Here is a 144,179-nt window from a genome sequence, read left to right as displayed (position 1 = left end):
ATCAAGGGATTTTTATGATAGAATAGATACAGAGATAAATGGACTTGATATATGTAATCATAAGAGATAGGATTTCAATATGCAAAACATTCTTTGACTTCTTCAGTTCAGACTTATCAACAGTGTATTAATTATTTACAAGGTTGATAAACATGTTTCAATATCTGTCTTTACACTTCTAAACTAGAAATGTATACAACTTTGTGACAACAATGGTTGCTCACACTGATGGTCTCTTTCTTCTGCCAGAAAAGCCAGGAGGAATGGAGGAATGTCTTCTACATCTGCGGGGGACTGTGTCTGTTGGGGACCCTGGTCTTTGGCGCTTTCGCAGTGGGGGAGGAGGAGGAGTGGGCCAAGCTGGCACCAGACACAGTCGTGGAGGTTCCTGGGCCTGATAAGTTGGCCAGGTCAGACAAACAGGCCAGTCTCAGCTCAGACAAACAGGCAAGTGATGGGGAAAATGGAGGAGTGACAAATTCTGTGAAGTATTCAAGTGTGAAGGACGGCCATGAGGATTAATCTCACTACACTGCTGGATCTCAGCTTATGTACATATGGTGCTTCTGTCATGCTGTATGCTGTAGACATACATATCGTATACCATGCTGTATGCTATAGACATACATTTTGTATGTCATGCTGCATGCCAAAAACATACCTTGTTATGCTCTATGATATAAGCACACTGACATTCCAACATGTATTACGTTGTTGAATATGTCAAGAATGAAAAGAAACTGTATATTACATGTACATGTGTTTAATCATTAAAATTAATATTTTTAAACCCATGCTCATGTAGGTGAATGAAATGCAGGGGAAGGGGGGGGGGTGACACTTAACAAAATGCTAAAATGTTGGAGGGTGGTGGTGGGGTGATACCACACCAGATGGTGACACCCTCAGTTACCACACCAGATGGTGACACCCTCAGTTACCACACCAGATGGTGACATCCTCAGTTACCACACCAGATGGTGACACCCTCAGTTACCACACCAGATGGTGACACCCTCAGTTACCACAACCAATGGTGACACCCTCAGTTACCACACCAGATGGTGACACCCTCAGTTACCACAACCAATGGTGGCACCCTCAGTTACCACACCAGATGGTGGCACCCTCAGTTACCACACCAGATGGTGACACCCTCAGTTACCACACCAGATGGTGACACCCTCAGTTACCACACCAGATGGTGACACCCTCAGTTACCACAACCAATGGTGACACCCTCAGTTACCACACCAGATGGTGACACCCTCAATAACCATACCAGATGGTGACACCCTCAATAACCATACCAGATGGTGACACCCTCAGTTACCACACCAGATGGTGACACCCTCAGTTACCATAACCAATGGTGACACCCTCAGTTACCACACCAGATGGTGACACCCTCAGTTACCACACCAGATGGTGACACCCTCAGTTACCACACCAGATGGTGACATCCTCAGTTACCACACCAGATGGTGACACCCTCAGTTACCACACCAGATGGTGACACCCTCAGTTACCACAACCAATGGTGACACCCTCAGTTACCACACCAGATGGTGACACCCTCAGTTACCACAACCAATGGTGGCACCCTCAGTTACCACACCAGATGGTGGCACCCTCAGTTACCACACCAGATGGTGACACCCTCAGTTACCACAACAGATGGTGACACCCTCAGTTACCACACCAGATGGTGACACCCTCAGTTACCACAACCAATGGTGACACCCTCAGTTACCACACCAGATGGTGACACCCTCAATAACCATACCAGATGGTGACACCCTCAGTTACCACACCAGATGGTGACGCCCTCAGTTACCATAACCAATGGTGACGCCCTCAGTTACCACACCAGATGGTGACACCCTCAGTTACCACACCAGATGGTGACACCCTCAGTTACCACACCAGATGGTGACACCCTCAGTTACCACACCAGATGGTGACACCCTCAGTTACCATAACCAATGGTGACAACCTCAGTTACCACACCAGATGGTGACACCCTTAGTTACCACACCAGATGGTGACACCCTCAGTTACCACACCGGGTGACACCTGCAGTTACCACACCAGATGATAACACCCTCAGTTACCACACCAGATGGTGACACCCTCAGTTACCACATCAGATGGTGACACCCTCAGTTACCACATCAGATGGTGACACCCTCAGTTACCACATCAGATGGTGACACCTGCAGTTACCACATGAGGTGACACCTGCAGTTACCACACTGGATGGTGACACCCTTAGTTACGACAACAGATGGTGACACCCTCAGTTACCACACCAGGTGGTGACACCCTCAGTTACCACACCGGGTGGTGACACCCTCAGTTACCACACCGGGTGACACTAGACCTAGTGACGCCACTGAGTGGTATAAGTGGGTTAAACTTTGTTAAAACAACTAATGAGTTGAAACAAAAAAAAATAAGATAAACACAAAGAATATAAAAATATAAGATCAATTTTACTTTAACGAATATATAAATACATATCACAATATCAACCCCTACGACTTGTAAGGTCACCAGAGGTTAAAGGGCAAAGGTTGTTTCCCACTGATAAAGAGAGATCACTATGACAGCTCTCTGGAATATTTAATGCTAGACTTACAAGACATCATGTCGGCACCACTCTACCATTGTAGTATTGACTCTTAAAGAATGTAAAAGGAATTACACAGGCCTAAAGATCAATTATTTAGTTGTAATGTTATGTGTGGCCTGAAGGCCAATGTTTCTCTCAGATTACATCTTGGTGCTACATATGTGGGGGATTATGTCCTACTTGAGCTGGTATAAAGGGGATTATGTCCTACTTGAGCTGGTATAAAGGGGATTATGTCCTACTTGAGCTGGTATAAAGGGGATTATGTCCTACTTGAGCTGGTATAAAGGGGATTATGTCCTACTTGAGCTGGTATAAAGGGGATTATGTCCTACTTGAGCTGGTATAAAGGGGATTATGTCCTACTTGAGCTGGTATAAAGGCTTGGAGCTATAGATGTGGGGGGTTATGTCCTACTTGAGCTGGTATAAAGGCTTCCTGTGTCTGACCTTGTACGTGTACAGTCCAGGTGCTATGATACTGAGGGCCTGGTGTACGATGACCGCGGTCAGGCCCCAGATGCGATGTGTAGCCCCAGTGTAGACTGGCAGCGTGTAGCCAGAACCCTCGCGGAAAAATGTCTGACCTATGTGTTGGTGGTCACACAGGTGGCGGATGGACACACAGAATGCTTCCTCCACCTCGTCGTGGTTGATGGGCATTTGACTGGGGTCAACTTCACCCGTACAGGCTAGGATGGGGTACACGACCTTGTTGCCTCCCTGGGGGGGGAGAGATGTTTGTAGGGTTACAGTGGGAGTAGAGAGAAGGGAGAAGTAAGAGAAGGGAGAAGTGTGTCAGTAAGAGAAGGGAGAAGTAAGAGAAGGGAGAAGTGTGTCAGTAAGAGAAGGGAGAAGTAAGAGAAGGGAGAAGTGTGTCAGTAAGAGAAGGGAGAAGTAAGAGAAGGGAGAAGTGTGTCAGTAAGAGAAGGGAGAAGTAAGAGAAGGGAGAAGTGTGTCAGTAAGAGAAGGGAGAAGTAAGAGAAGGGAGAAGTGTGTCAGTAAGAGAAGGGAGAAGTAAGAGAAGGGAGAAGTGTGTCAGTAAGAGAAGGGAGAAGTAAGAGAAGGGAGAAGTGTGTCAGTAAGAGAAGGGAGAAGTAAGAGAACAGAGAAGTGTTTGTTGATGTCAAAACCAAATGTGAAACAAGTATAGGGAAACAACTGATTTATATAATCTGGCACTTTGTAAAAGGGAGACAAAAATAAAATTACCCTAAAATAATAAAAATATAGATCTTTAGACTCAGACATAAATGTATGAATCTTCCCCCCCCCCATTCCCACTACAAGATAATAAAAATGTCACAATCAATAAAATAGAGCTTCAACTGTTGGTTGTATCCCACAGACTTCAGTAAAGCTGGGGATTTGTTCTCTAGTCAAATTGTCTGGGCTGACGTCTGACAAGCAGCTACTAGCAGACAGCAGCTGGGGTGGGGGTGGCTGGACAACGTACCAGTAACAGCAGCTGGGGTGGGGGTGGCTGGACAACGTACCAGTAACAGCAGCTGGGGTGGGGGTGGCTGGACAACGTACCAGTAACAGCAGCTGGGGTGGGGGTGGCTGGACAACGTACCAGTAACAGCAGCTGGGGTGGGGGTGGCTGGACAATGTACCAGTAACAGCAGCTGGGGTGGGGGTGGCTGGACAACGTACCAGCAGATGTCAGGTGGCCACTAAAGTCTGCAAACCCCACATGACCTCTGAACCATACAGCCTCTAAAATCTAATTAATTACTCACTGAGCCTGGTAAGCTTTTCATCTGACCCCAGATGTCAAAGGTCGCAGGATCCAACCCAAGTTCCTCTTGTGTTTCTCTCAGCGCTGTTGCAATGAAGTCCTTGTCATTTTTATCTGTGTTGCCTCCTGGGAAACTAAAAATAATTTTTTTTTTAAATCAATATGCTAAACCAGCAACAAAACAGTTTTTTCTTTTACCAGATGTAAGGTTTTAACTTGACCATAACAGTTACAGGCATGAAGCAGACTGATTATGAAAACATATAGATAAATTAAACAAAACATTTTCTTGAATGAAAGAAACAGGATAATGGGAGCCTGCCTAAAACAAAACATGACATCCTGTACCAATATAAGGGATACAACTCTAGAATTGTTGACAGTTTTTACATATACAATTGAATCGTTCCCCTTTAATCTTCAATTAAATTTAATTCTCATATAGCTGATCAATTGATAGAAAATAATTAAAAATGGCTCCATTAGAGTATTCAAATATTCAAACACTGGTATGGCAACCTTAGTTTTACATCAAACCAACCAGCATAGTGTTTCACCCATGTGGTTTGGTCACTGTTTTTTCAATACAACTGTATCGGTTGTCTAATGTAAAGATTATATGAAATGAAAATTACATAGTTGAATTCTCTCAGAAAACAGCTGAACTGTGAAGTAAGGAATTGTTCACATTATTTTTATGGGGGGCGGGGGGGGGGAAATAGTGGCATATAAATGTATAAAACAGACTTTGAATTTTAAAATATGGCTAAACATCTTTTTAGCACTATTTTAGTTTTTGGATTTGTTTCTAACAGAGACGTGTAACAAGTACGTATTACTAAAATGATATGATTGCCCATAACCTTAAATTTAACCTTGAGTTATAATTTACATTAAGGGTGGGGGATGTTCAAGAAATGTTGAACGCGAGGTCTAGAATACATGCATAATTCTATTATTTAGGCAATCCTGAGAAGCTTAAATATTTTCAGGCTAAAAGTCATATGACTGTTGGGTGTTATCTTACCTTACCTGGCCGCGATGTTTCTTTAATTTGGTTGAGCGCAGTGTTAAAATCAGGGAGGGCTCATTGTGGACCGTACAGAGTGGCACCAGGACGGCAGCTGTAGAGTGGCCAGACTTCAGATCATAATCCTTAGCTGTCCTAACTGGCTCCACAGTCACTAGTCTCTCCTGGGCTCGTCTTTTGTTTTCATCTTTGTTTAAAAAATTAAACATTACATTTAAAGTTTGTTTCAGAAGATACAGACTTATGTGCTAGCCGTTGTGATTTCTCAAAGTGAAACAAGTTAACAAGCAAATCCCTACAAAAAAATTACACCCTTTTAATAATATCACCCTTAATAATAAAATTTTTCAAAACATTTTTTTTTAACAGTACAAAGTGTGTCATTAGTGAAACAAGATCTAATTTATTAAATTTTGCGCCACAGTGAAGCTAGCGATGGGTTTTTCTGTAATGTAAGTGAAATTCAACTGAAAAATATTAAATAATTTCTTTTAAATAAACTATGTTGAAAAATACCTGCTCTACAACTCAATGGCATTAAACTATTTATTATTTATACCACCTGAGTTTAATTTAGGGGGTAATCGTTTACATTCTACATTTGATTAAATTTATGAGTTTTATTTAGGGGGCAATAGTTTACATTCTACATTTGATTAAATTTAACTCACCACTCAGCAGCCTCTCAAATGTGATTGGATGCGGGTTTATGTTGATGCTGGAGAAACTTCTAGAGACAAATACTTGTCTTGACGAGACACAACAATTGGACAGAAGGGACTTCAAGCTGTACACTTTAAGGCTGGGCATTTTACGCTATAAGTGACTCTTGCCTGAAAAATTAAAAATGGTAGAATTAATGGGTGGAGTCAATTGATTGTATACATTATTACAACTATAGTAGTTAAATGAAGGCCAAAAATATTGCCAAAGACCAGCAAAAGTGGAAAGAGATTTTTGTGGCAGTCCCATGTATTCTGGGCACATAAGGGAAAATATGATGAGGACAGTAGTTAATTACAATAAGATTTGGGCACATAAGGGAAATTATGATGAGGACAGTAGTTAATTACAGTAAGATTTGGGCACATAAGGGGAAACTTGATCAGGACAGTAGTTAATTACAATAAGATTTAGACACATAAGGGAAAATACAATGAGGACAGTAGTTAATTATAATAAGATTTGGGCACATGAGGGAAAATATGATGAGGACAGTAGTTAATTACAATAAGATTTGGGCACATAAGGGAAAATATGATGAGGACAGTAGTTAATTACAGTAAGATTTGGGCACATAAGGGAAAATATGATGAGGACAGTAGTTAATTATAATAAGATTTGGGCACATGAGGGAAAATATGATGAGGACAGTAGTTAATTACAATAAGATTTGGGCACATAAGGGAAAATATGATGAGGACAGTAGTTAATTACAGTAAGATTTGGGCACATAAGGGAAAATTTTATCAGGACAGTAGCTAATTATAATAAGATTCAGCTTAACAGTAGCACAAGTTAAAAATTAATAATACCCAAAGCCCTAAAATAACCAAACTATTTAAGTAAACCTAAACCTGAGTTAAAGTAAAGACTAAGTAAGCAGGGAGTCTAGTAATAATAAGTAAGCTATGTTTGTAGATTTATTTTCAAACTTTTGTTTCAAATTTAATCTAGACTAATAATATAGGCCTATTGAATTATATTTAACAAGGCAATATGCATCCATTCTTTTAATTTCTACATTTTAAATGGCTGAATATTCAATAGGCCAAGTCCTATATGACATTTCTATATTTATTTAGTTAAATTGCTGTTTTAAGAATACATGATGTATATAATTACTATTAATTAGGCCTTTAAATTAAACTGTTATATGCACACAACTAGAATCTATAAACAATAACATTATATATATTAATTAAATAGTAGATTTTACTAGGTATTATTATAACACTATTCAATAATAATTTAGATCTAGTTCTAACCCTGCCATAAAAATAAAATTCTGAAGAGTCATAGGCCTAATCTAAATATAACTGTATAAGGTCCTATAGATAGCCTAGATATCTCTCAAGCATTATAGCCTGTAGGCCTATAATTTGTAGCCTACATTCATGATTTCCATTAATAAGCCATAATCATATAATAAACTAAAAGTAATAGGCCTACTTAAATAGAAATCCTATTATTTTATAATAAAAACTTACTGAAATATTAAGGATCTTAGACCTATGTATTAATTTTTAAATTTTTGTGTTGCTAGGCTTAACATCATAGGCCTATATTAAATAATAACAAGATCCCGGGAGGTATTACTAGATCTAGGCCATCGCACGATATGTAAATAACACTAAGACAATGACGTACAGTCTGACACACCATTCTGAAATACACCAGAAATACTGTAAACCATATTTTGTTATTTGGCACTATCTTCTTTTAATATGATTTATAGAGCGTTTAACAATTGTTGAGCTTCAATTGATTTGCTTTTTAAACTATGTTAAGCCTAGGCCTATAAATTATTATTATATTTGGAATTTTATATTCATAAGACTTAAACCTGAATTGAAATCATTGCTAAATTTCTTCAATTTTTTATTTTTGTGTTTTTAAAAAAAATCATTAACTACACAAGGCTTTATTATTTATATTTACTAGCCTAATGACTACTAATTTTCTGCAAGTTTCTGTGATTTTTATGTCGATTAAACCTAAAAGCATTGATAGGTACACTGGTACCTTTATTTATGTTTCAACTGTCAAATCAAATATGATTTAATTTAACAGTAACTAATGTTTATGAAACTCAGCAAACATTTCTGGATAATGATAACTAAATAGATCTAGGCCTAAATAAAAAAAGTAAAATTGACTCAAATGTACTTAATTTATACTTAACTAGGCATACTGCCTAGCTTCGCTTAGGTTTTTAAATAACATTTGAGAATTTGAATACTTAATTATTTAGCGATGGATTTGGTGTTGAGTGCTTTAATTTAAACAGTAATGCTAACTTTAAAAAAAAAATGTTTTAGTTTGTCATTTAAATACCGTTCTCAGAGAAATATCGGAAAGTACGCAATTTATAAGTAAAATGGAATTAGAACTACACAGCTTCCATGAACAGTACATCTCATAGTTTTTATTACATTGCCTTTTGAAATTTATTTATTTATTTAATTGGGATACGTAACTAAATTAACAACTTAATTTTGTACTAAAACAAATGCTATACTTCGTCATTTTCTGTTTCTGTTTAAAATAGTATACAATTATTTGAAAAATAATAATTTAAAAAACGTTACCTCCCTTGAAAACTGAACGTATGACGTATGTCTTTGTTTTTTTTTTACAAACAGTTGCTATGCTTATATAAGAAATTACGGTATATGAACATATTTAACAACTATAATGGCTGTTTCCGACGGGATTAAAGTTTTTTTGTTAGCCTCCAGGGTCGGTCTACGACGTCACATAATATTAAGGGGATCGTTCGTCAATTTATTTATATATATATCTCATATAAGGAGAATTTCACTCAAGATCATCTTTTAGCCCTCGTCGAGGGCTTTGAGTCTGACCAACAGTTTTTCCATACGGCCTAGTCATCTATAGTAGTGTATGCAAAAAATTAGCCAGATATACTGAGCTTAAGTACCCTAAAGTCTGCGTTGAAATGATCCTCTGTTTTTCCCATAAAATACAAAGATTATATAGGGAAATACAACTGGTCAGTTTTGACCCCTTTACGAAGTTTTCCCGGACATGGCGAGTTTTTTGTGACACCCCAAGGGGTTCTCCTACCACCTCACAAAATTTCAAGGGGGGTCGTCGGAGGAATTTTTTTTTCGTAATATAGCCCATATAAGCCGCCGGTCAGTCGAGGTCAGTTTTGACCCCCTCTCCGTAGACTTTTCGGCCAACCGTCACCGGCCCTCGTGTTCTATCGCCCCAAGGCACCATCGTGCCAAATTTGACGCGCCTGCGGCGCCGGGAAGTGCCCTATCGGGCACCCGACAACTTTGCTTTATATATATAGATGACTTTAATGTAGATCTAGATCTAGATCTAGTTAGTTTAGTTAGTAAGTAGTTACTAGTGACTGTCCTAAGGGTAAAATCACGATATAGCGTTGGTTATTATTCCGGAATTGTACAGCAGTAAAAAACAGTAAAACAATGGCGTAGTCTGTCAAGACGTTCAGGAAACCACCGAAAATACTGTAAAACATCATTTATTTGCCGCCATATAATTTTTAATACATATATAAAGCGGAAGAGAGGGCGCCCAAGACAGACCTGGAGGCGGAGTCTTCTTGAAGAACTGAAGCCAATAGGGATGTCTTGGGAGATGTCAAAATTAATAGCCGAGGATAGGAAGAAATGGAAGGAAATGGTGGAGGCCCTATGCTCCATAAAGAGCAAAGAGGACTGAGTAAAGTAAAGTAAGTTTCAAAATGTGCATGGATTGATTTTAGTTGCATTTTAAATACTGTTTTGCTAATTATTTTGTATTTCTAATGTTTTTAAGTGTATGCGCTGATTATTGCTGCTACTAAACATTTGTTCTAATTTTTCTTGCTACTTTTAATTTTGGTAAATCTAATCGTCCTATTTTACTTACTAGATCTAGATTTGGTTGTCGCAAATCTTCTGCAAGTTTTTTTCTGTGTTTCTTAAAAAAACAATTAGTAATTACTACACTCGACTTTATTAACTAATTGTTGCTATTTTTTTGTCAATTAAACTTAAAATTCAGTTAAAACATTAATTTAATGCACTTAGTTTATTTTTATTTCAAGGTTCAAATAAGCTAGGGCAGGGGTTCCCAACCCTGTGCCCGCGGGCGCCATGGCGCCCACTGAACGATTCATATGTGCCCGCCTCTTACTATTCGACAGAGACAGAACTTTTTTCATAAACATTATTTTAAAAAATGATTTATTTTTATTCATTTGTTACAGTTTAAACTTATTTTTGACTGCCTAGGTTTTTTAAATATGTTCGATACTTGTCCCAACTTGTCTAGTGGCGAGTTAGACTGCACTATTTTCGCTAGACTGGAACGGCTAGTGCCATTTGAATCATTTTTCGGTTCGACATATTTTTATGCGAATCATTGTTTTCAAACATGAACTTCATAAAATCAAGATATAGATCTCGACTCACCGATGAGCATCTTTATGATTGTCTGCTAACAGGATTATCGTCATACGCTCCTAATTATGAAGCTCTGACCAATGAAATGCAATGCCAAAGATCACATTGACTTTATTATATTTTTTAATTAAATGTTTTCTTTGTATTTATGTGTTTTGTTTACTTTCTTTACGTTTTGTAAATACATTTCTCTGTGTGTATGCAATTTGAAAAAAATGCCAAATAGTTTTATTATTTTGAAACATTTTTGTTTATTATTTATTAATACATTATGACTAGATCTTATAAGAAAACAAGAAAATAAGACAATAAATTATGGGAAAATGACAAGTTATGGAAGGAGTTTGGCGATTTAAAATAAGTGGTGCCCGCCACCTTACCAATATTTTAGAATGTGCTCTAGAGTAAAAAAAGGTTGGGAACCCCTGAGCTAGGGTTTACAGTAATGAATGTTACCAAAACACAACAAACATTACCAGATAATTTCCGACACTATATCGTGAGATTACATAAGACTTATGTAATCTCACGATATAGTGTCGGAAATTTAAAGGCCTAACTTAACTTTGTAAAGTGTTGGCTGTAGCCTAAATAAAGTAGTAATGAACAGGACATTAACGTATAGCCGCAGTATGTATATACTATATAGTGTACTGTATACTGTATAGTATAGCGATCTAGAATCTAGTAATTCTAGATCTAATTCTAATCTAGATATCTAGATTAAGATCTAATAATTCATCAGCCAAGCCTCACTCAAAAAATTATTATAGTTATAATCTTAAAATCTTATACTTATATATTTAGAATCTAGAGAATCTATATAATATTATATATGGAATTTTTTTACAGATGAGTCAACTCAACTCACTGCTGACCTGAATGTGGCAGTGTCTGGTCCCTTACTTCAAAATAGACCAGAGTAGAGTAGAGTTCTCAGTAGAGTTGAGTAGAGTGTAGAGGCTGAGGTTTAGATCTAGAAATGTAGGTCCTAACACTAGACCTTCAGATGCTTCATTGTAAAAATATAGATTTGTAACATTAACGATGTTCGCTACTGTCAAATACCCCGATCATTTGTCACTCCCACTTCAAGTAAAGTCTTTAAATTACTACTCTTTTACTATTTACTTTGTGACCGAGGTGAAGATAACGAAAGTGGCCAGCTGTGGTGCTCGATTTTTAGCCAAATATTAGATCCATCACTTTTTAGCAGTTGGCTAATGGTTTAAAATTTGCTTTAAAAAAATAATTTATAATTTATATGCTATCTTTTATTTGGATCTAAACTCTAGTTTAGTGATTTGTGGTGATGTTGCAAGTCCATTTTAACCCACTTTTCTGTCTTTTCAGATACGTTCGTCTTTGGTGACAATGAAAGAATATATTATTTCAAATAGGCCTATAAGTAGATACTAAATAAAATAAGTCTTTAAATTAATTAAACGTTGTGAATAACAAAGAAGAGAGATAACAAGAATAAGTACCAACGATCGCAGTGGTGAACTGGTTGTCATAGATGGTGGTCACTATAGCAGGCCACGGACTTAGGACAAATATTTGTCCTTTAGAGATCTCATGCTACTGATGGGATTTTAAAGCAAACATTATTAGTTGTAGGATGTATTGTTGACATCACTAAGAATCAACGGAATTTTTTTAGACCTACAAACTTACTTAAACAATATAGATTTAGGCTAAGTCCTTCGTTTTTAATTTTTTTAAATTCAGTTAATTGTATAGACATAATCTTCAGCTACTTTAACTGGTAAAATAGGAAAAAATAAAACCAAAAGCAGTTTTCTTCAAGCACTAACACATATGACAAAATAACCCATTGATAGGCCACTTCGCCACCATTTTGTGTTATTTAAGTGATACAAGTCCCCGAGTTAGATAACAGCGGTTGGCAGGCACACTAAAGGTCTTATTAGATGTGTTTTTGATGCAAATTATAAGTCACTGCTTAATTTTACTTCCGTGCCATTCAGCTGTTTAGACTTAATAAAGCCCCAGGTAGCATTCTAGTTTTATAATGTAAAATAATTTCTATAGGACTAACAAGTTCCTCACAAACCGCATGCAGTTTTCTGACAGATTCGGAGAGCACTTTAAATTTGCACGCACCTTCATTTAAAAATACAAATCCATTTTAATAGCAGAATACGACCCCCCCCCTCCCCAGATACACACAAGTTACAGCCTATATCTAAAAACTACAAAGCTTACCACGTGTCGCTACGGACACATACTTTGACTATTGTCTCTTAGTGTAAATGCTGCAAGCTGCGACACAGTCACAGCAAATGTTTCAATCCTGCATGGCCAGAGTTTCCTCCAGGCATCTCTTCGAAGGAGGTTACCACCCTCCCCCCCCCCCCGAACGAAATGGAGTTTATATAGAAAATATACACTTTTAACAGTGTCCGCCCCCCCCCCCCCCCCCCCACCCCGGAGAAAAAAATCTGGAAGAAACACTGTTCATGACCATGGGGGAGCCCTTCGCGGTCAGTCTACTATAATATATTGCAAGTAAGTAAAATACCCTTTCGAACCTGCCTGTCCATGGGTAGGTGAAGTAGAGTTTATCTGTTTCCGTGATCTCGGCATATTAAGTGATAATGTGGTCAGACTATACCCAGCTGCCTTTACTTTCCTTAACATAAGACACGTGCCCATCAGAGCTGGGTGGACTCTGGGACGTTCTACTTACACGAACCCGGGATTCGAATTTTGGGTTAGCAGTTGTATGTTCTACCATTCAACCACGCCGTTCCACAATACAGCTGATGGTATACTTTCAAAACGACAACAATAAAATAACCATGAGCCAAAATATTTGTCCAGTTCAACCTATCTCACCTATGAAATCTGGCCACATCAGTAAACAAAATAATAAAAAGTGGCACACTATTTAAAACATTTTGAATTCTGGTACACATTAGAATTAGCCTTCGTTTTCTTAGGATTGTGTTAAGGGTGGGGGGAGTGGGGGTGACGGGAACTAGCAATAGAGGGTGAGGGGGTAGGGTGGTGCTGGAATTGTAGCCGTGAAATACGAACACAGGATGTTTCCAGATAGACACAAAATAAAATCCAATGTCAAGCTGACCTGCTGAAGGAACGGCAACTCAATCTCTTAGCTCACTTTCCGTTTTTGTAAGAAGGTGGAGAGGGGAGGGGGGGGGGGAGAACAAGCAACAAGTTATCTCAGGCCAACAGGTCACATCTGGTGTAAGGGGGGGGGGGTGGAGAGAGGGGAGGGGGAGAGAGAGGGAGAGTAGGAGGAGAGAGAGAGAGGGGGGGGGGGGGAGAACATACAAGTTATCTAAGGCCAACACTCACCCATACATAAAACAAATAAATATAGACATATTTCGGCACACAAAACATACACAAAAACAACATACACAAACATATACGTACACATACAGTCACATACACTGCAACACACATAAACAAGCACGAACACGTTAGCACAGATAGACACGTACACACACGTGAATGCACACATACACTCACACATACATAAAGACAATTACTTATAGAAACATACACACAACAAAAACACATATATACATGAACACGCGTCAAACATAAACACATACATACATATACACATATACACACATTCACACATATACACGCATACGCACATACATGCACTCACACATCATACATAGAAACACACATACACACGCATATATAAATATGGCTACAGGACATTACCCCCCTGGATATTTCCCCCCGGACATTTCCCCCCCGTATTTACCCCCCGGTGCAATTACCCCCCTGTCAATTACCCCCCTGTCAATTACCCCCCCCCCGGGGAATTACCCCCCCTCCTCTCAAGTTAAAATCCTAACTCTAACTAGGATTTTATCCCTATACAGGGGCGTAGCGAGGGGGGGGGCGGGGGCAGCGGACCGCACCGGGTGACACCATTAAGGGGGGTGACACCAAGGCAAAAAATAGCAAAATATATAGAGAAAAACTCGAGGGGGGTGCAAATCGTAAGTTTGAGGGGGGGTGCAAATCGAAAACTTGAGGGGGGGGGTTCAAATCGAAAGTTTGAAAGTTTGTCCCTTGGAAGGGTCTCTATGTCTCTGGGGGGGGTGACACTATTAAGTGCCGCCCCTGGTGACACCCGACCTCGCTACGCCACTGTCCCTATATACTACTTTAATCCAAACCTTAAGAAAAATACCAAAACCTAAGCATCCACCTTAGCCTAAACCTTCACACAAAACCAAAACCAAAGCTAGACACAATCCTAACCCTAAAACTAGCTTTAACCCTAACCGTAACCCTAGCTCTAACTCTAACCCTAACCCTAGACCTAATCTTAACCCTAACCCTAGCCCTAACCCTAACCCTAACCTTAACCCTAACCCTAACCCTAACTCTAACCCTAACCCTAACATTAACCCTAACCCTAACCCTAGCCCTAAAACGTAACCCTAACCCTAACCCTAACTCTAACCCTGTCCGGGGGGGGGGGGGGGGTAATGTCCTACTGGGCGGGGGGTAATTGACAGGGGGGTAATTGACAGGGGGGGTAATTACTCTGGGGGGTAATGTCGGGGGGGAAATATCCGGGGGGTAATTGACAGGGGGGAAATGTCCTGTTCCCATATAGATATATATATATATATATATATATATATATATATATATATATATATATATATATATATATATATATATATATATATATATTTATATATATATATATATAACAATATATATAAACATATATATATATATATATATATATATATATATATATATATATATATATATATATATAACAATATATATAAACATATATATATATATATAACAATATATATAAACATATATATATATATATATATATATATATATATATATATATATATATATATATATATATATATATATATATATATATATATACACATATATGCATACATGTATGCACATATGTATATATATATGTGTCTGTATATATATAAAGTCACGAACATTACAACCACACACACACATATTCCATACCAAACAGACAACCACACACATTTACACAAAGCTCACACACATCCACACACACCTACACGCACACACCTCTCCACACACAAACACAAAAAGACAATAAATAACATATAGTACTGTTGTAACCTCTGGTCCTTTGGTGTTCAACCAAAATGACTTGGCGTGAAGACCTTCATATTCCCAGTGCTTCCCCCTGCTACAAATGAAATCCTTTAAAAATCAGCTTGTGATTTATTCGGTTGATACATTTTTAAACTTCCCAGAATGGAAGACCAGACTTCTGAAATTGAATGCAAGAATAAAATTTCAACAACAAAACAAAAACCAAGGTCTTGTTGGTTTTAGTTTGGAAATGTGAAAAAATCTGTCCAACTATTTGTTGAACATTGAAGAAAAGGCTGGGATTTTTTTTTTACTGCTGAAACTAGACAATAGATATGGAAGTAGAAAAAATGTAAAATTTCCCCAAAAAAGATGAAGGGATGTGCATGTGTGTGTCGGTGTCGGTGTGTGTGTGTGTGTGTGTGTGTGAGAGGAGGAGGGATGCATGGACAAAATTTGAATATTTACCACATGTAACAACTCTAGTTCATACACAGTTTGTCTTTCAAATGTTTGGCTCTTAGCCTAGTGATGTTTGATCAATCTACATTATTTTACAGGAAATCCTAGTGATTTCAATACTTAACTATATTATAATCTTTTAAAACAATACCATAATTAAGCGTGAGTAATTAAATTAAACGGCTCATTTACTAATTGTAGTGTTAAAATATCGTCTTAAGATTTTTTAAGTAGTTGGATCAAAAAATTAGGGTACACAAAGAATTATGACTTAGGGTACACAAAGGATTATGACGTACGGTACACAAAGGATTATGACTTAGGGTACACAAAGGATTATGACTTAGGGTACACAAAGGATTATGACTTAGGGTACACAAAGGATTATGACTTACTGTACACAAAGGATTATGACTTAGGGTACACAAAGGAATATGACTTAGGGTACACAAAGGATTATGACGTAGGGTACCCAAAGGATAATGACGTACGGTACATAAAGGATTATGACTTAGGGTACATAAAGGATTATGACGTAGGGTACCCAGAAAAGTTGTGTCTGGTGTAGGACGGTCACTGTGACGAAATATCCGGTCCACTAACGACTCGGCCTACAAGTGAAATCACGTGACACTCCCCCCCCCACTAATTATATCCCCCCCCCCCCACAGCAGTAATCAACGCCACTCGGTTGACCCCGTCAGTTGACGATACAATTTCTATTTTTAACACCCAGTCAAGGAATGCTGGGATTGCATCCATCCATCACGTGGTCTGCAGATATGTGACGTCATTTACGCGGCGTGAGGGGGGGGGGGCGGATGGTGTCGAGCATAGAATGAAGATCGTGTTGACATGATACAGTAAATATTAGGGGGGGGGTGGAGAATTCACTGAGGGTCGCTCGGTCCATCGAAGACATGAACCCTTTTGGATTTGTATCAATGTAGTCCAGTTTTAAAATTATATTATGTCATTTTTTTACAGGGCTTGAAGTGATGACGTGTATTTTAAAATCCAAGGTTGTCACGTGACTCAACGCTTGTAAACCAACATCTGCAGGTTGTTTCATAATAACGACATGCCGTAGCTAGGCAACGGCAGGCTGTAGCCAACCACCCAGAGACTTTCTGCGTCTGCCATTATTTCCACGTGCGCTCCCCGCTTGATTGCACCCAGGATCCGCGTGTTAAAAACTGCAACTTTTCATTTCGACAATAAAACACAAATAACACATAAAGATAGGCTTGCGATCGGATTTTCCCGTTAACTTTCACATCTGCGGCACCGTGAAGTGTCCATACCCCCAACCCTCTCCTCGGCCATCTTGTTCAAATTACGGTTGAAACAAGTTTAAAAGTGGCAGGCTTTGGCCTTCAAGGAGAGCGGCAATTCAAAAGGGAGATAATACGTTGAGATTGGAAGGTGAAACAGTGCCGTATGTACGATAATAGGGGAAGTTACTCTGGTGTCTCGTGTGAGATAACTCCATGAGCAGATGCGGCCATAGTGGAAACAGATGAGCGTCGTCTCCCTTTAGACCGAGTTATCTAACTCGGCATTTAGCCGGGCAATCATCGCGTCATTCTAATAGCGCTAGATACCCCGCCACAGCTCGCCTTTGATTTCATAACTTTATTATTTATTAGCACCTTCGGAACTTTGTAGTTTTATTTAGGCGAACTAGGAAACACGGGGGCTGTGCCAGAAGGGGGGAGGGGGGTGAGGGGGGCGGCTTTTATAAACGTAAACCTGAGATTACTCTGAGGTGTTTTAATAAGTGAGATCGCGGGGAAAATTCAGAGGCAGGGTGTTATTGGTGGTTTGGTGCATGTCAATAAACTTCTAAAATTGTGTGGGGTGGGGGTGGGGGTGGTGTGTGGTGAGTTGAGGATACAGAGGTCACGTTAGGGGAAATGTAGAGAGAGAGAATGAAAAATGGGAAATGTATAATATAGCTTGCTAAGAGGATGGCACGAAACATCAGTGACGCAAGTAACGCCCCCCACCCCGTTAATACACCCCCTTGCGACGCCCATCTTCTCACAACCTGATACAACCCTATACAATCCGACAATTCAATACCTCACAATATAACTCACAATATAACTCACAACATAATATACCTCCCCACAGAACAATATACCTCACAACACAGATTTAAATGCTTAACATTTCTTTTATCCATATTTAAATACACGGAAAATAGAAAAGGATAAAAAAAAACAGAAACGCCATTTATATCTCCTCCTAAACAATATGAATTTAAAAACAACATTATTTCAGACGTCTAGATTTCTGTACACGAATAAATTCAGTTCAGACGTCTAGATTTCTGCACAGGAACAAATTCAGTTCAGACGACTAGATTTCTGCGCAGGAAATACCATCAGCAAAGGGCCAAGTCTGCATATTTGTAATAAATTTATTGCACATTTTGTTTGCTACACCGATCACTACGTTTTGAAAGTTAAGACTGATGATGTAATAAATAGAAAATTGTTTAAACATGACTTTTCTAGTACATTCTCAACATTTTGGTATTAAAACAACATTTTTCAGTAAATTCTCAACATCTTAACTTTTTATAAAGAGGCCCTTCTTGAAGATCTTTTTAACAAAAATAAAAATCTTATAAATCGCGATTCTTTTTTTTTTCTAGGGCGCAATAATTTTTAGGCGTTAAAACCTTGATTCCATTAGGCGCGCGCTGTGACGCTTCGCTGCGCATCAAGGTCAGTCGGTTCATTATGTTTTTGGTTGTCATTAGCTCCTTACCGAGGGTTGGCGGGCTGCCCACGGATGTGACGGGTTGGGTGTGAATTATCCACGGAATGTGGACGCAGGTCTAAGAGTAATTGTATTTCTCCGAAGTGTTGTTGTAACATGACTGTAGGTAAAATACTTTGGGTACTTAATTGGGGTAGGGATAGGGGCATCCAATTTGAAGCTTGACCCTACAACAACTTTTCTTGTACAGCTTACAAAATCACATTTTATGTTACTTGTCGCTAGTACTCAGTCCGTCCCCACTTATACTTAAACCTTACGTTGGTAACTAGAAGTTTATTTTTAGCGAAGATTTCGCAAACATATTTTTTAAAACTAACAAACAAGCAAGCAAATAGTATTTAAAAGATGATAAAAGAAAGTCCATTAGGACAAGAATAATGTCTACACAAAGATGAAAGAAACAGGGGGAGAGAGTGATTAATGGCGCGAGTGAATGCCCCTGTCAACGCTGCTCAATTCTCCATCACTACTAGAAGATAAAGCCATAGAAGAAAGGACAGGATTTCAACAAGCACACAAGGTATTTTAATTTGGCCAAACTTTTTTTTAGTTTGGCCTACAAAGTGTGGAAAAGTTGGGCCAGCGGGCACGGCTTCCTTCCTTCTCGGCTGTAGCACGATCGGATTTTCCCGCTGATGTGTGAGGTGGTGGGACACGAAGTGAGTTACCAGACGATGTGAGCAGACGGGCTTGTGATTTACCATCCAACCAGCCCCCTCCTGCCTGACCGAGGGGTCAGTGAAAATAATTTGGTGTGGGCGGTACAAGGGGGAGGGGGGCGTGGGGGGGGGGGGGGTCAGTGCAACAATTTTAGTTGGTGAATGAACTTTGTCTCACACGGCATCGACTCACCATCTACCAGCACAACTTCAATCATACCAATAGTTTCAATCATACCAATAGTTTCAATCATACCAATAGTTTCAATCATACCAATAGTTTCAATCATACCGATAGTTTCAATCATACCGATAGTTTCAATCATACCAATAGTTTCAATCATACCAATAGTTTCAATCATACCAATAGTTTCAATCATACCAATAGTTTCAATCATACCAATAGTTTCAATCATACTAATAGTTTCAATCATACCAATAGTTTCAATCATACCAATAGTTTCAATCATACCAATAGTTTCAATCATACCACACGTTAATTCCAACCAACGGAGAAATGTTTTGATACTTTCCAAAGTTTTGTCTGTATATTCACTTGAATGCAGAGTAAACCAAAGTCTCACGAAGTTTCCGACTAACCCAAACAGTTAACCAAAAAGTTAACCGAACAGTTAATAAAAAAAGTTAATCGAACATTTAACCAAACATTTCACCAAAAAATAACCAAAGAGTTAACCAAAGAGTTAACCAAAGAGTTAACCGAACAGTTAATAAAAAAGTTAATCGAACATTTAAACAAACATTTCACCAAAAAATAACCAATGAGTTAACCAAAGAGTTAACCAGACAGTTAACCAAAATTTAACCAAACAGTTACCCAAAAAGTTAACCAAAATTTAACCAAACAGTTAACCAAACAGTTAACCAGACAGTTAACCAAAGAGTTAACCAAACAGCTGACGCTAGATTAGAGCCAAACATTCTTGACCTGTGAGTTTCGCCACGAAAACCACATTGCATTAAAAAAACAGAATTGACGAAAGTCAGTCAGCCCTAAAGACCACCCAGCCGGCACCACAATCGTAACTTTTTAAAAACTTTATTGTTCCAACTCCACACTTTTGTTTTTCTAAGACTTTAAGAATGTTTTTGTTTTTAAAATTGTCTCCCCGCTGGCGAATAGCTTACCACTGACGCAGGGGAGGTAACAAGCAGTCGAGATCATCACGCAGGGGAGATCACCAAGAATGGAGGTTTACAGTTTTAATGGGGAGCCAACAATTGACCCTAAACCTGTTTTAGCCAGGTTTTCTGGAATTTCGTTGGATGTTGGCTAAAATTGCTACTTTAGTAAACAAAATAAATAAATAAAGGAACAAAAGCCTATAAATTTAGACTAGATGAGCAGCGTATGACAGACGAGTCGTGTATGAATGTGTTGTTATCGCCCATGTATCAGCTTAGATGTACTGACTGTTTACACAACACCATCTCTATCTGCCTTCAGCTCTTTAAATTAAATCTATCACATCCCCAAATTCTCACTAACACCCAAATTAAGTCTGGAATGCTAATAAAGATACGATACTCAAGAATTCGTTTGAACTGGCTGTGGGTGTGTGTTTTGTCCGTGTGTATGTGTGTGCGCGTGTGTGTGCGTACGTGCGTTGGCGTAAAGCGATTAAACCGGCTATAAAAGTGAAATATAATTTTTTTACAGCAAGCCAGAGTTTGCATTCACCCACACGTTTAGACGTTTAGTTGCTAGTTAAAGTTTGACAAACTAGGCTGATTTATGATAGCGTTTGATCAACTAGACAACGAAATAAACTAAGTAGCTGGACTAATGAAAGACCGGCTGTAGCCGTTGGTGGTCAAGGAACAACGGCACAACATGTCGAGCTGATCTGGAAGTACCTACATATGCACGCGACACCAAATCAAAGTTTCTTAATTCAAAACTTTACATTTACAAACCAACATCGTTTGTTTCTCTTCCGACGTGGCCAAAAAAAAAAAAAAAAAAAAAAAAAATCATTCTGTCCTGGGATAACTCTTGTTCCATCTCCAAGAAAAGACAACTGTTACATAGCAATAAAAACCTGGCTTGGTTACGGTGACTTCCCCTTGATTTACCCACCCCGTATTTTTTGCTCCATAAAATTTCGCCAATTTATTCATGTCCTAAAGAGTGTACTTAACGTGTACTTTCTGGCGGCCCTGTGTACATCCATGTACACGACGTACGCTTCTTGCTGGGGTTAAAGATAGGCCCAGTAGGGTTAAAGTGCCAGACACGTGATACCACGTGATACCACGTGATACCACGTGATTTGACACGTAGACGCTGCTGCAGCAGCCTAATCAAGGGATTTTTTTTTTCGTTTTCTACTGGATTTTTTTCTTTTCTTCTTTACTTCCTTCATTTGTTACTTCATTTCTTCCTTCTTTCCTTCCTGCTTTCCTTCCTGCTTTCCTTACTTCCTTCATTTCTTCCTTCTTTCCTTCCCTTCATTTCTTCCTTCTTTCCTTCCTTCATTTCTTCCTTCTTTCCTTACTTCCCTCATTTCTTCCTTCTTTCTTTTCTTCCTTAATTAATTTTAAGGCATGACTTAGATCAAGGACTAAGATAAATTATTTCATTACTGGAGTCAAATAATGGGACTGATTATGACACAGATAAAGTCAACTAATTATAACAATAATTAATGAAGTCTTGGATTGATTACGGAACTGAGTAATTGATTAGGTCACAGACTAATCAGGTTATGCGATAAATTAATTAAGGAAGTCTTGGATAGGTCAATGGATGAATTGTTGGAAGGTGGATTATGTCAAGTGGCGAGTAATATGTTAAGTCGTAGATTAGTTTATTGAGCCACACCTTACTTGAGCCACACTTTACCTAAACTTTACCTGAGCTACACTTTACCTGAGCCACACTTTACCTGAGACACATTTTACCTGAGCAAAACTTTACCTGAGCAAAACTTTACCTGAGACACATTTTACCTGAGCCAAACTTTATCTGAGACACATTTTACCTGAGCCAAACTTTACCTGAGACACATTTTACCTGAGCAAAACTTTACCTGAGACACATTTTACCTGAGCCAAACTTTATCTGAGCCACATTTTACCAGAGTCAAACTTTACCTGAGACACATTTTACCTGAGACACATTTTACCTTAGCCAAACTTTACCTGAGACACATTTTACCTGAGCAAAACTTTACCTGAGACACATTTTACCTGAGCCAAACTTTATCTGAGACACATTTTACCAGAGCCAAACTTTACCTGAGACACATTTTACCTGAGACACATTTTACCTTAGCCAAACTTTACCTGAGCCAAAATTTATCTGAGACACATTTTACCTGAGCCAAACTTTACCTGAGACACATTTTACCTGAGCAAAACTTTACCTGAGACACATTTTACCTGAGCCACAATTTACCTGAGCCAAAATTTATCTGAGACACATTTTACCTGAGCCAAACTTTACCTGAGACACATTTTACCTGAGCCAAACTTTACCTGAGACACATTTTACCTGAGCCAAACTTTACCTGAGCCAAACTTTACCTGAGACACATTTTACCTGAGCAAAACTTTACCTGAGACACATTTTACCTGAGCCAAACTTTACCTGAGACACATTTTACCTGAGCCAAACTTTACCTGAGCCAAACTTTACCTGAGACACATTTTACCTGAGCCAAACTTTACCTGAGACACATTTTACCTTAGCCAAACTTTACCTGAGACACATTTTACATTAGCCAAACTTTACCTGAGACACATTTTACCTGAGCAAAACTTTACCTGAGACACATTTTACCTGAGCAAAACTTTACCTGAGACACATTTTACCTTAGCCAAACTTTATCTGAGACACATTTTACCTTAGCCAAACTTTACCTTAGCCAAACTTTACCTGAGACACATTTTATCTTAGCCAAACTTTACCTGAGACACATTTTACCTTAGCCAAACTTTACCTTAGCCAAACTTTACCTTAGCCAAACTTTACCTTAGCCAAACTTTACCTTAGCCAGACTTTACCTAGCTACTCTAGGGTCACGTGTGACAGCTACGTGGTTGGGAAAACAGTGGCTACATTGTAAGAAGTGGTCGTAGAAGAGGAATGGGGTGTACGGGACTGGAGTGTGTTGGGTGTGGTGGGACTGGATTGTGGGGTGTGGTGGGAATGGAGTGTGTGGTGTATTCTGGGACTCTAGTGTGTGGGGTGTGGTGAGACTGGAGTGTGGGGTGTGGTGAGACTGGAGTGTGGGGTGTGGTGAGACTGGAGTGTGGGGTGTGGTGAGACTGGAGTGTGGGGTGTGGTGAGACTGGAGTGTGGGGTGTGGTGAGAATGGAGTGTGTGGTGTATTCTAGGACTCTAGTGTGTGGGGTGTAAGGGACAGGATTGTGTGAGATTTAGTGGGACTGGAGTGTGCTTTGACTGTAGTGTTCTGGGACTGGAGTTTGCGGGGTGTGGCGGGAATGTGTGGGAGTGTGTGTGGTGTGGTGGGAGTGTGTGGGGTGTAGTTGGAGTGTGTGGGGTGTGGTGTGGGACTGGATAGTGTGGGGTGTGGTGGGAATGTGTGGGAGTGTGTGTGGTGTGGGACTAGAGTGTGTGGGGTGTGGTGGGAATGTGTGGGTGTGAAATGAGTGAGGAGATGGACTCGTCATTAAATGGCGCGTCAAATTTACTTTTGATGAGTAAACGCAAATGTGCAAGTGTGTGTGTGTGTGTGTGTGTGTGTGTGTGGTGCGTATGTGTGTGAAGGATTGTGAGGGGGGAGCAGGAGGCAGATATCCAGGGGTGCCAAGAAGGATGGAGTCACTCAAGCGTGTAACGCAAAGCAGAGAAGGGAGCGATGGGGAGAGGGTTGTTAACTAACCTGGTTTCCGGGAAGGATCATTAACAGTGAGGGGGGGGGGGGTAGAGTGCACAGAATGGTGAGGGGGGGGGGGGTAGAGTGCACAGAATGGTGAGGGCGGGGCGAGGTGATCTGGGGTCGTGGGGAAAACTGAGGTCCATTCGTCTTCTTTTGTTTGGGGACTGAGTTGTGTGTGTGTGTGTTGTGTGGTTGGGTGTGTGAGGATGTGCGTTGTATGAGTTGTGTGTTTGAGTGTGTGTGAGTTGTGTGAGTGTGTGTGTAAATTGTGTGAGTGTGTGTGAGTTGTGTGTTAGTTGTGTGTGGATGTGTGTGTGTGTTGTGTGTGTGTTGTGTGTGTGAATTGTGTGAGTTATGAGGGTGTGTGAATGTGTGGATGTGTTTGAATATATGCGGGTGTTTACAACGAATGTGTTTATGCAATATGGACCAGGTGGGGGTTAACTAGATTCGTGTGAGCATTATATTTTATGTGTGGGTGTGGTTGTATGTCTTTATGTGTGAACGCGTATGTATGTATGTGTGTATGTGTGTGCGTATGTATGTGCTTGTGGTGTATGTGGGTGAGCTAGTTAGTGTCCTACCTTTATCGAGGGCTTGTAGCTTCGGAAAGTTCTACTGACTAAACTGTTTGGACCATTCTCATAGAAATGTAAAAAACAACAACCTATTGTAGTCGTCTTCTCTCAGACAAGCTTCGACCCACATCATCCGACCCACACTCACCGTCCCACACTCACCGCCCCACACACACCGACCCACACCCACCGACCCACACCCACCGACCCACACTCACCGCCCCACACTCACCGCCCCACACACACCTCCCCACACACACCTCCCCACACACACCGTCCCACACTCACCGCCCCACACACACCGACCCACACACACCTACCCACACCCACCTACCCACACACACCTATCCCCACACACACCGACACACACACCGACCCACACCCACCGTCCCACTCACACCGACCCACACACACCGACCCACATCATCCGACCCACACACACCGTCCCACACACACCGACCCACACCCACCGTCCCACTCACACCGACCCACACACACCGACCCACACACACCGACCCACATCATCCGACCCACACACACCGACCCACACACACCGACCCACATCATCCGACCCACACACACCGACCCACACACACCGACCCACACACACCAACCCACACACACCGACCCACATCATCCGACCCACACCCACCTACCCACACACACCTACCCACACCCACCGACCCACACACACCTACCCACACACACCTACCCACACACACCGACCCACACACACCTACCCACACACACCGACCCACACCCACCGACCCACACCCACCGACCCACACACACCTACCCACACACACCGACCCACACACACCGACCCACACACACCTACCCACACCCACCGACGCACACACACCTACCCACACCCACCGACCCACACCCACCGTCCCACACCCACACCCACCGCCCCACACACACCGACCCACGCTGAGTTCAGACCCCAGCTGAAACTGATCTATGGACCCATGTATCGGCACCTTTAAAGCAAATATTCTGGGTCTCCCTGCCGCTATCACGGCCAACGTTCGCCCTAGTCAGGCCACTCAAACCTAACATCCCGGCCAACGTTCCCCCTAGTCAGGCCACTCAAACCTAACATCCTGGCCAACGTTCGCCCTAGTCAGGCCACTCAAACCTAACATCAGTTTTGTTAAAAACCTAAAACATTGATTGCAATTCGTGCCTTTATTTTTTGGTGAGTAATGACCTTTCAGGCGACCACTTTATCCCCACCCCTGTGTCCCCACATCTCCTACTTGACCTCCCATGTCCCTTGCACTCAGCCCCCCCCCCCCCCCCATTGCATCTCGCCAATGTTGAGCCCCACACACCACATCCCCCCCCCCCCCCCGCTTGACATACCTGCCTGCCCGGCCACCTAAAACAGAACTGGTCACTAGCCCCCCCCCCCCCCCTCTGCCGTCTGTACCCCCCCCCCCTCTGCCGTCTGTACCCCCACCCCACCCCCTGCCGTCTGTGACCCCCCCCCCCACCCTCGCGCTGGTCATTGCCCAGCAGACCGTGACGCAGTGACCTGACTCAAAAGGCGGCCAGGAGTTTTTTAGTCGGCACCTTTCTCTAGCCAGGCGTGACGCCAGTGAAGAGTTTCGTGTGGCTGTTCTAGTGTTGGTTGATGAGGTGGCTGTTGCTGTGGTTATTGCCGTGGCTGTTCAAGACTTCTCAAGACGGTTAGCCGTACCGCCTGTTTGTATCTAACTCACTGTGAGGAGCTACAGACGTTGTTCCCAGGTTGTTTTGTGTGCGGCAAAAACCAGAATTTGTGCAGCAAAAACCAGAATTTGTGCACAATTTACGTGGCATATGGACCGCGTGATTTGTCTCATATCTGCGCATGTTCAAACTTTATCAAACTTGAGCAGTTTAAAAACAATGCTCTAAACTTTGGATATTTTCTGTGCTTATGATTTTACTTTGTGTTCATTATATTCGGAATGGATTAATGCTGTTGCTGTGCTATTTTGATATACTTGGATTAGAGAAGAATACACATCTGGCTCATGGGATTTATCTGTATAAATGTAAGTTGTCGACATGCATTTTTCTTTAAATTACCCTTATAACTAGTGTTGACAAGGGAAGGGAGGCTACTCACATAGAAATTACACCTAATATATTTCGTTCTATGTGATGATTAAAAAAATATTTCGGATTTAAAAATATTTTCACAATTCATGTTAATGATATGAAAATAAGCGCACAGGTAATTTCAAGTCTTCATTAATTATCTCTAATTATTTTAAATTACAAGTAACTTTAATACATTTCTATCTAACTAATCATGTAATGTCTTAAACCACGTAGACTAAGAATGTCCCCATCGCTGTAGTTGATATAACAAAATGTGTGATTTGAAATTAAAACTGAAAAAAAAAAAACAAAAAAAAAACCTAGTCCTTTAAGAAATTATGATTTTATAAATCCAGAAAACGTGAAAATATTTCTAGGATGTTTAGGCTACATCTCTATTGACAAATACCAACATGATAGGCTTACGTTACGCCAATGTAGGACGCAAGTAAGAGAAACTTTGATTGGCTATTTATTATCTAGTTCTATAAGTACCACAGCACTTCCGGTAAATGTTTATTTATAGCCTAATAGTGAGCGATAATGTGATTTTGTTCGTTTGTTTGTTTACATTTTAGTCACGTGATTATGTAGCTAGAGACAGGAGGAAAACCACAGTTTAGCTTTTATCGACATATCCTATGTATGGTTACATACACATGTCGTAACCTCGAATGTGATACAAAAACCACATGATCAAGTTTTAATGATCACATCCGTTTTGATGACACGATTTAAAAATATTTACTCAAGTGTCCAGTCATTTTGCTACCATTGTTATGGGCTATCCAAACTTTAGAAGTTAGGGAAAGAAACAGAAGCAACATACATTTGGAAAACAATAATCAGAGACTTTCAAAAATCGTATGTGAGGCTGAGGAGGGGTTGTTGAGCAATGTGTGTCTGTGTGTGTGCGTGTGTGTGCGTCCCAGGGGGGGGGGTGTATTTTATTTACCGGCAACCTCCACACATGGAGCACCAAACTGGCAATATTTGAATCGCGGGAAGCTGAAGTTCTCATTTCTCGGGCGTCAAGTGTTTGGACTGTGACGTCACAGCTCTACTTCTGCAGTCAAAAATGACGCAATTTAATGCGATCACGTGATAATTGACCCGAAGCTATATATAGAAGCGCTGGCTGATTGGCTGGGGATGGAGGAGGGGTGCAATAATTCATGGCACTTTACTTCACAAATATCAGTGTCAGCCTCGTTTTGACCATGTTGTTTGTCTCAGCCTCTTTTTGACCATGTTTGTGGACGGACAGACTGAAGGATGGATGGATGGATGGATGGATGGATGGATGGATGGATGGATGGATGGATGGATGGACGGATGGATGGATGGATGGATGGATGGATGGATGAACGGACGGACGGACGGACGGACGGACGGATGGACGGACGGACGGACGGACGGACGGATGGATGGATGGATGGATGGATGGATGGATGGATGGATGGATGGACGGATGGATGAACGGATGGATGGATGGATGGATGGATGGATGGATGGATGGACGGATGGATGGATGAACGGATGGATGAACGGATGGATGAACGGATGGATGAACGGATGGATGAACGGATGGATGAATGGATGGATGGATGGATGGATGGACGGATGGACGGACGGACGGACGGACGGACGGATGGAAGGATGGATGGACGGATGGATGAATGGATGGATGGATGGATGGATGGATGGATGGATGGATGGATGGATGGATGGATGGATGGATGGATGGACGGATGGATGAATGGATGGATGGATGGATGGATGGATGGATGGATGGACGGATGGATGAACGGATGGATGGACGGATGGATGAACGGATGGATGAACGGATGGATGAACGGATGGATGAACGGATGGATGGACGGATGGATGAATGGATGGATGAACGGATGGACGGACGGATGGAAGGATGGATGGATGGATGGATGGATGGATGGATGGATGGATGGATGGATGGATGGATATAAGAATAGATGGACGGGTGCCTTGATGGATAAACAGACAACCAATCGTGACATACAAAGCAGGTGTCTGGAATCTCCTCTATAAGTGTAAAAAACAAAAACCACCCGATACCCCCCCCCCCCCTCCCCAACAAAAAAGTTCTAAGTAGCAAGTATGGATGCTGCACTACGTAGAAGCTGCAAGGTTTTCAGCAGTCCGCGCTGCCCCAAGTCTCTCCTGTTTATTTACAATAACAATGTTATGACGCTCTCAAATGCGTGCAGGAAAATGGATAGTGTACTCACGGCCGGGCGACACACGGGTTTATTTTTCCAGGCCCCTCCATTTATTTGGTAAACAGTGGCCCTAAACTGTGGCGCGGAGTCCGGGGAAACACGGCTTGTTTGGGGGGCTAAGTAGGCAGGCGTGTCATGTGACTACACAGGTACTGGTGACGTCGTCGGTTCGTGGGCTAAATAGACAGGCGTGTCATGTGACTACACAGGTACTGGTGACGTCGTCAGTTTCTGGCCATTGGGTCACATAGTGTTTCTTTGGACCAGGTAATGACCTAATCATAATAAATTAAATGGGAGAAGTATTCTACATCGTGTTTACAGGTGACATGTACGGTAATAATAACATCAAGTTATCTGAACTTTGTGAGATCGATTCTCTTATAGATATCTCACTCTTCAGATCATTTGAACGTAAACCCTGGAAATACTTTATACAGGAGAGGTGCTTGACATATCGATATGGTGTGGAAATATGGATTTTAAATTGTTTATTGATGCATTTATTTTTTGTAACGTTTCCAATTCTTTTAAAATTCAATACTTTGAAAATGATTATCAAATGTAGCCTTATTTCTTTAAACCAAAATCCAGGGTTTCCCTCGATAAGGAACTGAGACAAGTCCAAAGTTGGGAAACTCAGAGACACACACTTCGACACACTAGACAAAATAACAGGACACATTGCTTTCCCCCATAGAACTCCAGTTAAATAACATATTTAGTAAACGTTTCAGTGAGATAGTTTAATTCCAACAGGGACAATAATTTTAGTGATATATCATCAAAGCACCAACAGCACATGCATTCAACACCAGCATAAATCCACAACAACAACAACAACACAAACATCAACAGCAACTAATTTTTTCAGGTAACACTGTGTCAGGCTGGCAAATCAATTTGTTTAAATCACACTTGTATTTGTCTAACAGTAAAAAATCTGGCATTGTTTGGGTGTCTGCATCCATCATATCATGAGGTGGGGACAAATTGGTCTAAGACGGGAACCACGTGATCTGAACATATTTCATCCCCGGGCATGTCATCGCCTACAGCCTCGAGGCCCGGGCCCGTAGAAATGTGTTCCAAAGTTCCTGCCACTAATTCCACGCTCGTTACATCTTCCCGGCTAACTGCATTGTACGTAACTCTCTGTGTTTGTGTGTGTGTATGTGTGTGTGTGTGGGGGGGGGGGGGGGGGGTGATGGGTGAGTAGCTGAGAGTGGGAGGTGTGAAAAAAACTTTGCCAAGTCTCCCCCCCCCCCTTTCACCTTGCCTGGGTTACAGTTTCTTGTTTTCGTCGAGAAGATCTCACTAGCAGACGTGTACAGATCTGCCCTCTACAGACGTGTACAGATCTGCCCTCTACAGACGTGTACAGATCTGCCCTCTACAGACGTGTACAGATCTGCCCTCTACAGACGTGTACAGATCTGCCCTCTACAGACGTGTACAGATCTGCCCTCTACAGACGTGTACAGATCTGCCCTCTACAGACGTGTACAGATCTGCCCTCTACAGACGTGTACAGATCTGCCCTCTACAGACGTGTACAGATCTGCCCTCTACAGACGTGTACAGATCTGCCCTCTACAGACGTGTACAGATCTGCCCTCTACAGACGTGTACAGATCTGCCCTCGCCCCTCCATCTATCACCTGAACATTCTCTCTATCTTCACGTTTTTTTTTCCTTCATGGGTTTCCACAACATGTATTGCCTTACGCTAATCCCCCCTCATCCTCCACCCCTCTCCCCCACCCACTTCCCACGTCAAGATAGATAACTCGACTGCTTGTCTATTGCACAGCTAGTCAAGCGGAACTAAATCCGCTTCTCTCCCCTTTCCATGACTTTCAATCTGTTTTCTTATAATTGTGGGGGATTCAGCTTGGGAATCGGCTGAGGCAGGATGCGACACTTTACCCCCCCCCCCTCCCTCCCCCTACCCCGCTTGTCTAACCGACTTACCTGCGGGGTACCAAGCGTCGAGTTTATCAGAAGGTGTTATGTCCGGTCGGCCCAGTGGCTTGAAGCAGACGTCAGGTTGTGTTGTAGCAGTCACGTGATTCGCCGCAGACACTCGCCCCAACATTTCAGAGCTCACTCAGAGCTAACATTTTTTTTAAAATTTACAACCTAGCGACGGTTGTGTTTTGATTAGTTTATTAATTTTCACTGACTTTTCATGTGTTTAATTAGACATTTTATCCATAGAAGTCTCACAACAATCAAATTTGTTAATGTAACTTCGTGTGTAATATCGTGTTTAGTATCGTGTATAGTATCGCATCTGTCTACCAACTGCTCATACTCTGGTATTAATCAACTTCCGTCCATCATTAATCCATTTCCGTCTGTCATAAATCAATTTCCGTCCATCATTAATCCATTTCCGTCCGTCATTAATCCATTTCCGTCCGTCATTAATCCATTTCCGTCCATCATTAATCCATTTCCGTCCATCATTTATCCATTTCCATCCGTCATTAATCCATTTCCATCCGTCATTAATCCATTTCCGTCCGTCATTAATCCATTTCCGTCCATCATTAATCCATTTCCATCCGTCATTAATCTATTTCAGTCCGTCATTAATCCATTTCAGTCCATCATTAATCTTTTCATTAAACCTTCAAACTTCTTCATGCAATGTCTAACTTTTACACGTTCATTTACTACCATTCAATATCATAGAGTCCCCACATTAATCATACATTAATTTTATATCCCATTCATTAATATTTTACGCCCATCCATGAATACACCACACCTATCCATGAATTCAGCTAACCTCTCCAATAATCAGACGTATTCATTAATCCTGCGTGCTACAATGATATCTCCCCCCTCTATGATTCCACATCACGCCTGTGAGAAGTGCCCCCCCCCCCCCGATTCCACATCACGCCTGTAAAAAGTGCCTGCCGCCGTCTCAAACGTTTTTAGACCTCACCTGCCAGCGTCTTCCTGTTCGCTACCTCTTACGTCATTTTGGGCTTTTAAAACCACCCTCAGCAGAAACTACCCACCCCCTCTCACCCCCCCCCCAGAAATTACCCCACTTCCCAACTAAACATTAAATGACACCACCGCTCCGTACCCCGCCCCACACACAGAATTAAATGTAACGATTCCCTCTGTATTCCACCTCTCTCTAAACCACATCTATGGAGTACCTAATCTCTGCACCCCACAATTATATAACCCATCATCCATATCCCACCTCTCTATAACCCACCTCTTGATATCCCACCTCTCTATAACCCACCCCTTCATATCCCACCTCTCTATAACCCACCATTCATATCCCACCTCTCTATTACCCACCCTTCATATCCCACCTCTCTATAACCCACATCTATATAACCTTACATATACCTTAAGGTACCCCCCCCCCCCAACAGATGCATACAAATCTAAAAGTACAATGAACCTAGCAGCTCCCCAAGTGATTATCTTAAAACACCATCTCCTCCACTCTACGCCTTCCACCCCCACCCCACCCCTCCCACCCCACCCCTTCTCCTTCCTCAGCCGTGCATAGATTCATAAACATGTAATTACATTCTAGATCTATGCACCCCTACCTCACCCCACCTCACAATCTGACACCCCCCCCCCATACAACTGTTTCCTATTCTCCGTCAATTCCCTTTTAGATTTTTTTTTTCGGCTGGTTGACAAACTCCCAAATTTCGGCTCTACCCCCCCCCCCCCCCCACCCCCACCCCCTCGGTCTTGTCACGGTGCTCCGGCACGGGGAAATGCACGCGCCTCCACACCGTAGCGCTCACCCTGCTCGGTCGTGCTGCCTTCCCCAGGATTTAAACTCAATTCTTCGGGAGCTGAGCGGAATTCCAGTGTCCTAGTGCTTTGATCCAGCGGTTGGTCGTCTGGGATTAGCGCCGCCTGCTGGCATTTCTCTTTTAGCGCAGTGTTGCTGGGCCGTCTGTGCCGTCTTGGAGTGTCTGCGGTGTTTAGTTGTGTTTATTGGAGTGTCTCCGGTGTTTAGTTGTGTTTATTGGAGTGTCTCCGGTGTTTAGTTGTGTTTATTGGAGTGTTCCACGATTGATTATTCTTTCCGCACGGAATTAGCGTGATCCCAAGGGGCTTAACTGACTTTATTTTTTAAATTTTCAATTAATATGACCGGACATGACGTCATTTGAAAATGGAGAACTTCGGACGGCCTATTAACATAATTAGAGGGTAAATTTAAAGTTTAGGGATTCAATTTTAATTAAAGTAAACAGAAAAATCAGGTCATTTACTACTAGAAGCAATTTGATTAGGGCACTCGTAGAGTCGGGTTTTTTATATTTCTTGTCCTGGAATTGTGGGCGTTGATGTAGTCACTAGGGTGGTGACTGTTTCCTGGTGGGGGAGTAAACAAACTATATATATATATATATATATATATATATATATATATATATATATATATATATATATATAAACAAACATAACGCGGTTCAAAGTCTTTATTCTAAGAAAGTAAATCGACAAACTATATATTCAGTTTTAATTTATTTTGTTATAGGTTTGTGTAATAAAAAAACTAAAGTTAGCTCAATTAAATTAAAAGATAATGAAACAAAACCAATTACCAGCCAAATAAGCCATAAAGTATAAGATTAATACAAATAATCCGACTATTATTTTTTTATAATTAGTTTTTAACTGTTTCATTAGACATTTAAAGTTTTCAACTGTTTCATTAGTCGTTTAAAGTTTTCAACTGTTTCATTAGTCATTTAAAGTTTTCAACTGTTTCATTAGTCATTTAAAGTTTTTGAACTATTTAAGTTGAATCAATGACTTGAAGTTTGATAGACGGTTTTTAAAATAGTGTGAATAAATAACAACAGATTATCGTTTTTGTGTGAGTTCAACTGCCGCTTTACAAGTTGTGGTTTTGTTGATGTGGTGTTTTTTATGTGGTGTTGTTTTTTGCGTTGTTGTTGTTGACTTTGAGTTGTTGATGTGGTGTAACTGATGTAGTTTTGTTGATGTAATTTTGTTGATGTAGTTTTGTTGATGTAGTTTTGTTGATGTAGTTTTGTCGATGTAGTTTTGTCGATGGGGTTTGGTTGATGGGGTTTTGTTGATGTAGTTTTGTTGATGTAGTTTTGTTGATGTAGTTTTGTTGATGTAGTTTTGTTGATGTAGTTTTGTTGATGGGTTTTTGTTGATGTAGTTTTGTTGATGTAGTTTTGTTGATGTAGTTTTGTTAATGGGGGTTTGGTTGATGGAGTTTTGTTGATGTAGTTTTGTTGATGGGGTTTTGTTGATCTAGTTTTGTTGATGTAGTTTTGTTGATCTAGTTTTGTTGATGTAGTTTTGTTGATCTAGTTTTGTTGATGTAGTTTTGTTGATGTAGTTTTGTTGATGTAGTTTTGTTGATATAGTTTTGTTGATGTAGTTTTGTTGATGTAGTTTGGTTGATGGGGTTTTTGTTGATGTAGTTTTGTTGATGCGGTTTTGTTGATGTAGTTTGGTTGATGTAGTTTTGTTGATGTGGTTTTGTTGATGTGATGTTATTGATGTAGTGATTTAATTCAAAGCTTGATGTCTTCAAGCAGAATTTAAATTAAAAATGTCATAAGAACAAATGTACATAATTTCCTCTGAAATCTGCCGACATTATATATATCTATGTCGTGAAGGGAGAAACACAATTATAAACTGAGTGTTTCATTATTTTCTGTCTAATCGTTAAGTAATCTCGTGTTGGTTCAAGCTTATGTGTATTTTAGATTAAAAAAAAAACATTTTTGTTTAAATCGTATTTACACCGGAATAAAAGAAAGAGCAATATTTGATTAGTTATAGTGTAGTTTAGGGTTTGTTTACAGCTCAACAGTTTACTCTTCAAGTTAATCACTTGACTAGGTAGGTTAACGTTCACAGTGAGAAGGTGCACCCAATCAAAAGTGACTATTTATTTTTTAAATCTCTGACAACCAGCTAACTACATAATCAAATCAATATTTAAATAAACAATTACATATTTAAAAACAACAATTAAGTAAATAATTAAATGAATAATTAATTTAAAAATATGTTAATAATTGAGTGAATAATTTAGTTGATAATTAAATAAACAATTTAGTTGATAATATTCAGTGGGTGAACTATTAGCTAGATATTTAAGACAACAATTTAGTAAAGATTTTGAAAAAAATGAACAAGGCAATTAATTAAATAATTAAGTATACAATTATGCAAACAGTAAAATATTAATTAACCAATTATGTAAATTATTAAATATATAATTTATAATTGGCTGGATATTTAAATAAACAAGGAGATATTTAAGTAAACAAATAAGTAAACTAATCAATTAGTATTATTCGAATTAATTTGTATTAATCGAACTTTGAGAAACGAACCTAATAAATAATAATTCGAGTTTTGATTTAAAAGAAGTATTTTATGTAGCTCCAAAATAAAATACCAGTTTATACTGCGTGTAGTCTGAATGTGTGACTGAAAAGATCTCACGTGTTAGCGATTACATTCCATAAAGTAGATTTTAGCCCGACATAAAAGTAAATATTTAAGTTTATTTTTAATGGGGGCTCAGATCATGAAATACATACTCCTGTAGTTTAAATGTCTTAAATTGTCTTAGATTGTCATTTGCCGTAAATATTTGAATAACATTTTCCCGGTAACTAGCACAAAACATGCGATCCCTCTGTCAGTATTTAAACTTTAGGTTCTTAAATCAATTTCATCTTTCAACATTTCTTGCAGTGTTTCTTCCAGACTTTTTTCTCTTGAAATCTTCGGGGGGGGGGGGGGGGCGGTAAACTTTCTTCGGGGGGGGGGGGGGCGGACACTGTTAAAAGTATATATTTTCTATATAAATTATATAAGTTTCATTTCGTTCGGGGGGGGGGGGGGGGGGGGAGGGAGCGGTAAAAAAATTTCGGGGGGGGGGGGGGGGCTTCCCCCCCCCCCCGAAGAGATGCCTGGAAGAAACTCTGATTTCTTGTCATTTGATGACGTGGGTTTATTTTACTTTTGGTCATTATGGCGGATGAAGTAGAGTTCACCTGTTACCACAGCCTATAGTCTGGTCACATGTACTACCCCCAACCAGCTCTGCGTGGTCACTGGGTAGCCCGATGGGCTCAAGCCCGGGGTTCGAACTCGAGACTTTCGCGTCAACGGTCGACCAACACTAACACGTGATACTAACGCGGGCAACATATGTTTTCTAACATGACGTCATTCAAAGGGTTTGTTTACTCGCGTGGAAGAATTCACGGGTCACTGATGTTACGGGTGAATGATTTATTTGCCACGGCTGAATGATTTTTGATTTAATTATAGATTGATTGAAAGCTTTTTTTAAAATGTCTAGCAACTGTTAATTCTTTCACTTTGAGTAATCATAGACGTGTAGAATTAGCTTACAGAAGTTGTGTTGTAAATGTAATAATTATTCCGGAGATTAATACAAATATATATATATATATATATATATATATATATATATATATATATATATATATATATATATATATATATATATATATATATATATATATATATATAAACAGAGAGAGAGAGAGAAAGAGAGAATGAGAGAGAGACATATTTTTGTTCAATCGAAACTCGAATTATAATTAATTAGGTTCTTTTCTCAAAGTTGGAATAGTACTTTAGAGTCTAATTAGTTTGTTTACTTATTTGTTTACTTAAATAACTACTTGTTTATTTGAATATCCAACCTCATTATATACTTAATGATTTGCGTAATTGATTTATTAATACTTAACTATTTATTTATTACATTTTTTCAATCTTTACTAAATTGTTGTCTTAAATATCTACCTAATAGTTCACACACTGAATATTATCTACTGAATTGTTTATTTAAATATCAACTAAATTATATTATATCTGGCAAAAGTAGTTAATGTTAATCCTTTTACTTTCAGTAATCATTGACGTGTAGAATTAGATTAGAGAAGTTGTGTTGTAATTTATTCCGGAGATTATTCCATATATATATATATATATATATATATATATATATATATATATATATATATATATATATATATCTAATATATAAAGCTCAATTCTGTAACGCATATGTTTGTCGTTGGCATTTCTACGGATTTAAGTGTGAGATCAATTATCGTGCGCGTTTGTCTAAATTTATGAGTTAAAAAATTACTATTAAAAGTGTTGGGAAATCATTTTCATTTTTCAAATTATAATAATAATTGTCGGCATGTTCATTAAACACAAGTTTTAAAAAAATATCATCTTTTACAAAAATTCTAATTATGTTTTTATTTAGTCCTATAGCGCTTACTTCCCTTTGATAAATTAGGCAAAACACAATTACTTCCCTTTATGAAACCACTGCATTAGTTGAAAAGCATTTACTTTTTAATTACTTTGTTTTGGTGTTGGGAAAAAAATAATTACATAATTAGCGGGGATTGATCAAGTGCAAATGTTTTAGGTATTTTACGGATAAGCTTGGAGTATTATAATTGTTCATTAAATTGAAACAGGCGCGTTCGTTTAAGTGAGTGCAAAAACTATGAATAAGTTGGGGTACTATAGTCGTTTATTAAGCTAAAACAGGCGATTCTGCCCCGGGCGTTTATGTTCGCGTTAGTGTTTTCTTTGTGTTTAGGTGGGTTTGCGTTAGTGGTTGCGTTTTGATTTGGTTCGTTTTTGTTCTTTCTTTTTTCGTTTTTGTTTGTGTTTTTTTTTTGTTTGGGTTTGTATTTGTGTTTTTGGTTGGTTTTGCGTTTGGATTTGGTTTGTTTTCGTTTGCTTTTTCGTTGTTTTTTTTTTGGTATTGGTGTTTGTGGTTGGGTTTGTTGTTAGGTTTTTGTTTTCGTTTGTTTTTTCTTTATGTTTGTATTGGTGTTTGTGGTTGTGGTTGGGTTTGTTGTTAGGTTTTTGTTTTCGTTTGTATTTCTAATTGTGTTAGCGTTATGTTTGCGTTTTGTTGTTTTGGTTGGTTGTGGTTTGGGTGGGCAATGCCGGGTTTATGATGATTACTAAACACACAGGTAATGGTCTTTAACGGAAAGGTTTTTCACAGAAGCCAGAGCAGGGCCTGGCCGGGACGGCTAGTATATATATATATATATATATATATATATATATATATATATATATATATATATATATATATATATATATACAGAGAGAGAGAGAGAGAGAGAAAGAGAGGCATATATAACTATAATATATTAAAGATAAGTCGTATTTTTGAATGCTTAAATATATATAGGCTTATCTAGGGCCGATATTTACTTATGTCGATTCTATTAGTACAAAAAATATTTGTTTTCACTTTTTTCATAAAATAGTTTAAAATTCGTTATCGGAAATAACTGGCTATTTTTAAAAAACGTATTTCTTGCTAATTTCTACAAGTTGTAACCGAAAAATTCGCGAGCAGAGCGACCCAGCACATCCCTCCCCCGCCCCTTCACCTCGGCTGACACTAACTCCACAAGTCCGCGCAGTAATTCCTGAAAGTAGTCCGGCCGCTTCCCTCTTGTTATTCCAGCACAGGCTGCTGGGAACCTGATCGCACGGGGCGGTTAGGGTTAATCCGTCATTAACCGCTGAGGGTTAAGGGAGATTTGAGGAACATTGGAGCAGTTAAAAGCCGCCTTGGCAACAGTTAAAAGCGTCCGTGGTTACGCATACAGAGAGATGGTAACTAATGACTGGTCTGGGGGCGGGGACTGGCACATGTGTGGGAGCGAGGCTGTCGGGGGGGGGGGGGTGTTACATCATAGTCTGGCTTGGGAGGAGCTTGTAGGGGGGAATTTGACCTAAATGAAAAAAAAAGTTCAATTATTTTAAAAGTGTAATAAACTTACCAAGTTGTAGTGACTAGAACAGGAACCACATTTAATTATGGCATTAAAACAGATATCCACGTTTTAGACGAGGGCTATTCACATCTTAAAACTGGGATATTCGAATCTTTAACACAGGGATATTCACATCTTAAAACTGGGATATTCAAATCTTTACCACAAGGGATATTCACATCTTAAAACTGGGATATTCAAATCTTTACCACAGGGATATTCACATCATATACAAGGGGTATCGTTAAAACAAGAGGATATTTAAAGCGCTAAGCGAAGTAGATGAGTTTTGTGTTCATACACGATTTTTTTTTCTTCAAATACTAAACCAGATTTGGGGTTAGGGCTAGCTAGAGTCTGGTGTACATGGGCTAGCTAGAGTCTGGTGTACATGGGCTAGCTAGAGTCTGGTGTACACGGGCTAGCTAGAGTCTGGTGTACATGGGCTAGCTAGAGTCTGGTGTACATGGGCTAGCTAGAGTCTGGTGTACATGGGCTAGCTGGAGTCTGGTGTACATGGGCTAGCTGGAGTCTGGTGTACATGGGCTAGCTAGAGTCTGGTGTACATGGGCTAGCTAGAGTCTGGTGTACATGGGCTAGCTAGAGTCTGGTGTACATGGGCTAGCTAGAGTCTGGTGTACATGGGCTAGCTAGAGTCTGGTGTACATGGGCTAGCTAGAGTCTGGTGTACATGGGCTAGCTAGAGTCTGGTGTACATAGGCTAGCTAGAGTCTGGTGTACATGGGCTAGCTAGAGTCTGGTGTACATGGGCTAGCTAGAGTCTGGTGTACATGGGCTAGCTAGAGTCTGGTGTAATGGGCTATCTAGAGTCTGGTGTACATGGGCTAGCTAGAGTCTGGTGTACATGGGCTAGCTAGAGTCTGGTGTACATGGGCTAGCTAGAGTCTGGTGTACATGGGCTAGCTAGAGTCTGGTGTACATGGGCTAGCTAGAGTCTGGTGTACATGGGCTAGCTAGAGTCTGGTGTACATGGGCTAGCTAGAGTCTGGTGTACATGGGCTAGCTAGAGTCTGGTGTACATGGGCTAGCTAGAGTCTGGTGTACACGGGCTAGCTAGAGTCTGGTGTACATGGGCTAGCTAGAGTCTGGTGTACACGGGCTAGCTAGAGTCTGGTGTACATGGGCTAGCTAGAGACTGGTGTACATGGGCTAGCTAGAGTCTGGTGTACATGGGCTAGCTAGAGACTGGTGTACATGGGCTAGCTAGAGTCTGGTGTACATGGGCTAGCTAGAGTCTGGTGTACATGGGCTAGCTAGAGTCTGGTGTACATGGGCTAGCTAGAGTCTGGTGTACATGGGCTAGCTAGAGTCTGGTGTACATGGGCTAGCTAGAGTCTGGTGTACATGGGCTAGCTAGAGTCTGGTGTACATGGGCTAGCTAGAGTCTGGTGTACACGGGCTAGCTAGAGTCTGGTGTACACGGGCTAGCTAGAGTCTGGTGTACATGGGCTAGCTAGAGTCTGGTGTACATGGGCTAGCTAGAGTCTGGTGTACATGGGCTAGCTAGAGTCTGGTGTACATGGGCTAGCTAGAGTCTGGTGTACACGGGCTAGCTAGAGTCTGGTGTACATGGGCTAGCTAGAGTCTGGTGTACACGGGCTAGCTAGAGTCTGGTGTACATGGGCTAGCTAGAGACTGGTGTACATGGGCTAGCTAGAGTCTGGTGTACATGGGCTAGCTAGAGACTGGTGTACATGGGCTAGCTAGAGTCTGGTGTACATGGGCTAGCTAGAGTCTGGTGTACATGGGCTAGCTAGAGTCTGGTGTACATGGGCTAGCTAGAGTCTGGTGTACATGGGCTAGCTAGTCTGGAGACTTGAGGCCACAACGGTGAAAGCTGACGTCACGACACGCGCAAGTCACGGTTGACTGGGCACGTGACATCTTCCACGCGCTCGGCAACAACTAAAACAACAAGACTCGCCTGCGACCCAATTAAGCCCTAATTAATCAATCTAATTAATCAATCTTACGCTGACACTTGGCTAATTGTCGAGCAACCGTTGATTACGTCATAAGTCCGTGATGGATCCCTCGTCTTGAGAGTGAAACCGTTGAAATATTTCCTGATTGTTTTAATGGCACCATTAGAGCTGTAGCCAAAACAGATACAGGTTGTTGTGTTATTGTGCCAGATCTAATGAATTGACGATTTCAACAGAATTTTTTTTTGACGATCCATGACATTGATAAACTAAACATTTTCAATCGTTTGTTTTAAAATACCCTAATTGTCTTAATTATAAGTAATTTTAATTACTTAAAACATAATTTTATAGGCGAAAAATGGAACTAGAGTCGACACTTACCCTCTACCTGCTACAATCGACGGGTTTTAGTTAACCTTAAAACTAACCTTAACCCAAAGTCTAACTATATTTTACAGACTTCCAACGGGTTGACTAAAGTGTGTGAGGGGGGGGGGGGGGCAGCGAGCGGAGTTTTGTTTTAATTTTAATTTTAATTGTAAAATATTTGTTCTAGAGTCAGTTAACTAGTGAATTAAAACTATGCGTCTTTTGATGTTCGGAAGTATATCCTGTAGAGTTGTTGAGATCAATTTCCGATAGTTCAATAAAAATAGTTTCCTCTGTGGCACAAACCATGTCTGTGATGCATGTTGTGTGAGGAAGCCTGGCCCGAGTGTGGTTATGACATCTGTGTAACATTCACGTTTCACGCTCCACTGACCATGTGAAATTTTGGCTGGAGTTTCGCGGCTTCCAGAGTGGGATAATTTGATTTCAAACAAAACAAAATTTATCTGGCCACACGGCAATAGGACTTTTTGGATGTTTCAACGCTTTTCTCGTGAATTTCTTGTGAATTTCTCGTGAATTTCTAGTGAATTTAGAAAGGACGGAAAAAAAAGTGAATCGTTGGGAGGATTTCCGTGTGTTTTTCCAGAGAAGGTGGTCGTTGGATTAAAAAAGTGAGTAATCCGGAGAGATATTTGGATTTGTTCGGTACAGGGAGTTAATCCAGTTTGGATCATGCGGCTGGATCAGCAGGTGGATATGGATAAACACACAGTCACGTGGGAGTTTGGATAAGGTGAGACTAATTAAAAAAACGTTAGTTAGAATGATCCCATGCCGTGTCTCTCGAGTTCCCTAAGAATTGTGGAGATACTGCATGAAGGCACCACGAGTTTAACTAATGGTTGTGTCGTCTTTAAAAACGAGTTCTCAATGGTAACTCTACTTCACCTGTCTTATTGACATTCACTTGATGGGCATAGTTTGATTGTAAGGATAGTAAAGTGCTAATTAAGAATCATAGTCCTATCATTATCTCCTACGTTCAGACGAATAGTTCTACGTCAGTTCTATCGGAACTTTATGTCTTGGTGGCCGGGTAGGTCCTTTCTAGAGGGCAAAGGTTAAGGTCGTTTGGTCAATGTTTTGGTCAAGAGGTCGCTTAGTTACGCGCCGATTTAAGATGGCCACCAGTAGCGCCGACATTTTTTAAAGTTTAGTGTAGCTAAGTCCATGGTGGCCGAGTCTAGCGTGGCCAAGTGTAGCGTGGCCGAGTCTAGCGTGGCCGAGTCTAGCGTGGCCAAGTGTAGCGTGGCCGAGTCTAGCGTGGCCGAGTCTAGCGTGGCCAAGTGTAGCGTGGCCGAGTCTAGCGTGGCCGAGTCTAGCGTGGCCAAGTGTAGCGTGGCCGAGTCTAGCGTGGCCGAGTCTAGCGTGGCCAAGTGTAGCGTGGCCAAGTCTAGCGTGGCCGAGTCTAGCGTGGCCAAGTGTAGCGTGGCCGAGTCTAGCGTGGCCGAGTCTAGCGTGGCCAAGTGTAGCGTGGCCAAGTCTAGCGTGGCCGAGTCTAGCGTGGCCGAGTCTAGCGTGGCCAAGTCAAGCGTGGCCAAGTGTAGTGTGGCCAAGTCTAGCGTGGCCAAGTGTAGTGTGGCCGAGTCTAGCGTGGCCAAGTCTAGCGTGGCCAAGTCTAAATCTCCCGAAACACGTCAAAACCTTTGGGCCACGGTCGTTGTTGAGCTACTGTAAGAAAGAGAGATAACTCTAATACAACACCCATTTAATAAAATTCGTAGCTAGCACAAACTAACAACTACAGTTGATTATGAAACTCGGCGGTAGTGAAGATACTAAACCTATTGTAAAATGTCGAATTATAAGGATTAGGCTACAATTTTTACACTCACTGGGATGAGACCTTATTCATTCTCTAATCGATTTTAAGGAAACAGATTTTAATTTTTTTTCTTCATAACTAATCTAACGAGTTTCGGTATTTTGCTGTCATTTAATTATTTTGAACTATACCCTTTATAACAAAAATTATTATACTAATTACCACTTAATTAAGAAGGCTATTAAAAATACATTTTTTCTTCAGCGAGTTGACTCGGCTGGTTTTGGGAAAGGAACCCTCTCGGCTAATTAACTAATTATTTTGACCACTGATGATTCGGTTATTTAATTTTTGATGACATTTTCCGAACGGATTTTTACCGAAACAAAATAGCGACATATGTCGTAGAAGCCGCGAGAAGTTTGGTTGCGTCTTCCGGTCTGGTCTTTGTAGTTTATTTATACCCAGCAGACGACTGAGTGTGTTAGTGACAGAATGATAAAACATTTTAAAACATTATTTGATAAAACATGACAGTCAAAGATAGGCGATAATAGTTTCAATATTAAAATATAATTAAACTATTTTAATAGAACTCCCCCCCACCACCACCATCACCACCACCATCACCACCACCACCACAATTACCACCATAACCACCACACAACATATTTAGCAGACAGATGGGTGTTTTGCCAACCCCCTTTACACGCATACCAATATACGGAGAAAATTTCATTTTTTTTAAATGGATGGATTTTAGACCCCTTAAACATGACGGGCGTTACCGGTACAGCAGGGTACAACACGGTACAGCAGGGTACAACACGGTACAACACGGTACAGCAGGGTACAACACGGTACAGCAGGGTACAGAACGTTACAGCATGGTACAAAACGGTACAAAACGGTACAGCTGGGTACAAGACGGTATAACACTGTTTTAACGACCTTAATTTACTGTTCAAACGACGGAAGAAACAAAACAATTGGTTATGTTTGAACTATCTTTTTGTTTACTGAAACTAGACAACTATGGCTTGATCTAGATCTAGTAAATTGTTGCTGAAGTGAAGTTGTAAACAAGTTGCAATCCAAATTGTCTCATATGTGATGCCCGGGAGAGTTCATAATTCAGGCGACAATTAAATTGTCGGTGGGGATCTAAAATAAGGGACATAGAAATTTTTTAAATCATTAAGTTTTTAAGTGTACTAATATGAATATTTAAAAAAAAACATCAACTGCACTAATATGAATATTTTTTTAAAAAGTTTTTAAGTGCACTAAAATATTTTTTTCCCTACTTTTAGAATCGTCATGAGTTGGTTATTGAGATGTATTGAAAATATTTCCCAGCGACTAGCGCTGTTGATCAACCTACACTTGTATATATCTTTTCTTAACATTTTAGTTCCAATAAATATTTTTACATTTGTAATTCTTGCTTTATTATCTACTACTTACTATCTGGAAATGGTAAAAAAAAAACACCTAAAATAAATAAATACGTTTTAAATACATTCTGTTGTCGATATTTCTCTGTTGTCGATATATCTCTGCTATCGATATCTCTCACGTCTAAAATATTTGCTGTAACATCTGATCAGTAGCTCGCGATCTCTCAACTCTAATTCGTGCCCGTAGTCCGTAAATTATATTTTATGTTAATTAAATAATTAATTAGATTGAAATTAGATTGCAGTGACTTGTCGCCAGCTAAGAACACAAGATCAGGTCGGGTAGAATTGGGTCGGAGATGATCTACAAGACTTGACTACCAACTGACAACACCCCTCCCCGTAACACCAAATAAAGTTTGTAAAATAAAGCGCAACTTATTTTTGTTAGAGCTGAAAGTAATTGACAGCAGAAGTTTTTTACGTGGCCCATTTGCTGGGTACTATCACAGGCTGATTTTTGAAATAATATTTCACGGCGCTTTCAGTCAATCTATAAAACTCAGATTAATTCATTGGATAAAATGATTCACACAAAGTAGCTGATAAAACACGACCAAAAAAAAAAAAAATCATCAGACAATATCATGACACAAATCATGAACTGAATTGCTACATTAACTTTTTAAATAAAGTAATTAATTGACAAAACAAGCAGACACAGCAAACATCACCACACCGTCTGATCTGATGTATAACCTTTGAACTAAAGTGACGTCATCTGACTCCTCCCCAGGTTGTGAGTTGTGTAAGGTGATAGGGAGGACAGGTCGTATTACGTCACCAGACCACCATGTACTGCAATGATATATGCTCGGCCGTGTGGACCAGCCATCCTGAAACCCCCTGGAAAAAGTGAGTATGGCCCTGAACGTTGTCTTGATGGTTCCTCAATTACATTTTAGTGATGGTTCCTCAATTACATTTTAGTATTTTTTGCTTATTATATGAATGAACTTCTTCGTTACCATCTCTGATGTTTTACTACATCAATATCACCCTTTCAAAATAAGGTTATTTTACTACATCAATATTACCCGTTCAAAATAAGGTTATTTTACTACATCAATATTACCCTCGAAAATAAGGTTATTTTACAACATCAATATTACCCGTTCAAAATAAGGTTATTTTACTACATCAATATTACCCGTTCAAAATAAGGTTATTTTACAACATCAATATTACCCTCGAAAATAAGGTTATTTTACAACATCAATATAACCCTCGAAAATAAGGTTATTTTACTACATCAATATTACCCGTTCAAAATAAGGTTATTTTACTACATCAATATTACCCGTTCAAAATACAACATCAATATTACCCTCGAAAATAAGGTTATTTTACAACATCAATATAACCCTTAAAAAATATGGATATTTTACAATAACAATATTATTTATTATTACCCTTAGAAAATATGGATATTTTACAATAACAATATTATTTATTATTACCCTTAGAAAATATGGATATTTTACAATAATAATATTATTTATTATTACCCTTAGAAAATATGGATATTTTACAATAACAATATTACTTATTATTACCCTTAGAAAATTTTTACATCATTATTACAAGGTACACTTTCATCAACAAAACAAACTTGAATGTTTTACAGCATATACGCATATCTCATTTTACAAGTGACAACATATACTAATCACATTTTACAAGTGACAACATATACTAATCACATTTTACAAGAGAAAACATATACTAATCACATTTAATAAGAGAAAACATATACTAATCACATTTTCAAATATAGCAAGTTAGAGATTAATCTTTAAGAATTGGTAGTTTTATTTCAATTGCTTAAAACGTGTTTGTTTTAGAAATACACATTTAACTAAAGGGGTGACTTTGAAAAAAAAAACCCAAATCCAACATCCGCTAATTACAAGATAATCATTAGAGGGTAGCCATACAATATCCCCCCCCCCCCCCCATCTTGGTCTAGCTGATGATTGTTGTGTTGGGCCACCATTGTTGCTGAGGACATTGTTGAGGACATTGTTGAGGACATTGAAGGATGAAGTTGTTGTCTAGTTACGACAATTTGTCCGGTAGGCTGGTCAATGGAAAATGTTGCTGGGTGCTTTCTGTTCGTCTCCTTCAATACGGCGCGGGGTGGGGGAGGGGTGGGGGAGGGGTGGGGGAGGGGAGGGGAGGGGTGGGCTGACAGAACAGATTGTATTGCAGATGAATGGGGCGCTACCCGATTTCATCTGGTCCGCGGTAGTTGTCTCCCCCACCTGTTCTATTATCTCCCCCTGGCTTTGTCTCACCTGCATTGGCTTGCACCATGGGAGTTTAGGAATCGGGGGTCAGGCGGGGCCAGGGGTCAGGGTAAGGATCGTGGGGACAGGGCTGGTCTCGCCCCGTGTCTGTGGGAATGTGTGGGAATGTGTGGGCTCGCGAGTTTACACGGGGACGATGCATTTCCGGTTCAAGTCGCAAGACCACTGACCGGCAGGAAAATATGACCGGTAGATGGCGCTGGATAATAGCCGCGTGCAACGGCGTCACGTTCCCAGGGTTCAATGTGAGGTGAACATCCGATGTTTTCATGACATCACACATCAACATAGGCAAACATCCAGATGTTTTCCTAACATCACTGTCACATCAAGTAGAATTTTCTTTATATAAAGGAAAGCCGGCCGAAGTAAACACACAGAAACGCACAGTCACACACATACACACAGTCACACACATACAGAGTGAAACACACACACACACACTACACACACACACATAAGTATTAGAATGTCTGGAAGAAAGTAAATAGAATAGCGCATTCCACGGTCTGTGTTCAAGTCCCTACTGCTATGCTAAAACTTATTTTTACCGTAGTGGCATGTGCATTAAAACAAATAGGTGGGGGGAGGGGAGGGACGAAGGTAGTAGAAGCAGATTTCTCGGGTCAATGAACCCAAATCAACACGACGGCTTATGGTGTGTGTGTTGGGGGGGGGTGGTAAACTACATGCCAAAGGTGTCGAAAAAAATGTTTCTTTTATGTCGAGATATTTAGTTTTCGGTAATTAGTATGCACTGTTTTTAATTACGCCGCCAGCTGATCGGCCGTGTGAGGGAGCTTTCCTGCAGCAAAGGTAGATTTAAAGTCATCAGACGTGAGACAGACTTGAGACAGACTTTATGCAGACATAAGACAGACATAAGACAGACATAAGACAGACATAAGACAGACATAAGACAGACATAAGACAGACATAAGACAGACATAAGACAGACATAAGACAGACATAAAACAGACATGAGGCAGACATGAGACAGACATAAGACAGACATAAGACAGACATAAGACAGACATAAGACAGACATAAGACAGACATAAGACAGACATAAGACAGACATAAGACAGACATAAGACAGACATAAGACAGACATAAGACAGACATAAGACAGACATAAGACATCCTTCCCGGGATGACGAGGGAATGATCTTGTCTGAGGTTTAACCAAGGGTAACACTGGGGTACCTGGGTATAGGACATCTGTGGTCAACTTGGACAGTTAGCCTGTACGCTGTTAGTTGGTCAAGATGGACAGTTAGCCTGTACGCTGTTGTCTGTGGTCAACTTGGACAGTTAGCCTGTACGCTGTTGTCTGTGGTCAACTTGGACAGTTAGCCTGTACGCTGTCGTTGTTGGTCAAGATGGACAGTTAGCCTGTACGCTGTTGTCTGTGGTCAACTTGGACAGTTAGCCTGTACGCTGTTGTCTGTGGTCAACTTGGACAGTTAGCCTGTACGCTGTCGTTGTTGGTCAAGATGGACAGTTAGCCTGTACGCTGTTGTCTGTGGTAAACTTGGACAGTTAGCCTGTACGCTGTCAGTTGGTCAAGATGGACAGTTAGCCTGTACGCTGTTGTCTGTGGTCAACTTGGACAGTTAGCCTGTACGCTGTCAGTTGGTCAAGATGGACAGTTAGCCTGTACCCTGTCGTTGTTAGTTGTCGGAGTTGGAAAGATTTGAACATTTTCCTTGTTGAAAAAATATTTTATCGTTCTTGCACGATATACTATATGCGATCACAAAAGGGATGCCAATATACTTTTGGTTGAAAACCAAACCTTGTCGATGTAAGTTTGAAGAAAATTTAATATCAAGTCTCCACGACTGTCAAGTTGTAGGCAGACAATTTAAACTTACAATATGACAAAATGGCTCAAAATGTTATATACATTTCATTTGTGCGTTTGTATGATAATGTGTAAGTCTGTGTGATTAGGCATGTGTAAGTGACTGTGTGATTATGTGTGTTTGTGGGATTATGTGTGTGTTTGTGTAATTTTGTGCGTGATTATGTGTGTGTTTGTGTAATTATGTCTGTTATTATATGTGTGTTTGTGTAATTATGTGTGTGATTATGTGTGTGTTTGTGTAATTATGTGTGTGATTATGTGTGTGTTTGTGTAATTATGTGTGTGATTACGTGTGTGTGTGTGTTTGTGGAATTGTCTGTGTGATTATGTGTGTGTTTGTATAATTATGTGTGTTTGTGTAATTATGTGTGTGTTTGTGGGATTATCTGTGTGATTATGTGTGTGTTTGTGTAATTATGTGTGTGATTATGTGTGTTTGTTTGTGTAATTATCTGTGTGATTATGTGTGCGCTTGTGTAATTATCTGTGTGATTATGTGTGTGTTTGTGTAATTATCTGTGTGATTATGTGTGTTTGTTTGTGTAATTATCTGTGTGATTATGTGTGTGTTTGTGTAATTATCTGTGTGATTATGTGTGTTTGTGTAATTATATGTGTGCTTATGTGTGTTTTTGTGGAATTGTCTGTGTGATTATGTGTGTGTTTGTGTAATTATGTGATTATGTGTGTGGTTGTGCATTTATGTGATTATGTGTGTGTTTGTATAATTATGTGTGTGTTTGTGTAATTATGTGTGTGTTTGTGGGATTATCTTTGTGATTATGTGTGTTTGTGTAATTATCTGTGTGCTAATGTGTGTGTTTGTGTAATTATCTGTGTGATTATGTGTGTGTTTGTGTAATTATCTGTGCGATTATGTGTGTTTGTTTGTGTAATTTTGTGTATGAGTATGTGTGTGTTTGTGTAATTATCTGTGTGATTATGTGTGTTTGTGTAATTATCTGTGCGATTGTGTGTGTCTGTGTAATTATCTGTGTGCTTATGTGTGTTTGTGTAATTATCTGTGTGATTATGTGTGTTTGTTTAATTATCTATGTGATTATGTGTGTTTGTGTAATTATCTGTGTGATTATGTGTGTTTGTTTAATTATCTATGTGATTATGTGTGTTTGTGTAATTATCTGTGTGATTATGTGTGTGTTTTTATAATTATGTGTGTGTTTGTGTAATTATGTGTGTAATTATGTGTTTGATTATGTGTGTGTTTGTGTAATTGTGTATGTGTTTGTGTAATTGTGTATGTGTTTGTGTAATTATGTGTGTAATTATGTGTGTGATTATGTGTGTGTTGGTGTAATTATGTGTGTGATTATGTGTGTGTTTGTGTAATTGTGTATGTGTTTGTGTGATTATGTGTGTGATTATGTGTGTGTTGGTGTAATTATGTGTGTGATTATGTGTGTGTTTGTGTAATTGTGTATGTGTTTGTGTAATTATGTGTGTGATTATGTGTGTGTTGGTGTAATTATGTGTGTGATTATGTGTGTGTTTGTGTAATTATGTGTTTGTTTGTGTAATTATCTGTGTGATTATGTGTGTTTGTTTAATTATCTATGTGATTATGTGTGTTTGTTTAATTATCTATGTGATTATGTGTGTTTGTGTAATTATTTGTGTGATTATGTGTGTTTGTTTAATTATCTATGTGATTATGTGTGTTTGTGTAATTATCTGTGTGATTATGTGTGTGTTTTTATAATTATGTGTGTGTTTGTGTAATTATGTGTGTGTTTGTGGGATTATCTGTGCGATTATGTATGTGTTTGTGTAATTATGTGTGTAATTATGTGTGTGATTATGTGTGTGTTTGTGTAATTGTGTATGTGTTTGTGTAATTGTGTATGTGTTTGTGTAATTATGTGTGTAATTATGTGTGTGATTATGTGTGTGTTGGTGTAATTATGTGTGTGATTATGTGTGTGATTATGTGTGTGTTTGTGTAATTGTGTATGTGTTTGTGTAATTGTGTATGTGTTTGTGTAATTATGTGTGTAATTATGTGTGTGATTATGTGTGTGTTGGTGTAATTATGTGTGTGATTATGTATGTGTTTGTGTAATTGTGTATGTGTTTGTGTAATTATGTGTGTAATTATGTGTGTGATTATGTGTGTGTTGGTGTAATTATGTGTGTGATTATGTGTGTGTTTGTGTAATTGTGTATGTGTTTGTGTAATTATGTGTGTGATTATGTGTGTGTTTGTGTAATTGTGTGTGTGATTATGTGTGTGTTTGTGTACGTATGTGTGTGATTATGTGTGTGTCTGTGTGATTGCCTACCCGTGAGTGTGAGATGAGCTATCCAGCCACACCTTCGCACACACACGGACACACACACACACACACAGATACACACGCCACTAACACGACTGCTACTCCTGTATCCCCCCCCCCACCAGTAGACATTGAAACACGTAAATCACGTGACCACTAATTACCAGTCTCTGCGACTCTCCAGAATTCAGTCATGCGTGAAACTTTAAATTAACACAGTCAGGGGTTAATTAGACAAAGACAATTTTAAAATTGATTCGTTACTTCCTTAATGAAATTAATTACCGTTTTTCATCTTGAAAGCAATTTATCTTTCTATAATTAGAGCGGCATGGAGCGCGCGCGAGTGCTGATAGTGTTTACACGTGCTGGAGTAACGACGCGGAACTCAGCAGTACTCAGTCCTAGGATTACGTCACATAATTTCCGTCTGTACAAGACACGGTTAAACGGGAAAGCCCGTTAACTGAGTTGGTTTCAAGTTCCGTGTAGAAATTGGCTGCTTCATTCTGTGATATACATTTTAAAACAGTTTAACGCGTTCTTTCTCCAGATCTTTTCTCTCGGATATTTGGTCTGGTATATTTTGTCCGTTAAATATTTTGTCCGTAAGATATTTTGTCCGTCAGACATTTTGTCCGTTAGATATTTTGTCCGTAAGATATTTTGTCCGTTAGACATTTTGTCCATTAGATATTTCATCTATGATATTTTGTTATGTCACAAGTTAATAAGTCATCTGAATATCAACGGATTTGCATATTCTAATTAATTAATCAACTCAAAGTCTCGCATATTTATTTTGACGTTAGAACCCCCCCCCCACCCCCCCAGGTTGAATGACGACATGAACCGGAAACAGTTTTACACTTGTTTACACCCACGGCTTCAGCCACGTGCATTTCTCACGTCAGTCACGTGACGATAACCGGTTGAACCGGCACATTCCGGCACATTTCTCATCCGGCCTTCAGATCCCAGGGCCGATACCGTTGGCGGGTTAACGACGTCATCCACACCGACACGGCAACAACAACAGCTACATCTCCATACAGAGCGGGTGTAGCGCGGCTTGTGTCTTGTGGTAATTGGGACAACTTTTGTTGTTGGTTGATGTCTATAGGCCCCACCATCACTAGGCCCCACCATCACTAGGCCGCACCATCACAAGGCCCCACCACCACTACACCCCACCATCACTAGACCCCACCACCACTACACCCCACCATCACTAGACCCCACCACCACTAGACCCCACCACCACTACACCCCACCACCACTAGACCCCACCACCACTAGACCCCACCATCACTAGACCCCACCACCACTAGACCCCACCACCACTACACCCCACCACCACTAGGCCCCACCATCACTAGGCCGCACCATCACAAGGTCCCACCACCACTACACCCCACCATCACTAGACCCCACCACCACTAGACCCCACCACCACTACACCCCACCATCACTAGACCCCACCACCACTAGACCCCACCATCACAAGGTCCCACCACCACTACACCCCACCATCACTAGGCCCCACCACCACTAGACCCCACCACCACTAGACCCCACCACCACTAGACCCCACCACCACTACACCCCACCACCACTAGACCCCACCATCACAAGGCCCCACCATCACTAGACCCCACCATCACTAGGCCCCCACCCCAGCAGAAGCTGAGAACCGCCGCTAGCCCCTCTAGTCTGTGAGCGACAACTTTCATCCCCTCCTGTTGTTACCCCCAGTGCTCCTCTAATTTATGTCACACCTTTTTTTTTCTCTCTTCACAGTGCGACTGGCTTAATTAGAAATTATTTTAAGCACTAATTATCTACGGCCTCAACTATAAATCAAAACTCAAGGAGTGCCCCGAGGGTTGTCAGGGCGGGGTGGGGAGGGGGGTGGGTGTGTGTGGGGGGGGGGGGGGGATAAAGTCAACATTTATTAAACATCAATCTATTAACATTATAATCTAGCAACTATTTACATCACAATCTAGCAACTATTTACCTTAAAATCTAGCAACTATTCACACCCTATTACCCTCCACCCTTACAATGTAGGCACCACGCAACTTAAAAAATCCACAAGGAATCAGCCCTTTAGGGAAACAAAAATATACTAAAAACATTAATAGAAAATTACATCACAAAAATATACTTAAAATAGGTAGGAAATTACTTCTCCTATTAAAAACACAAAAGCCAATCGGTATGAATTTGTTTAAAAAAAATTAAATCAGCCTACATATTTTTTTTGTGAATTTTTTTTTACCAAAAAATCGGATTAAAAAATAATTGGAACTTATAAATAAACAGCCGTTGATTGGTGGGTTAGTGTTGTGAGCGATTGTTCAGTGAAGCATGTCTGGGTAGCAATGGGATTTAGAGCGTGACATTGGGAGAAGTTTGATTCAAAGTTCGCTCATCTTTGCTGAAGGTGCGACACACTGAAGGTTAGTTTTATATTGGTTAAACACATTGTGTTTACATCAGATACATTTTTAAACACATTGCGTTTACATCAGATACATTTTTAAACAGATTGTGTTTACGTCAAATAAATTTTAAACAGATTGTGTAATACATTTTAAAACTTAAAATTGATTTTAATTTTATCTTATTTATATGTTGATTGGGTTGAATGTTGTGTTTATTTATGGGGGGGGGGGGGGGGGAGAGGGGGAAGGGGAAGGGAGACGATGGAGAGCTTACCTTGCGTTTTTTTTTTTTTACGTTTAAGTTTAGAATAGTCGAGAATATCAAAGACACAATGATTTTCTCTCAAATCATTGAGAGTTTTGTATCAAAACAAAGAAACATAAATGCTGGAACAATTCGATCTTTTTTTTAATACCTCAAAATGTATTTAAAATATTGTTTAGCTTTAACCAATACTCGACCTACACGTTCCACTAAAGTTGACAATACGTGACGTCAAATGTGTTTACATAATCTACAAATATGTGAAAGACATTAACTCTTCATTCCACGAGCAGTTAAAAATAGCAACATTACATTGCGGTAATCTTAAAGCAATAAACCCAGGACCAATGCTAAGTGGGTCACTGGGATTAGGTTACTGAAGATTATTTTCTGAAGAAAGACCCCAGGAGCCATCTTGTACCTGGGCTGTAAAAACTTTCATCTGATAATTCCGGAAAACAGGCGCTTGAATTTTTAGTGTATAAGAGTGCTGTCCCCTGATAGCTGGCAATAAAGCTGGTCGGAGATTTGTATCAGTCGACACCTTCACATCTCCGCGAAGCTTGGGCTGATATCCGCGAAGCTTGGGCTGATATCCGCGAAGCATCTCTTGGTGTATTGATATAGCATCTCTTTCTACTGCCACTTCAATGCCCCCAACACCTCAACCTTTATCTACGAGGGGGTGGGGTAGGGAGCAATGTCTGTCAGGTGGACGGACCAGGGTGTTGTCAAGGTAGGGGGGGGGGGGAAAGGAGATGACCCCTTGCCCCGAGGTCAGTTGACGGTGGCGACACTTTAGCCTCACTCCACCAGACCCCTACCATCCAGTCATTAAACTTTGTGCCTCGTGAAAAAAAATATCGAGTTGTCTACATGATATTGCTTTACAGACAAAATGTCCAACCATTCAAACAAAACTCAGCGTCAATACTAACCCTAACCCCATTCACACAAACCTTAGCTTTAACAATAACCCCAACTATAACCTAACACTTTAAAGCCACCCCTAACCCACAGCTTGACCCGACCCCTAACCCCCCCCCCCCTACCCCCAGCACTTAACCCACCGGACGTGCTATTTGAAAAAAAAAAAAAGTTTAACGAACTTGGCTGCACCAGTGTGACGCCATTTATGCTAATGAGTAGCAGTCTCGCGCAATCAGTGTTAATGCACCTGTCAATATCAATGACAATTTGATTTCCAACAATCGTAGCCCCTCCCCCCTCCCCGTGTTGCCCTTTCTGTATGTACAACAGCCATCAATTCTTGTACAATAAGTTACAACAGCCATCAATTCTTGTAGAATAAGTTACACCAACCATCAATTCTTGTAGAATATGTTACAACAACCATCAATTCTTGTAGAATAAGTTACAACAGCCATCAATTCTTGTAGAATAAGTTACAACAGCCATCAATTCTTGTAGAATATGTTACAACAACCATCAATTCTTGTAGAATAAGTTACAACAGCCATCAATTCTTGTAGAATATGTTACAACAACCATCAATTCTTGTAGAATAAGTTACAACAGCCATCAATTCTTGTGGAATAAGTTACAACCGCCATCAATTCTTGTGGAATAAGTTACAACAACCATCAATTCTTGTAGAATAAGTTACAACAGCCATCAATTCTTGTGGAATAAGTTAAACCAGCTATCAATTCTTGTGGAATAAGTTACAACCGCCATCAATTCTTGTAGAATAAGTTACACCAACCATCAATTCTTGTAAAATAAGTTACAACATTACATCAGCTGTAACTGTACTTGTAATAGTTGACATATTTGTAACGTTGGTAACAGTAACATTTGTTAGAAGTAATCCCTTGCATCTCCTCAAATACCTACCTTCTGATGATCTTCATATTTTGTGTTGTGATTCGGTACCAATGACGTCACAGAAGCCTCTAAACCAGTTGTATCTCAGCGTTAGAAGGTCTTGGTTTAATTAACTCGCCTCTTAATTACGCCGGTTTTAAATTACACTTCCTTGAATCCTGGCAATGTCGCTAAACGCGCAGACGTTGATGTGTGGTAATTAATAAATCCATTTATTTTTTTTCCTTTATTAATGATGATTTATAATTTAAAATTAAAATCTTAACACATTTGATGTTAATTAAAGTCAACTAAGATTCACCAACACCACATCATAAACGTGGAGTTGTTGAGCTGTTTGAGAATTTCTAAGTTAAATGTTGAAATTAATGCACACAGTACACACAAATATTCAGCGAGTTTCGGTATTTCAACCATCAATATTTAAGTTGCCACCGTTAATTAAAACTATTTCAACCATCCATCTATAAGTTGCCACCGTTAATTAAAAAACATTTCCCCGCCTGAGAGAGTTCACATTTCGGGAAACATCGCCTGGATCTTGTTGAGTTGTTGGTTAGGCGGTGTTACATAACTTTAATTATGCGCTGGTACTTTAGTGCCAATTAATTTTTTTACATTGATATTTAACGTCTGATACACCCACACCGCCGTCATCCTCATACACTAACTAGCCCCCCCCCCCCCCCCACATACACACCTACCATCCTATACATGACCACCCCCCCCCCCCCCCCCCCCGCCCGTCACCTCTCCTAACGTCGCCAGCAAGCAACAACGACCTCGGCAGTGACTCGGCCGTCGGTCAAGATTTATCACCCTTCTGTCCCCGCCCCCACCAGTCGCGGTTTCGTGGGGTCACGTGAACGGCCGGCCACCGGAAGTGGATGTTTACAGCGTGGTTTTCTGACCATTCAGGTGGAGCGGGGGTGGCGTTAGATTTGTTGCTGGGGTCAAGATGTCGATGGTGCAGTCGACCGAGACCAGCATTTACCTGGCGGCTTTAATGGGAGGACAGCAGTGGAGAGTTCTGTCCCCTGACTGCAGGTCAGTTAGCGGCCCTCTAACAGAAATAAAACATCAGTGGACAGAGGTGAGTTCTGTCCCCTGACTGCAGGTCAGTTAGCGGCCCTCTAACAGAAATAAAACATCAGTGGACAGAGGTGAGTTCTGTCCCCTGACTGCAGGTCAGTTAGCGGCCCTCTAACAGAAATAAAACATCAGTGGACAGAGGTGAGTTCTGTCCCCTGACTGCAGGTCAGTTAGCGGCCCTCTAACAGAAATATAACATCGGACGTACGCTGGTCGTGTCCATGTTTGCTGCATGTCCCTTGTTGGTGATTGTGTCAGACACCATCTCCACAAAATAATGGCGTGACCCAGGTTAATGCAAGACTTGGTTTCCTGTCGTTTTAGTATAAGCACACTGCCAGCACGTATAAAAACAATGTGTAAATCTGTACTTTGTAATAACTCGTATATAGGCATGTATATCACTAGATATTTATTTCACCTAAAGGGTGGCGAACTTTGTACTGTTTGGGTCTCGACAATTTCATCTCGAACTTTTCGCTTAGTAGTTCAGTGCTCGCCTTAAGACAGACCGTGGCGTCGGAGTCTGATAGATCTCGACTCCTGACTCCTGGGGTGTAGCGCGAGTCAGAGCGTCAGGAGCACCTAATGAGAAGGTGAGCACGTCACTGCGCGCGCAGGGCGCGTGTTTACAAAGGCATGACGGGTGATAAAATTGGTCAGGTGTGGGGACTGAATCATCCGTCAGGTAGAGACCTCGGGCTGGGAAGGGGGGGGGGGGTAGAGCCTTCACCCTCGGGCTGGGGGGGGGGGGATGTCAGGTAGAGCCCTCGGGCTGGGGGTGTCTGGAGCAGCGAATGTCATTTACTGGTTGAGAAGTATTCAAATAATAAACACGGTTAATTGGGAAATAAACGAAGCCGTAGCTGTTGGGTGCCAATTGGGGCGCAACAGGATGCGACGCCCCAAAATCTACTCAATAGCAGTTTTCTGGATTGTGAAAATATCAAATTTGTCTGTTACACAAATATCAGTTTTCTTGAAAAAAAAATATCAAGATTGGACTGTTACAGAAATATCAGTTTTCTTATATCGACTCGATTTTTAATAAATATTATCAAGACTCGATTTTTACTAAATATTATCAAGTTTTCAAAAACATCACACGATACAAAAGTATCAATCTTCCTACTTGTAAAACTATTAACTTGATTGTTTGTTGTTGACTTTTCCTACTGAAGCAGATATGAATGGGGAGCTGGATGGAGGGGGAGGGGGTATGACACAGGTGTGGTTCTAGGAGCCGGTCATACGTTGTAGGTGGGAGCCGGAGACATGAGTGGGAGCCGGAGACTTGAGACGGAGATGTTATTTTTAGATGTAGAACACCGAGAGACCAGTTCAGTTTGCTAGTTTTAAAGTTCACAGCTAAAACTAATGACCCAGTGAACGAACTGACCAGCAAGACGAAGGCAATCGGAGGTGTTTTTTGGCGAAACTTTAGAAGTGGTTGTGGTTCTAGCAGGTTCTGGAGCATCTTACGGTTCGCATGACGTCACTGCATATACATTAAATTAATTTGATTAATGAGCTGATAAACTAGAATAAGCGATTATTAATTTAAGGTTATTAAAGAATATTTAGACAAACACTTAAAGTAAATACTTTATTCAGAACATTAATTGTAACAAAAAATTGTGTTAGCTAATAAATCACGTATAATCGAAGGATTAATTATCTATCTATCAAACAATTAAAATCAAGCCATTGAGACTGAAGAATGCTGCCTATGTTTCCTTTACATAGAACACACGTACACGTTGCAGAGAAGATTTAGGATTTCATGTCATCGCCGTTTCATTTTAATTTGAAACCAAAATTTGAGCTGCGTAGACCAACAAATGTCCAATCATGAAACACATACACATAATTGTGCAATCTTTAAGCATACAATTCATACGACGACTAATAAATGTCCAATCTTTGAACACTTACACATTTCATACGACGACCAATAAATGTCCAATCTTTGAACACTTACACATTTCATTAGCGACATCAGGTGCAATTTACCCGCTACGTAAAGGTAACATGATAGCAGGGGCAATCACTCTCTGCCCGGCAAATTATCTCCCATTACACGTGGAGTTATCTCCCCTCACAGGGAAGATTAATCTTGCATAAAGAACTATAAAAGGGAGACTATCACCGCGGACCGAGAACCGAAGCTTAAAACTGGGGTTGAGGCTATTTTCGGTCAATATTTAAAAACTTTGCTAATTGGTATGAAGTTAATTGCTGAAAAAATAAATAAGCTGAAGAAGCATCATCTCAATACCGCGTGATTTAGAATGATAATTATGTTTTTCTAAGACAAATTACCCTGCATCATCTTGTGTAAGCAGGAATAATATTTATTGAACTTATAATAATCCGTTCTTGATATAGTAGCTCATCCTCGGAACAGTGATTACTTTTCAAAATAGTCTTTACGTTTCAGAATTTCTTCAGAAAGTCTTTGATTTTTAGCAGCCTTTACTTTTTAGCATAGTCTTCCCTTTCATGTCTACTTTCAGAATACTCTAAGAAATATCTGTAGGATAGTCATGTACTCAGGTGTAAAGTTGTCAGTGAAATGTCTGTAAGCCCACAGTCTGCTGTAAGTCTGCCATAATCCAACAGTCTGCTGTAAGTCTGGCCCCCACAGTCTGCTGTAAGTCTGCCATAAGCCCACACATAAGCCCACATATAACAGACGTCCCATTGGATTTCCCCCAATAGCAAGGTCTGATCTACCTTTAATGTCGCGCGTTACAATTCTACAACTAAAACCAATGTGCGGGTCCAAAAAAAAATTCTCTATTCACAGCCCGTAGTTTGACTTATTCCCTCAAATTCCACGGACCTGATTTTAATGTACTGTTTCCTGACCGGAATTTTCCGGCAATCTCCTGGAATTTGTGTTCTATCGCCGGTGGGGGTGTTTCCTCGCGCTGATAAGAGGGAGCTTTCGCTTCCACTAACAACTGCTCCACGCTGATGGATAAAGGGGCACGGCAGTCTCACTTTGTCTGGAATTATCCCCCTTCATCGTCAGTTTTCATGAGTTATCCCGCTCCCATCAGCCCCCTGATCGCTCTAGCAGACGAGCGAAGACTGGATAAAGTTACGCAACTCTTAGGCCTAATCTATCCCCTGGTGATGTGCAGTCGCGAAACCGTTTCTTACCCACCCCCCTCCCTTCCCCCCTCACCCCCCCCCCCCGACAGCTGCGGGAAGGTAGGGACACGAAGGAAACAAATAAATCCCGAATAGAGATAGAGGAAAAGGGGAGAGAACTAAAAACTGTCAAGAAAAAAGGGGAACGATCCGAAACCTGCCATTCCATCTACGCGATGATTGCCCGTGATAGTCTCCCTTGAAGTTACTTGAGGTGGGTTCAGCACTAAAAGTCGTCTTGTGTTGGGACAATAGATCACGCCAGTTGCTCCTAACTGGCCCCAGAAGAAAGTCTACTGCCCCCCCCCCCCCGCCCCCCGAACGAAAATGAATTAATATTTTGACCAAACCCTGAGTAACAGATTCATCCACACGTTGCGTAGCCACCGCTCGCTGATGACGTCATATCCACCCAACCCGGCAACCGACCGTACGGTACGTCACGTGTTCACCTACCCACAGATCAAGCGCCCGGCCGAAAACGTTGCCCGTATGTTAACATCAGCCTCCCTCCGCATGTTGTAAACATATTTTAACCAATTATCAACCGGTTAAACTACCGGCTTCCGGATGCTACGTCACAGACGCACGATTTTTCAAACCATTTTTAACAATGTTAAATTTTTTAACACATTAACGGGTCGTATTCGAGCGCCTAATTGTCCGAAATTGGAAGAGCAACGATAGTTTTATGCTGCCGTTTTTTTTTGTCTAGAGGCTAGGGAATTGGGGGAGTCAACGGGGAATATTCTAGAACTGTATTTCTACAGGCGTGGCCGTGAGTACAGTCTAACAGAGCTGGTAAATAAGGTCCTGTCTAACTGTCACAAGGTCTAACATAGACAGTCTGTCACAAGGTCTAACATAGACAGTCTGTCACAAGGTCTAACATAGACAGTCTGTCACAAGGTCTAACATAGACAGTCTGTCACAAGGTCTAACATAGACAGTCTGTCACAAGGTCTAACATAGACAGTCTGTCACAAGGTCTAACATAGACAGTCTGTCACAAGGTCTAACATAGACAGTCTGTCACAAAGTCTAACATAGACAGTCTGTCACAAAGTCTAACATAGACAGTCTGTCACAAGGTCTAACATAGACAGTCTGTCACAAGGTCTAACATAGACAGTCTGTCACAAGGTCTAACATAGACAGTCTGTCACAAGGTCTAACATAGACAATCTGTCACAAGGTCTAACATAGACAGTCTGTCACAAGGTCTAACATAGACAGTCTGTCACAAGGTCTAACATAGACAGTCTGTCACAAGGTCTAACATAGACAGTCTGTCACAAGGTCTAACATAGACAGTCTGTCACAAAGTCTAACATAGACAGTCTGTCACAAAGTCTAACATAGACAGTCTGTCACAAGGTCTAACATAGACAGTCTGTCACAAGGTCTAACATAGACAGTCTGTCACAAGGTCTAACATAGACAGTCTGTCACAAGGTCTAACATAGACAATCTGTCACAAGGTCTAACATAGACAGTCTGTCACAAGGTCTAACATAGACAGTCTGTCACAAGGTCTAACATAGACAGTCTGTCACAAGGTCTAACATAGACAGTCTGTCACAAGGTCTACCCGAGCTTTTGATGATCGCGATAAGTCTACGGCTCACGTGAAGATGGACGTACAGATATCAGGCGAGAGGGGTGTGTGTGTGGGGGTGGGGGGGGGGGGGTTGGGGGGGGCTTGAATGACATATCGGAGGATCACTCTACTTCAACACCGACACACACCTTGTATGTGTGGGTGTGTGTGAGACTGTGTGGTGTGTGTGGTGTGTGTAGTGATCCAGCTTGACTTGAGTTACACACATCGAGCCCACACACACACCTTGTATGTGTGGGCCTGTGTTAGCCTGTGTGGTGTGTGTAATGATCCAGCTTGACTTGTGTTACATACATCGAGCCCACACACACACCTTGTATGTGTGGGTATGTGTGGGCCTGTGTGGTGTGTGTAATGATCCAGCTTGACTTGTGTTATATACATCGAGCCCATACACCTTGTGAGTTAGACCATACGTGGAAATGGACGGTCATGATAAACACAAATCTATAATTACTAATTAATGAGTTAACCAAATTAATAGCCTGGTTTAAAAAAAAGTATACATAAGTAACCACGTGATACCACTTATGAATAATCGTTGCTAGGTAACACCAATGTACATTTTACATGTACAATTAGTCAAATAAAGTTTTGTAGCAAGAATAGATTTTAGCTTCAAAAATAGATTTTGATTTGATCGCCCTAAAGCCGTTACAACGGCAATGACACCTAAAGTACACCCCCACCCCCTTCATCTTCACATCGAGGGTTGTGTGTGTGTGGGGGGGGGAGAGACATCATCTCTTTTAGTCGAGGGTTGTGTGTGTGTGGGGGGGGGGGGGGGAAGGGAGACATCATCGCTTTTACATCTTTATTTGTGACTTGACTGAAGCTAAAAAGTAAAAACTCTAAAAAGACAGGGGAGATAACCAACGCCATGAAAGCAGCCAGGGGCAGATAAGGGAAGGGAGATAATCTGGTTTGCGTGTTAGAAGACGTCGTTAGACGTGTCTATCTGATCAGGGGAAGGTAATCTGAAACAATGCATGCCTGGGATTATCATTTTTGTTATCTCCCCTGACGAAAGGTTTGCTGGTAAAAAAAAGGTAAGATTTACGACTCTAGAGTGTATTGACGAATGACTGCAAGATGGTAGTGACTCAACTCAGTCACATGACTGCAAGATGGTAGTGACTCAACTCAGTCACATGACTGCAAGATGGTAGTGACTCAACTCAGTCACATGACTGTAAGATGCTAGTGACTCAATTCAGTCCCAGTCACAGAATACATTGGGAACATCAGCATTGGGTGGTACACGGCACTGCTAGACCACACACAACCACACCACACACCAACAACACCACACACTAACACCACCACACACAACCACACCACACACTAACAACACCACACACTCACAACACCACACACAACCACACCACACACTAACAACACCACACACAACCACACCACACACTAACAACACCACACACTCACAACACCACACACAACCACACCACACACTAACAACATCACACATTACCACAGCATGCTAGATCTTCACGGGCAGATGTTAATCAAGTTGACTCGGCAATGTCCGTCTATGATCGGGAAATATCGGCAAGATAAAAATCACATCTAATCGTGGAAAATAATTACAAATCCAAGTTGATTACACATAAAGTGAGCAGCTTGCTAGATGCACACACTAGAAACCTAAAGACAAAGCTGTAATTTGTGCAGATGTAAAGTAGAAGATGAAGATTGTGTGGTGTACGGATGGACGTGTTGCCTGCACGAGGAATTATGGGTACCCATTAAAGCTGGGTGGGCTCAGGGAATAGAAAAACGTTTAACGTGAATGTGATATAAGATGGTCACACTGGTTAGAGCGTACACTATAGCGTCAGCTAGATCTGAACCTCCCAGCTTTCAATTCGACACCAACAAACCAAACAAGCAACAACAACAGGTGACACACCTAGCTTCTCCGGGATAAACAAATCAATCGACGTAACAAATCTCATACTTACAGTGGCATGTTTGATTAAATTAAGAAAACAAAGACATTCTCAGTCAGACTTGAATGAATGTAAATTGAAGGGCTGACTTTGTTATAGACCAAAGGGAAGCAACTGTTGAAGACAGTGGGGATAACTCATTTCCAAATGTGAAATGTTAATTTGCAGCCCGTCTATAAAATAGTTTTTTTTTCTAAATTCACTTGAAAAAAAATGTCCCGTGATTTGTGAACAACTGTCATTCTGCCATCGTGTGCGTGTGTGTGAGAGTGTGTGTGTGTGTGTCGCACGACTGTGTGAGAGTGTTTTGACCTCTTTAAAAAATCGGCTCGAATATTTTAGAGCGACGTCTTAAAAATAATTCCTGCCTCCTTCTACCTCTGAAAGTAATTGCGTTGTAATGGGTCACAGTGACACGGCTCTAGATGGAGGGGTCATAGACATGGACTTGAGGGCAGGGGGCGGGGCAGGGCATGTCATAGTTGATGTAAACAGACAAGCGCAGACAACTTGACGGGACTCGGTGTTCTTGTCTTGTGATACGTGTCTGACAAATCTTTCAAAATTTCTATTGTGTTCTTAGGGGATAAAAAGCAGAGACCGTAAAAATAAATTCACATTTCACGATAATTAAACAAAAACCGGCGCACATCTAGAAAGGGGGGGGGGGGGGGGTGAGAGAAAAATGAAATTATTATGCGAATACCTGGCTACATGACAAAAATAGTCGCGAATTTATTCTTCACATTTTTTCTAAATTCCTATTTTTAAACTCACTCGCCGAATTCTATGAGGATCACCGGTCAATGGGAATAAGGCGTTTCAGTAGGTTGTACAACAGCAGAGGTCAACAGGTCACTTAACCGAGGTCATGTTAGGTCATTGTGCTAGGTGCAAAGCTCATGAGTTGACCACATGTGTAGCGCGGCTATTCAAGTAACTTCACATCTCCAACCCGTCTTTACTGGACAGGTAGACCCCCCACCCCTCCCCACACCTACCTGTTGTGTATGGTACTCACCTGTGGGGAGTTCGATCATTGATCTGTTTTATCAATCGGGCCAGCGCTAGTTTTTTGTTTGTTGCCGAAATCAGTGGAAGTAATTTTCTTGTGAGTGGAACTTTGTGGTTTGTTCTTTCTGATAGGAACAAAAATAGAATTGTGTTTCTGTGAGTGTACGTGGGGGAGTACTCAGTCGTGTCGCCACACACATTTTAGATCGTGTGGAATACCAATGCTCGAATTTTAAGAAAACATTAAAATACATTTTGTTGTAGGTCGCAGCTAATGGTTTCACGTAAACACAAAACAGCAGAACACAACACAGCACAACACAACACAAAACAGCAGAACACAACACAGCACAACACAACACAAAACACCAGAACACAACACAACACAACAGAACACAACACAGCACAAGACATCCCTCTTGTGTTCTCCTTAAATAATCTTTTGTTTTTTATCCGCTTCGGAGCACAAACACACACACACACAAACACACACACACACGTAGTCTCTCTCTCTCTGACGAAAAAAAAACCGTAGAGTTTCTTAAAATGTTGTAATCACTTGTTCGTCTGACTTGGGTTCGATCTCCTCGTGTCAGTGTCAAGTGGGGGCGGGTCTGTCAGCAAGGGCAGCTACTCTCCGTGGTGAGGATGACTTCCCCTGGCTAGCCACTCTAGTGTGGTGAGAATTCACTTAACGCTGGCGCTGAAGCCATCACATCGACATGCTCGCATGCAGGTCTCTTAGAGCCGATTGCATGCTTTCAGAACCTTTTTTTTAGGGCTCGCGTTAAAATGGGCCCCGTGTTAAGCCGTGGAAGGCAAAAATTGAATATGGAATAAAAAAGTGAAGAGAAATAAGCTTTTAATTCCTTCCGAAATTGTAGCATGTAGCTAATTCATGTAGCATGTAGCTAATTCAAGGTCCTTGTTTGCGGGCACATGTAAGAATGCACTCCGTCGGTTCATTGAAGGGCGGGTGTGTGGGGGTGGGAGGTGGTGAAGCTTGTGTGGATTATGTGGTTGGTGTGTGGCTAATTCGTGTGTGATGGACATATGTAGATGTTCGGCATTTTTGTGTATGTCTGTGTGTATTCATACTTCGAATGTATTGACTTTTGAAAATTCCTTATTCTTATATTACGAGTTTCTTACTCTAGAGCTCAGTTTAGTTCATCATGTATTAGAATATTTTAATCTGTGCACGTATTACACGAACGCTGACATGAACGCTTGCATGAACGCTTACATGTGTACATAGTTGAAAGTTTTGAACTCTATGCGGAAAGAAAGCGTCACTAGATACTGACAGCTCTGTAGACTAACTACATTACAGAATTATCCAGAACAAAAAACAACAGACGTCTTTCTTCTGTACATACTGGTCGCTAGCCATGATTTCACAGCCAACACCATAGCTGAAGCCATAGCTGAAGCCATAGCTATGTCCGCAAGTCCTAGGACTTAAGCTCTGTAAATAAGCTCCGTCCATAAGCTCCGTCCATAAGCTCAAGCCCTTGCACGACTTCAGGCAGACGTCTCCGCCCCAGTGGGTGATTTGACCAGAACATTCTCGACATTGTCGCCTGAGTTTAAACAACAACACGTCCACCCGACATCATCACGTGACTACCCCTTTCAATACACCATCACATCATCACGTGACTACCCATTTCAACACACCATCCCGACAATAACCACTTCCATAATAATTTCAAGATAATCAAAAGTTAAAATAAAACGTGTCAAGTTATAATAAATTATAATAACACGGTTTTAAAAGTACAAGACAATGAAAACAAAAACTAAATTATTTCACCACCAAGAACGGATACTCTGGGAATCTTTAGTTAACCCATAGGTCTTTCATAGAATATCTGAAACATATTTTAGGTCTTTCATAGAATATCTGAAACATATTTTAGGTCTTTCATAGAATATCTGAAACATATTTTAGGTCTTTCATAGAATATATGAAACATATTTTAGGTCTATCATAGAATATATGAAACATATTTTAGGTCTTTCATAGAATATATGAAACATATTTTAGGTCTTTCATAGAATATATGAAACATATTTTAGGTCTTTCATAGAATATATGAAACATATTTTAGGTCTTTCATAGAATATATGAAACATATTTTAGGTCTTTCATAGAATATATGAAACATATTTTAGGTCTTTCATGGAATATCTGAAACATATTTTAGGTCTTTCATGGAATATCTGAAACATATTTTAGGTCTTTCATGGAATATCTGAAACATATTTTAGGTCTTTCATGGAATATCTGAAACATATTTTAGGTCTTTCATAGAATATATGAAACATATTTTAGCGTCCGTCGCATTTTTTAGTAGATTTAAGGAAAGAAATGTCTCTAAGTTTATTGAGTAGCCCACATATAGAATATGGTTGTTGTAGCCCACATATAGAATATGGTTGCTGTAGCCCACATATAGAATATGGTTGCTGTAGCCCACATATAGAATATGGTTGCTGTAGCCCACATATAGAATATGGTTGTTGTAGCCCACATATAGAATATGGTTGTTGTAGCCCACATATAGAATATGGTTGTTGTAGCCCACATATAGAATATGGTTGTTGTAGCCCACATATAGAATATGGTTGTTGTAGCCCACATATAGAATATGGTTGTTGTAGCCCACATATAGAATATGGTTGCTGTAGCCCACATATAGAATATGGTTGTTGTAGCCCCCATATAGAATATGGTTGTTGTAGCCCACATATAGAATATGGTTGTTGTAGCCCACATATAGAATATGGTTGTTGTAGCCCACATATGGAATATGGTTGTTGTAGCCCACATATAGAATATGGTTGTTGTAGCCCACATATAGAATATGGTTGTTGTAGCCCACATATAGAATATGGTTGTTGTAGCCACATATAGAATATGGTTGTTGTAGCCCACATATAGAATATGGTTGTTGTAACCCACATATAGAATATGGTTGTTGTAGCCCACATATAGAATATGGTTGTTGTAGCCCACATATAGAATATGGTTGTTGTAGCCCACATATAGAATATGGTTGTTGTAGCCCACATATAGAATATGGTTGTTGTAGCCCACATATAGAATATGGTTGTTGTAGCCCACATATAGAATATGGTTGTTGTAGGCCACATATAGAATATGGTTGTTGTAGCCCACATATAGAATATGGTTGTTGTAGCCCACATATAGAATATGGTTGTTGTAGCCCACATATAGAATATGGTTGTTGTGAAGGTTTTAATTGACTAGCCCACATATAGAATATGGTTGCTGTAGCCCACATATAGAATATGGTTGCTGTAGCCCACATATAGAATATGGTTGCTGTAGCCCACATATAGAATATGGTTGCTGTAGCCCACATATAGAATATGGTTGTTGTGTATTGACTAGCCTACATATAGAATATGGTATTTGTGTATTGACTAGCCTACATATATAATATGGTTGTTGTGTATTGACTAGCCTACATATAGAATATGGTTGTTGTAGCCCACATATAGAATATGGTTGTTGTAACCCACATATAGAATATGGTTGTTGTAGCCCACATATAGAATATGGTTGTTGTAGCCCACATATAGAATATGGTTGTTGTAGCCCACATATAGAATATGGTTGTTGTAGCCCACATATAGAATATGGTTGTTGTAGCCCACATATAGAATATGGTTGTTGTAGCCCACATATAGAATATGGTTGTTGTAGCCCACATATAGAATATGGTTGTTGTGTATTGACTAGCCCACATATAGAATATGGTTGTTGTAGCCCACATATAGAATATGGTTGTTGTAGCCCACATATAGAATATGGTTGTTGTAGCCCACATATAGAATATGGTTGTTGTAGCCCACATATAGAATATGGTTGTTGTAGCCCACATATAGAATATGGTTGCTGTAGCCCACATATAGAATATGGTTGTTGTAGCCCACATATAGAATATGGTTGTTGTAGCCCACATATAGAATATGGTTGTTGTAGCCCACATATAGAAAATGGTTGTTCTGAAGGTTTTTTTTTTACTGCCGTGACTGGTTGTCAATTTGACTGGACCCAAGCTGGAAACCTCCAACAACTTACATTTCTTTTGAAACCTCCAACAACTTACATTTCTTTTAAAACCTCCAACAACTTACATTTCTTTTGAAACCTCCAACAACTTACATTTCTTTTAAAACCTCCAACAACTTACATTTCTTTTAGATGTAAGTAAATATTTTAGTTTCTCAGTTTATTACAGAACAAATTTACGTAACACATTGAGGTCCTCCTCCCAGAGCCGGCGTTAGGGGGTGGCGAACGGGGCGGTCGCCATAGGCCCCGCGCTCGAAGGGGCCCCGCGCTTGAGCAATGTTATTGTTATCTGAATCAGTTTGTAAACTTAAAAAATTGTTGCTGCATTCAATTGGGAAAAACTAAATGGTCGAATGCCGACGTTGTTGATTGTTATAACTGAGGCCACGGTTGATGTTGGTGAGTCCCACCTGAACTGGGACAGGCCGTAATTCGATACAAAAACAGTGTCACACCTCCCCTTTGTGTAGGGCACGGTCGCCTGGCATTTGACCTGAGCTGACTGGAGATGGCGGTCTAGAATTAGCCCACGACGTAAAGAGATACCCTATTGTATGCGGACCGATGAAGACGTCCTTTTAGTGAGCAGACGGGATGTCTGTAGTAGACAGTGAGTGACCTGATGAACTCTAGTCCTGACTTTCTTGTTGTAGATGTCGTATAATGTCGTATATGTACAGTGTTTCTTCCAGACTTTTTTTCTCCGGGGGGAGGGGGGCACTTGAAATTTTCGGGGGGGGGGGGGGGGTGAGGGCGGTAGACTTTCTTCGGGGAGGGGGGAAGATGCCTGGAAGAAACTCTATATGTAGGCCTACTTGTCTTGGTATAACAAAATTAACATTCAGTTGAGTGCAGAGGGGTAGGAGGAGGGCGACGAGGGGGGGGGGGGGCCTTAGGATCTATATCAGGCGGCATTAAACAGAGTGATTTATTATTATTTTTATACTTTGGTGAACTTAACTGCATCTGTAGAGTGATTAAGCATATTTTTTTATTGTAGGGAAATCCTTTACAATAGTTAAGACAATAATGATTTTGGTTTTAAAATATTGTATGAATTCTAAACAAATTTTGAAGTCTATACTGTTTTGATACATCAGGCCGAGTTCGCTGTATTGTAAACTTTATTTTCCTAATTATTCGGCACGTGATTAAATTTTCTTAAGTGATTTGGTATGAATTACATAACTGTCAAAAGTGATTTAATATCTTAGCAAGGAAAAAAAAACTAAGAACATTGAGTTAATACATGGGAGAGATAAAAATCTGTTATTATAGTGGAAAGTTTGGCATTAGCTTATAAACTCCAAAACATATATATATATATATATATATATATATATATATATATATATATATATATATATATATATATATATATATAATGGAAAGGCCCCGCGCGGATGGTTAGCACTAGGCCCCGCGTATTCCTAACGCCGGCTCTGCCTCCTCCCCCCCACTACCCTACAATAAAATCCGACATTAACGACTACAGCAATGTAAACCCCACCCCACCCTCCCCCACCCACCCTTACGATAAAGCCGACTTTAACGGGGACATAAGACTAGATAGACAGGTGTGTGTGTGTGGGGGGGGGGGGGTACCGTTAGAAAACTGTAGAGGAGGCGGATGTTGGACGATAAGTATAAGAGGCGGAGAGGGTGGCGGGGGTGCTGAGGTGTTTCATGAGGAGTGGGGTGGGGTGTGGCGGGGGTGCTGAGGTGTTTCATGAGGAGTGGGGTGGGTCCGGTGGCGTAGGCTAGTGGGAGGGGCGATGGGTGTGGAATGATCTAGATCTAGTACAATTTGGTTTGGGTTAGAATCAAACATGATCTAATTCTAAACTCTACACGATAATATTTTAAATGTTGGGTTACGAATAAGTTAGGGTTGGGTTATGAATGTTAAGGTTGGGTTATGAGTGTTAGGGTTGGGTTATAAATGTGTTAGAGCGAGCTCTACGACTTACGACGTGAGTACCGTCCAATTAAATCTCGTGTTCACAGAGACACGTGACCGTGATAATTTAATTAATCCATTACACTCTCAACTTCTTGCCTCGAACAAAATTGTTCAAGTAAAAAAATCCCGATCTAAAAATAAAACTTGAGGTGGATGAACCAGTTCTACGCGACATGCTCACGATACAAAAGATCAAAATTTGCATGCTGACCATTTTTTAAAGCTTGAAAAACTTCTTTGATATAAAGCTCTTGTGAAACATTCTAAAGCATGTCATAATTAAATCAACATTTGAAAAAAGAAACGTGTTTAAGTGTGAAAAAAAAATGTTGATATGGAGCCGTACTAGGGTATTGTTTTCTTAAGCCGTGAGTCGTAAGGCTTCAGGCAAAAATTTTCTGACATGCGGTCGGGAGTTTCACACATGGTTGAGTAGATAGAGGAGAGAGGGGAGGATGGAGGGGGGGGATAGAGGGGAATAGAGGGGGAGGGGGGGGTAGAGGGGGAATGGGGGGGGGGAATGGGGAATAGAGGGGGAGGTGGGACACAAAGATTTTTGTTAGATAACGATTTGGATTTGGAATATGAAATTGGTGGTGGGGGTATATGTCAGGGGGTGGGGGTATATGTCAGTATGTGTGAGGGGGGTATATGTCTGGCGACGGTTGCAGTTGGGGTCGTTGGTCCTGAGACTGTTGGTGCAGTGCCTGGAACTGGTGCTAAATTTAGACTAAGAGTTCTAGAGGTTTGGTGTCTGACTACAATAGAGGTTTGGTGTCTGACTACAATAGAGGTTTGGTGTCTGACTACAATAGAGGTTTGGTGTCTGACTACAATAGAGGTTTGGTGTCTGACTACAATAGAGGTTTGGTGTCTACTACAATAGAGGTTTGGTGTCGGACTACAATAGAGGTTTGGTGTCTGACTACAATAGAGGTTTGGTGTCTAACTACAATAGAGGTTTGGTGTCTAACTACAATAGAGGTTTGGTGTCGGACTACAATAGAGGTTTGGTGTCTGACTACAATAGAGGTTTGGTGTCTGACTACAATAGAGGTTTGGTGTCTGACTACAATAGAGGTTTGGTGTCTACTACAATAGAGGTTTGGTGTCTGACTACAATAGAGGTTTGGTGTCTGACTACAATAGAGGTTTGGTGTCTGACTACAATAGAGGTTTGGTGTCTGACTACAATAGAGGTTTGGTGTCTGACTACAATAGAGGTTTGGTGTCTGACTACAATAGAGGTTTGGTGTCTGACTACAATAGAGGTTTGGTGTCTGACTACAATAGAGGTTTGGTGTCTGACTACAATAGAGGTTTGGTGTCTGACTACAATAGAGGTTTGGTGTCTGACTACAATAGAGGTTTGGTGTCTGACTACAATAGAGGTTTGGTGTCTGACTACAATAGAGGTTTGGTGTCTGACTACAATAGAGGTTTGGTGTCTGACTAGAATAGAGGTTTGGTGTCTAACTACAATAGAGGTTTGGTGTCGGACTACAATAGAGGTTTGGTGTCTGACTACAATAGAGGTTTGGTGTCTAACTACAATAGAGGTTTGGTGTCTAACTACAATAGAGGTTTGGTGTCGGACTACAATAGAGGTTTGGTGTCTGACTACAATAGAGGTTTGGTGTCGGACTACAATAGAGGTTTGGTGTCTAACTACAATATAAGCCGCCCGTTTAGAGAAGATGTGGTCAGCAAAATATCATCAAACAAATTATCATCCTAGGCCAACAAAATATCCTAGGCCAACAAAATATCATCCTAGGCCAACAAAATATCATCCTAGGCCAACAAAATATCATCCTAGGCCAACAAAATATCATCCTAGGCCAACAAATTATCATCCTAGACCAACAAAATATCATCCTAGGCCAAATAAAATATCATCCTAGGCCAACAAAATATCCTCCAGCCATTGAATATTTGAGTGACCTCAGCAGAAACGAACGACTTCACGTTTATAACGTGCTGCTACCAGTCCGATTAAAAGATTAGCCGCCATTACGGCCATAATCCCAAGGTGTTTGAACTAAGAAAAAATGGAGGGAAAATTTCCTTTTGTTTTATCTTTATTTTGTAGCCGATGTTTGAATGGAAGGAGATTAATCAGGGTACATATATAATTAGGTGGGTGGTCGGATCCCTGACCCGTAGGTCTATCACAGACGGCCATGCGACAGCCGGCTGTACCTCATACAGTCATATAACAGCCGGCTGTGCCACATACAGCCATATAACAGCCACTGTGCCACATACAGCCATGATTTAATACACCAAAGCAAGTCCCCAAAAATAAAAAATCAATTCATCAGGAAAATACAGATTTTAGTTAGTATCCGCCCCCCGGAAATTATAGTCCGCCCAGCCGGAAAATTTAGTCCGCCCCCTTTTCTTACAGTTTTAAGTGCCCCGCCCCCCTCTCGTGGTAAAATAAATGACTGAAAGAAACCCTGCGGCTTGTATTGATTACATTGACTTGTAGCTAGAATACTTCACAATGTGTATATTCTATTATGTTAAACCACCCTCCCCCGCCCCACCAACTTATCGATGTACGTCGTGTCGTGTTCAGACCACACAGCGCGTGCGGCAGGCAGCCAATCAGAGCCCAGGGAGGCTTTAGTCTTCTGGTACCATCAGACGTCAATCAAAGTCTCCACTTCCGGTGTGAGTGTTCCTGTTTGGTCCACACCTCACCTTCCTGTCGTCACGGGACTACTTTCTCTCGTGCAGCCACCATCCAGGCGGTGATTGGTCGGGAGACCGCGGGTATTGACCGGGGGGTGGTGCGAAGGAATTCAATTACGGCGTGGAGGGACGGGGACGGTGGGACGCTATCAATGGCTTTTGTTGGCCATTGTTTTTATAATGAGAAGATGTTGAAGATGTGAAGACAAATATGAGAATATCAGGTTTCACGGGGTAACGCAGAACATTGCCTGCAGGGGTAGGGGCGGGAGGGTAGGGGGGGGGGGGGACTGAAGCAACGGTTGATTACATCACTAGAGTGCGGGCTGGGGGGGGGGGTTAGGTTTACATCGGGTGTAGTTATGGCCGGAGGGGGGGATGATAAGTATGACAGTTGGTGTGATGTGTTGAAGTATGCGAGGGGGGGGGGGGCTTTCGTTGTAAATTTTTAAACATAATTAATCAATACTTATAAAAAAAACATCTTTATAAAATAAGCTTTTAAATGAACACGAAAACAGTGAATTTAATTACACTCTCTTTTGTAAAAAACTTTGGTCACTCAAGCTTAATTAAATTACACTTTCTCTTTAGTAAAAGCTTTGGTGACTCAAGAACTATCTCATACATTATAGAGAGAAAAGCGTTGACTACAGAAAGTTTATTTCCTTATTTTTTGTTAATTTTTAAAGCTGATAATTACAAAGTATTCTTATAATTATTTTAATTTATACCATTTCGTATTTACACATTTGAAAGACTCAAGATTTAGCAAATATTTATGTTTTAAAACACTAGCTAGCCAAACTAACAAAATTATTAGGTTTAAAACCTGATCAATTAGACGACAGTTATCTGCACTTTGATCCAGTCTGTGGTCAGTTCACAGGTAGGAAAACATCCGTGACTACATCTCACCTGAGCGATTTCTAAATGAATCGGGTTGTCTTCCCTTTAATATTGCAGGACTAATTAAAATAGTATAACAATTAGATGTGTAAGCGTAGTCATCGGAGACAAAAGTATTTTGAAAATTGTGAACGATGGTCAAATTTGGGTTGCAGAATTTGCCACAAACAGAAGGACAGACATTGTGAGCTAAATACAAAAACATGCGTTAAAAATTGGACCTTTTCTTAAGACCGTTTCACGAAAAGGGCGATACTGATCAGTTTTTTAGTTCAATGTCAGACAAATACGTCAGCACTAAGGATGTCAGCCGGAAGCCATGACAGTGTTGACGTCATATCCGGTTGTTCATCATTTGTTGAATAAACAAAACAACAGTTGGATACATAGGCAGTGACCATACTCAATTAAAAGTCACGTGTCTAGCGCGCCCACTAACAAGTTTCACTATAGTCTAGTCCAACAGCATCTTATCTTAATGGATTGACATGACCACTAGACCACAGCATAATGACCACTAGACCACAGCTGAATGGTTTGACATGACCGCTAGACCACAGGTTAATGACCACTAGACTACAGCTTAATGACCACAGCTTAATGACCATTAGACCACAGCTTAATGACCACTATACCACAGTTTAATGACCACTAGACCACAGTTTAATGACCACTAGACCACAGTTTAATGACCACTAGACCACAGTTTAATGACCACTATACCACAGTTTAATGACCACTAGACCACAGTTTAATGACCACTATACCACAGTTTAATGACCACTAGACCACAGCTTAATGACCATTAGACCACAGCTTAATGACCACTAGACCACAACTTAATGGTTTGACATGGCCACTAGACATAAAGTTTTAGACAGGCGGCCACAAAGTTTGCCTTTCAGAACGGGCCATTCGTGGGACAGATGAAGTAGAGTTCACCTGTTTCTGTGACCTGACATATGAACCGATGCTGTGTTCAGCGCGTACCCAAGTCGTCCTTACTTTCGTGGAGTCAGGAAGGCAAACCGTTTCAGCTGAGTTGACTCAATGAGGCAATGAGCACTCATCATTATCATGTCTAACCCCCCCCCCCCCACATCTCTCATCATTTTACTAATATTAGTTATCGTCCCTCACCCGCCCCCCCCCCCCCCACACACACGCCCGACCAAGAAGAATCACGTGATTTACCATATACAAACAAAGAGACGTCATGTTGACTTAGCCAAACAAAAAAGGTTCACCAAACAGAACATGACGTCATAAACAACCAAAGGACCATAACTCACAGAGAACCCCGCCATGATGACCAGAGTTATCTCTAAAGTTTGGTTTGAGTCCTATTTGGCCGGTCCTAATTCAGGCGGATGAAAAAGAACTGCTATTAAAAACTTTAATTCTATCCAATATGAGACTTGACAACCCACAAAGAAACGGAACAATGAAATAATATTAGGGCATATTGGCCTAACGACATATTTTTTAATGGGAATCATTTTTTTTTTCCATTCCCAAGCACGAAGAACAGGGGGAGGGGGGGGGGGGGAGTTTTTCTGCAGAATGGTCTAAAAAGGGTGGGGGTGGGTGAATGAAAATGGAGACTTGGCTACGGAAGAAACGAGGACAATGCGATTTGTGGAGCGGCCGTCTTAACGAACTATTAAATCTTTGAGACATTTTTTTGAGGCGCGTCCCGGTTCCCCGGCCTGTAGTAGTGCGGGGATTCCCGCTGATTGGATTTGACGTGGCACTCAAGCAGATTCCCGACCTGATTCGACTGCAGCGGGTAATGCAACTGGTGCATCTACTCATGCTGCTTTTTTAAGTCCTTCATCAGCCTCCGTCCTACACCCCACACCTCCATCACAACTACCTCCGTCCTACACCCCACACCACCCCACACCACCATCACAACTACCTCCGTCCTACACCCCACACCACCCCACACCTCCATCACAACTACCTCCGTCCTACACCCCACACCACCCCACACCTCCATCACAACTACCTCCGTCCTACACCCCACACCACCCCACACCTCCATCACAACTACCTCCGTCCTACACCCCACACCACCCCACACCACCATCACAACTACCCCCCCGTCCTACACCCCACACCACCATCACAACTCCCTCCCCCTACACCCCACACCACCATCACAACTACCCCCCCGTCCTACACCCCACACCACCATCACAACTACCCCCCCGGCCTACACCCCACACCACCATCATAACTCCCTCCGTCCTACACCCCACACCACCCCACACCACCATCACAACTACCCTCCCGTCCTACACCCCACACCACCCCACACCACCATCACAACTACCCCCCCGGCCTACACCCCACACCACCATCACAACTACCTCCGTCCTACACCCCACACCACCCCACACCACCATCACAACTACCCCCCCGGCCTACACCCCACACCACCATCACAACTACCTCCGTCCTACACCCCACACCACCCCACACCACCATCACAACTACCCCCCCGGCCTACACCCCACACCACCATCACAACTACCCCCCCCCCCCCCGATCTCTCAGACGTCTGATATGGTTTTTGTGTCGGCTGATGGCCTGAATTACTGCAGTCAGTGGATTAGATACGTGGGTACTGACTCTAGATGGTCTAGGCCACACTGACTCAAGATGGCCGAGGCCACACTGACTCTAGGTGGTCTAGGCCACACTGACTCAAGATGGCCGAGGCCACACTGACTCTAGGTGGTCTAGGCCACACTGACTCTAGGTGGTCTAGGCCACACTGACTAGATGGCCATGTAACCATCTGTGCAACTGTAAGCCATAGAAACCTATCCAGAAGCAGACGACATTAATTAGTTGCAGACGACATTAATTAGCCCAAATGCAATCACTGCGACATTTCTTAAGCCCCGTCTTCCGCTCACCACGAGTCACGTGATGGCACCGTTTAACGCGCGCATGAATTCCAAGGGGAAGTCAGTGGGCGGCTTTGTGTGGGTAGGACTGTGACAATCACTCCCTACCTCACCCTCGCACTTTTTACCCTCCCACCTCGGCAGGGACTAGAGGAGGTTCAGCTCGCGAGAAGTGTTTTATTATGCTGTGAAGTTTTCTGGGAATTTCGTTGAGAAAAAAAAAACATTTATTTTAATGTTTAATCGATTTTAATTAATTAACTCAAAAACCATGAGTGCGATTCGCTAAACGTAAAATATTCTTAAAAACAAATTTAATCTAACACTCAAAGGTGGATCTTTCTCCAGGCTAGATTTACGTAATTAAAAAATGTTAATTATCAGCTTAAATAAGATCGACGGTGGCATATGGTGACATCTGTATGACATGTTTTATTAATGCCAGACTTGTCATTTGTAGGTATGTAAAGATAACAGATTTGTCATTTAAATAATTAACCAACGTGTCATTAGTAAATTCAGCTAAATGGACATTTGTAGATCTATGTCTACGCCCCTAACATTCAAATGGTGTGCCCGTTTACAGACAGCTAACCAGTTGTGTCCGTTTACAGAAAGCTGACAGTTGTAACCGTTTACAGACAGCTGACAGTTGTAACCGTTTACAGACAGCTAACCAGTTGTGCCCGTTTACAGACAGCTAACCAGTTGTGTCCGTTTACAGAAAGCTGACAGTTGTGTCCGTTTACAGACAGCTAACCAGTTGTGTCCGTTTACAGACAGCTAACCAGTTGTGTCCGTTTACAGACAGCTGACAGTTGTGTCCGTTTACAGACAGCTAACCAGTTGTGTCCGTTTACAGACAGCTGACAGTTGTAACCGTTTACAGAAAGCTGACAGTTGTGTCCGTTTACAGACAGCTAACCAGTTGTGTCCGTTTACAGACAGCTGACAGTTGTGTCAGTTTACAGACAGCTAACCAGTTGTGTCCGTTTACAGACAGCTGACAGTTGTAACCGTTTACAGAAAGCTAACCAGTTGTGTCCGTTTACAGACAGCTGACAGTTGTAACCGTTTACAGAAAGCTGACAGTTGTGTCCGTTTACAGACAGCTGACAGTTGTAACCGTTTACAGAAAGCTGACAGTTGTGTCCGTTTACAGACAGCTAACCAGTTGTGTCCGTTTACAGAAAGCTGACAGTTGTGTCCGTTTACAGACAGCTAACCAGTTGTGCCCGTTTACAGACAGCTGACAGTTGTGTCCGTTTACAGACAGCTAACCAGTTGTGTCCGTTTACAGACAGCTGACAGTTGTAACCGTTTACAGAAAGCTGACAGTTGTAACCGTTTACAGACAGCTGACAATTTGAACACCTGTTGAAATATACAAGTCCTACTTGCCAACTTTAGAACAAAATAACGAATAAAAACAATCGAATGAATTCACAGTTATATATTCCACCCTCCTAGCTTTAGACTTGCCTTATAGTATACCATTGAGATAAGAATAGTTTCACTAATCTAAGTTTACCTGAAGAGTTTCACTAATCTAAGTTTACCTGAAGAGTTTCACTAATCTAAGTTTACCTGAAGAGTTTCACTAATCTAAGTTTACCTGAAGAGTTTCACTAATCTAAGTTTACCTAAAGAGTTTCACTAATCTAAGTTTACCTGAAGAGTTTCACTAATCTAAGTTTACCTGAAGAGTTTCACTAATCTAAGTTTACCTGAAGAGTTTCACTAATCTAAGTTTACCTAAAGAGTTTCACTAATCTAAGTTTACCTGAAGAGTTTCACTAATCTAAGTTTACCTGAAAAGTTTCACTAATCTAAGTTTACCTGAAGAGTTTCACTAATCTAAGTTTACCTAAAGAGTTTCACTAATCTAAGTTTACCTGATGAGTTTCACTAATCTAAGTTTACCTGAAAAGTTTCACTAATCTAAGTTTACCTGAAAAGTTTCACTAATCTAAGTTTACCTGAAGAGTTTCACTAATCTAAGTTTACCTGAAAAGTTTCACTAATCTAAGTTTACCTAAAGAGTTTCACTAATCTAAGTTTACCTGAAGAGTTTCACTAATCTAAGTTTACCTGAAGAGTTTCACTAATCTAAGTTTACCTGAAGAGTTTCACTAATCTAAGTTTACCTGATGAGTTTCACTAATCTAAGTTTACCTAAAGAGTTTCACTAATCTAAGTTTACCTGAAGAGTTTCACTAATGTAAGTTTACCTGAAGAGTTTCACTAATGTAAGTTTATCTGAAGAGTTTCACTAATCTAAGTTTACCTGAAGAGTTTCACTAATCTAAGTTTACCTGAAGAGTTTCACTAATCTAAGTTTACCTGAAGAGTTTCACTAATCTAAATTTACCTGAAGAGTTTCACTAATCTAAGTTTACCTGAAGAGTTTCTCAAGTATGTCTACATCTACCTATACGGTGAAAAATAAAACGGACATTTTCACAAGTTGCCCGGAACAGTTTGATGAAAATGAAAATCAATTTCAAAAGTCCGTCTCCCGTTGATAAAAAACTGGCGTAATTAAAGTGCGACGCGAACAGGAACATTAATGATCAAATAAATTAATGAACATTGTGAACTGGCGGGTGTTATAGCGGTTTGACGGCTTGATGATTTTTTCCTGGGTTTGCGGTAGGTTTTTGGTAGGTTTTTGGTAGGTTGTCGATAGGTTTTATGTGGGTATTCGGTAGGTCTCCGGTAAGTTTTACGTACTTGTCGGTAGGTTTTTGCTAGGTTGTCTGTTGTTCTGAAGGTTTTCGGTAGGTTTCTATGAGATTTCTGGTAATTTTCTATATTGTTAAAGTTTCCTGTCTATATACAACAAATGTTGTTACATGTGCGGCAGTTTAAAAATTCTATTTTAGTGTTTTATCTTTCCACAAAAGTTCATGTGGTTACATAGATTAAGTTAGGGCTACTGCAAGAATTGTTGCACATGTGTCATGTATGATTTACAGTAAGACAACCATTAAGATTTACAGTAAGACATTCATGTAAGATTTACAGTAACACAACCATTAAGATTTACAGTAAGACATTCATGTAAGATTTACAGTAACACAACCATTAAGATTTACAGTAAGACATTCATGTAAGATTTACAGTAACACAACCATTAAGATTTACAGTAAGACATTCATGTAAGATTTACAGTAACACAACCATTAAGATTTACAGTAAGACATTCATGTAAGATTTACAGTAACACAACCATTAAGATTTACAGTAAGACATTCATGTAAGATTTACAGTAACACAACCATTAAGATTTACAGTAAGACACTCATGTAAGATTTACAGTAAAACAGTCAAACAAAGACCTTGCATCCTATAGATCCACTTTCAATAAATAAAACGTGTAAAAAAATCTCCTGGTTTTTGTGTTGTCATGTGGTTCACAATTTTGTGTGACGTGTACACATAAGCTGCTACACACATAAAAACTTCTGAAAAATCTTTTTAAAATTAAGTATAACATTTATAAATAATTATAGTAGTAGTTTCATTTGAAATATGTAGGGCCCATGTCAGTTTCGATTTAAGTAATAGTTTTATTTTAATTAGGTATAGCAATTACAGTGAAAGTAATAGTTTCATTTTAATTAGATTTTTGAAATTAGCAATTGAATAGGTTAATATTTTTATGTAGATTAAGCACATACAAAGCTGAATTTTATCCCCTGTAGTTTGTTGATGTAGAGTTTGGAAAAAAACGAAGAACAGAGTAAACTAGCGCCGTGTTAGAATTCTGTCATGATCATGTCGTGTTCGGCTTTCTCAAAACTGACTTGAGGAAATTAAAATTACACATTCATCATTTCTGTGTTAGTATAAGCAAATGTTCTGGAAAATTCTCTAAAACAACATCTGGAGTACGTGTTCAGGACAAGTGGAACTTTGAAAATTTTCCAGAGTTAACCGTTTGCCTTATGCTGCTTTATTTGGATGAGTGTTTTCTGTTGATTGACTTCTTTATGGAAGCCCACGTGGTCAGTCACGTGGTCAGTGTGTACCCGATAGCCCACGTGGTCAGTGTGTACCCGATAGTTTGAAGGCAGACATAAATTGTGTGGATTAGCCAACACACTATCATGTCTACACAAATGTCAAGCTGCCATTTTGGAAAATGTCCAGATTCGGATCTGAAATTTTGGGGATTAAGGTTTGTCTTTGTGTTGTTTTAAGTTAAAATGTTGGGGATTAAGGTTTGTCTTTGTGTTGTTTTAAGTTAAAATGTTGGGGATTAAGGTTTGTCTTTGTGTTGTTTTAAGTTAAAATGTTGGGGATTAAGGTTTGTCTTTGTGTTGTTTTAAGTTAAAATGTTGGGGATTAAGGTTTGTCTTTGTGTTGTTTTAAGTTAAAATGTTGGGGATTAAGGTTTGTTTTTGTGTTGTTTTAAGTTAAAATGTTGGGGATTAAGGTTTGTCTTTGTGTTGTTTTAAGTTAAAATGTTGGGGATTAAGGTTTGTTTTTGTGTTGTTTTAAGTTAAAATGTTGGGGATTAAGGTTTGTCTTTGTGTTGTTTTAAGTTAAAATGTTGGGGATTAAGGTTTGTCTTTGTGTTGTTTTAAGTTAAAATGTTGGGGATTAAGGTTTGTCTTTGTGTTGTTTTAAGTTAAAATGTTGAGCTTAGGTCCGATACTACTATTTGACCAACTCACATCATTGTGAAATGTATTTAAGTTAAAATGTTGAGCGATGATATTTGACCAACTCACATGATTGTGAAATGTATTTAAGTTAAAATGTTGAGCGATGATATTTGACCAACTCACATGATTGTGAAATGTATTTAAGTTAAAATGTTGAGCGATGATATTTGACCAACTCACATGATTGTGAAATGTATTTAAGTTAAAATGTTGAGCGATGATATTTGACCAACTCACATGATTGTGAAATGTATTTAAGTTAAAATGTTGAGCGATGATATTTGACCAACTCACATGATTGTGAAATGTATTTAAGTTAAAATGTTGAGCGATGATATTTGACCAACTCACATGATTGTGAAATGTATTTAAGTTAAAATGTTGAGCGATGATATTTGACCAACTCACATGATTGTGAAATGTATTTAAGTTAAAATGTTGAGCGATGATATTTGACCAACTCACATGATTGTCAACTGTTTTAGTTCGGCTGTTACTTGAAGATGCGCACACACATAATTTTGTAATTAGCCAGTCAGAAAATATGTTTTCTGTCATTGCATGGCTACTGTACAAATAATTTTGTAAATAGCGAGTCAGAAAACGTTTGTTCTGTAGTGCGTAACACATAATCCACCAAGGCATTATGGCAAATATTTGCCTTGCTCTGAAGATTTTTAAATATATATGTATATATATATATATATATATATATATATATATATATATATATATACATATCACGTACACTATTTACATTGTACCAGTAACATATAGTGTATAATTTAATTTTAGTAACATCACAACACATATCATATCAAATTAAACAGAATAATGTTGCCACATCACAACGTGAAACGTGAATGGCCTTATTAATAATTAATTGCTTACAACTAGCCAGGGTTAATTAGGCAGACAATCACCACTTATTAATATGTTATTGATGTGTTATTGATCTGTTCTAGCGGCCGTTTATCTGTTGTATTGTTATATGCATAGAATAATCTATAGCCTAACTGGCAAAGTTTTACATTAGATGTAGTTCTAAACTAAATCAGCAAATTTTAAACTCGCTCGATCAACTAAATCGACAATGTATAGACAAAATCAAGTTATGAATAATACAGAAAATATATCAAGGCAACTATCTAATAGTTATAGACTAAATCAAGTTATGAATTAAATAGAAAATATATCAAGTCAACTATCTAATAGTTATAGACTAAATCAAGTTATGAATTATTAATAATAAATTTATCAAGTCAACTATCAAATACTTACAGAACAGATTAAAAGTAACAAAATAGTTTATAAATTGGATCGTTGTATTAGTTTAGACTTTAAATTAATACATAATTATATGATCATATTAGTTTATACACTAAACTAATACACAATTATCTGATCATATTAGTTTAGACTTTAAACTAATATATAACTATGTGATCATATTACTTTAGACTTTAAACAAATACACAATTATCTGATCATATTAGTTTAGACTTTAAACTAATACATAATTATGTGATCATATTAGTTTAGACTTAAAACTAATACATAATTATGTGATCATATTAATTTAGACATTAAACTAATACATAATTATCTGATCATAACTATTTAGTTGGTGTGTAAAAATAAATGTTAAATGAATTTTGTTAAGTTGGTGACTAATTAAAGCGAGATAATTGCTGCTGTCTAGATTGTAAACCTTTAACTGAAGACATTTGGTACAAAACAAAAGAAACAATTTACAAGTGACGTGAAACAATGATGGTGGCCTTGGCCGTCAAAATAAAGTTGGCCGTCCAAATACAGTTGGCCGTCCTAATACAGTTGGCCGTCAAAATAAAGTTGGCCGTCCAAATACAGTTGGCCGTCCTAATACTGTTGGCCGTCCTAATAAAGTTGGCCGTCCTAATACTGTTGGCCGTCCTAATACTGTTGGCCGTCCTAATAAAGTTGGCCGTCCTAATACTGTTGGCCGTCCTAATACTGTTGGCCGTCCTAATAAAGTTGGCCGTCCTAATAAAGTTGGCCGTCCTAATAAAGTTGGCCGTCCTAATAAAGTTGGCCGTCCTAATACTGTTGGTTGTCCTAATAAAGTTGGCCGTCCTAATACTGTTGGCCGTCCTAATACTGTTGGCCGTCCTTATAAAGTTGGCCGTCCTAATAAAGTTGGCCGTCCTAATACTGTTGGCCGTCCTAATACAGTTGGCCGTCCTAATAAAGTTGGCCGTCCGAATACCTTCCCAGAATGCCCGCTACTGACCAACATACCAGAATATTTTCATCAACTACTTTTGACACTCAACCGACGAACTGTAGCTATCAAACCCATATAAAACATTTAAATATTAGAATGTAAAAAAAAAATATATATTTATATTTTTAAAAATGTATATTTGGTGTTTAATGATTGTCAATACAAACAAAAAACCAAACATACAAAATAAAATAATTAATGATTAGTTTTGGATGACAGAATGCTGTCTATGGTTACTTGCTGCGGGTGTGTATACAGAAACGTCTTGTGTGTAAGTGTTTAGGAGTGTAGATGTGTAGGAGTGTATATGTGTCAGTGTGTAGATGTGTAGATGTGTAAGTGTGTAGGAGTGTATATGTTTCAGTGTATAGATGTGTGTGTAGATGTGTAAGTGTGTAGATGTGTAAGTGTGTAGGAGTGTATATGTTTCAGTGTATAGATGTGTGTGTAGATGTGTAAGTGTGTAGATGTGTAAGTGTGTAGTTGTGTACGTGTGTAAGTGTGTAGGAATAAAACATGTCACAGAGAGCAAACAGCTGTAGAAAGTAGGCCATACAATCAGAGTGCAACAACACGAGCGACACATTTTTCGTGGCTTGTGTTTTTTTGGACAGGTTAGTGGGTGAGGTATTTTAAAAAGTTTACCTCTCATTTATGAATCCAGCTATGTTGCATGTTTATGATTTTTAAATCCGTCTATAGTAAACATTTAGATCAGTGATGGCTGATATATAACGATTACAATTCTATATTACACAGACTCGTTATTGTTGACATGTTTGTACATTTGTTTGTTTGTCGGTTCCACTTGATCAGAACATACGCACCACTGGTAGAACTGTAAATACGTATTTATGTAGGCCTATGTAATGTTCTTTTTCCCAAAATATTTATACACACATTTATTTTAAGACGCGAATGAATTTATAGCTACATAACTTTCTAGAGACACAAAAAAACTTTTATTGTAAAAGCTCAGAACAAATACTTTATTTACATATTTTCACGCATTATAAATATAAATTTTCTTTCGACTATAGCTTTAAAGATATGTATGTTTGTTGTTTTTACTAGGTTCCAACACTATTACCAACTTTCTATAGGGAACACTTGACAGTTCTTCTGATTTGAGAATAAATAAATTGACCTAGATCAACCGATTAAACTAGCCGGAGAACAGTAGATCAAACGAAAATTATTTAGGTAAAAACAAAACAAGTATAAACACCTAGTCAATAAATAAGTTTTTTTTAGTAAACTATTTCAGGCATTAATTATTTTATATAAATATTAGTTTCTTTGCAATGGCATTGGTTAAATTCGGATATAATTTAATTTAAAATAATATTTGGCGTGATTTGACTGGGTCGTGTAGTCAAAGCTAAAACTAACATTAGAACCAACAAAAATATTGTTAAAAAGGATATCGATAAACAAATATGATCAGACGCATCGACCCGTCCGATTAGGGGAGGGTCAATAAAACATTCATCCCATGTGGTGGGGTAGGGGGGGGGGGGGGTCACATTTGTTCATTCTGATGATAGTGAAAAAGTTTTCTCTGACTAATAACGACAGTGACCCGACTTTGTAAAGCAAATACAATTTATGGGAGATGAAACTTGTGAGTACATTGTGAGTACTCTGTGAGTACACTGTGAATACACTGTGAGTGCATTGTATGTACGTTGTCTAGAAAGTCTTCTTTATAAGTAAACACATACAGCACACTTTTAATATATGCCCCCCCCCCACCACAAACTTTTAATCTATACCCCCCTCCTAATCACACACTTTCTGCAAATTCATCAACATAATTTTATGAGAATATCAGCAACTAGAACTAATAGTTCTAATGCTACATCATCAGAAACTAGAACTAATAGTTCTAATGCTACATCATCAGAAACTAGAACTAATAGTTCTAATGCTACATCATCAGCAACTAGAACTAATAGTTCTAATGCTACACCATCAGCAACTAGAACTAATAGTTCTAATGCTACATCATCAGAAACTAGAACTAATAGTTCTAATGCTACATCATCAGAAACTAGAACTAATAGTTCTAATGCTACATCATCAGCTACTAGAACTAATAGTTCTAATGCTACATCATCAGCAACTAGAACTAATAGTTCTAATGCTACATCATCAGAAACTAGAACTAATAGTTCTAATGCTACACCATCAGCAACTAGAACTAATAGTTCTAATGCTACATCATCAGCAACTAGAACTAATAGTTCTAATGCTACATCATCAGCTACTAGAACTAATAGTTCTAATGCTACATCATCAGCAACTAGAACTAATAGTTCTAATGCTACACCATCAGCAACTAGAACTAATAGTTCTAATGCTACATCATCAGAAACTAGAACTAATAGTTCTAATGCTACATCATCAGAAACTAGAACTAATAGTTCTAATGCTACATCATCAGCTACTAGAACTAATAGTTCTAATGCTACATCATCAGCAACTAGAACTAATAGTTCTAATGCTACATCATCAGAAACTAGAACTAATAGTTCTAATGCTACACCATCAGCAACTAGAACTAATAGTTCTAATGCTACATCATCAACAACTAGAACTAATAGTTCTAATGCTACACCATCAAAAGACTAGATCACCCCAGTAAATTGTGTCATACAATCGCGTTGAGGATCCAACAATTGTCGTAATGGCTGATTATAGTCAGCTTAAAATGGTAGTTAATCCCATTACAAGAACAAATGGCCAACGTTTCGCCTCAAATTGTGCAATCATTGGCAGCGATTTAGTGCCGTCTCCTAGAAGTCAAGCCTCGTTCCCGCACGGGTCCCTGCATGCTCTAGCGTCACGCTTCATTGAACACGAGCATCTATTCTGGTGCATCCAATTGCTATCGAGGGCTAGTCAACATCTAATTGGCATCGTTTGTCAATCGGATAATTTCTCCGGCAGATAACGTTCACCTTTTGGATGTGTGTCGATTGGAACTATTGGTTGATGGGTGGGGTTGATGGGTGAGACAAGGTGTGGTTGATGGTTGAGACAATATCTGGTTGATGGGTGGGACAAGATGTGGTTGATGGGTGTGGTTGATGGGTGAGACAAGGTGTGGTTGATGGTTGAGACAATATCTGGTGGTGTGCAAGTTGATGGGTGAGACAAGGTGTGGTTGATGGTTGAGACAATATCTGGTGGTGTGCAAGTTGATGGGTGAGACAAGATGTGGTTGATGGGTGAGACAAGATCTGGTTGTATGGAGGTTGATGAGTCCCTAAAAATATATTTGTTTTAGCCTATCTTTAATTTAATGCTGTGTGTCTTTATTAGCCACAGTTTTTAAAAGTTAACTTGACGTCAGATCCTTCCTTCATTGTGATCACAAACACCATCTTTATAGGACTGACGAGCTTTTTCAGATCTTCTGTCCTCGCAGTTGTCCGCCCTCAAACGATTGTTGTAACAATACAACAGGGCTCTGGTGGTGAAGATTGTTGTAACAATACAACGGGGCCGTGGTTGTTAATATTGTTGTAACAATACAACGGGGCTCTGGTGGTGAAGATTTTTGTAACAATACAACGGGGCCGTGGTTGTTAATATTGTTGTAACGATACAACGGGGCTCTGGTGGTGAAGATTTTTGTAACAATACAACGGGGCCGTGGTTGTTAATATTGTTGTAACAATACAACGGGGCTCTGGTGGTGAAGATTTTTGTAACAATACAACGGGGCCGTGGTTGTTAATATTGTTGTAACAATACAACGGGGCTCTGGTGGTGAAGATTTTTGTAACAATACAACGAGGCTCTGGTGGTGAAGATTGTTGTAACAATACAACGGGGCTCTGGTGGAGAAGATTTTTGTAACAATACAACGGGGCTCTGGTGGTGAAGATTGTTGTAACAATACAACAGGGCTCTGGTGGTGAAGATTTTTGTAACAATACAACGGGGCTCTGGTGGTGAAACACCACCACAGAACAGGGAGCCAGAACTGAAAAAAACAAAATATTTAAATTAAATTAAATCATCGGGTTTCCAGAAAAATGTACTCTGGAAAAGAGTCCAAACAGAAAATAGTGCACATAGAAAATTTTTCCGTTGCACATTTTTCTGGCCACCAATAGAAAACCTTGCCATGACGCCTACACTGTGAGTTAGGGAACATTTAGGCTAGACAAAGTTTACAGGAGGTAAGGGGGGTGACTGCCGCTAGATCAACAATCCTAGCAAGTTTTGGTTACTGATATCTCATGTCTAGTCACTACGTTTGACTGATGTAATATTTCAAACAGTATTGGACGATGGGCTTATTGGAACTTGTTGTAAACTTCGCCACAACAGATTCCAACGGTTTTGTAATGTAATATTTTGGTTATTCATTTATTGTTTGGCTTCCTAAAGTTTTATACGGTTGATAGAAAGTATTTATAACTTGTTATGTATGATTTATTTAAATATCCATAATCTATAATATCCATATTTGTCCCCCTTTACACATATAAGTTTTGACGCTGAACGACAGGGGAGGGGAAGGGGTGGGTGTTACAATCTAGCCGACATTTTGCTACACTAAAAATAGATCAATGTTTTAACCTAAAACTCGCGGTTAAGAAAAAAAACATAAATACATGTTTGAGAGGCTTGTAGGCTGTGTCCGTTTAAAAGTGTGACGTCGTTAATGGGTGACCCAATATTCGAGGTAGTTAGGGCAGGTAGTGGATGATTTTCGGCTAGTTAGGGCAGGTAGTGGATGATATTCAGGTAGTTAGGGCAGGTAGTGGATGATATATATATATATATATATATATATATATATATATATATATATATATATATATATATATATATATATATATATATAATCACACATGGGACAGCTTGAAAGACCTTGTCGTCTTACAAAGAAGATTGTGCTAAAAAATAAAAAAGTTGCTGCTATGAAACACATGTGTGGAAATAAAAAGTTGGCAAAGACTGAAGACAAAACGGATTAAACTTAATGGCTTCATGATTTCCGCCAATCCGATTGGCGGACTGGTGACGTCACAGGGGAGAGCTGGGCACGGCTGGGGGTGGGGGTGTCACATGAATCACTGCACCCAGAAACACCTCAACGTGTGCAAGACTTAGTACTGTAAGACATTGAATACTGAACACGCTGGTTTGTTGTTTGAGCAGTTCTACAGTACGGTATAAAGCCTGCACCCCGGCATGATGCGACCAATGGCAGGCAGACATTAATTAGGATAATTAATTAGTAATCATGCACCCATTAAAAGAAAAAGCCATCACCAAATTCCTCTCGTCGCAATTCTACCACGATAACCTCCCCATGAGTTTGAAAACTTATTGTACAACATTTATTCTTTGTGCTGTAAAGAAATTAGTTTGTTTCTATTGTCATTAAACCGATTACTAATCAATCGATGCGGTAAGAAAAGCGATTAGGCTTGATGATGCATGCAAATGATGCAGAGATAATGTTTAGCAGCTACCACACCCAGGCTATCATTTTCTCAGAGGGCGCTCATAATTTCTCCTGGATTGTTTCCCCTTTATCCACGAGTCAACAGGGCAACCTACACCCGCACCAACAGGGCAACCTACACCCGCACCAACAGGGCAACCTACACCCGCACCAACAGGGCAACCTACACCCGCACCAACAGGGCAACCTACACCCGCACCAACAGGGCAACCTACACCCGCACCAACAGGGCAACCTACACCCGCACCAACAGGGCAACCTACACCCGCAGCAACAGGGCAACCTACACCCGCACCAACAGGGCAACCTACACCCGCACCAACAGGGCAACCTACACCCGCACCAACAGGGCAACCTACACCCGCACCAACAGGGCAACCTACACCCGCACCAACAGGGCAACCTACACCCGCACCAACAGGGCAACCTACACCCGCACCAACAGGGCAACCTACACCCGCACCAACAGGGCAACCTACACCCGCACCAACAGGGCAACCTACACCCGCACCAACAGGGCAACCTACACCCGCACCAACAGGGCAACCTACACCCGCACCAACAGGGCAACCTACACCCGCACCAACACGGCAACCTACACCCGCACCAACAGGGCAACCTACACCCGCACCAACAGGGCAACCTACACCCGCACCAACAGGGCAACCTACACCCGCACCAACACGGCAACCTACACCCGCACCAACAGGGCAACCTACACCCGCACCAACAGGGCAACCTACACCCGCACCAACAGGGCAACCTACACCCGCACCAACACGGCAACCTACACCCTCACCAACACGGCAACCTACACCCGCACCAACAGGGCAACCTACACCCGCACCAACAGGGCAACCTACACCCGCACCAACAGGGCAACCTACACCCGCACCAACAGGGCAACCTACACCCGCACCAACAGGGCAACCCACACCCGCACCAACAGGGCAACCTACACCCGCACCAACAGGGCAACCTACACCCGCACCAACACGGCAACCTACACCCGCACGAACAGGGCAACCTACACCCGCACCAACAGGGCAACCTACACCCGCACCAACAGGGCAACCTACACCCGCACCAACAGGGCAACCTACACCCGCACCAACAGGGCAACCTACACCCGCACCAACAGGGCAACCTACACCCGCACCAACACGGCAACCTACACCCTCACCAACACGGCAACCTACACCCGCACCAACAGGGCAACCTACACCCGCACCAACAGGGCAACCTACACCCGCACCAACAGAGCGCATTTTCGTCCTCAGTCAACCGTGTCGGCACGCGCCATCTCGAGCAGACCATCGGCAGCTGCTCCACTGAACCGTGTCGTGGTGCCTCGTTTAGTTGCGGTTCACTAGCCAGTCGGCTGACGACGTTGATAATTGGGGGGGGGGGGGGGGGCAACAAGTGATGTAAAACATCTGGTTAGAACCTGAACTAAAAACATGATGGTATAACATTGATGGCCAAAATATCGATGGTACAGCATGATGGTACAAAATCTAAATTACTTGAGGCATATTTCATTTACTCATTTAGTAAATCTATATTTCTATAAATAATTGGTTCTAACGCTTTATGTGTAAACCTACACCGGATAATCTAAAACATCTCTTTACACACAGTCACACACACATATTATATATAGGCCTATATATATATATATATATATATATATATATATATATATATATATATATATATATATATATGTAACTAGGGTGGGCCTAGTTACTAGTCACTATTGTTGAGAACGCGATAGTGCAGGTGTTGGACTGATAAGCCAACTGATAACGATCATAAAGCCACGGCGTAGTTTGGAAGGATACGACAAGCGCTGTCAACTTTGACACGACTTGGCTGACGAAACAGTGCAGATGTTATATTAAATCGGACTGTACGACAGAAGCGGCGTAATTAACATTCTGATGCAACGATTAGAATCGATTACGATTACGATTATGATAGAACCGAATACGACTACGGATACGAAGGGGATATAAGGAAGGCGACGGCTGAGCTCTCAGTCTCTCTATCTCGATCAGTCAGTCTGTGTGGCAGTATCAAGTTGGTTATATTGTGTTAAGAAGGACGATAGACATGTGTATTCAGTTATATGAAGACTAGTGAGGACTGTTGGGAGTCAGTTGATTCAAACTATTATTGTGAAGCATTCCTTTTGATTCATTATATTATTGTGAAGCATTTCTTTGATTCATGTAATAAAAGGATCAATAGCGAACCTGCATCTTCGAGTATCTATACTGTGGTCGATGTTGTGTAGAATGAGTGGTTAGACTCGGTAACATTTGGCGTTGTCGAGCAGAACTCGTTAACATTTGGCACTACAGGCAAATAGTCTCGTTACATTTGGCGCTGCGGGCAGGATATGCAAATACACTAGGTCACATATATATATGCATAGTCAGTGCCTTTGTCTAAGGTTTAGAGATTTCCCCAATAAATGCTGAACGAAAAGATCGGCGATTAAAATGTGGCTATTAAGCTAATGAAAGCTGAGCCAGCACTTGAGCGCTAATGTGGCCCACGTCGTTAATGTGGCCCACGTCACGAGCCGGGTAGGCCATTTCCCGGTCACGTGGTAGTCTGATGAAAAGAATGACGCCCTGCTCACGGTACACGTGCACACAAGGGGGGCAACTGCTCACTCGCTCAATTATGGATGTCAGTCTTTCACCCAATCAGATGTCGAGTGATCATGCGCGGGCTGTGACGTCAGAAGAAAGTTTGAAATCGAGGCCGACTCACGGACTACAGCTGTGTCCTATGGGGTTGTGGGTGGTCGACTTTAGTCCCGCTTAATTTAAGTTGGTGGGTCTCTTTTATAGATCACATAAACATAGAGCCAGTCACTATGGTCTCTTTCATAGATCACATAAACATATAGCCAGCCACTATGTCATAGATCACATAAACATATACTTTAACCAGCCACTGTCATAGACCATATACACATATGCTTTAGCCAGCCACTATGACAGAATGCAGCAATTGTAGTGGTGTTAGACAGTCATATGAAGTCAGACTGTAGAGCATCATGGCAAGGATTTAAACATGGTAATGGCATTTTTTTTTACATATGATTATGGCAACTGTGCACACACGATAATCATCTAAAATCACAACACTCAAATACTTTCTACTTGCGTTACCAATTTTTATGAAGTGCCATTACCCCATTATACCATAAAACAAGAACAGATATTTGATTTATACCCGAAGGTCTTGTGTCTTGTGTATTGTGTCTTGTGTCGCAGACTGGTGCCTTATTCCAGCACCAAACGGTACGACATCATCAAATTGTAATTACCCACACATAATATTGCCTCTGTACCGTGACAACATCACCCACACATAATATTGCCTCTGTACCGTGACAACATCACCCACACATAATATTGTACCGTGACAACATCACCCACACATTGCCTCTGTACCGTGACAACATCACCCACACATAATATTGCCTCTGTACCGTGACAACATCACCCACACATAATATTGCCTCTGTACCGTGACAACATCACCCACACATAATATTGTACCGTGACAACATCACCCACACATTGCCTCTGTACCGTGACAACATCACCCACACATTGCCTCTGTACCGTGACAACATCACCCACACATAATATTGTCTTTGTACCGTGACAACATCACCCACACATTGCCTCTGTACCGTGACAACATCACCCACACATAATATTGCCTCTGTACCGTGACAACATCACCCACACATTGCCTCTGTACCGTGACAACATCACCCACACATAATATTGCCTCTGTACCGTGACAACATCACCCACACATAATATTGTACCGTGACAACATCACTCACACATTGCCTCTGTACCGTGACAACATCACCCACACATAATATTGCCTCTGTACCGTGACAACATCACTCACACATAATATTGCCTCTGTACCGTGACAACATCACCCACACATTGCCTCTGTACCGTGACAACATCACCCACACATTGCCTCTGTACCGTGACAACATCACCCACACATAATATTGCCTCTGTACCGTGACAACATCACCCACACATAATATTGCCTCTGTACCGTGACAACATCACTCACACATTGCCTCTGTACCGTGACAACATCACCCACACATAATATTGCCTCTGTACCGTGACAACATCACCCACACATAATATTGTACCGTGACAACATCACTCACACATAATATTGCCTCTGTACCGTGACAACATCACTCACACATGATATTGCCTCTGTACCGTGACAACATCACTCACACATAATATTGCCTCTGTACCGTGACAACATCACCCACACATTGCTTCTGTACCGTGACAACATCACTCACACATAATATTGCCTCTGTACCGTGACAACATCACTCACACATAATATTGCCTCTGTACCGTGACAACATCACTCACACATTGCCTCTGTACCGTGACAACATCACTCACACATAATATTGCCTCTGTACCGTGACAACATCACTCACACATTGCCTCTGTACCGTGACAACATCACTCACACATTGCCTCTGTACCGTGACAACATCACCCACACATAATATTGTACCGTGACAACATCACCCACACATTGCCTCTGTACCGTGACAACATCACCCACACATAATATTGCCTCTGTACCGTGACAACATCACTCACACATTGCCTCTGTACCGTGACAACATCACCCACACATAATATTGCCTCTGTACCGTGACAACATCACTCACACATAATATTGCCTCTGTACCGTGACAACATCACTCACACATTGCCTCTGTACCGTGACAACATCACTCACACATTGCCTCTGTACCGTGACAACATCACTCACACATTGCCTCTGTACCGTGACAACATCACCCACACATAATATTGCCTCTGTACCGTGACAACATCACCCACACATTGCCTCTGTACCGTGACAACATCACTCACACATAATATTGCCTCTGTACCGTGACAACATCACCCACACATAATATTGCCTCTGTACCGTGACAACATCACCCACACATTGCCTCTGTACCGTGACAACATCACTCACACATAATATTGCCTCTGTACCGTGACAACATCACCCACACATTGCCTCTGTACCGTGACAACATCACCCACACATAATATTGTACCGTGACAACATCACCCACACATAATATTGCCTCTGTACCGTGACAACATCACCCACACATAATATTGTACCGTGACAACATCACCCACACATAATATTGTACCGTGACAACATCACTCACACATAATATTGCCTCTGTACCGTGACAACATCACTCACACATAATATTGCCTCTGTACCGTGACAACATCACCCACACATTGCCTCTGTACCGTGACAACATCACCCACACATTGCCTCTGTACCGTGACAACATCACCCACACATTGCCTCTGTACCGTGACAACATCACCCACACATTGCCTCTGTACCGTGACAAACCGCGGTGGGAAAGAAAAAAAATCTTGCCATGTCTTTTGTCTCCCTTGGCTTGTTGCAGGCAAACAAGGGCTATAACTCGAGCAGAGGCTGAAAGATTTACGCCTCACCTGTTCGAACAGTGTTGCGTCCCTTTGAAACTTTGTTTTGTTTTATCGCTTTGAACGAGAAGTAGAAAGTAGACGCACGCGCCTGTGTGTGTGTGTGGAGGGGGGGGGGGTGTCGTTTGTCTCAAAAAACGTCCAGAGATTTAACCCACCCCGACCTAAACCCGTATATACAGTTTCCCCGTATATACCGTCTCCCCGTATATACCGTCTCCCCGTATATACCGTCTCCCCGTATATACCGTCTCCCCGTATATACCGTCTCCCCGTATATACCGTCTCATTTGATATGTGCTTCAAGTTCGTTTCGATTCCGTTGTATGACGTAAGTATGTGGTATCAAGCCAGATTTGTGTAGTTGATCGTCTAACCCGGTGTAAAGAGAAAATGTGAAGATTGGATGACGTCATGACGTGAAACGACACAGACGTTACGACAAAACACCAACAGCTTTATGTAGGTGACCTGATATAGGTCAATGTTTCAATGGAAGTAAACTAGTTTTAATAAATCGTGTATTTCATCGTATCTATTGGTGAAATGTTAGTTGTAAAGTGATCTATTGCTGTAATGTTAGTTGTACAGACTTTAATGTGACGTGTTGCTTTGATAAATCTCTAGCCCACAGTTAACAGTCAAACATGTGGCTCACAGTTAACAAATTGACATCCCTCTGGCCTAGAGTTAACAAATTGACAACCCTCTGGCTCACAGTTAACAAATTGACAACCCTCTGGCTCACAGTTAACAAATTGACAACCCTCTGGCTCACAGTTAACAAATTGACAACCCTGTGGCTCACAGTTAACAAATTGATACACAAATAATCCACATCTTGAGAAATATTTAGTAACCTAGCATTGATTGGTATCATTTAACTATACGAAAACACTATTTGTGTCTCAGTTGTAAAAAATAAAAAATAGCAAACGTTTCGTTAAACAAACAACTTTTATTTGGATATCTGTTATGTATTCTAGAACACCCTATGTATTCTCTATCTCTTTATGTATACTAGAACACCATATATATTCTCTATCTCTTTATGTATTCTAGAATACCCTTTGTATTCTACAACACCCTAGTTACTCTCAAGAAAAGTGGATCAGCGAGTCCAAGTTGTATTATTCTAATTAATTAAACAGCAGTCTACGGAATACCTGGAGTTAAATGTATCTTATGATAATGTTTAAAATTTCTATGGGAATAATTGCAATTGCCATTGATTGTAATTGATTGTAATTGATTGTAATTGATTGTAATTGATTGTAATACCAATATTTCTTGGCCATCATCTCCCCGCCCACATTTATAAACTACAATTCCCACCAAACGTTAAAGTTAGATAAAGTTAGAGGTCAGACAATTTTTTTTTGTAAACCTGTTATATGGTTGGGCATGGTCCTCTGTTATAAAGGGCATGGTCCTCTGTTATACGGCATGGTCCTCCGTTATATGGGCATGGTACTCCGTTATTTTCTTGATAGTTTTCGTTTCGTTTTTAAAAGAGTCTAAAAGAGTCTATCCACCAAGTGACGTTATGGCAACACATTTTGTGGACACATGTCTCACAATTACCACACAACCATTACATTTCACCAAGTTCGTAGTATAGAAATGTTGACGGAAACAAAACTAAGAATAGTTGTGTTGAACATTTTTAACGGTGGAGTTCTGTTAGGTTCTAAGAAACCGATATATATATATATATATATATATATATATATATATATATATATGTGTGTGTGTGTGTATCTATGTGTGTGTTTGCAACTGTCTAGTTGGGGTGTGAGGTTTGTGGGGTCAGAGAATAAACGGTCACGTGAGATCAGACATGAGCTAATGACGTCATTATCTCCCCAGCTGTGAGTGGAACCCAGGTGTAACGGACAGGACGCCAAGAAATGACTTCACGTTCTGGACCAACAATCAGGTCAGTCACGCATGCTCTCTCGCCCTCTCTCGCCCTCTCGCTCTCTCTCTCTCTCACACACACAGCAGGTTACGTAAATCACACACACAGAGGTCAGTCTGGTATCTATAGTCCCCCCACACATTGCTTGTAACACCACTCCCCCACACATTGCTTGTAACACCACTCCCCCACACATGCTTGTAACACCACTCCCCCCACATGTTGCTTGTAACACCACTCCCCCCACACATTGCTTGTAACACCACTCCCCCATACATGCTTGTAACACCACTCCCCCATACATGCTTGTAACACCACTCCCCCATACATGCTTGTAACACCACTCCCCCATACATGCTTGTAACACCACTCCCCCACACATTGCTTGTAACACCACTCCCCCATACATGCTTGTAACACCACTCCCCCACACATTGCTTGTAACACCACTCCCCCCACACATTGCTTGTAACACCACTCCCCCATACATGCTTGTAACACCACTCCCCCATACATGCTTGTAACACCACTCCCCCACACATTGCTTGTAACACCACTCCCCCCACACATTGCTTGTAACACCACTCCCCCCACACATTGCTTGTAACACCACTCCCCCATACATGCTTGTAACACCACTCCCCCACACATTGCTTGTAACACCACTCCCCCCACACATTGCTTGTAACACCACTCCCCCATACATGCTTGTAACACCACTCCCCCACACATTGCTTGTAACACCACTCCCCCATACATGCTTGTAACACCACTCCCCCACACATTGCTTGTAACACCACTCCCCCACACATTGCTTGTAACACCACTCCCCCCACACATTGCTTGTAACACCACTCCCCCCACACATTGCTTGTAACACCACTCCCCCACACATTGCTTGTAACACCACTCCCCCACACATTGCTTGTAACACCACTCCCCCATACATGCTTGTAACACCACTCCCCCACACATTGCTTGTAATACCACTCCCCCCACACATTGCTTGTAACACCACTCCCCCACACATTGCTTGTAACACCACTCCCCCACACATTGCTTGTAACACCACTCCCCCCACACATTGCTTGTAACACAACTCCCCCACACATTGCTTGTAACACCACTCCCCCACACATTGCTTGTAACACCACTCCCCCCACATGTTGCTTGTAACACCACTCCCCCACACATTGCCTGTAACACCACTCCCCCATACATGCTTGTAACACCACTCTCATGCTTTCTTGTGTTAACTCACTAACCACATAACTAACTTGTCTATTTCAATGTTGTGTTTTATTTTTTTAATTTACTTTTTGTTTGACTTGTGTCTGTACTAAACTTCCCCCTCAATCATCACACCAGCCCTAACAGTTGTTTCATTGGTTCCCTTAGAGAGGATTGGTTCGCTTACCTTCATATAACTGACTCCCTCTATCAGAGTGACTCACGACTCAAACTCCTGACTCCACCCCCACTTCAACCTGATTGATCACATGACCCACACTACATTATATCAGCGCTTCTTACATTGTGGTCTATCCGTATCCCGTGTTTTTATATCAATAATAGACCCCCCCCCCCCAATGGCATACGTCATGTACGAAATATATCAAGCTCTGATTGTGGAAACAAAATCTAAAACTACAAGAATATTTTTTCAAATACAACAATATTTTTACAACTACAAGAATATTTTTACAGCTACAAAAATATTTTTACAACTACAACAATAGTTTTACAACTACAACAATATTTTTACAACTACAACAATATTTTTACAACTACAACAATATTTTTACAACTACAACAACATTTTACAACTACAACAATATTTTAAACATATTTCCTGAACAAAATTATTACAAATAATGATGACTGCGTGGAATTCACGATCAAATAATGATTTATTGTGTGAAATTCACGATGAAATAGCGGGTGATTGTGTAAAATTCACGATGAAATAGCGGGTGATTGTGTAAAATTCACGATGAAATAGCGGGTGATTGTGTAAAATTCACAATGAAATAGCGGGTGATTGTGTAAAATTCACGATCAAATAGCGGGTGATTGTGTAAAATTCACGATGAAATAATGATTTATTGTGTGAAATTCACGATCAAATAGCGGGTGATTGTGTAAAATTCACGATGAAATAATGATTTATTGTGTGAAATTCACGATCAAATAGCGGGTGATTGTGTAAAATTCACGATGAAATAACGAGTTATTGAAACGAGAATCAGCTCGCCCACAACAAAGAGACATGCCACTAATGGCACCAGGCCTCTAACTCATGCACGCACCCCTCAACATACGCTTTTCAATGAGATTACGTCACAAGCAGCCTGTAATAATTAGAGTAGCTTCCCCTTGTGTAATGAGCCCTCGAATTCTCTCCCCTTGTGTCCTAATGAACCCGCCCTGGGCGAAAAACTAATCAGAGAAAGTGAGAAGGGGTATCGGAAAGGATTTTTTTTTCCGGGGGTAGAAATATAAAAGGGAATTTTATTTCGTGCAACCTGAGCCTGTCAAGTTTTTCAACTGCAAATTTTTCCTGAGTCGGGTAGTGGGCGTGACCTAGTTCTCTCAGGTGCCGGATGTTAGTCTGGAACTGACCAGAACAAGTTTCTCTTGACCACTGCGCGGACTACCAACAATCTGACGACGTGTTCATTGGTCTGGGACCACGTGACATTTCTCTCGAGTCAGCGACCGTGGAGTCACAGAAGTGTACTTTAGAGTCAGCGACCGTGACGTCACAGACCGGAGTCGCCAACATCTCCGAGTGACGCGTGTGTAACACGTGACCTCGTGACGTCAGTGAGAACAAATGATGGCCAGTACAGCGCCTAAGTGCCTACAGCTAATACTAACAGGATCATACCAAACAAAAATGTGTAGAGATTCTGATACTGAACATAAGCTAATACTAACAGGATCATACCAAACTAAAATATGTACAGCTTTTGATACAGAACATAAGCTAATACTAACAGGATCATACCAAACTAAAATGTGTACAGCTTTTGATACTGAATATAAGCTAATACTAATAGGATCATACCAACTAAATGTGTAGAGCTTTTGATACTGAATATAAGCTAATACTAATAGGATCATACCAAACTAAAATATGTAGAGATTCTGATACTGAACATAAGCTAATACTAACAGGATCATACCAAACAAAAATGTGTAGAGCTTTTGATACTGAACATAAGCTAATAATAATAGGATCATACCAAACTAAAATATGTACAGCTATTGATACTGAATGTAAGCTAATACTAACAGGATCATACCAAACTAAAATATGTACAGCTTTTGATACTGAATATAAGCTAATACTAACAGGATCATACCAAACTAAAATGTGTACAGCTTTTGATACTGAATATAAGCTAATACTAACAGGATCATACCAAACTAAAATATGTACAGCTATTGATACTGAATATAAGCTATTACTAATAGGATCATACCAAACTAAAATATGTACAGCTTTTGATACTGAACATAAGCTAATACTAATAGGATCATACCAAACTATTGAAATGACGTCATAAATGGATTGAACCCCCACCCCCCTCTGCCCAGCATGTACACATTTGAAGTGCCAATCATATATACATATACAGGGATGTGTGACCATGTGTGACAATCTATGATAATGTGTGACAATGTATGACAATGTATGACAATGTGTGACAATTAGTAACATGACTGGACAGAATGAGTGAATCGGCCTAATAAAGCGTGACGTCCTTAACGAAGGACCCTGAGAGAAATAAAACATGTTGGCGACGTCTTCAATGATGTGTTAACAAATCTACCTAACAATGTATCGGAGTATAAAATTATTTTTTGTATAAAAAGAATTTCTTTTTTAAATGTCTATATTAAATATCGATTGTCTAATTGCAGTTATGATATATCAAGGTTACACCGATTTCATGATAATCTCACATTTTTATGTGTACACATCCATGATAATCTCACATATTTGTGTGTACATAAATATGATAAATTAACATTTTGTGTGTGTACATACTGTGACTTGTTTCTTAAGTCTAGGTGACCTAAGTTCCGGTGACCTTCTCTTTGGCTAGGGTGAACGATTAGAAGGTCGACCTAATTATATCTAGAACTAGGTCCCGCTTTCACTCCAAACTTTTCTATCTCATTGTTATCTCTAAAAGGTTGATTTAAAAAATATCCTGTAACAATGTTCCAGACTTTTAAAGTATGTCCTTGATTGAACGCTAAGTGAGACAACATAGTCACGTGGTATAGGCCTACACACCAATTGGTTTTCCCTCATTTTAAAGTACGGTGAAAGGTAAAAGAGTATTTTAAACCAACCACAAAGGGTAGACAACTCAAAAATATGTAGCTGGTTGATTATCCAAGAGTTATCTCAAACGTCAATAAATCTTTGAATAGCGAGAGCCGGTAGATAATGAAATTATTTTATTTTCATGGTTAAAAATAAAAAAGGTTAAAAGTTTGAAATTAATCATTTTAATGGCTAATTTTCAACCACGAGACACAAGTATAAATATTTGAATAAGAAAAAATTCGTTTGTGTGTTTTACGGTCTAAGGGAAATAACCAGTTATTTACAATTTTCAAACATTTAACCCGGTTACTTCCCTTAGCAAACAAAAACTTTTCTTTTCCCCCATCGATTTCCAATGTCTCTTGAAGACGTGACGCAAATCACGGGCACGTGCAAGTGACTCGGTCCACGTGCAGCTTTTCAATTATTTGCGCATCTGCACGGCGCATCTGCACGTTCACCAACGTTGACGGAGCGCTGTAACAACTTTGCTGACGGGCGCCGACGCACGGTGCAAGCAAGTTCCTTGTCACCGCCGCCAGACAAAGACACGCACGACGTTCGGGCGGGATCCGGTACAGACGGAGCTGAAATAAAGGGAATATCGTCTTAGCTCAATAAACGGCTTTAATAAGCTGTTTACGGGCTGGATAAAAACCTGGTCAGTCGCCATGCAACTTGTCGACACGCTTGGCTGGGCAGCAGGCAGGTGCACTCGTCTGATGCTAGACGTCTCGAGGTTACCTGTGTTCAGGTAGGTTGGTCCCACGGCAGGGAAAAATGGATTGCAGATCAAAGACATTTTCAAATAGGATTCTAGTGTTTCATTCGCAGTGGAATAAGGTCACGGCACACACAGACAGACAGACAGACAGACATGAGTAACATTAACAAAGAATATCAACCGTGTTCTACAGAGCTAAACAATAGAAGAAGGAAATAAAACAAGGAAATAGTTAAACTATAGACACGTTAGTCCTCAATACATCATCATCTTGATCATTCTTTGTTTGACTAAACATATTCGTCCTTAAACGATCATATATATATATATATATCTATAATAATAGTTTCGCTGTCTCTCTATCTATCTATCTATCTATCTATCTATCTATCTATCTGTCTGACAAGAACGCTCTAGAGAAAACACAAGGAATTTAAAAACCTGCACAGTAATTCGAAAAACGAAATATGACGTCGACACATTTAGCGTAGAGTAGAACATAATCTCAAACCAGAGAGTGCACACAGTAATGTAATGACGTCATTGAAACATTGAAAAAAAGGAAATGTTGTCTAATCTAAATGGTTTGCGTGAAGAGTTTCTTTCATACAATTCTTCGGGTAGGGGCGAAGCCCCACCCCCGCGTAAGAACGTCTGAGGGGGGTGGGGGTGGGGGGGGGGGGGTTGAGTGGGGGGGTGGTTTTAATTTAGACTTTTTCCTCCCCGGAGAGGGGTGGGGGTACTTGAAATTTTCGGGGGCGGGGGTAGAATTTTCGGGGAGGGGCGGACACTGGAAAAAGTATATAATTATATTTCGTTGAATGGGACGGTAGACATGTTTTTTTAGGGGGGGGGGGGGGTTGTGGGTGGGGGGTGGGGGGAGGGGGGGGGGTGTGGGGGGGGATGGGGGGTGAGTGGGGGGGGGGTGGTTTTAATTTAGACTTTTTCCTCCCCGGAGAGGGGTGGGGGTACTTGAAATTTTCGGGGGCGGGGGTAGAATTTTCGGGGAGGGGGCGGACACTGGAAAAAGTATATAATTATATTTCGTTGAATGGGACGGTAGACATGCTTTTTTTGGGGGGGGGGGGGGGGGTGGGGGGTGGGGGGGTGGTGGGGTGGGGGGGCGGTGTGTGGAGGGGGTGGTGTGTGTGGGGGGTGGGGGTGGGGGGTGGTGTGTGGGGTGGGGGTGGTGTGTGGGGGGTGGGTTGGTTTTAGTTTAGAGAAAAGAGACAGCACTATCAACCTAGCGCCCGGTGTATCCTTCCTCAACGGGCCATTTTTCTCGTCTATAATAATAGTTTCGCTGTCTGTCAAGAACGCTCTGTCTGACAAGAACGCTCTAGAGAAAACACAAGCAAAATAAAAACATGCACAGTAATTCGAAAAACGAAATATGACGTCGACACATTTAGCGTAGAGTAGAACATAATCTCAAACCAGAGAGTGCACACAGTAATATGACGTCATTGATTATCGCGTAAACATTGAAAAAAAGGAAATGTTGTCTAATCTAAATGGTTTGCGTGAAGAGTTTCTTGCATACAATTCTTCGGGTAGGGGCGAAGCCCCACCCCCCGCGTAAGAACGTCTGAGCCCCCCCCTCCCCAACTCAAAAGAAATTTCCTCATCGATACTCTATAATAAAATTACAGCCTAATTAATGTGTCTAATCTAAAAAGTGGTTTTCTTGCAATGGGAAGGTAGACATGTTTTTTTTTTGGGGGGGTTGGGGGGGGAGGGGTGGAGGGGTGGGGGGGGGGGGTGGTGTGTAGGGGTGGGGGGTGGTGTGTGGGGGGGGTGGGTTGGTTTCAGTGTTTCTTTCAGACTTTTTCCTCCCCGGAGAGGGGTGGGGGTACTTGAAATTTTCGGGGGCGGGGGTAGAATATTCTGGGAGGGGGCGGACACTGGAAAAAGTATATAATTATATTTCGTTGAATGGGACGGTAGACATGTTTTTTTTGGGGGGGTGGGGGGTGGGGGGGCGGTGTGTGGAGGGGGTGGTGTGTGGGGGTGAGGGGTTGGGGTGGGGGTGGTGTGTGGTGGGGGGTGGGGGTGGTGTGTGGGGGTGGGGGGTGGGGTGGGGGTGGTGTGTGGGGGGTGGGTTGGTTTTAGTTTAGAGAAAAGAGACAGCACTATCAGCCTAGCGCCCGTTGTACCCTTCCTCAACGGGCCATTTATCTAGTATATATATATATATATATATATATATATATATATATATATATATATATATATATATATATATATATATATATATATATATATATATATATATATATATATATATATATATGTGTGTGTCCTTAAATTAGATATCTGCCATTAGGTGCTTGCTGTAGTCAGCACCATAGTCTGCCAGCACCGAGACCTACGTACGTCTAATTACTCCAATTAAAATGATTGACCTGCTACCTCCATTGATTTCTTGGTACTTCAGCTAACATGTCTTCCTTGAATGGGCGTGATGTGACGTAATCAATTTCCCCATAATCTCCCATCTACTTTGGTACCAATGTAATTAGAGAAATTAGGTGAGTACCTGAAGCAATCAATTGGGCCGGGGTCAACAGGTTAGCCGAAAATAGAAGGTTACTGGACAACAGTTAAAGATCTAGGAACAATAGTAGGTTACTGGACAACAGTTAAAGATCTAGGAACAATAGTAGGTTACCGGACAACAGTTATAGATCTAGGAACAATAGCTGGTGCACCACTGGTCTAGACAACAGCATCACCACCACTGGTCTAGACAACAGCATCACCAACAGTGGTCTAGACAACATCACCACCACTGGTCTAGACAACATCACCACCACCACTGGTCTAGACAACATCACCACCACCACCAGTGGTCTAGACAACATCATCACCAGTGGTCTAGACAACATCACCACCACCAGTGGTCTAGACAGCATCATCACCACCACCACCACTGGTCTAGACAACATCACCACCACTGGTCTAGACAACATCACCACCACTGGTCTAGACAACATCACCACCACTGGTCTAGACAACATCACCACCACCACTGGTCTAGACAACAGCATCACCACTGGTCTAGACAACAGCATCACCACCAGTGGTCTAGACAACATCACCACCACCACTGGTCTAGACAGCATCATCACCACCACCACCACCACTGGTCTAGACAACATCACCACCACCACCAGTGGTCTAGACAACATCACCACCACTGGTCTAGACAACATCACCACCACTGGTCTAGACAACATCACCACCACTGGTCTAGACAACATCACCACCACCACCAGTGGTCTAGACAACATCACCACCACTGGTCTAGACAACAGCATCACCAGTGGTCTAGACAACAGCATCACCAGTGGTCTAGACAACATCACCACCACCACCAGTGGTCTAGACAACATCACCACCACTGGTCTAGACAACATCACCACCACTGGTCTAGACAACAGCATCACTAGTGGTCTAGACAACATCACCACCACCACTGGTCTAGACAGCAGCATCACCACCACTGGTCTAGACAACAGCATCACCAACAGTGGTCTAGACAACATCACCACCACCACTGGTCTAGACAACATCACCACCACCACCAGTGGTCTAGACAACATCATCACCAGTGGTCTAGACAACATCACCACCACCACCAGTGGTCTAGACAGCATCATCACCACCACCACCAGTGGTCTAGACAACATCACCACCACTGGTCTAGACAACATCACCACCACTGGTCTAGACAACAACATCACCACCACCACTGGTCTAGACAACATCACCACCACCACCAGTGGTCTAGACAACATCATCACCAGTGGTCTAGACAACATCACCACCACCACTGGTCTAGACAACATCACCATCACTGGTCTAGACAACATCACCACCACTGGTCTAGACAACAGCATCACCACTGGTCTAGACAACAGCATCACCAGTGGTTTAGACAACATCACCACCACTGGTCTAGACAACATCACCACCACTTGTCTAGACAACAACATCACCAGTGGTCTAGACAACATCACCACCACCACTGGTCTAGACAACAGCATCACCACCACTGGTCTAGACAACAGCATCACCAACAGTGGTCTAGACAACATCATCACCACCACTGGTCTAGACAACATCACCACCACCACTGGTCTAGATAACATCACCACCACCACCAGTGGTCTAGACAACATCATCACCAGTGGTCTAGACAACATCACCACCACCAGTGGTCTAGACAGCATCATCACCACCACCACCAGTGGTCTAGACAACATCACCACCAGTGGTCTAGACAACATCACCACCACTGGTCTAGACAACAACATCACCAGTGGTCTAGACAACATCATCACCACCACTGGTCTAGACAACATCACCACCACTTGTCTAGACAACAACATCACCAGTGGTCTAGACAACATCACCACCAGTGGTCTAGACAACAGCATCACCACCACTGGTCTAGACAACAACATCACCAGTGGTCTAGACAACAACATCACGATCAGTGGTCTAGACAACATCACCACCACTGGTCTAGACAACATCACCACCACTGGTCTAGACAACAACATCACCACCACTGGTCTAGACAACAGCATCACCAGTGTTCTAGACAACATCACCACCACCAGTGGTCTAGACAACATCACCACCACCACTGGTCTAGACAACAGCATCACCAGTGGTCTAGACAACATCACCACCAGTGGGCTAGACAACAGCATCACCACCAGAAGTCTAGACAACAACATCATGAGGTCATCCTGTATTTTTCAAAGAAATGTCAGCATGACCTAGGATAACCCGAGAGAAATGTTCTCAACTCTGATTTAAATTTAACACCCCACTGGCACCCCACTCCCGCCTTCTGCGAGGAAGAAACGAGGGGTGTTTAAAAATGCTAATTAGTTGCATGTTGTTAACGGGTTCCCCTCCCTCCTCAATGCCTTTTTCATGCCATTGATTAAGCCATAGCTACCACCAAACCACCCACCCCACCCCTTCATCCAACGCCACGGCAACCAGAAGCCCAAATGTTGAGCATCAGTCGTAGGAAGTGTGGGATGTTGATGTGTGGGAAGTTGATGTGTGGGAAGTTGATGTGTGGGATGTTGAAGTGTGGAATGTTTAAGTGGGATGTTGATGTGTGGGATGTTGAGGTGTGGGATGTTGAGGTGTGGGATGTTGAAGTGTGGAATGTTTAAGTGGGATGTTGATGTGTGGGATGTTGAGGTGTGGGATGTTGATGTGTGGGAAGTTGATGTGTGGGATGTTGATGTGTGGGAAGTTGATGTGTGGGATGTTGAAGTGTGGAATGTTTAAGTGGGATGTTGAGGTGTGGGATGTTAAGGTGCGGGATGTTGATGTGTGGGGTGTTGAAGTGTGGGGTGTTGAGGTGTGGGATGTTGAAGTGTGGGATGTTGAGGTGTGGGGTGTTGAAATGTGGGATGTTGAGGTGTGGGATGTTGAAGTGTGGGATGTTGAAGTGTGGGATGTTGAGGTGTGGGGTGTTGAAATGTGGGATGTTGAGGTGTGGGATGTTGAGGTGTGGGATGTTGAAGTGTGGGATGTTGATGTGTGGGATGTTGAGGTGTGTGATGTTGATGTGTGGGATGTTGATGTGTGGGATGTTGATGTGTGGGATATTGATGTGTGGTATATTGATGTGTGGGATGTTGATGCGTGGGATGTTGAGGTGTGTGATGTTGATGTGTGGGATGTTGATGTGTGGGATGTTGATGTGTGGGATGTTGAAGTGTGGGATGTTGAAGTGTGGGATGTTGAGTTGTGGGATGTTGAGGTGTGGGGGTTGAGGTGTGGGATGTTAAGATGTGTGGGATGTTGAAGTGCGCGATGTTGAGGTGTAGGATGTTGATGTGTGGGATGTTGATGTGTGGGATGTTGAGGTGTGGGATGTTGATGTGTGGGATGTTGATGTGTAGGATGTTGATGTGTGGGATGTTGATGTGTGGGATGTTGATGTGTGGGATGTTGATGTGTGGGATATTGATGTGTGGGATGTTGAAGTGTGGGATGTTGAGATGTGTGATGTTGAGGTGTGGGATGTTGAGGTACTGGATGTTGATGTGGAGACGAAATAAAACCACTCGCTTCCGTTTGTCCTTCAAACTGCTCATCATAAAAACTCTCCCCACCCCATCCCGCCCTCTGCTGTCTTGTTTGGTGGTTAAGGTTGAAGGTGGGTGGGGGTTAAGGTGAGGTGTTGTGGTTATGGTCGGAATTTTGTGATTATGGTTGGGGTGGTGTGGTTATGGTCGGGGTGGTGTGGTTATGGTTGGGGTAGTTCTCGAAAGGTGTGGTTGTAAACTGAGCTGCTTTAATAAAGGGAGGGGTGATGAAGGTGGGCTGGGTTGCTGATGGTGTGGCGAGACTGGAGAAAGGGAAACAACTGAAACTGATATGTCTGGTGCAGGTCGGAGAAGCTGATGCTGGTTCTCCCCCTTGAGAGATGGTTATCGTTCTTAGGTTTTTTTTTAAAAAAAACGAGTGGCCCTGTCAGAAATAAAACGTCAAATCAGGGTATATCACAGCCGGAAATCTGGAGGTTCTTAGACGGATATTCATCCATAATTCTTCCAGAGACTTTTGTAAAGACTTCAGTAGACTTTGGTAAAGTCTTCAGTAGACTTTGGTAAAATCTTCAGTAAACTTTTGTAAAGTCTTCAGTAGGCTTTTGTAAAGTCTTAGTAAAGTCTTCAGTAGACTTTGGTAAAATCTTCAGTAAACTTTTGTAAAGTCTTCAGTAGGCTTTTGTAAAGTCTTAGTAAAGTCTTCTGTAGACTTTTGTAAAGTCTTCAGTAGGCTTTTGTAAAGTCTTCAGTAGACTTATGTAAAGTCTTCAGTAGGCTTTTGTAAAGTCTTCAGTAGACTTATGTAAAGTCTTCAGTAGATGTGTAGTCGACTAAAAGCCGTAGGTCAAAGGTCGAAGCATTTGTTTCACTCTTGTACTATGACGTGGCGTGGTATTTGATTGTTGACTGCGTGATGGTGTAGCTTGACCGGGTGGTTTGAATCATGTCGGACCGGCTTGACCGGATGGTTTGAATCATGGCTGACCGGATGGTTTGAATCATGTCTGACCGGATGGTTTGAATCATGGCTGACCGGATGGTTTGAATCATGTCTGACCGGATGGTTTGAATCATGGCTGACCGGATGGTTTGAATCATGGCTGACCGGATGGTTTGAATCATGTCTGACCGGATGGTTTGAATCATGGCTGACCGGATGGTTTGAATCATGGCTGACCGGCTTGACCGGATGGTTTGAATCATGTCTGACCGGCTTGACCGGATGGTTTTAATCATGTCTGACCGGCTTGACCGGATGGTTTGAATCATGTCTGACCGGATGGTTTGAATAATGTCTGACCGGCTTGACCGGATGGTTTGAATCATGTCTGACCGGCTTGACCGGATGGTTTGAATCATGTCTGACCGGATGGTTTGAATCATGTCAGACCGGCTTGACCGGATGGTTTGAATCATGTCTGACCGGATGGTTTGAATCATGTCTGACCGGCTTGACCGGATGGTTTGAATCATGTCTGACCGGCTTGACCGGATGGTTTGAATCATGTCTGACCGGCTTGACCGGATGGTTTGAATCATGTCTAACCGGCTTGACCGGATGGTTTGAATCATGTCTGACCGGCTTGACCGGATGGTTTGAATCATGTCTGACCGGATGGTTTGAATCATGTCTGACCGGCTTGACCGGATGGTTTGAATCATGTCTGACCGGTTTGACCGGATGGTTTGAATAATGTCTGACCGGCTTGACCGGATGGTTTGAATCATGTCTGACCGGATGGTTTGAATCATGTCTGACCGGCTTGACCGGATGGTTTGAATCATGTCTGACCGGTTTGACCGGATGGTTTAAATCATGTCTGACCGGCTTGACCGGATGGTTTGAATCATGGCTGACCGGATGGTTTGAATCATGGCTGACCGGATGGTTTGAATCATGTCTGACCGGCTTGACCGGATGGTTTGAATCATGGCTGACCGGCTTGACCGGATGGTTTGAATCATGTCTGACCGGCTTGACCGGATGGTTTGAATCATGTCTGACCGGAAGTTGGATATTCTTCTCTAGAAAATGGCGCCACTGTCCAACTCGTAGAACTGGAACTTGTAGAAAACGGAAGAAACCAAACAGGCTGTTTGTAAATGTCGGTGTGGATGGGTGGTTGTGTATGGGTTGGTGTGGCTACAATTTGTGGGTTGGTGGTTAGGGAGTGCGGGAGTGTGAGTGAGTGTGATTGTGTGTGTGAGTGTGTGAGTAAGTGAAGGCTGAAATAAAACAATTACCGCTGGTCAGCGTGACCTGTGGGAAATCTTGACCCACTTCCGGTCGTCACGTGATAAGACTACACCTGGCCACAACAAACCGTCTGCTGCGCCTCAGATAACGTCTGCTAGATTACATCAGCGCCAGATTCCCACGTTTGGCAGCCAGCCCCTCACACCTGACCAAAACTTGCCCAGTTCCTGCCGGTTTTTTTTTAAATTGCCCAACAAAACAACAAGACCAGTGACCGCGCTAACAACAAATCGTTTGAGTGTGGATGGTTGTGGATGATTGTGGATGGTTGTGGGTGATTGTGGATCAAGTTTGATTGGGTTCATCAGCAAGATACCTTAGGTCAACAGTCGTGCAGGTGATGTAACTACTGACCAGTCGACGCCAGACATGTATGGCCGTCTGCTGGAAGTTGGAGTCGATCGTGGTGCTGGTCACGTTGTCATGGTAACTGTAGGATGGTACCAAACACCACCCTCACCCATGCATGACAGTGCCAACGCTATTCCTGACAGTACCACCCCCACCCCCAGAGTATGGGTTGCATGACGTAGTTTGGGGGTGAATGGAGTGTTGTATACGATGAGTGGCGTGGTGTTTGGGGTGGTGGCGTGGTGTTTGGGATGGTGGCGTGGTGTTTGGGATGGTGGTGGCGTGGTGTTTGGGATGGTGGTGGCGTGGTGTTTGGGATGGTGGCGTGGTGTTTGGGATGGTGGTGGCGTGGTGTTTGGGGTGGTGGCGTGGTGTTTGGGATGGTGGCGTGGTGTTTGGGATGGTGGTGGCGTAGTGTTTGGGGTGGTGGCGTGGTGTTTGAGATGGTGGCGTGGTGTTTGGGATGGTGGTGTGGTGTTTGGGGTGGTGGCGTGGTGTTTGAGATGGTGGTGGCGTGGTGTTTGAGATGGTGGCGTGGTGTTTGGGATGGTGGCGTGGTGTTTGGGGTGGTGGCGTGGTGTTTGGGGTGGTGGCGTGGTGTTTGGGATGGTGGCGTGGTGTTTGGGGTGGTGGCGTGGTGTTTGGGGTGGTGGCGTGGTGTTTGGGGTGGTGGCGTGGTGTTTGAGATGGTGGCGTGGTGTTTGAGATGGTGGCGTGGTGTTTGGGGTGGTGGCGTGGTGTTTGAGATGGTGGCGTGGTGTTTGGGATGGTGGCGTGGTGTTTGGGGTGGTGGCGTGGTGTTTGGGGTGGTGGCGTGGTGTTTGGGATGGTGGCGTGGTGTTTGGGATGGTGGCGTGGTGTTTGAGATGGTGGTGGCGTGGTGTTTATTAGCCGGCGAGGGCAACTCAAGCTGAACAAAACAAGAGTTGTTCTCCGTGTGAAATGAAGACCCTTGGTAAAATCAAGATAAAGAGTTATGTGCCCCTGCTCACAGCTAGTTATCTCCCATCAACCGTATTTATGGAAGTGTCAGGGATGGGCATGTTGTCAGGGCAGGGCATTGAGTCAGGAAAGGGCATACAGTTAGGGCATAGAGTCAGTTGTAGACACAGTGGCCTTTTTTTCTTCCCCTATGTGGCCAGAAATAAATCCAGGCCATCTTCAGGAGCCAGCTAAATAGAGGCCATCCAACGAGGCCATCCATCTGGAGGCCATCTAGCTGAGGCCACCAGGACCTGATTAGCCCGTGTTGCTGGCCACAAAGTTTGCCCGGGGCTCCATCTGCAGCAAAAAGTTTTTTGCCGGAGTTTTCTGGATGGACGCTGTCATTAAAGTAGCGCAGTCCTAGCCTATCTTGTCCATGGACAGCGTCCACAGTTTCGTGGACAGTTTCATGTAAACCAGAACTTGACCACAGAACTTGCACCATGGTATGCACATTGCTGTCTCCTCATAGATGTAGGACATGTCATTAGCAGGACATGTCATTAGTAGGACATGTCATTAGTAGGACATGTCATTAGTAGGACATGTCATTAGTAGGACATGTCATTAGTAGGACATGTCATTAGTAGGACATGTCATTAGTAGGACATGTCATTAGTAGGACATGTCATTAGTAGGACATGTCATTAGTAGGACATGTCATTAGCAGGACATGTCATTAGTAGGACATGTCATTAGTAGGACATGTCATTAGTAGGACATGTCATTAGTAGGACATGTCATTAGTAGGACATGTCATTAGTAGGACATGTCATTAGTAGGACATGTCATTAGTAGGACATGTCATTAGCAGGACATGTCATTAGTAGGACATGTCATTAGTAGGACATGTCATTAGTAGGACATGTCATTAGTAGGACATGTCATTAGTAGGACATGTCATTAGTAGGACATGTCATTAGTAGGACATGTCAGATGTGTTACAGTTACAGGGCCGGCGGCAACTTCCTGGTTCACTTCCGTGTTGCCATGGTTACAATACTGTCACCATGGTAACCAGTCGCTACCCAAACATGCTGGATATCGGGTGGACCTGAGAGCTGATGTATGTACCCCGTGTGGTACTCACAATTTGGGGGAGGGTCAAGACTAGCAAGACATAATTAATGACGTCACATGTATGTATAGCGTACGATTTTTATGGTCTGTACCAGTGTGTGTGTGTGTATGTTTGTGTGACGCAGTTTTACAACAAAGCACTTTACCAAATGCCCCCTTCCCCCACCCCCCTCGCTGTGTGCATTAGCCACGACCAGACGACCCACCCATACAATCAGACGGAAGACATTTTGAAATGCGTGGCTGTGGTTGACCGACTTTGTAGACCCATTGTGATTTGATTTTGATTTGTTAAGATTGACAAGAAAAACACATAGTATACGAGGTTTTTATCTCGAATATGATCCAATCAATAGGACTTAGCGGAGGACGTGAACCAACATTCCAACTGAAAATAAAAATTCTCTTTGTCTCCCTTTAGTGGAAGAACAATAACTCCGACAGTCGCAGACAAGAAATACAAAAGTTGGGAGAGTAACCGGACTTAGAAGGTTTTACATAGGTCTGTACGGAGGGCGGGGAGTTTTGAGGGCTTTTTTTTTCCAGGGAGGATGGGAGGTGGGGGAGGTGGAGGTGGCGCATCCAACCACTGTTTGGTTTTATTTTAAGGTCATGATGACCTTTATTTAAAAACCTCGCTTTCTTTTATCATTTGTAATTTTGTGTAAGAAAAAAAAATTACACCAACAGTGGATAGGGGTTTGGGGAAGGGGGCGGAAGGGTGTTAAATATCAGCTAAGAAGCTTAAAGGTGTCTGAAAAAGTTAAAGCTTTTCTTCCACACAGCTTACCTATCTGTATTTAACAGACACCACGTACCCCTCCCGCCTCCGCCTCTTCCCCCCACCCCCCCCCCCCCCCAGCGCTGCCAGACATAACAGAGTTTCTGACAGGCGAACCTCAGGTTTCTTTATAGGGGTAGGTAACCGGCAGGATACGTAGCCGGCTGGCTAGGTAACCGGCAGGTTAGGTAACCGGAAGGCTAGGTAACCGGCGGGCTTTGTAACCGGCAGGGTACATAGCCGGCAGGCTAGGTAACCGACAGGCTAGGTAACCGGAAGGCTAGGTAACCGGAAGACTAGGTAACCGACAGGCTAGGTAACCGGAAGGCTAGGTAACCGGCAGGCTAGGTAACCGGCAGGCTAGATAACCGGCAGGCTAGATAACCGGCGGGCTAGGTAACCGGCAGGCTAGGTAACCGGCAGGCTAGGTAACCGGCAGGCTAGGTAACCGGCAGGCTAGGTAACCGGCAGGCTAGATAACCGGCGGGCTAGGTAACCGGTAACCGGCAGGCTAGGTAAACGACAGGCTAGGTAACCGGCAGGCTACGTAAACGGAAGGGTAGATAATCAAAGCTCTATTTAAAACAAAATAAACAGGGACCTTCACTTACATACACATAGAAAAAAAAGAACAAATAATACATAAGTTATTCATTAAAAAATTCTAGCCCATACAAACACAAATAATTACTTTTAACGCACACAAACACAGTTTTAGCACATAGAGACGCACGCGAGTTATGATTTAAGTACAAACACACACTATTTATGACTTACAAACACACACATGGAGCACATACAAACACAGCATTGAGTGCACTCGGGAAAGATTTCACTTTTTTCCCCTCCCGGATTTCTTTTAAAAACAATTATTCATCGTTGGGGCCGTATGCTCGGGTCAGCCTGACCCAGCGAAATGTGTTAGAATGTTAATTCGTGTAGGCCTGGATCCAACCAGCTCCTCCTTGTTGTGAGGGAGGGAGGGGGGCATGAGGGTGGGGGCCGGAGGGAGGAGGCATGCAAGATGTCAGGGGTCAGTTTTCACAAACACGCCGGGATTTCAAACACATTTTGTTGGATTCAAATTGCGAAAAACATTTGGTTTTAATTGGCGCAATGGCCGAGTACACAATTTAATATATTATCTCCTCACGACGTTTGTCTGCAGAAATAAATGGCACATTAAGAAACAAATATAAGCACAATAGGGGGGGTATATATTTTATTATGATACTTCTGGCTACCATGTAATGCCATGTAACAAAATTAAGTAGCAGTGGGTGTATGTCTTCTTTATTTTGTTGTATGGGCAGTGGCATAACTCAAGTTTCTCGATTTGTTGTATGGGCAGTGGCATAACTCAAGTTTCTCGATTTGTTGTATGGGCAGTGGCATAACTCAAGTTTCTCGATTTGTTGTATGGGCAGTGGCATAACTCAACTTTCTCGATTTGTTGTATGGGCAGTGGCATAACTCAAGTTTCTCGATTTGTTGTATGGGCAGTGGCATAACTCAAGTTTCTCGATTTGTTGTATGGGCAGTGGCATAACTCAACTTTCTCGATTTGTTGTATGGGCAGTGGCATAACTCAAGTTTCTCGATTTGTTGTATGGGCAGTGGCATAACTCAAGTTTCTCGATTTGTTGTATGGGCAGTGGCATAACTCAAGTTTCTCGATTTGTTGTATAGGCAGTGGCATAACTCAACTTTCTCGATTTGTTGTATGGGCAGTGGCATAACTCAAGTTTCTCGATTTGTTGTATGGGCAGTGGCATAACTCAAGTTTCTCGATTTGTTGTATGGGCAGTGGCATAACTCAAGTTTCTCGATTTGTTGTATGGGCAGTGGCATAACTCAAGTTTCTCGATTTGTTGTATAGGCAGTGGCATAACTCAAATTTCTAGATTTGTTGTATAGGCAGTGGCATAACTCAAATTTCTCATGTTTGTTGTCATGTCAGGGGGCATAACTCAAGTAGCCCCTGTTTTGTTGTATTATCAGGGGCATAATTCTTTTTCTCACAGTTCCTGGTGCGTAAAGTAGAGGGTATTAATTAACAGTGGGGAGATGGATTACGTTAGAAGCCTAGGTTGAGGTGGGGGTGGAGGGAAGGAGGGGGGGGGGGGTGAAAAATTATTGGGTGGTATCAGGGGATACAAGAAAATGAAAACAAAAATGGAGGAAATAAAAATTCTTTTTTTTTAATTAGAGAGATTTTAATGTGGAGAATGAGCAAAGCTTGTGATTTTTGGGGGGCGGGAAAAGGGATTGGAGGGGTGGGGGTGGGGCGGAAGGGGATTTCAGGAGAGGGCGAAGTTTCAAGGCCGCCAAGGAAAAAAAACTCTAGAACCTGATAATGTTGAGATATTTGAATCAAGACGTTTTCCTGTCTGCGAGAGTGTGGGGTGGGTGGGTGGACGTGTGAGGGGTGGCTGGAGGTGTGAGGGTGGGTGGAGGTGGGGGTTAGAGTGGGATCAGACGATACTTAGTTCGTGTACTCGGGGGTTTAAAAATATCAGAGTGTGTCCCGGCTGTAGCAGGTACAGTCGGTGGTTTCACGTGGGGTCATTGACCTGCCTACCTGCCTCACAACAATATGTGAAGGTACGCGGGGAGGAGGGGGGGGGGGTAATGGTGTGGGTGGGTGGAGGTCACAGTTGTAGGTACAGTTGGGGGTTTTAGGGGTGGGGTCACATTTGTAGGTACAGTTGGGGTGGTGGGGTCACATTTGTAGGTACAGTTGGGGTGGTGGGGTCACATTTGTAGGTACAGTTGGGGGTGGTGGGGTCACATTTGTAGGTACAGTTGGGGTGGTGGGGTCACATTTGTAGGTACAGTTGGGGTGGTGGGGTCACATTTGTAGGTACAGTTGGGGTGGTGGGGTCACATTTGTAGGTACAGTTGGGGTGGTGGGGTCACATTTGTAAGTACAGTTGGGGTGGTGGGGTCACATTTGTAGGTACAGTTGGGGTGGTGGGGTGGTGGGGTCACATTTGTAGGTACAGTTGGGGTGGTGGGGTCACATTTGTAGGTACAGTTGGGGGTGGTGGGGTCACATTTGTAGGTACAGTTGGGGTGGTGGGGTCACATTTGTAGGTACAGTTGGGGTGGTGGGGTCACATTTGTAAGTACAGTTGGGGTGGTGGGGTCACATTTGTAGGTACAGTTGGGGTGGTGGGGTCACATTTGTAGGTACAGTTGGGGTGGTGGGGTCACAGTTGTAGGTACAGTTGGGGTGGTGGGGTCACATTTGTAGGTACAGTTGGGGGTGGTGGGGTCACATTTGTAGGTACAGTTGGGGTGGTGGGGTCACATTTGTAGGTACAGTTGGGGGTGGTGGGGTCACATTTGTAGGTACAGTTGGGGGTGGTGGGGTCACATTTGTAGGTACAGTTGGGGGTGGTGGGGTGGTGGGGTCACATTTGTAGGTACAGTTGGGGGTGGTGGGGTGGTGGGGTCACATTTGTAGGTACAGTTGGGGGTGGTGGGGTCACATTTGTAGGTACAGTTGGGGGTGGTGGGGTCACATTTGTAAGTACAGTTGGGGTGGTGGGGTCACATATGTAGGTACTACGATTTGCTATGGATGGGAGTATGAGTCATTGACTGTGGGAGGAAGTGTGTAGTAGTTTAAGAGTGGTGTGTCACACATAGTAGAGTCTCACACATACATTGTAGGTGTGAGAGAGTTTATATGGGGTATGTCCTAAGTGAGAGATTATGTAGGGTATGTGTTTGAGGATGCTCTGAATGGGGGGGGGGGGGGGTGGAGTCGATAGATGAGGGGGAGGGGTGTCGTCGTTGTGTAAGTAAACAAAGTGGAGATTTTTATAGCAACCCTGGGTCTGTTAGCTAATGTTACTAGCAGAGTTCGATACTAGCAGAGTTCGATACTGGCAGAGTTCGATACTGGCAGAATTCGATACTGGCAGAGTTCGATACCGGCAGAGTTCGATACCGGCAGAGTTCGATACTGGTAGAGTTCGATACTGACAGAGTTCGATACTGGCAGAGTTCGATACTAGCAGAGTTCGATACTTGCAGAGTTCGATACATTATTAGCTTGTAACAGCTCAGATGTAGTTGGTACATAGCGTTTGGCGGGTGAGTTTTCAGGAAAAACACAAAGGTACATGTGTTGAAACTCATGTGACATACAGCCCACTATTGTGTTAAAGTTGTGACATACAGCCCACTATTGTGTTAATACTATTGTGACATACATCCCATTATTGTGTTAAAGTTGTGACATACAGCCCACTATTGTGTTAATACTGTTGTGACATACAGCCCACTATTGTGTTAATACTGTTGTGACATACAGCCCACTATTGTGTTAAAGTTGTGACATACAGCCCACTATTGTGTTAAAGTTGTGACATACAGCCCACTATTGTGTTGAAACTGTTGTGACATACAGCCCACTATTGACATGCAGCCCACTATTGTGCTAAAACTGTTGTGACATACAGCCCACTATTGTGCTAAAACTGTTGTGACATACAGCCCACTATTGTGCTAAAACTGTTGTGACATACAGCCCACTATTGTGTTAAAACTGTTGTGACATACAGCCCACTATTGTGTTCAAGTTGTGACATACAGCCCACTATTGTGTTAAAGTTGTGACATACAGCCCACTATTGACATGCAGCCCACTATTGTGTTTAAACTGTTGTGACATACAGCCCACTATTGTGTTCAAGTTGTGAAATACAGCCCACTATTGTGTTAAAACTGTTGTGACATACAGCCCACTATTGTGTTCAAGTTGTGACATACAGCCCACTATTGTGTTAAAATTCTTGTGACATACAGCCCACTATTGTGTTAAAGTTGTGACATACAGCCCACTATTGTGTTAAAGTTGTGACATACAGCCCACTATTGTGTTAAAGTTGTGACATACAGCCCACTATTGTGTTAAAGTTGTGACATACAGCCCACTATTGTGTTAAAGTTGTGACATACAGCCCACTATTGTGTTAAAACTGTTGTGAAACTGTCGTGTGTATTCACGAATCAATTATTCCGTGTGCTGTGATATCACCAGTTATCCGTCTCGTCGTGTTAACCAGCAGCATACAGTGCCACGCTTGACTGACCACCCATTTATTTTTACAGTCATGTTTTTTTATGCTAAAGCCAGTCACTAATCTAAAATTATAGCATCCAATCCACTTTTTTGTCCACCGCTGATGTGCTCTAGGTTGACGAGTTCTAAATTTAGAATGGGGAAATTCTTCTCAACATATTCATACGCGCAGTAGTCTAAAGCAAACATATTTAGGTCGACTATTTTTACAATTTACACCTCAAATATTTACCAAAATTCACGGCCAAACGTAATTTAACAATAAAAGTATAAAATACGTAATTTTTTTTAATAAATAAACTATGTTTGAATTGAGAACAACTCAGAGTTAAACGCTTATTCGTAAAAAAAAAACTGTGTTGTTTTTTTCTACGAAAAACTAACGCGGACAAAAAAAACTGCGACCAAATATCCCTGACATAACCCCAACTGCATGTCAGACAGACATCGTGACCTTGCTGTTTCCCCTCCTCCCCGCCAGACACATTCACCCAAGCAGGTCAATAACATTACAATGGAGAATGGACGATTCCACTTCCAACTGTCAGAGGGGTGCAGGGATTTAATAATAGTAACGTTAAAAAAAAGTTAGTGAGCAGTGTGTAAAGTTGATGACACAATGCAACTGTTTACAAACTGTAGTGAGTCCTCTTGACGGTTCGATTAGTTCGGCCCTCGTTAGTTTCCCTGTAATGAATCCATCGCTCGTGCGATCTATTTATATCGTGTGGGTATTTCTCCCAGTAGTATGTGTTGTCTGGTAGTTGGTACTTTCTGGTCCGTCTGGCTGGCGAGGGGTTACTCGGGGTCACGAGTCGTCGCTACAGTCGGGACTAGGCCACTGGGCTTGTTTTGGTGGCGTCCAGCGGGGGGAAGGGGGGTGTAAGTTAAGCGCTATAAAAAAATCCGGCGGGTGGGGGGCACGAAACTGCATGTGAGGGGGGAGGGGGTGGTGGTGGGAAAAGATGTCGCCCACTGCATACATGCCGTCTGCTGCATGTTCTCTGCTGCTAGTGGCGGGCTCCACATATCGGGTTCAGCACTTGAGCGTGTCCCGTGTGTCTCGCAGTGTAGCGTGTTCAGCACGGCAACACACAACTAGGCAGGTACAGTTCTACTCATGTTTGTGTTACCTATCATTATTGAGGATATGTCTGAGTGTATGTAAGGTGTGCTAGCTGAGGGCGGCCTGTGGTTTTCAGTTTTATGTGGGAGAATACGGTAAGAACAACAAACCCGCTCAACTGTTTGTAACTTTAAATTGTTTTCATCAACATTCACGAAATACATCGCAATAATTATTGAAATAAATCATTCGTATTTACATCAAATATACTGTAAAATATACTCATTGTTAATATAATCCGAATAACATAAAAAGCTTTCTTAACTTATAAATAAAATTAAAAAAAAACAACTTATTACAGTTTATTATAGCCGAGTGCTTCAAAATATATTTGAAAGGAATTTATTTACGACTACCGATTATATATATATATATATATATATATATATATATATATATATATATATATATATATATATATATATATATATATATATATATATATATATATATATATCATACAAGTAATTGTATATAGTGTTGAAGTTAATTACATGTGTGGCTATGTAGTTGACCCCTCATTACTGGATTGTTTAGTATTTATCTACCTCTTAAATTTAGTTCAATTGGGCAGTGATGTTCACTCTCAAGTGTTTTCTCTGTAATAATTAAATCCTAACAGTTCGTGTACAGCATGTACTAGTTAGTTAGTTAGTTAGTTAGTTAGGTAGTTGGTTAGTTAGTGTTTTTGGGAAGTGTTTGGGTTGTAACATTAGTAGGTTACGTTTAGCGTGTACTATTAATCGCGTAATATTAACTAGTAATATTTAGCGTGTAATATTTAGCGTGTACTATTACACGCTAAATATTAACTATTAATATTTAGTGTGTAATATTTAGCGTGTAATATTTAGCGTGTAATGTTAATCTCGTAATATTAACTTGTAATATTTAGCGTGTAATATTTATCGCGTAATATTAACTTGTAATATTTAGCTTGTAATATATACTGTGTTATATTTTGCGTGTAACATTTAGTTATAATATTTAGCGTGTAATATTGAGTGTGTTATTTTTATCGTGTATTATAAGCTTGTATTAATTTGTGTATAATATTTAGTGTATAATATTTAGCGTGTAATATTTAGTGTATAATATTTAGCATATAATATTTAGTGTATAATATTTAGCGTGTAATATTTATCGTGTAATATTTAGCGTGTACAATTTAGCGTGTAATATTAATTGTGTAACATTTATGGTGGATTGCTATCTCTAGCTGTGCCACCTAGTATTATAATCAGAGGTATTTACATCAGATCATATGTACAAAAGGTATTTGTAACATGTAAAGCTATAAAAACAAATGTGTTCATCAACTATGAACGAACAATTATCAATGTGTAAACTCACTTGAATGTGTGCCTTAACTTTGCTAATACCTGTTATTTAACTAATTAATTACACATACACCCGCCGGTAACGTTGATTAGTTAAACTAATTAATTACAAACACCCAAATTTTATGTCGGTATTGCTGTTAATGATTGCTTCTTATCAACTGTCAAACCAAAATTGTCAAACCAAAATTGTCAAACCAAAATTGTCAAACCAAAATTGTCACAACTAAACTATCATAAAAAAACACTTGTCATACAGGCACTTGTCATACAAAATCTAACGAAATAACATACATTCTTTGTACAATATACATGAAACATGAATACATAGCCTACAATCTTTGTACAATATACATGAACTATAAATTAAATAGGTACCATTATTATGCAATATTCATGAATTATAAATTAAATAGCATACCATCTTAAAACAATATTCATAAACTATAAATTAAATAGTGTACGATCTTAACACAATATTCGTCAGCTATAAATTAAATAGCCCACCTTTATTACACAATATTCTTAGCCAAAATAATACAATTTAAATGTTACCCAATATTATTTAACGAAGTTATAAAAATAACAAAACGAAATACATGTATTCAATAAAAATAATATTAACAAATCAGTTTAACCATAATTTATATAGGATTAACAAATCAGTTTAACCATAATTTATATAGGATTATAGAAAATGGCGTGACTTAGATTCTTAATTAAAGCGCACAATAAGTCATAGCCAAATAAATGTAACAAAATCACAGATGTGATTATAATACAATTATACAACGAAATCACAAATGTGATTATAATACAATTATACAACAAAATCACAAATGTGATTATACAATTATACTCCAAATAGGTTACACAAATGTAGAACCATAGACCACCACGTCATATGTCATGTGGCATAAATACTAGAAAGTCATGTGGCAGACATACCAGAATGTCATGTGGCATACATACCAGAATGTCATGTGGCATACATACATGACTTTAGGCAGATCAAATGACATGTGACATCTGTGTCAACACGTTCACACCACATGGTAACCCGCATGATGTCACTGGTCAGTCAGTCGAGCCAAACTCTGGTCAGTCAACGGTTTCACTACAAAAATTAAGATTTACCAACATTATTTAGTGATGTAATGTATGAGAATGTGTGGTTACGATAGGGCAGTAATATGAACGTTTAAACCATGACAATTTAATTCACACATAGATATGTGTATGTGAGTGTGTTTGTAAAAAACAAATGCAGACCCCCCCCCCCCTTAAAAAAACTATCAAACACCAGTAGAATGCAACACAAAAACTCTAGACATTAAACACCCCAGTAAACTCCCGCGGTAGATGAAAAGACTGACCAGTCGCCCTACGTCTTAACTTAATCAAATACAGGAAAACATTGACTGCCAAATTTGAAAACATTAAATTTATGTTGAACGTCACGCATACACATAAACTTAGGACTGAAAAACGTAATTTTAATTTTAAAAAGTTACAATGTATACACGCGTCTGGTGCATTTTTTATACGAAAAAAAAATATCAGAAAATGAAATAACGAACAAATTATCAGTGAATTAATGTTTCATTAAAATAACGAATGTAACATTTGTAGTGAGTGATAAATTAAAACTAAAATAACGAATTGGACAGTTTGAGTGAGTGATAAATTAAAACTAAAATAACGAATGGGACATACAGTTTGAGTGAGTGATGGATTAAAAACTAAAATAACGAATGGGACATACAGTTTGAGTGAGTGATGGATTAAAAACTAAAATAACGAATGGGACAGTTTGAGTGAGTGATGAATTAAAACTAAAATAACGAATGGAATAGTTGTAGTGAGTGATGAATTAAAACTAAAATAACGAATGGGACAGTTTGAGTGAGTGATGAATTAAAAATAAAATAACGAATGGGACATACAGTTGTAGTGAGTGATGAATTAAAAACTAAAATAACGAATGGAACAGTTGTAGTGAGTGATGAATTAAAAACTAAAATAGCGAATGGAATAGTTGTAGTGAGTGATGAATTAAAACTAAAATAACGAATGGGACAGTTTGAGTGAGTGATGAATTAAAAACTAAAATAACGAATGGGACATACAGTTTGAGTGAGTGATGAATTAAAAACTAAAATAACGAATGGGACATACAGTTGGAGTGAGTGATGAATGGGACATACAGTTTGAGTGAGTTATGAATTAAAAACTAAAATAACGAATGGGACATACAGTTGGAGTGAGTGATGAATGGGACATACAGTTGGAGTGAGTGATGGATTAAAACTAAAATAAAAGCCCGACCCCACGGGATATTTTTTCTATCAACCACCCGGCCTCCGCCGACCATCAAATCAATACATACCATTCCCCACCCCGCCCCTAGTGTTATACCTCCCCCCGTCGTCTGTCTTCCTCCCTCCCCCATTAGTCCCTAGTACTCCGCTGACTAGCAAGGTCACGTTATTCTTAGAGCGGCATCGATTAGAACCAATCAGTTTTTTCCTCCTAGTTAGCCGGTTATCCTGAAACTACAAGTTACTGTTAGATAGCCGGCTATACCAGTTTGTCGCGGACTATGTGGCTATATTTCCCATCTCACAAGGTACCGTGTCTTATCCGTCACTAGCTAGCCTTCATCACATCACTAGCTAGCATTCATCACTTCATGGTTTAGTTAGACTCTTCATTTGCTTGATTAGTAATTAGTGCGACAGATGCTAATGAGTAGGTTAGTTAAATAATAAAGAAACGCGTCATTATCATTATTTACCAACTCTTATTTCTATACCAAATAAAGATCAAACATCGGTAAAATAAATTAAGTCGATTATTTTATGCGTTGATATGGTTATGGTGACACGTTATATCTAGGTATAATTACTGTAACATTGTATATCTAGGTATAATTACTCTAACATTTTATTTTACATCTAGGTATAATTACTGTAACATTTTATATCTAGGTATAATTACTGTATCATTTTATATCTAGGTATAATTACTATAACATTTTATATCTAGGTATAATTACTGTAACAAGTTATATCTAGGTATAATTACTGTGTAAACTTTTTATATCTAGGTATAATTACTGAAAACTTTTTATATCTAGTATAATTACTGTATCATTTTATATCTAGGTATAATTACTATAACATTTTATATCTAGGTATAATTACTGTAACAAGTTATTTCTAGGTATAATTACTGTGTAAACTTTTTATATCTAGGTATAATTACTGAAAACTTTTTATATCTAGTATAATTACTGTAACATTTTATATCTAATAATAATTACTGTAATATTTTATATCTAGATGTAATTACTGTAAACGTTTATATCTAGGTATAATGACTGTAATATTTTATATCTAGGTATAATTACCGTCATATTTTATATCTAGTTATAATTACCGTAATATTTTATGTATTGGTATAATTATTGTAACGTGTTTTATTCTTGAAGTAGTTACAGAAAATTTGTTTTCTGGATATAATTACAGTACCATTTTATATCTAGTTACAACTACTGTAATATTATACATCTAGATATAACTACTGTAAAATTATATGTCTAGGTGTAATTTTTACAACACTTTAAATCTAATTATAATTACTGTAATATTTCTTATCCATGTATGGTTACTGTAAACATTTTCAAAGTATTATATGACCCGACGCTCTGTAAAGTTATAACTTAAAAAAAATATCAGAGTCGACTCGTCTAGCCGCTCCACTCTGCTGCACCTACTGTATCGAGACTGTCGTGGTTGTATGCGTCCTGTAGATATCCCCAGCGACAAGTCCTGGCAGTCGACTATCGCCTTCTAAAATTATTGTTGGGACAAAACTATTCTCTCATCAATGTCCACTTTAACATGTGCATGTTCAATTGACACTTACAAGGATGTGAAATGCTACCGGCTACACTTGATCAATTAAAATGCTACCGGCTACACTAGATCAAGTAAAATCCTACACGCTACTTCAGATAGTTAGATAAAAGTAAAATGCTACACGCTACACTAGATAGAGAAAAGTAAAATGCTACACGCTATATTACGTATTTAATGTGAAAGCTACCGGCTAGAGATGATACTAGTATGTATAAATCAGACCTTGTAGGCCTATATCATAAAGTCTAGTAGAGGACAAGACCTGGTTTATCATAAAGTCTAGTAGAGGACAAGACCTGGTTTATCATAAAGTCTAGTAGAGGACAAGACCTGGTTTATCATAAAGTCTAGTAGAGGACAAGACCTGGTTTATCATAAAGTCTAGTAGAGGACAAGACCTGGTTTATCATAAAGTCTAGTAGAGGACAAGACCTGGTTTATCATAAAGTCTAGTAGAGGACAAGACCTGGTTTATCATAAAGTCTAGTAGAGGACAAGACCTGGTTTATCATAAAGTCTAGTAGAGGACAAGACCTGGTTTATCATAAAGTCTAGTAGAGGACAAGACCTGGTTTATCATAAAGTCTAGTAGAGGACAAGACCTGGTTTATCATAAAGTCTAGTAGAGGACAAGACCTGGTTTATCATAAAGTCTAGTAGAGGACAAGACCTGGTTTATCATAAAGTCTAGTTGTTGTATGAGGTGGTTGTATGAGGTGATTGTATGAGGTGGTTGTGTGAGAAGGTTGTATGGACATGAGATTATGTTTATGGCGTTGGGGGGGGGGGGGGGCGGGGTTGAGTTGGTGGAAATATTGGGGAAGGGGGTAAGAGGATGGGAGAGCTAAGTAACGATTATTGCATTCATGGGAGAGGAGGATTATAATTTGCCCGTGTCTGTGTGTGGGTGTGTGTGTGTGGGGGGGGGGGGGGGGGTATCGCTTGTTCATGTGTGTAATAAAAAGTTTAGCTCCGTCATGGATCAGTAGATCCAAGTCCCAATAGATCCCAGTTTACAGATTGTATTGTGTCACGAGTTGTTCTATTAGTACAAACATCTTAGATCTAACAATGTGTAACAGTTTTGTATCACCAATACTGCTCACATATCACCAATACTGCTCACATACCACCAGTGTATCACCAATACTCACATACAACCAGTGTATCACCAATACTCACATACAACCAGTGTATCACCAATACTCACATGCAACCAGTGTATCACCAATACTACTCACATACAACCAGTGTATCACCAATACTACTCACATACAACCAGTGTATCACCAATACTCACATACCACCAGTGTATCACCAATCAGTATTACGTAACGCTAGAGTCCATGAACTACACAAATTTGTGTCAATAATATTTGATGACATTTTAATTTCAAGTCGATTCGCTGTATCGGTATTCGTTTGATACACAGTTGGGTTGGTTAAACATGGGTTGTCAGAGTTGGGTTGGTTAAACATGGGTTGTCAGAGTTGGGTTGGTTAAACATGGGTTGTCAGCAGTGGCGTAGCCAGAATCGTCTCAAGGGGGGGGTCCAATTTTTACCCGGGGACAAACTTTCGATTTGCACCCCCCCCCTCAAACTTTCGATTTGCACCCCCCCCCCTCAAACTTTCGATTTGCATCCCCCCCCTCAAACTTTCGATTTGCACCCCCCCCTCAAACTTTCGATTTGCATCCCCCCCCCCTCAAACTTTCGATTTGCACCCCCCCCCCCTCATACTTTTTCTATATACCGAGGGATCTATGGGGGGGGGGGGTTATGACCCCCCTAACCCCCCCTTGCCTACGCCACTGGTTGTCAGAGTTGGGTTGGTTAAACATGAGTTGTCACAGTTGGGTTGGTTAAACATGGGTTATCACAAAGGGTTTGTTAAACATTCGGTGTAAGTCATAAGTTAGGTTTATTATATGTTGGATTATTTTTATAATATGTTATATATAGTGTAACCATGTTCCATTTAGCTTTGTATGTTGGATTTACTTTAAAGAAATGAGTAATTATGTACCTAATCAACCTAATAGGTAGACTTAACGATTTTCATATCGGTGTGTATATGGTAGATTTGTGTGGTGTATGGTATATTTGTGTGATGTATGGTATATTTATGTGGTGTATGGTATATTTATGTGGTGTATGGTATATTTGTGTGGTGTATGGTATATTTGTGTGGCGTATGGTATATGTGTGTGGTGTATAAGTGGTGTGCTGGTCAAAAGGATATCTTTTTTAAATTTATATTTGATCGTGTAACTATAGTAACTCTAAAATCAGCTACAGTAAACATACACTAAAATTAGCTATTACTACAGTTAACGTTCACTAAAATTAGCTATTACTACAGTTAACGTACACTAAAATTAGCTATTACTACAGTAAACTTACACTAAAATTAGCTATTACTACAGTTAACTTACACTAAAATTAGCTATTACTACAGTTAACTTACACTAAAATTAGCTATTACTACAGTTAACTTACACTAAAATTAGCTATCACTACAGTTAACTTACACTAAAATTAGCTATTACTACATTTAACGTACACTAAAAGTAGCTATTACTACAGTAAACTTACACTAAAATTAGCTATTACTACAGTTAACGTACACTAAAATTAGCTATTACTACAGTTAACTTACACTAAAATTAGCTATTACTACAGTTAACTTACACTAAAATTAGCTATTACTACAGTTAACTTACATTAAAATTAGCTATTACTACAGTTAACTTACACTAAAATTAGCTATTACTACAGTTAACGTACACTAAAATTAGCTATTACTACAGTTAACTTACACTAAAATTAGCTATTACTACAGTTAACTTACACTAAAATTAGCTATTATGACAGTTAACTTACACTAAAGTTAGCTGTAATGTTCTCTGTTTTGATAGCTTTATTAATGTTTGGCAGCTACTTTATAAAACTATTTACACAATCTTTGATATTAGTATGAGCAGAGAACTGTGAAGTTTAATGAATCTGGTTATTTTTACTTTATTCAATTTAAACAATAACAGCTACAATTTTAATTGCATCAGCAATTAGTTGTATTCCACTAAATTAGTTGATTTGACTGAATTAACTTAAGTTCAATTTAATTGGTTTCGTTTATCTAAATTAAACTAATACGTTTTTAGTCTATACCGAAATCTTAGAATAATTTTAACTACAAATCTTGAGTTTCTCATCAACGTAAATAAATGTTTTCGCGGTCTTGTCCACGTGTACTGCTGAGTTCCATTTCCGGGTAGCGGAACAAGTTCCGAAGTTCTAACTAGCCGCTAATAATTAACCAAATTATTTTTAAAATGGGTAAACTAGTCATCTTTGTATCCACCCACATCGGTAGGTACACAATACCAGCGGTCTGACCACAGGTCCCACGCCTGACCACAGGTCCCACGTCTGACCACAGGTCCCACGTCTGACCATAGGTCCCACGTCTGACCACAGGTCCCACACCACAGGTCCCACGTCTGACCACAGGTCCCACACCACAGGTCCCACGTCTAACCACAGGTCCCACGTCTGACCACAGGTCCCACGTCTGACCATAGGTCCCACGTCTGACCACAGGTCCCACGTCTGACCACAGGTCCCACACCACAGGTCCCACGTCTGACCACAGGTCCCACACCACAGGTCCCACGTCTGACCACAGGTCCCACACCACAGGTCCCACGTCTGACCACAGGTCCCACACCACAGGTCCCACGTCTGACCACAGGTCCCACACCACAGGTCCCACGTCTAACCACAGGTCCCACGTCTGACCACAGGTCCCACGTCTGACCACAGGTCCCACACCACAGGTCCCACGTCTGACCACAGGTCCCACGTCTGACCACAGGTCCCACGTCTGACCATAGGTCCCACGTCTGACCACAGGTCCCACGTCTGACCACAGGTCCCACGTCTAACCACAGGTCCCACACCACAGGTCCCACGTCTAACCACAGGTCCCACGCCTGACCACAGGTCCCACGTCTAACCACAGGTCCCACGTCTGACCACAGGTCCCACGTCTGACCATCACAAACTGACCAGTGTCAGTACAACAGGACTGACGTCTGACCTTTGTTTACAGTCCTTAACCCAGTTACCTTGACCTGACCTGACCTGACCAGCTTCCTGGACTGTCCAGCTGCGAAAAACTCTGGTCCAGTTGACCTCAATGTGAGCCGCTCGTCACCGACCAGATTGTTTGTAATCAAGGGAGGGGGGGGTAGGGACAGGCCGATGGAGGGGGGAGGGGGTGAAGGGGGACAGGGCGAGTGGAGTGTAGAGAGCACAGGCCGAGGGGGAGTCAACAAGTATTTGTCAGGGGTTTTGTTTTCCAGGTAACCAGGTCAAATATTCCAGGTGGGCTTGAGGTCACGTGAGGTGAACTGAGTGGCGGGGTCAGCGTGACCTCAGCAAGGTCGAAACAAACGGAAAGCGTTAAACTGACCATACCAAGCCTATTGTAAAGCTGACCATAACTAGATTATTATAAAACTGACCATAACTAGCCTATTGTAAAACTGACCATAACTAGCCTATTGTAAAACTGACCATACCAAACCTATTATAAAACTGACCATAACTAGCCTATTGTACCGTAGACTAACCTGATTGAGCGAATGTCTGTTTTACTCTTATTTTTTAAATGTCCAGTCATTTCAATCTGCGGCTAAATAAAATCGTGAGCTAACGACGGCCTTTTGCAGCATCCGGCACTGATGACATCATCGGAGGTCACGTGACGTAGGTCATGGAGAGTAGTAGGGGGGGGTCAACAACTTTTGGACTGTAGGGGAGGGGGAGGGGTCAACAACTTTTGGACTGTAGGGGAGGGGGAGGGGTCAACAACTTTTGGACTGTAGAGGCGGGGGGGGGGGTGTTGAAAATAGCCTAAAAAACCAACCTCGGCTAACAGTAGTGTGCACCCTACACCTCCATAGTACGGTCATTTGATTCTAGAAAAACCTACAGCTGAAGATGGATTCTAACGCCTACAAAATGTCACCGAATTCTCTCATAACACATCCGTGTTTTATTTTTTTTTTTAAAAACAATTTGAAAAAAATATTAGAAAACAATTTATAAAAAATATAAGAAAACAATTGAAACATGTAGATGTACGTGATGAGTCAGTAGCCGACATGTACGGCAGGCGGCGGCCATTAAGGCATATAACGTAAGGGAATATCAAACAGAAAATTTGCTTTCGGATTTTTTATCATTGGGAAAACTATTTGTATTTTTTAAAGCAAATAAAACATAAGCCTAAGTAAGCTCTAAATGGCATGTAACATCTGTCTACAGCAGGGAGGTAACTCACCAACCAACTGGAACACTGGGCGTCGTATAACAGCGTCGTATAACAAACTATTACATCAGTCATAATGAGCTTTTTATTGTATCTACGTTCTATGTAGCCTACAATTTCTTTGTGAGATGGTGTGTTCGATGTGTAGTGTGTTCGATGTGTAGTGTGTGTTTGTAGTGTGTAGTGGTGTGCCGGATGCTGGTATAACGCTAGTGTGTAATGTGTTTGTAGGGCATGTAATATGTAAGTGTATGTGAGGTAGTAGTGTAACTGTGGTGTGTGTGTGTATGTAGGTGTATGTGTCTTAGTGTGTGTGTGTATGTGTGGACACATTTAACTGTAGTTGGAACAGTTTCCTAGAATATAGCTAGCTAGGTTATAGTTATGGTACAGTTGGTTATGGTACAGTTGGTTATGGTACAGTTGGTTATGGTACAGTTGGTTATGGTACAGTTGGTTATGGTACAGTTGGTTATGGTACAGTTGTTTATGGTACAGTTGTTTATGGTACAGTTGGTTATGGTACAGTTGGTTATGTTATATTTTACTCTACTGATCGCATAAGAAAACGTGACTGTCCCACGAATTTCACCACAAGACTTGAAGAATTCAGACGTCTTCCTTGTCTTATGTGTGGGAGGGGCATGTCTTATGTGTGGGAGGGGCACTATTTAACTGGCTTAAACGCTTTTATGTTGATTGCTTTTTAATTAGCACTTTTGTAGACAATAACCACACGTTCTAATTAAAGTAATGGTACTCAAAATATTTTATTTTTCCAGTCACATCCAAACTTTTGATAAAACTATTTAAATTGTCCGTAGATGATGTGAAATAACACTACGGTTTCAGCCACGATAATATTCAGTAGTGGTTCAACGATTTTATTTTATGGTACTGTCTAGACAGGTGAATTTTCCCAGTCAACCACACATACACATACCTACACACACACATTATATATATATATATATATATATATATATATATATATATATATATATATATATATATATATATATATATATATGTGTGTGTGTGTGTGTGTGTGTGCGTGTGTGTATAGGTATATGTATATAACGATACAAATATATAGAATGTTAAAAATGTCTGCGTGTCAGTTTCCATAGATGGTACACAGGCCGGCTACCCACCAAAGTATTTTTTTAGCTCCATCTTTTTAAAAAAGTACCGGCAACAGTTAGTGCCTGAACTAGGAAAATCGATCCAGTCCAAGTTGGTCTCGGGTCACGGTGACCTACTGGTCTCTTCAAGTAATTTATTGCACTGAAACCCAGACTTACAACTGGGCTTATCTCTCGTGACGGTCTGACCCCCACCCTTCGACAACAATCCCCCACCCCTACCCCCTGACTTGCCCGACCCAGCACGTCTAGTGAGAGGGGAAAAAATCCGCCATTTTTTTAAAAGTAACTTAACGGACGATAACCCAGTATGTAGGTCAACCAGTTGTGTCCGACATAGTACTACTGTCGCCAGTGACGTCAGCGGTGGTTCTCGTGCTGCTCAGGGCAGCATTGACAGACAACCACAGACTACAACCACAACCACAACCACAACCACAACCACAGACCACAACCACAGACCACAGACCACAACCACAGACCACAACCACAGACCACAACCACAGACCACAACCACAGACCACAACCACAGACCACAACCACAGACCACAACCACAGAAGACAACCACAGACACCCATAGACGGCAGCCACATACGACAACTACAGACCACAACCACATACGACAACCACATACGACAACCACAGGTTATAAAGTAAACACAGGAACATAGTGTCGCTATGATATGAATAATAAATCCTCATAAATTAAAACAAGATGTCCGTTAACCATTTAAACACATAGACCATACACTTCGAAGGGCTTATCAGAAAATGCTCCCTTGCTAAATACAGTTCTCATACTATCGTGTCTCTGTACATGTGGGCTTGCTAAATACAGTTCTCATACTATCGTGTCTCTGTACATGTGGGCTTGCTACATACACGTCTCATACTATCGTGTCTCTGTACATGTGGGCTTGCTAAATACAGTTCTCATACTATCGTGTCTATGTATCTAGAGTCTTGCTACATACACGTCTCATACTATCGTGTCTATGTATCTAGAGTCTTGCTACATACACGTCTCATACTATCGTGTCTATGTATCTAGAGTCTTGCTACATACACGTCTCATACTATCGTGTCTCTGTACATGTGGGCTTGCTACATACACGTCTCATACTATCGTGTCTCTGTACATTTGGGCTTGCTACATACACGTCTCATACTATCGTGTCTATGTACATGTGGGCTTGCTACATACACGTCTCATACTATCGTGTCTCTGTACATGTGGGCTTGCTACATACACGTCTCATACTATCGTGTCTCTGTACATGTGGGCTTGCTACATACACGTCTCATACTATCGTGTCTATGTACATGAGGTACGCGCTACTTATAGGGATATTTATTTTTAACTTAAATTTCTGCAGTCAAAAATTTTAAAAGTAAAATGTAGGACATATAATACAATAAAATGTTCCTCAAGTTGAATGAGTTATTGAACGGTCGTTGATTATTTGAGTGTTGTTATAGCGTAGGCTACTATTTGAATGTTGCTGTAGCGTAGGCTACTATTTGAGTGTTGTTGTAGCGTAGGCTACTATTTGAATGTTGTTGTAGCGTAGGCTACTATTTGAATGTTGTTGTAGCGTAGGCTACTATTTGAATGTTGTTGTAGCGTTACAACTTTGTTCAAATCTCACTACCGGTCAAAAATAAAATCTGGATACTAATTTTATTTTAGTCTTACCATGTTTCAATTCTTTCCATTATTCTACCTTTACTTCTAATTTAATCTTCCTTCCAACATTACGTAAACATATTTTAGCGAAGACGTTTTTACATGCAATTATTCTCCAAAAATCTTAGTCTGGTCTCATATAAATGGTCTGACAAATTGTAAGTTGGGTACCATTCAGTAATACATGCCACGATTTTGTGGACTGTATTTTAAAACGTTGACGTTAAGGCATGATGAATATTTCCAGTTAAGATGTGGCAAGTGTATCTAACTGTTCGTGTGTAGTGGTCTCCACACATCTGCCCACCACTGTCCACACTTCTGCCCACCACTGACCACACGTGTGCTTGCCTAAAATTTCACATTTCTTTAGTGGTTGTCCTGTGGCCGCACAATTATTTCAGAAATCTATTTAACGCGAAACGAAATTCATTAGCACATGCCCGTTGGGCGTGGAATCCATTTTGTTGATTTATCGGTTACAATCGGCGGCCATGTGTCCCCCGGTACATCCTTATTTCTGAAGACGTTGGCCGCCCCCTCCCCCACCCCGATCTCCCCAGGGTAGAGGAGCTTCGTGGTAAATAAAAAATCTGAACATTATCCCTCTTTTTATGCGAACATGTATATATATATATATATATATATATATATATATATATATATATATATATATATATATATATATAGATAGATAGATAGATAGATAGATAGGCATATATATATATATATATATATATAATGTGTGTGATCGTGTGTTGAAGGGTGTATAGATAGTTGCTGAATGTACGTCTAATGACAATTTGAGTAAGTCCAGTCCGAAAAGACCACACCCATGTCCAGCCACCCATGTCCAGCCACCCATGTCCTCCAGCCACCCATGTCCAGCCACCCATGTCCAGCCACCCATGTCCAGCCACCCATGTCCAGCCACCCATGTCCAGCCACCCATGTCCAGCCACCCATGTCCAGCCACCCATGTCCAGCCACCCATGTCCAGCCACCCATGTCCAGCCACCCATGTCCAGCCACCCATGTCCAGCCACCCATGTCCAGCCACCCATGTCCAGCCACCCAAGTCCAGCCACCCATGTCCAGCCACCCATGTCCAGCCACCCATGTCCAGCCACCCATGTCCAGCCACCCATGTCCAGCCACCCATGTCCAGCCACCCATGTCCAGCCACCCATGTCCAGCCACCCATGTCCAGCCACCCATGTCCAGCCACCCATGTCCAGCCACCCCTGTCCAGCCACCCATGTCCAGCCACCCATGTCCAGCCACCCATGTCCAGCCACCCATGTCCAGCCACCCATGTCCAGCCACCCATGTCCAGCCACCCATGTCCAGCCACCCATGTCCTCCAGCCACCCATGTCCAGCCACCCATGTCCAGCCACCCATGTCCAGCCACCCATGTCCAGCCACCCATGTCCAGCCACCCATGTCCAGCCACCCATGTCCAGCCACCCATGTCCAGCCACCCATGTCCAGCCACCCATGTCCAGCCACCCATGTCCAGCCACCCATGTCCAGCCACCCATGTCCAGCCACCCATGTCCAGCCACCCATGTCCAGCCACCCATGTCCAGCCACCCATGTCCAGCCACCCATGTCCAGCCACCCCTCGTTCCGTCCCGTCTCGTACAGGGGAGAGAACACTCCCGCCACCTTCTGACTTGTATTCGATCTCTACCGCTCGAGTGAAGAGTTCAATCAAGCGTAAACTGATTAGTTCCCTAACTAGCAGACAATTCCCGCCCGAGCGCGGGAAACAAAAGGATTCCATCTGCAGCAGACGACAGCACAGCGCACGTGACTTCAAAGACTGGACGCATTATTCTCTTAGCGGGATCAAGAAAGCTTTAATTGAATTTGTTTATAGACGTCCAAAGTTTCTCGACATCCAGTTGAAAACCAACAAAGTTTCTCACTTTTTACATAGCTGGGAAAACCATTTTTACTGAAGTAACCTTTGGCTATGTTCAAACATTTACAGCTTGTCTGAGTGCTACCCCTACATATCTAAATGGATACAAATCTAATAGTCTAGAATCTAAATGGATACAAATCTAGTCGTCTAGAATCTAAATGGATACAAATCTAATAGTCTAGAATCTAAATGGATACAAATCTAGTCGTCTAGAATCTAAATGGATACAAATCTAATCGTCTAGAATCTAAATGGATACTAATCTAGTCGTCTAGAATCTAAATGGATACAAATCTAATCGGCTAGAATCTAAATGGATACAAATCTAGTCGTCTAGAATCTAAATGGATACAAATCTAATCGTCTAGAATCTAAATGGATACAAATCTAGTCGTCTAGAATCTAAATGGATACAAATCTAGTCGTCTAGAATCTAAATGGATACAAATCTAATCGTCTAGAATCTAAATGGATACAAATCTAGTCGTCTAGAATCTAAATGGATACAAATCTAATAGTCTAGAATCTAAATGGATACAAATCTAATCGTCTAGAATCTAAATGGATACAAATCTAGTCGTCTAGAATCTAAATGGATACAAATCTAATAGTCTAGAATCGAAATGCCTACAAACCCAGTCGTCTAGAATCTAAATGATACATAAAACACTCAGTTTAAAACTACAGCCGTATACAAATTTAGAAATCTGAAAACATATCTATACTATATTCTATACCTTTACAAATCTAAATTTTAAAAATCTTTAAAAAATTAATTTTCTGAATGAATAGCGTAAAAAACGAGATACCTAAAATTCTAAATGTTTGCAAATCTAGATGTCTAAAATTCTAAATTTTTAGAAATCTAAATGTCTAAAATTCTAAATGTTTAGAAGTCTAAATATCTAAAATTCTAAATGTTTAGAAATCTAAATATCTAAAATTCTAAAGGTTTGGAAATCTAAATGTCTAAAATTCTAAATGTTTAGAAATCTAAATGTCTAAAATTCTAAATGTTTGCAAATCTAGATGTCTAAAATTCTAAATTTTTAGAAATCTAAATGTCTAAAATTCTAAATGTTTAGAAATCTAAATATCTAAAATTCTAAAGGTTTGGAAATCTAAATGTCTAAAATTCTAAATGTTTAGAAATCTAAATGTCTAAAATTCTTAATGTTTGGAAATCTAAATGTCTAAAATTCTAAGTGTTTAGAAATCTAAATGTCTAAAATTCTAAATGTTTGCAAATCTAGATGTCTAAAATTCTAAATGTTTGCAAATCTAGATGTCTAAAATTCTAAATGTTTGAAAATCTAAATGTCTAAAATTCTAAATGTTTGGAAATCTAAATGTCTAAAATTCACAATATTTGTAAACCTACATGTCTAAAATTCACAATGTTTGTAAACCTAAATTCTAAAATTCGAAATGTTTTGTAAACCTAAATGTCTAAAATTCACAATATTTGTAAAGCTAAATGTCTAAAATTCACAATGTTTGTAAACCTAAATGTCTAAAAATCACAATGTTTGTAAACCTAAATGTCTAAAATTCTAAATATTTGGAAATGTCTAAAATTCTGTATGAAAAAAAAATGTGTCATCTAAAAATAGGAAAACATTGATGCCTGTAATCCCTGTTATACGCGGCATAAATTAAAGAAGTTCTTCTCAATGTGTCTCCGGCTCCAGTAGAGCCGTGTGTCTGGGCTCCAGTAGAGCCGTGTGTCTCTGGGCTCCAGTAGAGCCGTGTGTCTCTGGGCTCCAGTAGAGCCGTGTGTCTCTGGGCTCCAGTAGAGCCGTGTGTCTCTGGGCTCCAGTAGAGCCGTGTGTCTCTGGGCTCCAGTAGAGCCGTGTGTCTCTGGGCTCCAGTAGAGCCGTGTGTCTCTGGGCTCCAGTAGAGCCGTGTGTCTCTGGGCTCCAGTAGAGCCGTGTGTCTCTGGGCTCCAGTAGAGCCGTGTGTCTCTGGGCTCCAGTAGAGCCGTGTGTCTCTGGGCTCCAGTAGAGCCGTGTGTCTCTGGGCTCCAGTAGAGCCGTGTGTCTCTGGGCTCCAGTAGAGCCGTGTGTCTCTGGGCTCCAGTAGAGCCGTGTGTCTCTGGGCTCCAGTAGAGCCGTGTGTCTCTGGGCTCCAGTAGAGCCGTGTGTCTCTGGGCTCCAGTAGAGCCGTGTGTCTCTGGGCTCCAGTAGAGCCGTGTGTCTCTGGGCTCCAGTAGAGCCGTGTGTCTCTGGGCTCCAGTAGAGCCGTGTGTCTCTGGGCTCCAGTAGAGCCGTGTGTCTCTGGGCTCCAGTAGAGCCGTGTGTCTCTGGGCTCCAGTAGAGCCGTGTGTCTCTGGGCTCCAGTAGAGCCGTGTGTCTCTGGGCTCCAGTAGAGCCGTGTGTCTCTGGGCTCCAGTAGAGCCGTGTGTCTCTGGGCTCCAGTAGAGCCGTGTGTCTCGGGCTCCAGTAGAGCCGTGTGTCTCTGGGCTCCAGTAGAGCCGTGTGTCTCTGGGCTCCAGTAGAGCCGTGTGTCTCTGGGCTCCAGTAGAGCCGTGTGTCTCTGGGCTCCAGTAGAGCCGTGTGTCTCTGGGCTCCAGTAGAGCCGTGTGTCTCTGGGCTCCAGTAGAGCCGTGTGTCTCTGGGCTCCAGTAGAGCCGTGTGTCTCTGGGCTCCAGTAGAGCCGTGTGTCTCTTGGCTCCAGTAGAGCCGTGTGTCTCCAGGAGAATTGTTGCGCCGCTAACACCACACGCAGAAATTGTTGACACCGTACGGCCGTGTCCGAACAACAGCGGGAACTTGTGGAGACAATGTGTCAACATTTGTTAACAAAGTGTCAACATTTGTTAACAAACGGCTCGCTTGTTGTACAGGGGGTCGTCACACAATTGATCATAGGTGGGCGGGGGATTGTAGGAAAAAAAGTCACAGGAAAAAAAAACACAGGAAAAAAAAACACAGAAAAAAAGTCACAGGAAAAAAAGTCACAGGAAAAAAAGTCACAGGAAAAAAAGTCACAAATATATATTTGCATGATATTTGTTAATACTTTTATGTATTAAATATTTAGAGAGTGTAAATTAACTTAGGATTAATTAAATGTAAAGTAATGTGTGAAGGCTGTATACACATATACATTTTTTTTAATTCGTCTAAAAATATTTATTATGAAGTATGTAGATTGTAATTATTTTAAATTTAAGATTAGTAGAATTTAAAAGAAGTCCACGTTTTTCATCGTGTTTTTTTTTTAAAAATACCAATATTAAATTACCGTGAAATGGTGAGTTCATATGACTTGCTGCCCTCACCTCATGGCAACAATAGTTATGTTTAGTTCAACCACCTTTACTGCCCACATTTATCACGCTCATTACATAACAAAACTTAGGATCAAAACAGAAAGCCGACAAGGTTCAAAGGCTGTCAGTGACGCATAACGTCAACAACACAAAATATGTTCGGACAATGCCTACTGAGGAGAGGCCGACCAGAGAATAGCCTATGCAAAATGTGCCTAAATTTCTTTTATAAATAACTTTTCTACCGTGTATTTAACTAAATACGTAACAAAAGTTGAGATTAGTGTGTTAATTATCTTAGAGTATTTTTACTTACAATTGTTATAAATCATAATGCTTTGAACGTCTATAAATAATTTACGCTATAAAAAAATACAACCCACGACAATAAATATACAAAATTTTACAATTCTTAACAAATTAATAAAAATATTTCTAAAAAGATTTTGTGACTTTTTTTCTGTGACTTTATTTCTGTGACTTTTTTTCCGATAAAATTTTTCCACTGTGACTTTTTTTCTGTGACTTTTTTTCCTAGCAAAAACTGTGACTTTTTTTCTGTGTTTTTTTTTCCTGTGACTTTTTTTCCGTTTACCGGGCGGGGGGGGGGGGGGTTACGTGGGGGAAGGGGGGTGCCATAGAATTATTGGTAGGTTGTGTGGGGTTGTAACATAATTGATCATCTTCGGGTTGTACAGGGGGCTGGGTTGTCAGACTGAAGATTTATTGGCACTTTACAGCACATAGTGTGTAGCACATCACGTTAGGGCAGAGCACAGCTAGACAGACGGACAGACCCGCAAAAAGATGACTGTAGACGAGTAATTGTATTCAGCGAGAGAGACAAAGGTTGGAACATTACTGTAAGACGTAAGACTCTGTTTCAGAGTAACCTAAAATACAAACTTATGGACATTGGTCTAACTTCTGCCTACATTAGCGGGACCTTTCACCGGTCTACCTTAGCTGTAGCTATATGACCTTCTAAAATTATTAATCTAAAACTTGCAAGTTTTGAAAGATCATCATGTTCCGATTTATTAGCAAAGTTAATACCTCAGTTAATCAGCCAAATTACTTAGAGAAATCTTTACTACTGTGCATACATGTATCAAACCGTCACTACCATCCCTATCGTCACTACCGTCATCTCAAACGTCATCGTACACGCGCACATGTCGGGGGTGAGTGATAGCACGCATTTAAAACCACTAAATTATAAACCACTTAAAGCATCATATGATTCGGACCTCACCTGAATCCGTCATACACCAGGTGTGTTGGTCATACACCAGGTGTGTTGGTCATACACCAGGTGTGTTGGTCATACACCAGGTGTGTTGGTCATACACCAGGTGTGTTGGTCATACACCAGGTGTGTTGGTCATACACCAGGTGTGTCGGTCATACACCAGGTGTGTCGGTCATACACCAGGTGTGTCGGTCATACACCAGGTGTGTCGGTCATACACCAGGTGTGTTGGTCATACACCAGGTGCGTTGGTCATACACCAGGTGTGTTGGTCATACACCAGGTGTGTTGGTCATACACCAGGTGTGTCGGTCATACACCAGGTGTGTTGGTCATTTGGCATACACCAGATAAAGCGAGGCAGGTATTGACTCGCTTGTTCCATGATGAATGAGCCCTCGTGTCACACATGGCTCTGATAAGTGTACGTCTCAGTTGGAATCGAACCCGAGTTGTAATGAGCCACCCTAAGAGCTAGTATCTAGCTGTGTGGTTGTAATACTAGCTAGGACATACACGTCCTATAAGGACATACAACACGTGCTACTAGCTAGTCGCGAGGACATACAACACGTCTTCGTGACACGAGAAGCACCCCAGCAACGCACGACGCAGTGTGACCTACAAGTAGGAAATCTACTCACGTTCTTGAACTCACACAAAGCGTCTCGCTTTGACAAAGGTCAATGTCGTTTTCGCGGAAAGTAAGTTCAAAATCAAGGATGTTTCTGTTTTTAGAAAATTAATCTGGGTAAGTTTTGAAGATTAGATAACTAGTTTAACAAGTTCAAGGTTGTTGTTTTTCATGCCGTATCAGGAGCGTATCACATGAAAGCGTTGCTATCTGTATGATCGCGGTGTCCGTATGATGGCGGTGTACGGTGACCGCTGTCAGTGGTCAGACGAGACTCGGATCAAAAGTTGAGCTCTAGAGTGTGACAGTTGTCAAAAGTTGAGCTCTAGAGAGTGACAGTTGTCAAAAGTTGAGCCCTAGAGTGTGACAGTTGTCAAAAGTTGAGCTCTAGAGAGTGACAGTTGTCAAAAGTTGAGCCCTAGAGTGTGACAGTTGTCAAAAGTTGAGCCCTAGAGTGTGACAGTTGTCAAAAGTTGAGCCCTAGAGTGTGACAGTTGTCAAAAGTTGAGCCCTAGAGTGTGACAGTTGTCAAAAGTTGAGCTCTAGAGTGTGACAGTTGTCAAAAGTTGAGCTCTAGAGAGTGACAGTTGTCAAAAGTTGAGCCCTAGAGTGTGACAGTTGTCAAAAGTTGAGCTCTAGAGAGTGACAGTTGTCAAAAGTTGAGCTCTAGAGTGTGACAGTTGTCAAAAGTTGAGCTCTAGAGAGTGACAGTTGTTTGAGGTTATGGGAGCAGCAACTTATGTTATAGACTATAGACAGACCCATGCTATGCCCTAATTAGACGTTAAGATGATGTGGTTGTTGTGTTAGACCAGACCAAGGTCTCTTATATAAACGTGTAGTGGACACTTAGTGTGGGAAATACAGAAATAATAAAAGTTAGATACTGATGTAGTGTTGACTGATGTAAGCACATATGTAAGCGTTGACTGATGTAAGCACATATATAGCGTTGACTGATGTAAGCACATCTGTAAGCGTTGACTGATGTAAGCACATCTGTAAGCGTTGACTGATGTAAGCACATCTGTAAGCGTTGACTGATGTAAGCACATATGTAAGCGTTGACTGATGTAAGCACATATGTAAGCGTTGAATGATGTAAGCACATATGTAAGCGTTGAATGATGTAAGCACATATGTAAGCGTTGACTGATGTAAGCACAGATGTAAGCGATGACTGATGTAAGCGTTGACTGATGTAAGCACATATGTAAGCGGTGACTGATGTAAGCACATATGTAAGCGTTGACTGATGTAAGCACATATGTAAGCGTTGACTGATGTAAGCACATCTGTAAGCGTTGACTGATGTAAGCACATATGTAAGCGTTGACTGATGTAAGCACATCTGTAAGCGTTGACTGATGTAAGCACATCTGTAAGCGTTGACTGATGTAAGCACATATGTAAGCGTTGACTGATGTAAGCACATATGTAAGCGTTGACTGATGTAAGCACATATGTAAGCGTTGACTGATGTAAGCACATATGTAAGCGTTGACTGATGTAAGCACATATGTAAGCGTTGACTGATGTAAGCACATATGTAAGCGTTGACTGATGTAAGCACATATGTAAGCGTTGACTGATGTAAGTACATATGTAAGCGGTGACTGATGTAAGCGTTGACTGATGTAAGTACATATGTAAGCGGTGACTGATGTAAGCGTTGACTGATGTAAGCACATATGTAAGCGTTGACTGATGTAAGCACATATGTAAGCGTTGACTAATGTAAGCACATATGTAAGCGTTGACTGATGTAAGCACATATGTAAGCGTTGACTGATGTAAGCACATATGTAAGCGTTGACTGATGTAAGCACATATGTAAGCGTTGACTGATGTAAGCACATATGTAAGCGTTGACTGATGTAAGCACATATGTAAGCGTTGACTGATGTAAGCACATATGTAAGCGTTGACTGATGTAAGCACATATGTAAGCGTTGACTGATGTAAGCACATATGTAAGCGTTGACTGATGTAAGCACATATGTAAGCGTTGACTGATGTAAGCACATATGTAAGCGTTGACTGATGTAAGCACATATGTAAGCGTTGACTGATGTAAGCACATATGTAAGCGTTGACTGATGTAAGCACATATGTAAGCGTTGACTGATGTAAGCACATATGTAAGCGTTGACTGATGTAAGCACATATGTAAGCGTTGACTGATGTAAGCACATATGTAAGCGTTGGCTGATGTAAGCACATATGTAAGCGTTGACTGATGTAAGCACATATGTAAGCGTTGACTGATGTAAGCACATATGTAAGCGTTGACTGATGTAAGCACATATGTAAGCGTTGACTGATGTAAGCACATATGTAAGCGTTGACTGATGTAAGTACATATGTAAGCGGTGACTGATGTAAGTACATATGTAAGCGGTGACTGATGTAAGCGTTGACTGATGTAAGCACATATGTAAGCGTTGACTGATGTAGTTGTGAACTTGAGTGAAAGAGTTGTGAGGCCACGTCTAAATGAACCCAAAGTTCGCGAGTGTGTTTGGAGCTAGGGGGGGGGGGGGGAGGTGAAGGGAGGGGGGTGACAGTTGGCTTTAGTAGGCCTGGTTCTTCTCACATGTAGGGGACTGATTAAAAGTGAAACCGTTTTTTTTATGTCGTCTGCTAAAAATGTTTGAACGTTTTTTGTCTGCTATCCCGGTGTTATCGCATGTTTAATATAACTCAGTATTTACCCAGAGATTTTTGTATCGAATCTTTTCTCTACCTTAGTTGTGGCCCTCTAATTAACAGCCTAGGTACTACATCAAAGGGGTGAATCGGTACAGGGGGCTTGTTCCACGATTGAATGGGGGGGGGGTGAAGACCCTATATGCGTGTATGTGTGTGTGTGTCTATGTGTGTGTCTGTGTGTGTGTCTGTGTGTGTGTGTCTGTCTGTGTGTGTGTGTGTGTGTCTGTCTGTCTGTATGTGTGTGTCTGTGTGTGTGTGTGTCTGTCTGTCTGTGTGTGTTGTGGTTGTGTGACTTTGTGTAACTAGTTGTAATGACGCCATGAATGCCAATCTAATCGGGTCCAATGTAGTTCTGTATGCGCCAGTGTGTTGCGACAAGACAATTATATGACATCAACATGAAAACAACTTGATATCAAGATGACAACATGATGACAACATGATGACAACAACATGGCAACGTCTTGGTTGTTGATGCGCTATAACATCTTAGACTCAAGTAATTAATTCTTGCGTCCAGTCAAGATAGTGTTGTTGGCGTGTGTCCGGTGTGTTGGCGTGGGTCCGATGGTGTTGGTATGGGTATAGTAATGGTAGTGTTGGCGTGGATCCAGTGGTGTTGGCGTCGGTACGGTGGTGTTGTTGGTATGGGTATAGTAATGGTAGTATTGACTTGGATTTCGGTGGTGTTGTTGGCGTCGGTACGGTGGTGTTGGTGGCGTGGAAAAGTACATGCTAATACCAATGACCCAGCGGAGGTTAAAGGTCAGTGTCCTACTTACAGCTATCAGCGAGTTAGTACCAATGTCTTTAAGCTAACAGTACTT

General features: G+C 41.1%; 2 protein-coding genes and 1 long non-coding RNA gene across 5 annotated transcripts in view; 2 read left to right on the top strand and 1 right to left on the bottom strand.

Moving 5' to 3' along the window:
- The window catches only part of LOC131927750 (sialin-like), a 13,948-nt gene extending 13,156 nt beyond the window's left edge, over window positions 1-792 (top strand). For both annotated transcript variants that reach the window (XM_059283545.1, XM_059283544.1), the window contains one exon: window positions 250-792. In XM_059283545.1, coding sequence (XP_059139528.1) covers window positions 250-522 — 273 coding nt within the window. In that variant the 3' untranslated portion in view covers window positions 523-792. The remainder of the gene's footprint in view (window positions 1-249) is intronic.
- Window positions 793-2,473: 1,681 nt separating this feature from the next.
- On the bottom strand, window positions 2,474-11,664 carry LOC131927748 (mitochondrial coenzyme A diphosphatase NUDT8-like). 2 transcript variants are annotated; one of them, XM_059283542.1, is made up of 5 exons: window positions 11,639-11,664; window positions 6,077-6,238; window positions 5,403-5,592; window positions 4,377-4,509; window positions 2,474-3,357 (listed from the first exon to the last, which is right to left on the bottom strand). In XM_059283542.1, exons 2-5 carry the CDS (start codon window positions 6,213-6,215, stop codon window positions 3,049-3,051), a joined length of 771 nt encoding a protein of 256 aa, XP_059139525.1. In that variant the 5' UTR covers window positions 6,216-6,238; window positions 11,639-11,664; the 3' UTR covers window positions 2,474-3,048. The 2 variants fall into 2 exon arrangements, with proteins under 2 accessions (XP_059139525.1, XP_059139523.1); XM_059283540.1 differs by lacking the exon at window positions 11,639-11,664 and adding an exon at window positions 10,035-10,057.
- Window positions 11,665-42,190: 30,526 nt separating this feature from the next.
- Window positions 42,191-97,299, top strand: LOC131927751 (uncharacterized). The gene is made up of 3 exons (XR_009383681.1): window positions 42,191-42,365; window positions 45,594-45,712; window positions 97,229-97,299. It is a non-coding gene; the product is annotated as an uncharacterized LOC131927751 (long non-coding RNA).
- The last annotated feature ends 46,880 nt before the right edge of the window (window positions 97,300-144,179 follow it).

The sequence above is a fragment of the Physella acuta genome, unplaced genomic scaffold (assembly GCF_028476545.2).
Source record: "Physella acuta isolate Inbredline_101_S28 unplaced genomic scaffold, ASM2847654v3 ptg001437l, whole genome shotgun sequence".
NCBI lineage: Eukaryota > Metazoa > Mollusca > Gastropoda > Physidae > Physella > Physella acuta.
The sequence above is the reverse complement of the archived record's forward strand: the minus strand, read 5'-3'. Positions and strand labels throughout refer to the sequence as shown.

Bases quoted from the DNA above. Each gene is read 5' to 3' on its own strand.
- LOC131927748 (XM_059283542.1), bottom strand. From the start codon at position 6,215: ATGCCCAGCCTTAAAGTGTACAGCTTGAAGTCCCTTCTGTCCAATTGT. The intron at 5,593-6,076 runs GTGAGTTAAATT...TTTTAAACAAAG, and splicing joins ATTTGAGAGGCTGCTGAGTG to ATGAAAACAAAAGACGAGCC. The intron at 4,510-5,402 runs GTAAGATAACAC...AATTATTTTTAG, and splicing joins AAACATCGCGGCCAGGTAAG to TTTCCCAGGAGGCAACACAG.